The sequence below is a fragment of the Phoenix dactylifera genome, chromosome 14 (genome assembly GCF_051530095.1).
Source record: "Phoenix dactylifera cultivar Ajwa chromosome 14, Ajwa_hap1_PhDact_Kaust_v1.1, whole genome shotgun sequence".
NCBI lineage: Eukaryota > Viridiplantae > Streptophyta > Magnoliopsida > Arecales > Arecaceae > Phoenix > Phoenix dactylifera.
Genome location: NC_143203.1, coordinates 16092193 through 16236371, shown reverse-complemented (window position 1 = coordinate 16236371; position 144179 = coordinate 16092193). Strand labels below are relative to the sequence as shown.

Genomic DNA, 144179 nt, shown 5'->3' with positions numbered 1-144179 from the left:
TGCCTGTTTACAAGCTTTACTGAAACAGGTTTGAGAAAGAAACAAATCAGTGAGTTTTACAGGAATAGATGTTTGGTTGCTTTCCATAAAATATGTTTTTCCAAAACCGACAAGACAGGAAACATGAAAAAGAGTTTTATGTAAAAATAGCCTCCCTCTGTTCTTCATAAAACCTGTTGTTTTACAAAGAATCATGTTATGATATTGTTTTAGAAGAACTTACAGGAAACCAAATATCACCTGATTGCATGAGCTTCAATTATGATCAGTTAGGTGGATGCGTTGCCATACCTTAAAAAACAACTTGCTCTCTAGGATTCATAGTAGGCTGGTTAAATGTTTAAAGTTTTTTTCCCCTAAAAATTCAACATCGAGTTCTAGACAATTGGCATTGGATTTAGATTGATAGCTGTTCGCAAAAATCTGCTCAAGCTTGAGGGAAAAGTCTTCTCTGTGCTCCCATAGACAGCCTATTTGGATGAGACAAGGCTTCAATGACAATTATGATGGCTTGTTCTTACTATCCTGAGTCTTCTATGTAGGGTGTGACACTCACCTTGGGATCTTTTTTGAATTTTGCTCCTGCATTCTTTTCTTATGTACCTTACTATTCATTTTTCATAACTCTAGTTCCTTGGTTTTGCAGTCAAATTTGCTTTATACCCACACTAAGTTAGTCAGTAAGTGCTAGCTTCCTCATATATTGGTGTTAGTTTATCCAATCTTCTGCAAATGGAAAAAGTTAGTATTTCTCAACGTGTTATCCTAAAATGACAAAAGTCCCATAGTTCCTAAAAAATTAGGAATCTTAAGCCACTGTTTGAAATGATTGTATATTGATGCAGTTGGAAATGCTACTCCAACAAAATGATGGATAATATCTTATTTGCCTATCTATCTTTCCCTCCTTCCTACAAACCTATGATCAGATGCTTTAGTGGTCTTATTGCAAGACTCTTGGAATGCCATTTTTGTTTGTATGCTACATCCTAGTCATATCTTTATTTTTTTTTTTTGCCTTTCTTCAGTTCTGTAGTTAATTATAGAAGAGGATTTCTAGGTGTTTATGATATCTACAGAGTACATCTGCTATGGCATGCTGTGTATTGTAGTCAAATAAGTGAATAACATGATAGTCATTGGATAAGTAGTGTGGATGTGGTTTAGGAAAAATCAGTTTTCCTTTTAGAATTTTATTTGTGTTTGCAAATTTTGCTTCAGGGTAAAGTTTACAGTTCTAAAAAGCTCTATTATTGGTCATTCATAATCCATGTTAGGAGTTTAAAGTTAAATGTATTTAGAAAAGTTAATAATTATAATGCTGTGAAGTCTTAGAATGGTTAACAGTCGTGTGAGTCAGATGATGTTGAAAGAAATATAAGGCAAATAAAGATCAATTGTGAGTCCTCTAAGGATTAGGGTACAATATTTATGTTTTGTTGGAGCTACAAAATAGTGTTGTATAAAGACAAACAATATTTAAATAATTTATAAGAAATTAGAAAACCATTCTTCTACTTGTGGACTCCACATCTTTCTTCTTTTTGCCCCCTCTCTAACACTTCGTCACACATCCACACTATACCCCTCAATGGTTTGTTTCAAATTGTTATAATGCCTATATAGCAGTTACACCACCTGCTATATGACTTTATTCTAGTAATATAGGAAACATCATATTCTGTAACTTGTAAGGTATAAAAATTATCTTGGTTATTTTTTGTTATTTCACATAGTAAGGGTATACTGTGTCTCAAAAAAAACTAAAAATTAGTTTTTTCTGAACTTTTCAGTCAGATAATCTTGTCAGGATGATTCTTTGACTGGTGATTGTGTTAGAGCGTGGCCTTTATATCTCTATAATGATGTAAAAGTACATGCTAATTACTTGGGAAAATTTTATTTAAGACATGCAAATTAACATGTTTTACGTGTATGTGCTTGTTTATATGACATGGAAATTTCAAATTTTGGTTTTAGATTTGATGTGCTTTTTATCCAGTTGTTTGTCCCTGTTTTGAGTTGAGAAAGTGCTTTCACTTGGATGATCCCTTTTTATAGTTTTGCTTACATAATCCCTTGAACAACTTTGTTTTCTTAAGTAAAATGGCAATACATTGTTCTACTTTTATCTGTGTGCAGATAAGTTGAAGCAATGGCAGGAGTGATGCAGAAGTTTGTTCTTGCATCCATGATCATGTGGTTGGCTCCGATGGCAATACTATATGGATTTAATCATCATATTATTCCTGGTATGCTTACTTGTCCTGCTATCATTTATGCATCTTTATTGATTATTAATTATACTGACCTTTTTCAACCCTCCTTAACAAGTTTGTGAAAAGGCCATATCCTTATAGTTCAATATTGCCTTTGTGCAATGCCTTCAAGTTTCCACTTCAGATTAACGCTAGAATTGCCTATTGAGTATTGACCATTCTTTTCTTACTATAAAGAGGTGGTTTGATGAAAAGTACAGAATTTCACCATTCACTAGGATTTCTGTAATTTAGCTTTGTGAGACTAGTCAATTTAATTCCAATAATTGGCAGCTGACTGTCCACTTGTTGTCAAATGGGAACTCCAATTTTGTAGTTAATGTTGGCCTTCTATATTGTTAAGCAAATATCGGAATACCAACTTCTATCATACTTTCCTGATGATATCTACTGTGTCATGTTGTTGGGGACAGGGATTGTTAGGGTGTGGAAGGCCATCATGATGCCCCTTCTTGTCTACATTGGCCTGTTATGTGATAGCATAGTTGCAGCCTGATGTAACCAAACCTAGCTGAGTTATGACATGAATTTTGTTTAAGGAGGAAGGATGAGTTTTTTGTTTGAAATTGAATTTTTGTTTAAGTCTCTAGTCTAGAGACAATTGAATTGAAGTATTTATTACAATGCTAATCAATTGTGATCCTTTTGCTCTCTTCAAAAGTTACTGAACATTTGAAATTCAATGAATCCATGCCCCCGCTCCCCCCGCCATAAAAAAAGAGAAAGGAAAAGAATGGGAAACAATATCATTAGTTTCTACAAGTAATACTCCACCATGATTAAGCTTAAGGCCCCACTAAGATGGACTCGATGCTTATTCTTAAGTATCCCATCTCAAACCCACCATGAGCTCACTTATTTACTATGAATACATGTTCTCTAATGTAAATGGTTTTGGCCAATGAGAATCCCGAATACTAACTTCCTTAACCATGCAGACTCTTCTATTACCAATCCCTTTCCACCAATTTTCTAGGAAAGCTCAAGAGATGGTCACCATCCATAATTTATCCACATCCAAGCCTAAACTATGGGGTAAGAGAAAAAAATAGCAAGAATTTGCTTAAACAAATCAAACTCTCACTTTGTTTCTTATCCCTTGGCCGATGTGATGACACCATTGTTTACTAGCACAAGCTCTTCGTTTTAGATCTTCCACTCTCAGCAATCAATTGTGTGTAGGTTCTCCAGCTACATCTCTGCTTTCTCTCTTAGATTTTGATGTACCTTCATTTGAAGAGCAATTTTAGGTGAGATGCTATAGTGTGGTTAGTCATGGAGATGTTTATATTGAAGATTGGAGCATAAGACTTTCAAAGGCTTGCTTGTGGGGATTTCAGATAGGACCAAAGGTTTCCTTTCAATTAATATTGAAATTTGATGGGGTTTGGCATCTTCTTGCTTGCATAAGGAATACAAACTTGATAGCTTTCTTCCATTATCATTTGTCAAGATACTTGCTTATCAACTTAAGTAAGGTGAGTTCCTCCCAAACCTCTGGTTCCTCTTTTTGCATTAATTTTATTTTCTGAAACATATGTACATGGATGGGAGGGGATAGTGCTATTAAAATCTTATTTGCTTGTCAATAGTGTTTTATTAGAAAAAACGCTACTAACTATTACCTTGTCTTTCTTAACACTGGGTCCAACCTCATATATTTTAGATTGAATTCTTTTGCTCATAAAAATTCTGTATTAGTACTTTTCTGTTTTTATGCAATGTTACAAACATAAGATTATTTATGTCCAATGTGCATAAATATATCCATTTGGTATTTCTATATGTTCATAATAAAAATAAATGTTACGTAGGCATGAGCTGAGCCAAACCAATTGTTTGGTTGTTTTTAACTTTGCTAGACAGCTGGGTCATATTGATCTGTTTTGCTAATAAAAATTCTGTATTAGTACTTTTCTAATTTTGTACAATGTTTTTGTCCAATTTGCATAAATATATCCATTGCATATGTTAATAAGAAAAAAAGATAAATGTTACATAGACATGAGCTAAGCCATGCCAAGGATGTGGTCGCGTGAAATTTGCTAGACTGTTAGGTCATACATGTTAAGAATACTTTCATGCTAGTCCACGACTCGATCAAGCTTGCACATATATTGTAGCTGAGGATTGTCATGTTTTCAAAATAACAAGCCCAAGCTTATAGGAATTTATTGAAGCAGTTGAGCTTGTAGATTTTTGAATTTGACTTGTTTATGAGTCTTAAAATGTGGCTTAATGTGAGTTTGTTCTTTATTAAAAGAGATTTAACGAGCTAAATTAGAGCCACTTATAAGTTACTCTTTCTAATTTCATGTTGTACCTAAAATTCAACATAACACATCTACTTGGCTAAACTTAGGTCTAAAATGGGATTGCATGGAGCATCATGAGAAGCACCATGTTGTCATATAAATGCATTGGCTAGAGATTCAGAGGGCCCAGCATCATGAGAACTACCATTTTCTGGCATAGCTATATCAGCTATTTTAGATTCAAGTCCTGAGACTTGAAAGGATGAACATCTTGGGATGAACCTTTTTGAGAGGTTCTTTAAAGAATGATCTGATAAAGAATGAACTGATAAAGAATGAACTGATAGTAGATGGTTTTCTCATTGTTAAACCTAAGTTTAGCCAAATCTAAGTATTAGATTGAACTTTAGGTACTTTAGGTAAAAAATTACAAAGACTAACTCGTAAGTAGCTCTAGTTTGGCTTTTCAAGCTCATTTGATAAGAAGAAGCTCACATTAAGCCATGTTTGAAAGCTTGTCTTGTAGACGAACTGAATTGAAGAATCCACTAGCCTGAATAAATATTTATAGGCTTTGGGCTGCCAAAATATCTCATATACATAATACCTATGGGATTTTTCAATCCTTGGGAGCCACGCCCCACTCTCTCCCCAGTCCCCTGCTCCCTGCCCCTGTTGGTACAGTTGATGCATTTATGCATCATTGCATGCCAAGCAGTGGCAGTAGTAGTTGTTTTGGTTGTTCTACGTGCCAATAAGGCATTGGCACAATACTTTCCATATTTTGCATCATCATCCCTTTAAGGGAAGTTACTCTACCACCATTTAGATGAGATAATAGTCTAGCCACAAGCAATTTTTAAGGGAAGTTACTCTACCACCAAGTATTTCCACTGCCAATTGTAGCATACCCTACACATGAATATGCAAGTCCTTAAAGACTTCCATTTTAACGCAAACACACTAGATTACTATTTTGGTATTCTTCTGCTAGCAAAGAGAGGTGAAAAGGTGGGGAATGGATGGATATTTCTGCTCCATCTTGATTACATAGGGGTGGCAATTGGTCTAGTCGGGTTTGGGTTCCCCCCTCCCAGGCAAAAAAATAAAATAAAAAAACTTGCTTCATAGCCGACCCATTTATAATCATGTTGGAAAACTTAAACCCATACCCAACCCATCTGTTTTATATAAACTCATACCTGCCACCAACCCATTTAAGTTTTCATTCATTAATCGTGTGTATAACTGAAAAAGTAGAGTAAAATATGGTATTCAAAGATCACAAACAACGATATTAAATTGAACTTAAAATATATCATCATAGTTACAATAAACTTAGAATTTTAGGATATACAAAGGTCATGAACTAATTAATGCTAAAACTAGGTAAAATATAACCATATATCCTAAAATCCCATGGGCTACCACGTCCATACTCATTATAACTTTTTCTAGGAATTGAGTAACTAAACCATATGAAAAGAAATTAGAGACTATCAACTATGTTATATCTGGGAGGTGGTTCTTGACAGGATCACCCTGGGTAAGCCATCAGGTTCAGGGGCTAATCCCGAACCTGCACATTTAAAATATGATTGATATCGGGTCAACCCAGAACTGACCGATTACAAAGAAAGCCCCACTGAACCCATTTATGTTGGGTGGGTTCGTGCAGGCTGGTGGTGTGGATTGGCTTCCCCCTCCCCCCGCCCTCTTTCTTTCTTTGTGAATCAATATTGTCTCAATGCCATGAGTTTCTGCTGCAGTTACTTATGTCAATATGGCTTATGAGTTTTATTTCTTCTGCTGTGGTTTTGACCATGAAAATAGAAAGTAACAGGCTTGTCATCTGCTGCCTTATTTTATTCTTTTCTTTTACATTTTTGTATTTTTGTATATCTAGTTTTCTTTAATGAATAAGCCCTTTCAGTTCTCCTGACTATGTACTTTTTTTGGGGTCCTCTTTTGAACAGGTTCAGGTCAGCTTTCATCCTCATCCCAAACACTTTTAAGTGGATTCCTTGCGGTTATATCAGTGAATCTAGTGATCGTGTTGTATATCATTATGGCCATGAAGGAACCTGCCAATCGCGAGCTCCAGCCAGATCCAGCCTTTTTGGCTGAGGCCAAAGCCAGCATTAACCAATCTGCAGCCACAACAAGCAATCACGATGCCCAATCCCGGGACAAAGTGGAGTAAGGATTATTGTCAGTGAAATTTGTATGTCTTATAATTTAAACTCTTCTCTTATTTCACTTCCATGTCTTCCATCATAAAGCAAAAGGGACAATATTGTTGTGCTAGTTTACCACTTGGATTGTATTGGTGCAAATGCAGTAAATTTTGACTTCAAATGATTTTAGCTTAGTATATTTTCTATATCCTAACGGTTTGGAAACAATCTAAAAACTTACTGCTTTTTGGGGATATGACAGAAATGTATGAGCTAGAAATGTTGTGATATGACATTAGTAGAATTACAAATTATATTACATTACACCAAGTGTAGGGAATAACCTACATGATGTTAGTAGTGTTACAATCACTGTATTACATTTCCCAGCCCATCTATAGAGCAAAAGTCACTGCTCTTGTTGCAAGCTACCCGTGCCATCTTCAGTAAACTCAAAGAATCGAATGATGTGGATGCAACCCTGAATAGCTACATGGAGAGTAGGTGAAGAGATGAACCTGTGAAAAATTCTCACTGAAGCAAGGGTGAAACATCCATGTGAAAAGAGCAGGTAAATAAAAACCAAAAACATGAAGCTCGCAATCAAGTTTATCCTAAAGATATTATTCATCTCTCTCTCTTTCTCAATGTGCTCCTACACCAAACAGCAAGACTTGATCAAGCATAACCTGTGAACTTGAACATGCATTACCTGTGAAAAAGCTAATAAGAATTTGATATTGATTATAGCTAGAGTTGGTTATGGTTTAGATTGTGGGGAAAGTTGACTTGGTTGGGTTTGAGCAATTCTAAACTGCCAGTAACAGAAATGTGCTGATTAAGATTTGGTGAAATTAGACATTGGTAATGAGAACATTTAGATGCATCTCCTTTAAGCTTCTCTTGGCCTTTGTGGAGTTCATCAGCTTCCTTTTGGCTTTACCAATTTTGACAATCCTTGGCACTGACATAATATGAATTTGTGGAATTAAGCCACCATAGTTATAGCAATGAAGTTTAATTGTGCCTTTTCGTTAACTTTCTTTAAGGTTTTATGTTAAAAAAGTGGGATTAAAACCATTTTCAAATAAAAATGTCCTTATGAATAAAAAAGTCTTTACTATCTAAATCGACACAAAAAAATGTTGGTGTTTGAGGATGAGTTTTAGCCTTCAAAATTATCCGATTTATCCCAATTTGTCCATCACTTTTTTTCCTTGATGGATTTTTTGTAAGTGAAGTTGCTCTCTAGACATAATATTGCAACAGATGATTCAAGTTTTCTTATAGTTTTAACTAGCTTTACGCCCACGAGAGAGCTATAATAAATTCAGATGGCAAACAATTCGATACTAAACATATTGTTTGTTGTTTGTATATTGATACGATTATATCTGTCAATTATGTGCCAGAGGCTGGTGAAGACTATCTTTACTACATGGTATTTGCGAGAGTTAGAGAAGACCATTGTCTCGAAGCCTTTTTTGCACTCTCTATCTTCTCCAAAAATTTTAAGTTTTGTCGTGCCAAAATGTTGAGTTTTTCATGGTAATCAAGTGCTGCATGATACTGAAATGGCCGAAGGCTGGTGTATCCAGAGAACCTCTCCGGAATGCTGGGCGGCATAGGAGGCGATCCAGTTAGCATCTTAATATTTTTGGAATGGGATTATAGGCACAGAATCTGTGAAAAAATCTAGAATAATTCAAATAAGAAGGTTTTTTTTTTTTTGATGAGATAGCCGCACAAAGGGTTTCTGGTCTCCACCCAATTTATCGAGATAATAAAGTATAAACTCATGCAAGTGGGACTTCAATCCAGATCATTACCAACTCCTTCCTCTAATTTTACCAACTGAAGTAGTTGATACCCAAGACTCATGTCAAAACTAACACAATAAAATAGCAACACAATTACTATCAATAAAAGGAGCATCATTATGGTTTTAATAATAATCCATTAGCCCATGATTAAGTTACTAATAGTCTGCTAACGGAGCTCAGAATTCATGAATAGTTCGACATTCTTGATTATATTAAATGTACAAGAACATACCAAGGAAAATGTCATGAATGATTGGAGCTTTTTTTTAATAACTAGGAAAGAGGATATCGTTACCTGGACTATCATATTATACCTACAGTTGAAATGAAAGCATCCTTGACCTCAGGGAGTCCATATCCTTAGCTGAGCATCCTATTCCAATCTTTGAGACAGATAAGGTCCACAGAAAGAGCATGACCTCTTTCCCTTCCCACCATCCCTCACAGCGTGTCCCAAAGACTTGGCACCTATGCCTTAAGGCTAAGATGCACCCACATGGTCCTCTTTGAAGCAAAGGTTGAGATTCAAAGTTTTGGCAAATGCCAGGACCCGCCACCTCCACTCAACCATGAAAAGAACTCTTCTGAAGTCTAGATGTGGGGGCTGGGCCTTGCATGTCCTAAATATTTCAACATTTGAATCAAAGAACAAAGATATTGGGGATAGCAGTTGCCATAGATTAGGTAAGCTACTTTTCAGTTGATAGAAAAGTGAATATCCCTGCAATATGGCAACCTTGGTCTCTGAAAATTGATGGTGCCAGTTGCTTGGGCCTTGGTTGATAATGCTTGAGATATTTAATTGGGAAAAATGTGAGAAGTCTTGAGGGTAAAAGCTGCACATTGGATGGTCCATAGACATCTATGTGACATAATGTTATCCACCAATAAAAATTGATGAATCTTGTCTTGTTTTAATTAATAAATGTTTTTGATTTCTGGTATATTTCAGCAGAAGTGCAAACAAGAATTGCCTAGATGATGTTTATAGAGCTACCTTTTGAGAATAAGTTTTATGGTAGTGCATCCCAGGGATAGCCAAATTGCCTCCAGATTCCACAAGAGTAAAAGAAAAGAAAATGGTAAAACCTTGCAAACAATCCTATAAAGCAAGTATAGGATAGGTTTGGAAACTTGTGTGGCAGCTTTCTGTAAGCTGAAATTTTCTACAGGCTGATATTGTCTTGAGGATTATTTGTGGGAGTTGTATTCTAACACATGAAAATGTGGCAAATGTAAGCTAAATTTTGTACAGGCTGATATTAATGGTCTTTTTCATCTTTAGCTACATGGACATGTAGAAAAAGAAGTGAGGAGAATCACAGTGACATGATTCAGGCTATGTTAAGAAGTACTTGACTATCCAGGAATTTGTAACGAAAATCTTATCATAGCTTGCTTGTACCTTGTAGGTCCTATTGACATTTTATGAAGTTTATAAAACCCAATTTGACTTACACCACAGTATAGGGTTGCTGCTAAGCCTAGTTCATCTCAAAGTAAAAGAAGCTATGGCTTCATTAAAAGTTCTCTCTTACTTGGTTATGGTAAGAAAGAATGGTTTGAAAATATCTATGGATTAAATCAGAATACTATAATAAAGCCTCATAATGCTACCCTAAAAAATAATTTAGATTGAGCTACCAGGAGAAAATAACACACAGGTCTCTTAAGACCATCAACTAAAAAATTACAATTATTGATGTTTTTGATAATATTACTATGGATCGCATGTTCACCTTCAGAAAGCCATGAAATTAACTATTCTAACATCTAAAAGGTGCATTTGGGAAGTGATGGAACTTTGCACTTCAATAACATATAAGAATTTTCTTGGTTTCTTGATGGGTGTAAACCTTTCGGAGTTGGATGAATGTTGGAAGGAAGACTTAGAAGCCAAAACTACTTAATCTAGCTAAATATCTTTCCAAAAAATAAAAATACTTTTACCATTCAAAATTTGAACATCAACATCACACTTAAAAGCCTTACTGATTTAACACCATCTGGAAGTTCTAAATAGCATTTGTATTTTTAAGGCTGAGAGACTTGCTACCTTCCTTCTATGATACATTAATACTTGCTTCGATTGATTTGCACCTATTTATTTCCATTTAATATAGCAGACTCATCATCATTTTTCAAGAAGAGTCATCTCTATTTTCTTAATACTAAAAAATATAAGACCTTCATACTCTGTATTCTATAATTATAATCCTGTACTGTCAAATGGTACACCCTTCATGCCGATCCATATAATCTTGAGAAAAATTTTTAGAGTTCTATTAAATTTATTTTATTGATAACTTGTTATAGTAGATAGACAATAATGTGAGATACTGTTACAAACTGCATTAACAAATGATTCTTCTATCTAGAGACCACATATGCCCTTCTTCTCTTGTTGGACATCTCTAGTTTTTCTTAACCAATTGAAACTCGTCCTACTAAAGAAAACTTTGTAATCATCGAGGAAAGTTATTTTGTGTTCAACGAGTCCCCCATCTTGGAGTTCAATGTCTATCTATTAAAAATCTTTTCCAAGGGATGTCAATGAACTTTTTAGAAAGTTATTTTACTGAAAAAAGTCCCAATTAAATAAATACAGAAATTTGTTTACTTTAACATTCTACTTTTCCAGTTCTACATATATATGATTAGCATATAATAGACTTAATATGCAATAGAAATTGGTGGTTGACCAAATTCGAAAATGATACTTGCTAATTTGGTTATTTTTAAGATTGCCTTTAGTCCATTCACATAGAATGGAGGGGATCTCATGGTTCTAATCCCTTTCGACATAAATCTCTTCCTTGGTTGGATTACTTACTAAAGAAATTACTGAAGAAAGACTAGATATATACCCGTATTATCTCCAACAAACTATATTCATATTTTCTAGTAGACCCAGTAATAGTTATTTTACAAATCCACTTTCCCTTCTAGAAGAGTTTTTTGAGTCGGTAGAAAGTAAGCTACATATAAGTAAAGTTGTTCAAAATTAGTTTTACCTTCAGCAGTATTCACATAGAATGGGGGGGAGACTTTATTGTTTTTGTCATTTTCCATATAAGATCTCTCACCCAATTGGACCCTTACTAAAAAGAAGATTCTTTTAAAAGGAATTTCCAATTTATATATCTACGCTTAAATTCTCCCCCGGAAAACTCTTTCATTTATATTTTCAGTCCATCCTATAATAGGTGTTTTATTAATATCCACTTTCAAAATAATTTCTTAACTCTTATTCTTGCATATATCTAAAAGTCACTCAAGAAAACAAAAAAAGAAATGTTGTCAAAAGTTAGTATTGCTTGAGCAAGGACTCTCTAAGAGAAATTTCTGTGTAACAACCTAGGCTTTCATCCAAAGAGGCTAATTAAAAGATTTTATTTAAATTTCTTAGTCCTATATAATTATCCAAGATCTTCTTAGCATATAACCAATTTTGGACTAAACACAAGCTCGCACAGGCTCTCACATATCCTCCAATATTTGAATAGTCTTTTCTGATTGACCGTTGGTCTATAGGTGCAAAGTAGTACCGAAGTTCTACTTAGTCTCCAATGTCTTATGCCAACCCTTCTAAAATTGCGATACAAATTAGGTATCTCTATCTAATATAATAGTTACAAGAACCCTCCATAGCTTTACAATTTCTTTTGAATACATTTTTGCTAGTCTTTCAAAATTAAAACTAACTCTAATAGAAAAAAAGTGTCCAAAATTCGTCAATCTGCTCACAATCACCCAAACTACATCATTTGCATTAGGAGTCTTGGATAACCCTAATACAAAATACTTGCTAATATACTTCCACTTCCATACTGCATGTCAAGAAGCTGTAAGTCTTGCTAGCCTCTCGTACGTAGCTTTAACCTGTTGATATACTAAGCATTAGACCACAAACTGAGCATTGTTCCTCTCATGCTATTCAACCAATAAAACTCTTTTAAATCTTTAGACATTTTAGGGTCTCGAATATGTACTCTGGGTATCCTGTTTGATGAGCCTCTTCTAAAATTCCAATTTTTAAATATAAATTTATTGGCACATGAAGCCTTTTCCTGAATCTCCAAGATCATCATCATGGATTCAAATTTTAAACTAATTACCCGACTCCATTGATTTTCTGATCTTCAGCAATTAAGGATCATTATTTTGAGTGGCTTTAATTCTCTTAATCACTGTATCCTGAACTCGAATGCTGACCAACTGAAACTCTGAATCGTGCAGTCGAACTTCTATTCTCAATCTTCTCAAATCTTTCAAGATATGCTATTGAGTAGTGATCAAAAGAGCCAAGTTGCTTGTAGACTTTCCGCCTAAGGCATCAGCTAAAATATTAGCCTTTCCAGGGTGGCAATTAATGGATAAATAATAATCCTTCAGATGTTCTACCTTCTTTTTTGCCTCATATTTAATTCCCTCTAAAAGAAGATATACTATAGGTTCTTGTTATTAGTGACTGAATTTGATGGGATTGACTCTGAGCTTGGTAAAGACACCAAAGCTTAAATGCGAGGAGTATGTGAACGCTTATAAAGCGTTGTGTTTAGTCTCACATTAGTTGTGTATCGAATTTAATAGGATTTAGACCCTTAGCTTGGCGAGGATACTGGGGCTTAAACAAAAGGAAGGAGTATATGAGAGCCCGTGCGGATATATATTTAGACCCATATTAGTTGTATGTAGAAAAATCTCAGATACTCATACAAGTTCAAGGAATCAAATTAATACCTTCCAACTAGCTTTTTGGATGAGATCTTGTGTTGTTATAACTAGAAAAGTTCTAAATCCTTTTTGAGTCAAATATGTTAACCTGTTTAACTCCTAATCCATTAAGATATTGGTGACAAGTCATTACGAAATACGAATATTTTCAACCTTTGAAATGGATGGTTTGATCACTTGAATTGTTTGAAGTGCTCCAATTTAATGATCGGTTAAACCATTGCATCATAATACATCACAAGATTGCATTTATTACTTCAATAAAAAGTCAAAACCCTAATCACTATTTTTCTCCAATTTTTTATTTTCTCTTGCCTCCTTTGTATCCTATGGACCTCCAGGATTATCTCCAACTACCCAACCTTTCAAACTTCTCTCTGTTTCTATGTGTATATGTGTAAACGCATAAATTTACGTGCATGACATATATGTCTCTACTCTTGTAATCCTTAACCCTAAGATCTATACCTAAAATACTAGCTTAGTTTCTTCTCCAATCCTCCTCTTTAAAAACCAATGGAGGAATATAAAGTAATTTCTCATCATCAAAGTCTCTCCTTATTTCTCTTATGTTTGTATCTATTTATTGGAGACTTGAAGCTCATTGATTGCAGCCCATCATCAATACCATCCTTGAGCAGTCATGATCATTGTTAAAGAATAATAACTCATATTAGCACATCGGAAAGAAAGAAAAAAATTAATTGTACATTAGGAGTAGGAGTTCCAATAAACATATTCCTTGAGACTTCAAGACTGATTGGGTAACCAAAGCATGAGAAAGAAAATATAACATTCAATAGTGACTTTAATGGTTGCTATTGGCCTCTCAAGGTCCCACTTCTTTCCCTCTTAAAGCTATTCAATGACTCAAAAAAAGATAGTGATATAATTAGAAAGTGATTAAATGGATTTGCTTCCCTTGTCTTAGCTACCATAACTCTTGAAAAAAGAGTTTTAAGTAATGGATAACTATGCTCTTTACTTTCACATGCAGCATATTCTTCATCTCTTTTCTCCTCATGTATAGAGCACATGTAGAATTTCAATTTGAACAAAGAAAGGCAACTCTCCATGATAATTCCTAGCACTCTCATACCGAGCAAGGTAGCCTCTTTATTCACAATAGCGATAAATTTCAAGTTGATGCTTATTTGACATTAAATGGTACAAAATTTTTGTTACAAGATCTCAATTTCATTGCCTTGCTCTCATAATTGACATTGTCTTCTACTTGTAGCTTTGCAAGCACAATAGATTGGTACTAGATTATATTTTCAAATATTAATATATAATTTAGAATAGTAATTCTAAACCTATTAGTTAATAATATTATTAAAGGTACTATAGAAGGAATACTAGGTTAAGATAATGTTGTGCTGTTTGCTCTTTTCTTAGGAATATAATTTAATTTTATCCTACCTTCAGCAATTTCTTAAAGAAATATCTAGATTTGGGATATCTCAAAACTCTTAATAAAAGAGTTAAATGAAATTTTTAGGCTTTATTATTTTACCTATTCTCAATTTAAAATATGTAGTTTCATTCCCATTCATAGTGAAGGGCTCCAAGTTTCTCCAAAGGGTGAACCATGTCATATTTCCACAAATTTTTTTCAATATTTATACCCTTCCTAAATTTTTTTTTCAAAATATGTGGTACCTTTCCTAATCTCTAGCATGTTGTCATGCATGCTTTTTGCAAATTTAAAATATGCTCATATTATTTATTCAAAATATTAAACTAATGATGTGCTTATTGTTCTTTTAGTGCACCCGTGAGTTCAACTATTCCTATAGAAATGTATACATGGTAAACTACCTCATTCTTTACAAATAATAAAAATCTCAATTATAACTTAATATATATGAAACATGACTTCATGTAGAAAATATGAGCCATATGCTCTATGCATGTTCAAACACACCATCACTTTGGAAGAGGTTATTACTTGCCGAGGATTATCTGATTATTATAAACTTTGATTAATGTAGATATGCTGCTATCTTGGCTAATTGGCAGCCAACTAATCGAATCAAAGTCTTACCTACTAGTTTTTTGGGGTTGCAATTGAATAATTTTATTGATTATTTTGGAAGAACTAGTATGCATTCACTTTCTCTTGCACAAAAAATAAGCACAACATATGATTCTATAAGCTATTGTATTGGATATGATACTTAGTTTGCCAGAAAGAATGTCTCAAAGCCCATGGAGTCTATCTTCATATAATTTAGGCTATGAGCTAGTTTCATATAAATATTAATGTAATGTCTCTTTTAATCCAACATCTTTACAAGTAGGCATTGCTCATTGAAAGATAAGACAAATAATATTTTCTTTCTTACAATTATCTTGCTAAAAGATATACTAGAAGCAAAAGTCAAAATATTACTTAACATCCTATAAATAGTAAGATAGAAATATTTAAGATATTTACAAATAAATTTTGACCCTTTAAATCTTACAAAACTCGAAAGGTCAAAGGCAAAACCACCATGACATCTTCAAAATCTTATAATCAATACAAAATATATGTTGGACAAGCTTACATTACCAACAATTCATCACATCCAAAAATATTTCAAATAAACTAGAAAACTGGCTTGCAGTTGTAACTCCAATAAATTTATAACATTATGTCCTATTTATACTGAAACATCTTTCTCTGTAGTTTAAGTTCTTAGTAATGGAAGATATCTTATAAACTTATAGCCTTTAAAAAAGACACATAAAAATATTCCACAAGATATATACACACACAACACCTGCCCATACACACATTACATATATAAATTTCTATAAACTTTATTTAAACATGCATTTTACTGAAAGGCAATTCAAAATTTTATGGGTATTCTTTCGAAATGTGTCTTGTCAGCATCCAACTACAAGAGTGACTAATAAAGTAGGGTTATTTTCCTAAAATTAATTACTAAAGTGGGAGACTAAGGCCTTTGTCTAAATATGTTTTGTCAAACTAGAGAATTTAAACCTTTTTGGTTTATTCTTTTGAAATGTCAGCAACTATAAAATTCGCTGATAAAATATCATTGCTATCTTACTATGATATGAGACTTAGACTTTCTTAGATATGTTTTATCAGACCAAACAGCTTAAACCTTTTGCGGGTTCCTTTTGAAGGATATTTCATCATCAAGAATAGGCTAACCAAATGTTGTTGTTGTTCAAAAGTTACTAAAGTGCAAGATTAAAAGTGAAGCTCGTGCACCTATTGTTATTACATTGTTAAACTTTTTTTCTTTCGTGCAACTTAATAAAACATAGGGCTCATTTCTTTACAAATTAATTAAAAATAGAGAACAAATAACCTTATATCTTTGGATTTGCTAATCACACTATATTATTGTCAACTTTTTTCACAATATTAAATAGATGTAGTCACCTATAATAATAACAGCTATACTTACTAATGACTAGATTCTAACACATGTAATGCATATGAGAACGTACAACAAGCATGATTGATGGATTGCAGAGTTTTATAAACAATTAAGAAACATAAAAAAGAAGTATGGATGGTTATGATTCTATAAGGAGGCCATATAGTGCATCAAGAATCTATATAGAGTATGAGCATATGTGCTGTTAAAAAATTTTAAGAAATTTTAATTTTTTTTAAATTTATTACTTCTTTTATCAAAAAGAATAGGTCTATTTAATCAATACCAATACATGCATTAAAGAAAATTAGAAACGGTACTCGGAGAAGAAAAATACTTGAGCTTTATTTTTTTTATGGGATAATAACTTAAAAAGAAAAATAAAAGGGTGAAGCCTTTGAATTTCAAAATATAGGAAGGAGTTTTGAGTCTAATAGGTGAGTGCTAGTCTCCAAGATTTCCCATTATATTATAAAATATGAAATGATAAAGTAATGATTTCAATATGAATCTACATCAATATCACTAGACTTTATTTGGATTAGATATTTTATTGGACTAGACAACTTAAGCTTTAAAAGTTATGCTTTTAAACAATGCATGATTTGTTGGCAAGTTGCGATTGTTCTAAAGTTACTAAGGCATATGATCACAACTTTTTAGTGGAATTGACTTCAATATTGGTATTGAACTACATAAACTTTTTTCTTTTCATGCAAAATAAATAAATATATGTAGACGAATATTTGATTTAAATCTTTTTGTTTTATCCTTTTGAAATGTCAGCACCTATAAAATTGGCTGAAATATGGTTGCTGCATGCCTTACTATGATATGAGATTGAGATTTTCTTAAATATGTTCCATCAGACCAAGCAACTTAAAAATTTTGCAGGGTATCCTTTTGAAATATCTTTCATCATCAACTGATTAAAGAATAGGCTAACCAAATGTTGTTGTTGTTCAAAAGTTACTAAGGTGCAAGACTAAAAGTGCAACTCGCACACCTATTGTTATAACACTGTTAAATTTTTTTCTTTTGTGCAAATTAATAAAATGATAGAGCCCATTGCTTTACAAATAAATCAAAAATAGAGAAGAGATAACCTTACATCTTTGGATTCCCTAATCGCAATATATTATTGCCAACTTTTTTTCACAATAGTAAACAGATGCTGTCACCTATAATAACAATAGTTGTGCTTACTAATTACTAGATTTTGATCCATGTAATGTATGCGAGAATGTATAGCAAGCGTGATTGATGGATTTGTAGAGTTTTATAACCAATTGAGTAATATGAAAAAAGAAGTATGGATGGTTATGACTTTTTAAAGAGGCTACATAGTGCATCAAGGATCTGTATAGAGTATGAGGATATGTGCTGTTAAAAAATGAAAAAAAACTTTCAATTCATTACTTCTTTTATCAAAAAGAATAGGCCTATTTAATCAATACCAATACATGCATTAAAGAGAATTTAGACCCGGCTACTAGGAGAAGAAAAATACTTGAGCTTTATTTTTTTTTATGAGATAATAACTTAAAAAGAAAAATAAATAGGTGGAGTCTTTGAATTTCAAAATACAGAAAAGATTTTGAGTCTAGTAGGTGAGTACTAGTCTCCAAGCTTTCCCATTATATTATAAGACATGAAATGATAAAGTAATGATTTAAAATGAATTTGTATCAATACCTCTAGACTTTATTCGGATTAGATATTTTATTAGAGTAGACAACTTAAGCTTTAAAAGTTATGCTTTTAAAAAATGTGCGTTGACGGGCGGTGATTGTTTTAAAGTTACTAGTGCGTATGGTCACAACTTTTCAGTGGAATCGACTTCAACATTGATATTAAATTGCATAAACTTTTTTCTTTTCATGCAAAAAAAATAAATATATGTAGGCCAATATTTTAAGAAACTTAAAATAATGAGTTAGAGGAAAAGGCATAATGTTACATATATAACATATTCTTTATTCTTCTTTATGTTATTGCATGCCCTTTTCGGAATCTTAAGTACATGCAAACAAAAATGATAAAAGTTTTGATTATTACTTGTAGAACACCAACTTGATGAATTGTGCATTATATTGATATATCTAGACTTCATCTGTCTAAATAACTTACAATAAAGCGTTCGGTCATCAATTATCTACAAGGTTTGCTGACAAAATGTGTTTGCTATACTGAAGTCACTAGAGTACAAAACCAAGACCTTTTAAAAGTGACTCCACCATTGGCATTGAACTAGTTATCTTTTTCTTTTCTTCTGTACAATGCAAGTAAATTTGTAGAGCAATGGCTTATTTTTTAAAAAAATTATAAAAATGAAAATGAAAAGACAACATTCTTTTGAAGCCAAAAGATTATGTGATCTTACAAATAATTCACAAGAATTGAATTTGATAAAAGTGACATATTGAAATCCTATAAACTCTAGGAGTTTTAAGTAACAAGTGTGTTTTAAGACACCTATGTCTAATGCCAACTCTAACTTATGATAAAAATCAAAGGCCCCAATCTACATCTTATGACATATTTAAATTGCACTGTTTTTTCATATGACTTACTCCAATAGCCTCCACTTTATGAGCTTGTGAATAATGGAATAAAGGACCCACACAATGAATTTTCATTTTAACCATAAAAATATAACATCCCTTATATCCTGAACATAATATTTTGACCATAAAAATATAACATCAAGGACACATTCAAGATATTTGCACCAATGAATTTTTATATCGAATATAAGATCCCTTATATCCCAAACATAATTATTGTATCCTTCATTCAGCCTGATGCATCCTTGATGCTTTTTGACCACACACACACACACACACACAGAGAGAGAGAGAGAGAGAGAGAGAGAGAGAGAGAGAGAGAGAGAGACTCAAGGGTATGGAAAAAAACTGTTGGATTAGCCTCAATATATAGGAAATTGACATGATCCTAATTGCCTTTGCCAATAATTCTAAGCCCATTTAGCAATAATGGACATTAAACCTGCACCAAGAAGAAGGGCAAGATGTGTTCCTAGTTGAAGCCTCCCATTATTTTGCATCTTAGGGTTCGTGAAATCAGCTGCCAAGAGATCAACGAGGGCCATATAAATTAAAATTCCAGCAGAGGCAGAATTGAAAATTCCCTCAACAATAAGGGCAATTGAGCTATTTTCCTCATAGCTAGATGATATTGCAATCCCTAATGAAATGCCAATTGGAGCAGTGAGGGAGAAAAAGACTGCCATGACCACCGTCGCCTTAGCTCTAAAATTTGCCTACAAGGAAACAATTATAGAAGTCATAATACATCAATAGCATTGTTAATATGATATTAATCTATGTGTGTGCGTGTGAGAGAGATATTTCCATCGAAACAATCGGAAGAACTTTATTCCTGAAAAGTTTCATGACACAATCACAAGTTCTATAGAGGGGGAAAAGGGTGGTGAGGAGCTTTATGGAAAGCATATTTTATAAAAATGAATGTAAATTTTTGAACAACCTTTGACCATTTGGATGTGAAAGGAGCTATCAATTTTATGTTAACTATAAGTTTATGGAACCAAATAATCATACAACCTAATTTTATGTTAACAAAGGTACATGGAAAATGAGTTTTTATAACTTTCTGATTCTTGTGATTCATCAGATTTCCCAAAATGTTTTATGATAAGCTGACAAATAAGTGTTTTCAAGCTCACTTGTTTTAGGTTTTGGTTAACACTACTTCAGTAATGATCTAACAACCAAATAGCCCTTAGGTGCAATTGCATGAAAGCATATCTCAAGAAATTTCAGGGTTCCAATTTGAATGTGTATTATCACTGTTCTTATGGGATTGTTTATTTTTGGGGAATCGTACTGAGATATGATAATCAATAATTAAGTATTGTTGGATGTGATACATATCATGCATTTTTACTGCTATAATAAGTAACATTAACAAGACATAATAAAGCGAAATAGAATACAAATAACACATACCTGAACTATGCATCCACCAAGTCCTATACCTTCAAAGAATTGATGGAAACTCAGGGCTCCCAGCAAAGGCCTGATGGTGGAGGGTCTTTCAGAAGCACCCAGAGAAATACCAATAATCAGAGAATGTACTACAATGCCCAACTCCAAAACCTATACACATGCAATATCCTTCAGATTAACACCAGATTAACACCATTAGCTAGCAAAAGACTCATGGAGTAGGAAAAAAGACATTAGAGCATATGCAGTTATCTTGTAGTGGACAAGAATACCAAGCCACAGAGCACATCCAATCCACAATTACAAATCCTACAACATATTTAAGTTTGTGGACAAGCATGATAAAGAAGGATAACAGTTATATACTTAAAAAGCATGAATTATAGCCAATTAATAGATGAAATAGGCCACTAAAGCCGCACTAGAAGTACAAATAAAAGCAGAGAAAAGTCAGAACCCTGGTGGTATTTTATACTTTACCAAACACTATCCATTTCTTATTTCACAATAGATACCAGAGTAACTGAACATGATAAAAAAAAAAGGAAAAGAAAGGAACACACAAAGACATCTTCACAGTTAATTTAATTCATCCAATTTACCAAAAAGAAAAAAGAAAAAATTGGTCTTCAAGTATTCCCACCCCAACAATTTTCCCTCAGGCAAAGTAAGCAGAACTATCACTCCACTGAAGAGCAACATCAAGGACAAGATTACAGTAGTTTGCCAACTACAAAAGACTGCCTCAACCATTCGCTAAATTAAATACTCTGTTTCACTAATTACCAGCAATGCTTACTTGGGAAATAATCCGGTGCCGGATTCTTTCAGCGAGTGAGGCCTCCTCCGGTGAGACCGGCACGGAGCCATGAGCGTGGCCATGGGTGGCGTGCGTGTGGACATGCACGTGTTCGGCAAGGTCCGCCGAGTACTCCTCGTCGCCATTCCGCCCCTCGTCTTCTTCCACCGGCCGCGCCTTGCTGATGTGAGACCTTCTATAGTAGCTGGTGGCAAATGAGTCTACCACCATCGTCCCGATGGCCGATAGCATGGCCACAAACCCGGCGACCGGGAAGTGATGCCATGGGTCCTCCTTCAGACAAGGCGATGTTAAGCTCTCGAAGGCGGCCGGAAGGATGTGAATTAGCCCGGTCGCAAGTATGACACCGGCCGCAAAGGCCTTAATTACGAAGAACACATCGTTCTCCGGTCGGAGGGCTGCGACCGACCTCCCGAGGATCGGAATGAGGACTCCAGCCGCACCTGCTGTTAGAATCGAAGCAATGGCTATAAACTTCAGCTTTAGAGCCTCCTGCGTGTCTTGGCCTTCGGGGTTGGTGGTGCACTCACAGTCAGCCAGAACATGGAGAGGGAGGAGGAGGAGGAGGAGGAAGATGGAGCAGAGGAGAAACAGAGGCTTCATGGCCTTCATGTTCCAACTAGAAACTGGAAAAAGAGTAGAAAAAGAGTGAGAGAGGTAAAAGGAAGTGGTCATAAGCGTCCAGAGGAAGATAGATGTGTTTATATAAGGGGCATGGGTGCTGGTGAAAGCATAGTAAGAGGACTGAGAGTATTGGGAGTCAGGGAGGGACATGATGGGCTCATCTCTTGGGAGAGTTGGGCACAGAAGGTGCTGTGCTAGCTTAAAGGATATAAACAAAAAGGATGGGTTCTCAAGTTGGTAGAAGGGAGGATGCTTTCCATTCTGTGGGGTGTTGACAGGATGTTGTCATGATGGACTAATAAGCCAGAGGAGGAGAGTGCTTAGCGAATCTAGGCAGACATTTGTGTGGTCAAAAGTGTCGGATTCTGCTAAAAGGAGGTCTTTCTTTACCGAGCTGCATGTAAACAGACGTATGGCATCCAACTCCAAATACTGTTGCATGAATGTAACTAATTGCAATGAATAGTTAGAGACCATATAGCCAGGTCTATGACGAAATACGCCGCCATCTGTAGTTCTCAATTTTTTCTTATATATATATATATATATATATATATATAGTTGTGAAGAGATCATAATGCCTTTGAGATACAAATCAATGAGTCTAGCTCATAGATTAGTTACACTATCATCTACAGATCTGTGCATTACTACCTTGGTTGCCATGGTCCTTGGCGAATTCTCTAAATCTGAGGTTTGCATGTCAAAATGTCAAAATGTAATAGGAAATTCAATGAATTAATATTATTTTAACATATTATGTGCAAGGGTGTTACTTATGGATGTTGTCTCTTAGGCATTTAATGATGAGTTATAAGTCTGCTAGTAATTTTTTTATGTTAGAATTGATGATTTCGAGTTTAAAGTAATGAGACAATGAAAATAAAGGGGAGCATGGGAGCTTCAAATGGCTAGTTAGAGCTAAAGGAATGGTTGTATTTTCACAAAATATGATTATGTGCCTTTTTCTACAGTGTACAATTGATCATTTTCCTTTGCTTCACCATGGAGGCAATCTCCTCACACAAAGGGTCAAGTTGTTTGTTAATAGCTAAGTTAGACCAACACCAATCACACCAAAGTGCAACAAATATAAATAGCTCTAATTCCTTCATTGGAACTCAGCCTAATAATTTTGTTACGGTTCATGCGATTTAAATAAATAGCACTCAACAAGCAATGACAAACAATTGTATTAACTAGCATTGCAGGATAATGACACACAATAAAACAACCTTAGATGACAATTTGAATGTGTAGTCAACTGGATTTTCTACTTAAAAAAGAGGGTTAACATCATTGGGTTCATCGAGAAATAGCTCTACATTCGACAAAACACTTCAAAAGATCTCTATCTCGCTTTTATAGTAATTTTAATAGGCTAATGAAACTAGGGATTTTACATTCATTTAATAATTTAAAATAATCATGCATGGAGTTTGGTTTTCTTAAAAATTAGGGCTGCAAAGGATTGAATATAGCTCGATCAATAGATATGCATGTATTTTAAAATAGTTTTTCTATATAGATATTTATATCCATATATTTTTTAAGAAAAAAATTATTTGCATATGTGTGCATGCGTGTGTTGAATTTGAATTTCTTTTAAATATTCTTTCCATTTTATTTATAAATGTGGATATTGATGCAAAATCTGGATATTAATTATTAGGATACTGATCCTGATATCAACACATCATAAAGTTGTACTTTTCTTATTTTTATATTATTATGTAGATTTCAATTTTAATTTTAATATTAGTTTTCTATTATTCAGTTCAAAGGCTCTCTTTTATAATAGTTTTACCAATTTATCCATCATATATGTATAATGTATGCATATATGAATACACACATACATACATACATATGTACATACATACATACATATGTACATATATACATACATATATATAGATATGAGAGTGTGTGCCTTTGTGTATGTTTGTATGTTTTTGGAGAGATAGGGAGAGGCTAGAATGCTTTTTAGAGCATCTAGTATCAGTAATCCCTAATGAAAATCAATAATGACCCTCCTAAAAAGAAAAATCTATATAGTTGATTATAATTTATAATATCTAACGATACTAGATACTGAATACCACGTATTTTTAACAATACAAGTTTTGATTTGTTTTATATCCTAAAAGTATCCAAATAGGCTGAATTTTGATCTAGATATGCTTTAAAATATTTAGATCAAGATCAATAGTTTGGATTTATAAATTTTCTAATTATAATATACTTCTGTTCAAGAGCTATACTATTATCATTTATTTTTTGTCATCTCGATACATGACTAGAAACATCCTAAATAAATGATTTTTAGTTTTTATGCATTTTAGATATCATAGATGATGATCTATGATGTAGATTTTTATTTTAAGAGGGTTGCCATTGATTTTCATGAGAAAGTATTTGGACCCACATGTGTTTGTAAATTTGAAACAATAAAATTAATGTAAATATTTAATAATATATGCATAATTTTTACGAAAATAGGGATATCTCTAATATCTGATTGACCTCTATCTATTTAAAATAAATACAGAAATTATTGGTAATTGATTTATATTCAATTATATTAGTAATTTGATTCGTATTCCATATCGCCATTTACATTTGATGAATAAGATAATATATTCAGTCCACCATATATAAGGTGATGTACTAGAATAATCCAATTCAAAACAACTACAAAGCCATTTTGCTCAATTATTTGACTTAGCTATAACAAAAGAAATTGATGCACCAAGCAAATCCTATGCATATGCCATTTGCTCAAAGTTGCAAGCATAGGTATTCTTTTATATGTTTATAAATACAAAATCAACATATGTTTGTAATTCATGGTTATTTCAAAAATAAACTTTCCCCACCATATTTCAACTAATCCAAGAATATTGATCATCATTTTCATTAATTAATTTTTGTTTTTTTAAGGGTAGGTTGTTCATTTCATCTACATCTGGTCCTTTTAAAGGGTACTTATATGTTTATAAAATTAGTAAATTGCAGTAAATAGCATATGCATATGCACGAGAAGCAATAGCCTCTAGTTAAATTTTATATATTGAAAAAAATAAGTTAGATGCAATTTGTTCATCATACTTCAATGAGATTATGCTTGTTTGTTAATTGAAACTATAGAAAATGATCTGAATTGTTTCAAGGATATGTTAAGAGGTCAAATGCAATAATGATTTGTATCTTAGGTACTTAGTTATAGTAGGAGCAAGTAATGCAATTACAATGCATATGGATCCTTCTTGAAAATAAACCAACTGTTATATCTAAATATAATTTTGATATAGGTTATATTGAGGCCATAAATTTGGTACCGCCAACATAGCCATGAACTCTATTCTGCTTTTGCTAACCATAGGAATAAGAATAATTGCTAATTCTAACAAATCAAAGAAGATTTGCTCAAAAATAGATACAACTCTCTCAAGCATGAATAGATACGACTTTCACCTTCACCTTTTATGATTTCATGACCTTAATAAATTTTTGATGGGCATAACTACTTGTCGAATTAAAAAAATGAGGGGTGGGTGCAGTCATGAGATAATATAATAAAGAATGTTTCTCCCATTAAGCAGATGAATATGTCTTGGTAGGTAATGTATAGCTTACCTCTAAGATCTTTGAAGGACATGGTGTATTGAAATTGATGGTAAGAGCTAAAGAATGATTAAGATATATTTCAGATGCATGGTGGTGGATAAAGATTTTAGAAAAGCTTCACCATAGAGGGGATGACCAATGAGAATTGTGAAATCAATTACTAGATGTCCACCTTATAATAGGCGCATCTTAAACAAACATTACTTTAGGGATGCATTTTACATCATGAGATAGGTTAGATGGAACCATGGCCATAGGCTAGTGAGAAACCGGCATTCAATGCTCCTACATCCATTGTTTGCAATAAATTAGATTATTATTTTCTTGTCACCTTTCAATGATTATTTTTATGCTTTCAAACTCAAATTTGATCTTAAACAAATGCCACATTTTGGTATGAAAATAATGACATAAACATAGAAATTCTCAATGAAGGGAAGAGAATTTCTAAAACTCCGAGGGAGTACACCACCATTTAGTAATTGCAATATACACACTCTAAAGCAATGCTTATAGCGGATTTCTTTTGACCAGAACACAATCTCTATGATAATGTGCTGAATCCATCCACCAAGCTTCATTCAAGAGCACTGATTTGCTATCCAGTCTCATCCACATGAGACCATATCTTATAACAATATATCAAAAAGATAAATCCCTGTGTTTTAAAACAGTTTAGATGGTTAAGATTACATCAAAAATATCTAATAGCTATAACATGTTTGGATAGAAGTTATCTATATATACCTCAATATATAGTATATAGAGTTTCTTAGATCCTTCATCTGCTAAATAATCACTTAATATGCAAGCATATGCATATGCACCTTCTAAGCCTCTAATAATCACTTAAATAACTTGACTGATGGTGAAATATGCAAGCATATTTTGAATAATAGTTATGAGATTCTTTAATGCCGTGTAAAGAATATATAGCTAGCATATCTAAGAGAAAGATGCCACTAGATCTTTTGGCCTTCCCAGTTATAGAACCGGCTTTTGGTACTTAAATCTCCCAAGTTATAGAATAGTATGCTTCATGACTATTTAAATATTATAACCATAGAATACTTCAATCTCCAAAAAATAACAAAGTAAAGTTCATGAACAGCCCTTTGGTCATCTATTCCTTTTAAACTTAAGTTCTCATTCTTGATCAAAAGTGAATATGTTAGATCCTCAAAGAATACAACCATCATATATAGCAATAAAAAACTTGGTATTGCAGTGAGAGCATAAAGAGAAGGCAAATTTTACTATTTTCAATAACAATTACCATATACAGAACACAAAAATCACAGATTATTTCTTTTTTGTTTTTGAAAAAAGAAAAGGAATTACAAGAACCTACCTCAGATAAAGTCAGAGGTTGGAAGGCTTGAACCTAGTCTGTATGAGGAGTGCGAGCACTGAAACATTAATTAAGCAATTCGCTGATATACATGAAACGTTTCTCATATTCTATATATATTTTTTAAGAAGAAAGAATTGGACAAAGCCAAATCCAATATTTTATTCTACTTTAAATGTCAATAAAACAACAACCATAGTCATTATGTGAACTTGAGAAGTCGTTCTAAATTCCTCAAGGTACGATATCCACATCAAAAGAAAGAACCTTCATTCACATGGGTTCCAATAAGAATTATGATGGGCAGAACTTTGCATCCAGTCACTGCACCAAGTTCCTCACAAACAGTCTGCAGCTGTCCAAAGAGAAATGGGAACACCACCACACCCTAATTGACTTGTGTCAACGCAGCAGGTCTTTGGCCCAACCTCAGCCTTGCCACAGACGGCCATTAAGTTCTAAGCCACTGTGCTACGACCCCAATATGGGAAGATGATGTGGGGTCCATCTAGTTCACCAATCAAGAGTTGACGTGCCAGCATAGTGTGTGTGTGTGAAGATGATGACCACTCGAGTGGGTGGGTCGTGGTCCACATATGGGTTCATCATCATGGAGATGGAGTGCCAATGGTCTTGGATCTCGGATGAAGCCTTCTGCCTTCAAAGTGGAAAACTTTTATTTTGAGTGGATTGATGACTTTAGGTATATCACAATCTCATCCAAGGATGCATAATACTTATGAGGAAACTGTGTAAAGATCACTAGAACAGTGACAATGCTGCATTCTACCAAGATTTTGGACGAGGACTTGTCATCTTCGTCTTCTCATGAGAGGTCCAGATGTTTAGGTGGGGCTCGGGTCTCATTTAAGTTCTTTGTTTTCATAGGTTATCATGCATACTATGACATGAGGTTGGACGGTGTGCTACTGAGCATGGGAGATCAGAGCAGCTGGTGGTGCTTAGCCAGGAGGATTGCACCTTGTGTGGATGTCCTTCATTTGACAATGTTAAGGGTCCTACAGTGGCATGGATGTAGTGGCTTAGAAATGGCTTCATACCTATTTTGGTTCACTTATAACTACTTGGATTTGATCGAACATGATTAACCATGCAGGTTCCTACAAACTGCGAGAACCGGCGAAGCCATTGGATGGGGCTGTGAGTCATAACCTGTGGACTACTCATGATCTATGTCTGCATGAAACTTGAGGTAAAACAGATCATGAGTCATTAGATGCCAAATTATTTTGGAGACTGACCAAAGAAGATGTTTTGGTGGAGAAGGCAGAGCCACAAATTGTTGCCAAGCATTACTTAAACATTAATTGCTGGCTAGTTGGACCAACCAAACAAGAAGTCGTCTCTGCCTATGTAGGGAACTCTCAAATACTTTATTCTATCCCCTAAATTGTATGTGTTTTGCATTAAGTAATGAATAACAAAAAGAGAATTTGTCATGGTATTTGAAACGTCTGCCAAGAACATAGCCATCGACTATATGCTTTGGTATGTAGTTCCTTTTTAAAATGCGTGATGCCTTAACGGAATTCAAAAAGCTTCTGATTCCGAGGGCCATACAATTAAGCAGCAACAAGTTGGCCTGTCATATATCCTACTCATCTGGCTTGGTCTCTGAAAAGGAATCTCTATGAAGGAAAAGGGATTTAAGTAAAGTTGCCAATGCAAGTTTTGAGTTTCCATACTGTTGATTGTGACAATAGTGACAATGATATCCAAGGGCCTCTTTTGTTTTGTGTTTTTTTCTTTTATTTTGATGATGATGATGAGAGCATCGATGTGCAGATGCATGATGGCAATTAAAATAGAAATAAAAGCCGGCTTATGATAGGGTGAGTTGGGACTTCATGCTTCATTCTTTAAGGCAATTTGGCTTTCATGAAGGGTGGATCATTTTTGACTGACGAGCAAGTATATTGACAAAGTGGCTCCTAGAATCAGATGGAGGCTTGGTGATGGTAAATCCATTGATGTTCTTCATGACTCATGGATTTTTGAGTATCCGCTTGCTTTGGGTTCCTATAACCATTGATTTTGATAAGCTGGTAGGTTTGAGAGTATGCAACCTTAAGTTGGAAGGGGAAAGGAAATGGAACATGGATCTCATGTCCCAAATGTTTAGTGATGAGTGGAGGATGAGGATTGCATCCACACCCATGCCCATCGCCGAGTGCCCTGACAGGCAGGGTTATGAGGGCTTAGTTGTTTCCAGAATCATATCCAGAGATCTACACAGATCTTTAGGTCCATTGCCTTAGTTAGCTAAGGATGCTGCTTGGGTATGGGACATGGGGATCCACCTGAGAGTTAATCTTTTGCTCTTGAAAGGAGCTTGGGATTCAGCTACGGTTATTGGTTGGCTTGCGGGGGGGGGTTGGGGTAAGACCGATCCAGCAACGATCACCCTTTGCTTCGTGAGACCTATAGGTTGGTCGAGGGGATAGGTTCCTTTCACGCAGCTCATATTTACCGGGAAGCGAACAATACGGCGGACTGGATCGTCTCTTTTGTTGCTTGGCACGCGAAAGAGTTCACATGAACGGGTGTTACGGATATACCCAGTCCTCTATTTTAGCTTTTTTCTTTTGACTTGGCAGGTTGTATTCATATTAGAGTAATATAAATGCTGTTTTTTACCAAAACAAAAAAAAAAAAAAGTAGCTTGGGATCATCCTTCGTGTGCTCATTGTTAGACCATAGATGCATGATCAGCACACCTTATGTCACTGGTGCTTGGAAGTGAAAGAGATAATCAGCCATGCTATATTGGACTTTGAGAGAACCTGCAGAGTGTGGTAGGTTGCTCTACAGTGGAGCGTTACCAGGGCTAGAATGCAGTCCTTGGATGATCTACTAGTGTACCTAAAGGAGGGGAGGCAGGATGAGCAGGAATTAGGCTAGGTGATCATTTCTTGCTATATCATTTAATATATCTGGCTATCTAGAAATGATGGCATCTTTGAGAATGTAAATTAAGGCCCCCTTACAGTCTTCATGAAGGCACTGGTGTAGGCAACTGAGTACATCCAAGTTAAGGCCCATCAAGGGATTGAGACAGCCAGGGAAAGTTGGATCTCCCACACATCATCTTTTATGGTATCCAAGGTGATCCGCTTTCACCTTAGAGCCCCCACCTTCCGGATCCCTTAAGATCAACTTTGATGGCAGTGTCTCGGATGAAGAGCCCCCACCTTCCTCCTTCCGATGCAACTTTGGAAGGCCCTGCGTGAAGCCAGCGTACCATCGGTGCAAGTCATGTTGAATCTCTGAAATCCCGAAGCCTTCCAAAACACTTTTTTCTATTTTCCAAATTTTATTACTGTATGATTTAGCGTTGAACTTCTGATCATGTATTCATCCACGAGCAAGAGAAAACTTTAATGGATCTAATATCTGCATACATTCATGCATGCGCCTTTGGGTCTATGATGAGCGTGCAAAGAGAAACTTTAACGGATCCAATATTTGCATACATACATTCATGCATGAGTATACGTGTGTCTATGAGCGTGCACATGTGTGCATGAATGAGAGAGATGTCAAGCAAAGCATTCCACAAAACGGTGGCCTCATTAGATGATTGCAATGTATTCGTCCACCCTTTTTTTTTGTTTTGTTTTGGTGCAGCGGCGCATCGCTATATTTAGTCATGAGTACGCCCAGAATAGTTACAGTACAAAATATGCTCTAGTGCCACCGGCACGTGCTTCAAACCCCCCATGAGACGGCTCCATAGTGATGTGCTGCAAAAAAGGCAACCCAGTTCGTCGCGCTGTTCACCTTTCGAAAGATATGCGCGACTCGGAAGAAGTCAAACTTCCCTACAAGATGACAGATATCACAGACTAGAGGAGGCAAATCTGGCCTGGCACGCCCGCTCCGAATCCAGCCGACCACTATAGCTGAATCTCTCTCAAGAAAGATCCGTCGAGCACCTAGGTGCACTCTAGCCTGAACGAGGCTCTTTCATGCCGCACGTAGCTTCGCCATTGGGACAGACTTATCCATCCATCCTTTTTCACGTGCCATAAGAAGGAGTCGGCAATAATCCTTATCTCCGTGAAGTGGGGAAGCTGAGAGCTTTGACCTCAAAATAGAGTGCAAAGCACTCTTTTGAGTCATTGATTGATGAGGACCGTGCTCCATCCACTTGACACCAATACCCCCACCCCCTTTTGTTTTCTTACTGCGAGTACGGAGAGACATGAGCGGACCCCAACTTGATCTTAGCCAAGAAAAGGCCGAGAAAGCCATGCGTGAACATAAAGGATGAAACGATAGCAGTTCCAAAGAGTTGACCGATAAACAAAACCTAGACCTTAGATACCCAAAGGTTGGATCCAAGTCTAACATCTTCCAAAAGTAGGGCAAGCATTGGCTAGAATTCTATGAAGCCCACTCGCAAAAATGAAAGGATCTAAAGTGGTTCGGATCATTTCGGAACAACTACAGTGACTTGACCTAATGGTTGACTCGTATTGCCGAGTTCTAATGTTACTATTGGATTAATATGCATCAAGGTTTTGACAAGAGTGTTAATCTAGTTATTGTTCCCCTGCTAAAAGAAATACTAGTTATTATAATGATGGTTATAACATCATTATAATTAAAAACTAATAATATTGTTTTTCGAACTACTATTCACTTGATAAAAAATATTATCTTTTCGGACCAAGCAATGTCTTCTGGAGGGGAGATTAATGCAAATATGCTAAGTTTTGAAGAGAAATAATATTTTTACTAGGAAACGGATAAATAAAAATAACTGCAGATATTTGCACCATTACACACTATTACAATGCTCAGTATAATGAGTTGTAATGGCTATTCTGTTTTTTCTCATTGTTATATATATATATATATATATATATATATATATATATATATATATATATATATATATATATATATATATATATATATATATATATATATATATATATATATATATATATATATATATATATATATATATATATATATATATATATATAAAATAAAACATGAGGAGCCTAACCATTAAACAGTACATTATTTTAAACCTTGATATCCATGCATATAAGAGTAAAAAATAACTTAGTTTAAATATCTTGTTTTCCTGAAAAATTGGGAGGTCCTCATTGGATCCAAAATTTAGGGGAAGAGGAGGAGTTTCATTGGTATATAAGAACAGATCAAGGATCGAGTTTGTAATTATAGTTTCGCTCATGAAGGACCAACAATATATTTAAAGTTCTAGGATGCTAATTTACCATTTCTCATCACAGTTTAAGGCAGACATAGAGGCCCCACCTATAGAGTGTTCTTCAGTTCTTTCCCTATTACTGTACACAGAAATATTGAGCATATAAAACTAGGTGCCTTGGTTATGTAACTTTAAAATTTGGATGGATGATATAGATTTGGTCCTTTACATGAATTTGTGCTACCATTCAATGGTTCGCTTGCATACATTGGCTATCATTAATCTAAACCTTTCCTGTGCAAGGATGGATTTGGTCTAATATGGACCTGGCTTTTAGTTGGTTTGGTTGACATTTTTGAGTCTTTGTTCAGCCTTCCAACCTATGAGAAATGCATAGGGTGAGCACTTGGGTTAACCAATCAAATAATGTTTGGAATGTTACTGAATGTGTTGAGTTATTCCAGGACCCTGATAAATTCTTCTCCTTGATGAAATAATTTATCAACATGGTTTCATATGCTGGTCAGTGCCCAGCAGTAGATACTTTACCTAGTGGTACTAGAACCTGATCAGCATAATACCTATTAATTCTTTCTAGTATATTAAGTTAAAACTGATAACCTTTTATTTTTCATTTTGATGCAGTGTCACACATGCCGGCATAGCATAACATGCAAGCAGCCAGCAAACCCATGACACTGCTACTTTAATCTTTGTTTGTCAAGGACACATTAATTTTTCACAACACAATTATATCAACACTATAAAAAAGCCAGCTAACATATAATTTCAGACATGTTACTGATTTACATGTTGATCCGAAGACAGAGTGCGAGACCAGCAGCCCAAACATTATCATCAAATCCAGATTTCTTAGGAGAATGGCTAATACCTCCCCGACAGCGTACAAACAACATGCCGACATGCTTCTATACCAACTGCCAGTCAAAAATGGGGAAAAACAGCACTAATTTTCTTAATTATAGTGCATGAGGTATCTGACCTTAGTTAAATGAGACATCACCATAGCATCATGTCCTGCTTCATTCATTAGGCAATGTCGCCTGACATCTTCCTCAGAGCCGAACAAGCTTCATGTTTAAGCTGCAGACTTAATTCCAAGTCGCAGTGAGCCGCCTCCGCATTCTGCTGAAATGATTTATGTGTCATGTAGTAGTTAATGCAGTAAAGGTATCAGCACATAAGTTTGAATACAAGACTATAGTCCCACATCTAATGCTCAATGGTACAATTAACCATCTGCTGCTCCCATATTTGATAAACTTGGCTAGAAAATTCAGATACTTCCACTTCTTTTGCCTCGACATCCATTGCTCTTCCATCCACAATAACATTTATCTGCAAATAGTTTTTTTTCTGAAAAAAAAGAAATATATAAACATATGTAAGGAAGTAACCCAATAACATGGTCACATTCAGGGATTATTTTTCTTCCATACGAAATAGGTGCACGGTGAAATAATATCTAGCCCGGAATGACATCGCTTGCACTTGGCTAACAGGATATCTCTCCAACTGTGTAGATCAATCCAGCAAGAGAATCCTTTCTGAAAAATCTATACTGTCAGAATCAAGGTTCGCTATCTCGGTACCAGATCATGTATCGATGCCATACTAGCATAGTGTCAATACGATACAGAATTTTTTTGGCGTACCAAATATTGATACGCCACCCATACCGGATACCGGTACCGAACTGGTATGGTACAGTATGCTCCGTACCATCCGGTTCGGGCCAGTACGGCGTATCATGATCAGAATATTTACCAAAAAGACTCCAAAGTTACCATAAGTTCAGCAGAAGCAGCCATTGGATCTTGGCACATTAACATTGAAACTGTGCTGGCATGCCTTCGGAAACACTTACTTCAACCTAGAGAGCGACTGCAGCCTTGCAGGCAAAGTCAGTGGCTTCTTGAAGGCATACTGATAAATATCTAAACTAATAGATTTCTTAAAGAACTACCCAGTGAAACTCAAATATTTTCTTGCAGGAAACAAAAATACATGCTGCTGTAATAAGCATCATTGACCATTTAATGCCATTTCCAGGAAAGTGATTAGAGTCTTATCTGGCATTCATTTTTAAAGCATAAAATCAGTTATTGGTTTAGAGTTCAATAGCAAACCAGCGGGACAAATTACTATAATCATTTGCAGATAATATATCTCGTGAGGCAGTCAATTCATAAAATTCAGTATCAGTTTCATAACTTGCAATCAAGTGTCTTTTGACAAAGACCCTAAAAATACATGCTGAATGCTGATAGTCTTGGCTTATGTTCAGAGCACTTTTATTTTGAGGTCCTATGAGTATAATTTCATGTTTAATTCTCCAGGATTGTTGTGTCCGGACAGCAGAAATCCTGAAAACTGAAATATCAAGTTACTTGCCTTCTCCAGGTTGGGGAAGCTTTTCTTCAGCAAGTGAAGAAACTTTTAAGGCCTGAATTTATACGCTGAAATTCCTTATCCAAAATCCATGTCCTATAGTTAAGCGAATGATTCTTCCACTTAGCTATGAAATTTCAGAAACCACCATCATTAATAGGAATAATATGATCTTCCAGATGACTTTGATTTTCCTGGGAATTTTGGAACAAAAGGCAATCACTGTTCTTGCTTTTCCAAATTCTTGTCCACAATATTCCATGATAATCAACTCCAAATCAAGAATGGTGCAAATGTTGAGAACTGTGCAGCTTGCTTGTCGTCTATTTTTCAAAAAATATCACCATTGTTGCACAGTGAGTACACCATAAGCTTAACTAGAATAATAATTATTCCAATTTTCGAATATCCGAAAGTCTACCCCGATATACCAGTATAGCTGCTAGCAATTGATACCAGTTCCTAACAATTATGGTGTATGCTTTAACAAAACTAGTTGCAGATACTCATGAAGGCTGCGTATTTATCAAGAAACAATCACTACAGTATGATAATAATCACTCATGAAAGCAATTCCAAATGCACTGATTCCCACGATAGAGACAACAATTGTTTAAAAAATGATCTAATTATTGGTTTCATATTTTTAGGATGTTCTAGCTTTGCATTTAACACATTTATATCCAATGTAATGTTTTAAATGCTCTAGAAATTCCTTGCTACTTGCTATAGCAAAATGTTTTGTTTCTCCTGGCCCTTTTTCTATAGAGAGGTCATATTCTGTATAGCATTCTGACATGATAGAATATGACAAGCTTGCAAACCTTCCATCTTGTCTGCCCGGCAATTCCTTTCACAACACTAAGGGGACAACCTAGTGTTTCCATTGCAGGTCCTTGTTCAATGTGCACCTGTCCTTACATGGGTTATAAGCATATATAGATCATATCAAGGTCAACAGGAACAGCCATATTTGAAGGATTATACCTCAGCATAACCCTGGATAGATTTTGGGTCACATTTGACCTGAACAAGGCTTTCTTCAGTAGTGTCAAAAGAATTTTCTCTAAGAACATCTTGCACTGTAATACCACTGTATAAGTTCCATGTATTAAATAAAATAGAAGAAACAAGCTAGCAAATGAAATGAGATGGTGATGTTTAGAAAATAACCACTAACCAGATATTTGTAATGCTGATGGAGGTAGAATACAAGCCATAGCAGCACTTCCTAGAAAGGTAGATTGAAACCTAAAACCCTCCCCAGCTGCATGCAGTAACCGGAAAGTTGTCAGCAAAGTTACACAAATAAGAATAACTGTGATGCAAGTATGCTCGCAAAACTAGTTGTAAGATGAAGTTTCAACATTTCAAACTCTTACTTACAGATAAGCAACAGTGTACTAAAAATAAAGCTAAAGGAATAAAGGAAACAAGTAGGCATGAATTGTTTTCTATTATTTAAGGAAACGTGGGAACTCACCATCTGATTTAATCATGATGAAACATGTCTCAAGTATAGGGATGGGGATACTAAAACCCGAAAAAACAAACTTTCACCATAGAGCAATAATATCCAAGAGAAACCACATCATTTTGATTAAAAGATCTGGCTTGCCTCCATAACACAGCCAGAATTAAGAATATAAGAAGCATAAAAGACATGCATTTGTGTGATGCCTCAAATCGCTGAGGAAGGGATCCACCTTGGGTACATACAGGAGACAGAAAGGAAACCTCTTTGCTTCGGACTTCGCGTGATGACTTGTATGAAACAGGCTTTCTTGTTTCTTTCAGCCATAGGCACCACCCTCTATAGATAGATCAGGAAATCTCTTAACTCACCATCCGCCATAATCCATGTCAAATCCAAACCTGAGGCTTAAACTCCCCTTCAAAGTGTATACGAGAGTCCACCCAAGACCACCATCCAGGCTAGGAAACTATCATGGGCTTCCATTCCATAAATGGTATATTATTGTTAGAGCGATATATCCTATCTTCTTCCTCCTGGCTTGAGGAATCTATTGCAAAATTGCTCTACTGAAGCCCCATTTTGTGGACATGTTTCTTAAACAAATCTAGCTATAGGCTTGATGAAAAGATCGGCTTATCATTACAGATAATGAAAAAGATTGAGACTAAAACATAATATTGTCACCCACATCTTTTAAAAACTTTCACACCAACATGCTTTGTTCAAGGATTTGATTTATAATACCTTCACATTAGCAATGGCAGCTTGGTTCTGACAAGTATAACATCGAAGTACATCAGATGCAACCAATTTCGATCCATTGAAGCATTTTTCCAGATGGCCTGGAATTCCAACTCATCTAAGTTGATGAAAACTGCTAGTGGGACCAACCTCTATGGTAGAGCTTGAAATCTTTTGTTCTGCGAATTTGATCTACGCGTCGCCGACGGAGCTTCATAACCAAACCACACCATGGCCCTTTGCAGTATATTGCCTAGATATCATAGGAAGGTGTTAAGAATATGCTTCACAACTGCAAATCCACGTGTTTAGTTTTCTAAATTTAGTTTCTTGTCAATAACAGATGTTTGTTTTTCAGTCAATGAGTTCTAGTCTCTAGGATATTGTTAGCGCATCATAAGTCATGGTTTGTTACCGTAAATCTTGTGATCCACTCTCTTTTCAGTTTTACTTTTGCACTATAAATGTAATGCACTGGTGGTGAATAAAAATCTCTTTTGCTGCATCGTATCAGCTTTTTCATTTACTTTTTCTATTTCAAATTCAGATTTCACATACCTCTGTTTCTCTGTCTTTTCCTTCTCAAAAAAACAACAATTTGGTATCAGAGCAGCTATTTCTTACGGGACCTGTGAGCAACCATGGAAGTTGAAACAAGTTTCTCAAATTTCTCTCAAGCTGCTCCTCCAGTTTTCGACGGAGAAAACTTCCAGCTCTGGGCTGTTAGAATGGAAACTTATTTGGAGGCTTTAGTTCTATGGGAAGCTGTCGAAGAAGATTATGAAGTCGCTCCGCTGCCGAACAACCCGACGGTCGCTCAGATTAAAAGCCACAAAGAGAAGAAAACCAGAAAATCGAAGGCCAAAGCAGTGTTATTTGCTGGTGTCTCAACAACAATTTTTACGAGGATCATGACTCTCAAATCAGCAAAAGAAATTTGGGAGTATCTGAAGAAGGAATACGCAGGTGATGAACGGATACGAGGTATGCAAGTGCTTAATCTAATAAGGGGATTTGAGCTGCAAAAGATGAAAGATGCTGAGACAATCAAAGAATACTCAGACCGATTGCTTGGCATTGCCAACAAGGTGAGGCTTCTTGGCACTAAATTTGATGATTCAAGAATTGTAGAAAAAATTCTTGTTACAGTGCCTGAAAAATATGAAGCCTCAATAACCACCTTGGAAAATACTAAAGATCTGTCCAAGATTACCTTGGCAGAACTGTTGAATGCTTTGCAGGCTCAAGAGCAACGGAGGCTTATGAGACAAGATTCTACTGTTGAAGGAGCCTTGTCAGTTAAACACCAGCATGTCCAGATAAACAATAAAAAGAAGAAACAAGTCTCAAGTCCTGGGAACAGTTCAAGCAACCACACTCAAAGCAAAGGTGGAAGCTCAAAGGGAAACTACCCTCCTTGCAAACATTGTGGTAAAATGGGTCATCCTCCATTCAAGTGTTGGAAGAGGCCTGATGCAAAGTGTAGCAAATGCAATCAGCTTGGACATGAAGCTGTGATTTGCAAAAGCAAATTTCAGAAAAAGGAAGAAGATGCTCAAGTAGCTGATCAAGAAGAAGAAGATCAGATGTTTGTGGCCACTTGTTTCTCTACAAAGGTCTCCTCAGAATGTTGGTTAATTGACAGTGGTTGTACAAACCATATGACGTTTGACAGAACTCTTTTTAAGGAGTTAAAGCCTACCGCAATGACGAAAGTCAGGATAGGAAATGGTGGTTATATTGCAGCAAAAGGAAGAGGAACCATTGCAATAACAACCAGCTCAGGTACAAAAACAATTTCAGATGTTCTTTATGTACCTGATATTGATCAAAATTTGCTGAGTGTTGGCCAGTTAATAGAAAAAGGATTTAAGGTGTCCTTTGAAAACTTGTATTGTCGTATCTATGATGCTGCTGCAAAGGAGATCTTGCATGTTAAAATGAGAGGTAAAAGCTTCTCATTTGATCCAACGGAGGAGGAGCACACAGCTTATTCCACCAATATCAACACCACCGAAGTCTGGCACAAAAGGCTTGGGCATTGTCATCTTCAACGAATGCTAAAGATGAAGAAAGATGAAGTGATAAGAGGTCTACCAACTCTGGTTGATCACTTGCCAAATTGTCATGCTTGTCAATTTGGAAAACAAAGTAGGAAACCATTTCCTAAATCATCCTGGAGAGCATCACAGAAGCTGCAACTAGTTCATACAGGTGTGGGAGGACCTCAAAAAACACCATCACTTCAAGGAAGCCGGTATTACATTCTTTTCATTGATGATTTTACAAGAATGTGTTGGATTTTTTTCCTAAAGTTCAAGTCTGAAGTGGCTGGAGTATTCTGGAAGTTCAAGAAGATGGTGGAAAATCAAAGTTGCTGCAAAATTCAGATTTTAAGGTCTGATAATGGAAAGGAGTACACCTCAGCAGAATTTAATTTGTTTTGCGATGAAGCTGGCATTGAACATCAGCGCACTGCTCCTTACACTCCACAGCAAAATGGAGTTAGTGAAAGAAAGAATAGATACGTCATGGAGATGGCCAGATGCATGCTACATGAGAAGGATTTGCCAAAAAGTTTCTGGGCAGAGGCAGCCAACACAGCAGTATTCCTGCAAAATCGGCTTCCAAGTGTAGCCGTTGAAGACAAAACTCCATTTGAAGCTTGGTATGGGTATATACCTTCATTAAGCTTTCTTAAAGTATTTGGTTGTTTGTGTTTTGTCCATATTCCACAGGTCAAGAGGGACAAACTTGACAAAAAAGCAATTCCAGGCATCTTTGTGGGCTATAGCACAGTTTCTAAAGCCTACAAAGTATATCACCCTCAAATAGAAAAAATGGTGATTACTAGAGATATTCACTTCAATGAGGATGAGCAATGGAACTGGGAAAATTCGCAAGGAACAAGCAGACCTTCACAAAAATTTATAAGCAATTCTCTTGAAGAGGAGACAACGGAGCAGTGGCAAAATGAATTGGAAGATGATCCTCCAGTTAGAGGAACAAGACCACTTTCAGACATTTATCAAAGATGTAATGTGGCATTATGCGAACCTGCTAGCCATGAAGAAGCTCTTAAAGATCCAAAGTGGAAGAAAGCTATGGAGGAGGAGATGTCAATGATTCACAAGAATAAAACTTGGGAATTAGTCCACAAACCAGAAGGCAGAAAAATCATTGGAGTAAAATGGGTGTACCGAACAAAGCTAAATGCTGATAACTCCATCAACAAACACAAAGCAAGGATTGTTGTTAAGGGGTATGCTCAAATTTTTGGTGTTGATTATTCTGAAACTTTTGCTCCAGTTGCTAGATTAGACACAATCAGATTGTTGTTAGCTTTAGCAGCACAAAAAGGCTGGAAAGTGTTTCAGCTAGATGTCAAATCAGCTTTTCTAAATGGTGTTTTGCAAGAAGAAATATATGTGGAGCAGCCAGAAGGATTTGTGGTGCAAGGTGAAGAGGATAAGGTCTATTTTCTTAAAAAGGCCCTTTATGGCTTAAAGCAAGCCCCAAAAGCCTGGTACAGCAGGATAGATGAACATTTGCTAAACTTAGGCTTCACAAGAAGCTTATCTGAAGCTACTCTTTATGTTAAACAAAAGGGTAGTTATGTTCTCATTGTGTCCCTTTATGTTGATGACCTTTTGGTAACAGGAGATAATGTACAAATGGTTGAAGAGTTTAAACAAGAGATGATGCAGGTTTTTGAGATGACAGACCTTGGCCTTATGACTTACTTTCTTGGTATGGAGGTCCAACAAAGCCAAAATGAAGTATTTATCTGTCAGAAGAAGTATGCAAAGGAAATTTTGAAGAAATTTCAGATGGAGGAGTGCAAAGCAACAAACACGCCAATGGGTCAAAAAGAGAAGCTGAGCAAAGAAGATGGTGCTGATAAAGTTGATGAAGGCTATTATAGAAGCTTGATTGGTTGCTTAATGTATCTTACAGCAACAAGACCTGATATTTTATTTGTTGTAAGTCTCTTATCTCGATTTATGCATTGTGCTAGTGAAGTGCATTTAAGAGCAGCAAAAAGAGTATTAAGGTTTATCAAGGGTACTGTTGATTGTGGTGTTAAGTTTCAGAAGTGTCAAAATTTCAAGATGTGTGGATTTTCAGATAGTGATTGGGCTGGTTCTGTAGATGACATGAAAAGTACTTCAGGATACTGTTTCAGCCTAGGCTCAGGTGTTTTCTCATGGTGTTCAAAGAAACAAGAGATTGTAGCACAATCCACTGCAGAGGCAGAGTTTATTGCAGCAAGTGCAGCAACAAACCAAGCTTTATGGCTAAAGAAAATACTATCTGATCTACACATGGAGCAAAATGATAGTACTCAGATTTTTGTTGATAATCAAGCAGCAATTGCAATTTCTCGAAATCCAGTATTTCATGGGAAAACGAAACACTTCAACATCAAGCTTTACTTCTTAAGGGAGGTGCAGCAATCTGGAGAAGTAAATTTAGTTTACTGCAAGTCTGAAGATCAGCTGGCAGATTTGTTCACAAAGCCACTTCCAGTTTGCAAGTTTGAGTTACTAAGGAAGAGAATTGGAATTTGCAGTGCCTAAAGCAAGGAGGAGTGTTAAGAATATGCTTCACAACTGCAAATCCACGTGTTTAGTTTTCTAAATTTAGTTTCTTGTCAATAACAGATGTTTGTTTTTCAGTCAATGAGTTCTAGTCTCTAGGATATTGTTAGCGCATCATAAGTCATGGTTTGTTACCGTAAATCTTGTGATCCACTCTCTTTTCAGTTTTACTTTTGCACTATAAATGTAATGCACTGGTGGTGAATAAAAATCTCTTTTGCTGCATCGTATCAGCTTTTTCATTTACTTTTTCTATTTCAAATTCAGATTTCACATACCTCTGTTTCTCTGTCTTTTCCTTCTCAAAAAAACAACAGAAGGTTAACCCGAAGGCAGCCAATTGGGCGAGTGTAGTTGCCCTGGCCTTACCTACTCTACTCTTATTCAACTGGAGTGGGTCGAAGTCCTGTTTGATATCCTTGATCTCCTTATTTAATATCTTAGCCACTTTTTTATGGAGTTGATCCGAACATTGACAGGCATCTCCGGAGAAGTAGTGGAATTCGGTAGGTACGTCGCTTTGGCTTCTTTCTAATGAGATAGGCTAAAAGAGAGATACAAGATAGAGGGATTTCCTTACTCGACTTCCCTTACCTTTACTGCTCAAAAGATTGGTGTTCTTTTCAAGCAGTCAACTTCATTCTGAACGAATGGGATCCTTGGTGGGTAATGGCTCAATCTATAGATAGAAAGCCCTATAATGGGAAACTACCACGTTAGGTTTGGAGAGAGATGGGACCAGTTATAGTTTAGGGGGAGCAGATGCAAGCTTTTTCTTTCCATAGCCGGCCAAATGACTACAGGATCATCGGTCTACGATTTGCATCTTCCCCTTGCTGCGGAGTAGAGCAAGTTAGCTTGTAAGGCGATTCTGCATCTGACCATTCCGACTCACTGAATCCACTATTTGGATGACAGCTGCCTCTTTCCTTCCTCGATCGAGCAGCAGCACAGAATGCTCTATGTGCTGATTCACTGTAGACGATGCAGTTTATATCTCTGCTTCTTACCACTCAATATAATAACACCTCCTCCACTGTAAACATGTCACACTATTAAATCCATATCACTGCACTGAAAACTTAGATGAATGAGATTATTCCGTTACATGTACCATAAAAATCCTGTATACCACTTGCCAGTGAAGCTTTCTATGGTTACCTTGGAATCTGGTTATGAAACCCACATTGCATGCAATAAGTCTGGCCTCAAAAAATAAAGCATATCCGTTGCTTTCCACCGACCAAGCATAGAGATAATTTATAGCTGTAACATGTGGGAGCAGAAATACAAATTTTTCATGTTTTAAAATGCTATTTAAACAAGATTGCTTAAGTTTCACATTTTAAAATGCCACTTCATTACATCCATTTGATGTGATGCTAAATCATTGGAAAAAAGCAGATTGATTTCATGAAAGCATAAACAAAGTATTTCTTTCCACATCATGTAGCTCTTTGCCACCAAGTAATCTTCAGTAGTGGCCTTGTGCTACTTAGTAATCTAACACCGAACACTTCAAAAAGTGGCCTTTCATCCTTCAAACAACTCTAAATATGTTACTCTAGGTGTTGGAAGAATCCAACTCTTCTCTAATCTTAAACTCCAGGTTCCAAGAATTATACATATCCAAAGTATCTGATTGGGGGGGGGGGGGGGGGTGGGGCATTACATATCACTGACCATTGTTGCTAGTTGTACCCCTACTTTTTTTCAATCATTACAAGGATCAGCAACTAGAACTCTTCAGTCAACAACTAAAATCATACCATAGAATGAAAGTAAATTGCTTCTACTACTTGAATTGGTGATAGAACTAGCAATTTGCCACTCATGCCAACGGACCTAGATCTTAGTGGCCGGAATCTTTTACCTAGGGTAATGCACCTGCTTTGGCATCTTCCTGGAATCTTGAACCGACACTTGCTTCTAAGTGCTTCCTTTCCTAAAGTGATGCAGGACCACCTAAGGTTGTCCTGGAATGGGTAAGTGGGTCCTTACAATAGGTGAGATGAGGGCTTAAACTTAAAGCAATCCAGTTGCTTGTTGCCCAAAAAAGGCAAAAAAGGATGAGTGCCTTAGAGGTCCAGATTGGTTGCGATATATTAATAGAGAACGCGATTAGTCTTAAAAGATTAGAGGGAGAAGGATTTTATGGTTTCAAGAATTCAGATCAGGAAAAGATGCAGAATTAGGCATAGATTCAAAATAGCAAGCGAAGTCCTAAGAATCTGATAAGAATCGAAGGCCACAATGCAATAATTCCAACAGTAATAGATAATACCAGCAATAAATAGCACAAAAACAGAGATTAATATTGAAAGAAGAAGAAGATAGAAGAAGAAATAGAGGAAAGATGAGAGGGAAACAGCAATACCAGGCTTTAGTTTTCTTTCTTCTCAAAATGATAACAAAAGCCAACCCTAGAGCCAGAAATAACCCTTTTCTACTGATTATTAACCAGCCACAGCCTTCCCTTGTTTGAGTCCAATTTGGGATCTACCTAATCATAAAGAAAACAAATACTCGCTGGCCACAGTTACTGTAGCATTTACGGTGTGCACTCCAATGACATGAGAGAGCCCGAACAGGGGAGGCAAGTGCATCCTGATCAAAAACTCCACTCCTTAATGGTGAGAAAGACCTTTCAAAATTCAATCAAATCAAATCGATCAAGAATATTATCATTTATTAGGTAGTCCAACCAACCGACCGAGTTAGATTAGATGTCCATGTCACATAACTTTCTCTGGCCAAAAATCCTATAATTGATCAAATCAGGGTGGATCAAATTCGTTGGCAAATGAAAAATCTACCGTTTTAACACTCAAAAAAGTAGTTAGAAAAAAAAAGGAAGAGCCACTAAGACAAGAGCTAGATAAGCATGCAAGAAGGAGAGACTAGAAAAGGTGAGAAAAGAAGCTCTCCATGTTTAGAAAGATTGTGTCCAGAATGTGATAATCTAAGCTTTACTTCTTTTTGGTCGGCTCGTATTAACCTATGCTTTATTACAGGTTGTCATTCTCTCGTTTCTTTTGTTTTTTCAACGGTACTTTAATCTTAAGTCGCGGTCATATCTCACCCCACCAATATGGTGACCGGTTTCTATATTTCCCCAAATGTCATCAGTTCTAGGCTCAAGTGTTTGTTCATCCATCTTCATTTCAATGGCGAACATCTCTATTGCCCATTGACAAATAAATCAAACCTCCTAAACTGAAATAAACACAGAAATTACCAATTAAATACCAAGATTGGCCCATCAAACTCTTCTAAAATCTTGGACTGCTGCAATTTTCAGAATCTGAGAAGAATATGGGCCATTGGATGAAACGTGGAGCTTTGATGCATGCTGATTTGCATCCATGGTCGAAAATTGCAAGCTAAAAGGACCTTCTATTGATTCGCATGCTCTCTCAAACGGCTCCAATAATCTTTTAAATAATTGTGCTGTTCCTTTCATCCATTACGGCCACCTAAAGGCTTTAGGGCCTTAATGACTGCATCATAAGATATTTCTAAAACATCTGCATCCTTGCATCCACACCCTTTCCCACTCCCGAACTTGGCTAGATATAACATAGTTCTAATTTAGTTAACAGGTATAGTCTGATTGACTACCATCAATTAGGTTAAAGTTGCAATTGGTAAGCTGTGTCTAAAATCTAAATAGATGAATCAGGATCGATAATTGGGCTGTAGCTAGTTTATCTGCAAGAATATGTTTACTTTATTGGTTTCTCTAAGATCTAAATCTTTGTGCAAGAAACCAAACATCCTCTCGAAAATTATGGTGGTTGGATCAGCTAAAGATTTAAATTGGAAACTTAATAATTATTTCTGAAAGGGTTAGTATTATTCTTTTATAAGCTTAGACTCTTACTACTTGGATCACTCTTTTTTTTTTTTTTAGTACAACGACTTCTCACACTGCCCTAATATGAGTACAACTAATAGAGTCGAAAGGAAGGAAATGGCATAAGGGTGGATTGGATCGTTTCCGATACCTCAAACATGGATCATGGAATTGAACACCTGAGTAACCATCAAGTTATGATCCTACTTGAGCAAGGATGGACACTGACATCAGTACAATTAAAAGTAAATTTAAGACGCTTAAACAAGAGCTGATTTTCTTTTCATGATTTTCACAGAAAAAAGCACTTAAGCATTCAAAAACCAGATGTGTTCCAATCAAGAAGGCCTCAAAAATCTCAATTATAGTTTTATAATCACTACCTAAAATCGAATTTGTGACGCCGAGATATAATAATGAATGCATTGACAATCCTTGAGAACTACTCAGTGTAATACAAATATTCTTCAGTAAGCTGCTCTAGTAGCATCTATGTTGAGCAAGAACTAAACTTTTCTAGATCAACAATTTACAAAAGAAATTTTATGCACATTATTGCATCAGATAAGCATTCTTTGGGTCCAGTACCTTGTCATTCCCTCCAGAACGTCTAAAGTTCACGTGAAATTTTCGCACAAAACCTGAATAAAAAACTCCAGTTGATATGATAATGTTTCGTCTGCCAGTTCTACCTCCTGAGGGCATCATAAATATGTATTTTTATTAAGTTGCCAATGTAATGCTAAAATTGAAACATTAAAAAAAATTTAAGCAAGAATTTAGCCTTCACTGTATCATATAAACTGAAAAAAATATGAATTTTTAATAAGAAAATAAAATGTAATCCCATGCAACAATATAACAGAGCATAGCTAAAAAAATCCAAAAAAAAAATGCCTAGTAATAGTATTAGTGAAATTATATTATTTTTGATATTTCAGAAGTTAAATATTATAAACTATATTGACATTCATGATCCCCAAGAAGTAATCTTCCTATTAAGTAAATCTTTCAAACTATTTATTATCATGTTTTTCTCCAACATCTGTTTCTTATCAATTCATCCGGCTTATAAGAGCCCTACATAGTGTAAAATTCTGTTCCATAAACTAATGCATGCTAATCAAATAATTGATTAATCCTCATAAGGCTAAAGAAGCATATTAAAAATTTTAACTTATAAAAGTTTTTTAAAAAAATCAAAATTAACATGTATGCCTATTTAAAGTTTCAAAGCTAGCCACCACATTCACCTAGCAAAAACTAAAACAGAACTTAGAAAAGCACCATCTTTACCATCTTATTGGATACAACCAAAGTTTTCTATCTTTTATCCTTTTCGACTCTAAACCAACGTCAAGCAATACCAAAATATTCAGAAAACATCAGTGAACAACAGAAGATTACTTGTTAAAATATTTGCAGAAGAAGAGGAAAACAAAAAAAAGAAGAGAAAAATTATTTTATTTCTCTGTTCGATCATATTCAGTACATCTCAGGGGTTATATACACTCGTATATAGACTTTATATAAAAAAAATAAAATAGATTGATATAAGATTATGCTAATAAAGGAAAATAATACTCGCTAATTCAAGTTGTTGTTTGATCCCTAAAATTACTCTAACAAGATCACGCTAACAAAGAAAAATAATACTGACCGATACATGATCATGCTAACAAAAAAAAATAATATAACCGATATAGAATTATGCTAACAAAAAAAAATAATATAGGTACTGAGGCAGCCCAACCCATAAACCTCAATATATAATTCCCCCTCTCCTCGTTCACTCTAAAATGTCTTTGCCAATTCATTAAACAAACTTTGGAATGATCAATTACTTGGATGAAATTAAAAATTTTTGAATGAAAATTCAAGTTTAAGTTGGCTCTTTTTAATTTTAATTAATTTGTTTAGTAATTTTATATTTAATTATCAACATTTAATGATCAATTAGTTGAACTGTAAATTTGGCCCAACCCAATCTTGATGAATCCGAACATTTCAAGTCAGGTAGGGTCATACTTGATCCCAATCCGACCTAAATAATCTACTAAATATAACATTCTTTCGATGAACCCGAACCAACCAAACCTTATCCACTAATAGTTTGGGTTTTGGTCCAAAATCACGTCTTAAATATGAAATCGGATCAGATCGGGATCAATCATATCTTGATCCGACTTGACCTACATATTTACAGCTCTAGATGGAAGTCATTTTATACAAAAATTGTACCATTTTAGGGAGTAGGAAGTAAGAGAAAGCGCCACCATGCGCGCCTCATGCAAATGATTCAGACCTGTAGTTAGGTACACGAGCAATGGTCCCAAGTCCAAGAAAACAGCAGGGGCTTTATTTCTTTTGAGGAGCAGCTGAAACAACGTTAACTCACCCCACCTAACTCCATCCACCTCCCATAATTACTCCTACCACAACGTCAAAATAATTAATGCTATTTTCTTGTTACCATTGTAGTTCTTTCCATCCACATTAGCTTATGATGGGATTTTGGTTTAATTGTGACGGGAAACCAACTTGTTGGTGTTGGGTTAATGACCCATGGAGTGCCAACCAACTAGAAATTGTTCACATTTTTTTCTAGCATAAAGTGTTACATAAGGTGTCATTTTTTTTTTTAATTTCAAGCATCTGTCCTTTTGTATCACAGCTATATATCGATGTCTCTAGCAGGAAACATGATACAAATTTTGGTTTAAAAAATAGGAAAATAACTATGGCACTCCTTGTATTGTTTTAGATGTCAAGGTGCAAAGTGATACATTATTCTGAGTTACTAAAGCACAACAAAGATGGAGAATTGATCCCAACAAATTATTTGTTTGTTTGTTTATTTATTTTTTGGCAAGGGAGAACGATTTAAATTTGAAAACCACGTTATGAAACGTTCAGAAACAACGTTCTTCTCTCAACGGTCAAGTTTGAAACAGTGTTCAAGGCTGATCTAAGGAGGGCTTAAGCAGGGGGACTTCATGTTATGGCTAAACCAATCAATGGACTGACTTTGGATAGCGATGGCCACCTAATTGCACCAAATTATATTAGTGTGCAAAGAAGTCATGTCCATGTCTCATCTCCTATGAAGGGGAAAACAAGCATTTCGTGTTACAGCCAACTTTCTAGGAAGAGCAAAGGTTGAATTAAATCACCTCGTCTTTCAACTTTTCAAACATCAGCTAGCTCATATCTGTCTCTTAAAGAATAGACCACAATAGCACCAAGGATGATTTCGGAAGCAAAGCTCACAATATCTCAACCAAAATTAATCACAAAACCGCATGTTTCAAGTTTTGGGACATCAAATTAATTCGCTCCTTAGTTGCATGGGAGACGTGATTCATCGAATTTAGGGTCGAATTAGTTACAAATAGTTTTGTGCTTTTGCACACATCAAACTTGTTCAAAAGTCGAAACAAGAGACTTCAAATTTTTGATTTTTGTTTAAATCACATTTGTATTAGTTTAATTCCTTGCACCTATGACTGTCTTGGATCAGTTTTCGCCTATTTACACTAATCCATTTTTTAACCTTCTAGTCCAAGCCTAAGTAATTTACAACAAAGCATGGAGACCATAATCGCTTCTTTTTTTTTTGGTAACCAATGACACTTTTGTTGAAAAAAAAAGAAACCTAGAAAGCTTTGGACTTTGTTATTTGCCACAACATTTTGGTTCTCCCAATTCATCAGTCAGCACACCACCATACCTGACAGAGAGAATAAAGATTAGGAAAGACCTTTGAAGGAAGAAAAGAGAGACAGAGGAGGCAAAAAAGAAAAAGAAAAAAGGAATACCCCAGAACAAAGCAACTTTTGTGCCCTCACTAAAGCTGGATAACACGTTCCACGTGTCAAAGCCCACCCATGTCCTCTCTGATCAAGCCACTCCCCATCCAAGGCCCTAAATTCTCACAACAAAACATCTTACCATTAACAAACAGAAGCCCAAGGGGCAAACAAAATTCATATGGGGCGGGCAATATAGAATTATATTATGGGGTGGGATTTTTGTTTTACTATGTTTTCTCTAGTGCCCATTTAAAAAAAAAATCCAAAAGTCAAATAAGAATAAGTCTGCTGCTAATGAAGTCCGTTAATCTCATAACTTAAAAAAAATAAATGCATGATAATTAATTACTTAGCATGTAATATTAGTATGTATTGATACAAATCATGATTTGAAAATTGTGTATCAAATAAGCTTGCAGTATGTATCAGAAAGTCGACTACTAGCTATATAATATGTATTAGTAAATATGATATTATGAAAACCATGTATTAATTTACTTGGAAGTATGTATTAGGTTGTTATATGACTAATTTGCTAGGTATGTATCATTTTGACCATATACTATGCATTGATGAACATCATGTTCTAGAAATTATATATCAATTTAACTAGATGTGTATTGATTTGCTGAATAACTAATTTACTTGATGTATATTATTTGGCCAGGTAGTACATATGTACTATAATTTTTTTGGGTTTCCTCCTGTGCTTTAAAAGAAACATGGCAAAATAGGAAGCTCAATCTATGTTTTTTTTAATGAGCAGCTCTTTGCAGCCGTGTGATCTTCCAAACAAAAGGCACATGAAAAGGTCCACTCTCTTTTTTTCTTTCCCTTGGTGATCCTTTATTCCTCCATTGGGACCCTTCTATTCACATGCACTCTACATTATTATAATCCATGTAGTTAGCATATCACTATCGTACACATATAAACCTCCTACCCCCCACCCCATCTCTTTCTTTTATTACTGTCATTCTCTCTTCTTTCATGTCCATTTCCTTCAGCAGAACCACAACAAGAAGGCAAAGGGATGGATGAAGGGAGAGGGCTAGTTGTGTGTCGAGGACCTGCCAAGCTCCTCTCGAGAATGATGGTGAAAAGAAAAGGTGGTGGGTTGCTGCAGCACCATCTCAGGGTTATTGGCCTAATGGGCCTTGTGGGCCTTTTCGCGGTGGCCGGCGTCGACGGCGGCTATCCGTTGGTGGGCGGCGCCGCCAAGCTTGGCCTCTCAAGCAACCCGTTTCGCCACCGCGAGCATGCAGTTCGTCGAATGGAGAGCCTCAAGGCCTCCCTCACCGCCGTGCCGTCCCCTTCGCCGAGTCCCCCGGTAACTCCTCTCTCTCCCTCTCTCTCCCTCTCTCTCGATTCCTCTTCTCTTCTTTCTCTTCTTCTCTTCTTCTCTTCCTTAGTCCTCTTGGACTTCTTGGGTTGTGTTTGGTCCGCGGTCTCCGCGGCGTGGTGTCATGAAAGACTTCTGCTGGGGTCATCAATGTTGGTCTCATCATAGACCATTTTGTCGCCGGGAAACACGATTCCCATGAACTATATTCGAAGTTTCTTTGGTTCGGGACTGGAACAGTATAACCCAAGCCATCTCTTTTTCTCATTTCCGCCTCCCAAGATCGTTTCTTTAATTGCATCTCCTTAGTTTAAATAACTAAAATTAAAATATCATTTAAATAACTAATATTTCTATTAGTTTTATGAATCCATTTGTTTTAAAGTTTCTTTGTGAATTGTGAATGATGATGGTAACGAACGGTGCAGATTTCATCGAGATCGCGAGTGTACCATGTGACAGACTACGGTGCCGACCCGACCGGGAAGACTGATTCCAGTGAAGCCATCGGTAAAGCCATCTCTGATGCCTTCCGAGACCCGTCTGATCGTGTTTTGATGGCCGGCGTCGCCGATCTTGGCGGCGCTGAAATCCATTTAGGTGGGGGCTCATACTTGATTAGTTCTCCTGTAACATTGCCGGCCACTGGAGGTGGCAATCTTAAGGTAACATTCCTAGTTCATGTCCTTAGTTTTCTTCTTCAAAAAATTGTTCACTTTTTGATGCTTTATTTTCCTTGAAACTACGCAAGACTCGATGTTAATTCGACTTTAATTGGAGCAGATCCACAGCGGATCATTACGAGCGTCCGATGACTTTCCAACCGACCGTTATCTAATTGAGCTATGGGCTTCACGCTCATCAGGCTCAGACTCCACCAATGGAGACTCCAATGGCTACAAATATGAGTACATCACCCTTAGTGGCCTGATGCTGGACTCCAATTTCCGTGGCGGGGGCATCGCCATCGAGAACTCCCTCCGAACGACGATCGATGATTGCTACATCGTCCATTTCATGTCCGATGGCATCCTGGTCCAATCAGGGCATGAAACCTACATTAGAAATTCATTTATCGGCCAGCACATCACCGCCGGAAATGACCCCAGTGAAAAGGATTTCTCCGGCACTGGGATCAATTTGATGGGCAACGACAATGCCGTCACCGACGTGGTCATTTTCTCGGCCGCAATTGGAATTCTAGTCTCCGGCCAGGCCAACACCCTGACAGGGGTCCATTGTTACAATAAGGCAACAGGATGGGGAGGAACTGGCATTTATTTGAAATCGCCCGGGCTAACTCAAACTCGAATCATTAACTGTTATTTAGACTATACCAGTATCGTCTCAGAGGACCCGGTCCAGCTCCATGTATCGGGTTCATTCTTCTTAGGCGATGCCAACGTGGTGCTCAAATCAGTGAAAGGTGTGATCAATGGCGTTGATATCGTGGACAATATATTTTCTGGTGGTGGTAATGGTGTCGATATCGTCCAATTGGATGAATCGAATGGAAAATTTGGAGACGTTGATCAGGTAATTGTGCAGCATAATGTTGTTAAGGGTATGACGTTACGATCGACGGCGGCGAAGGCCTCAATGGATGGGAATGCGAAGGTGTGGACCGTCGATTTCTCACCAGTGCTGTTGCTCCCGGACCGGATCCAGCATGTACAGTACACGCTGCTTGCAGACTCAATGTTTCCAAACCATGCGCTGCGGAACACGTCAGGGAATCAGGTGGTGATCGAGACTGAGGTGGCAGTGGCGGCGAGTGTCCACGTGGCAGTGGATCAGTGTGTAACAAGTATTGGGTGAATTCTAGTTTTAAGCGGCATCAGGGATAGAACACAGCCATTCTGATTAAATTGTTTCTGTTATTTTCTTTGTTCCCACAATTCAAATTGAAAATAACAGTAAAAATCCTTACTGAAGGAAAATAAGTGATGTATTTCTTTGTATACATTGATTCTTCCTTCATTTTATTTTGGGATTTGATATAACAGTTGATGAGGTTCTTTCCATGCTCATTCCCCTGCGTTGTTTCATGGACAATGGCAATGCACTACAACCACTGCAATGGCTAAGATTGTGTACTGTTACTGTTTGAATATACTAAAACTAATTTGCATGTTAATCTTAAATGCATACATCTATTATACAGATTTAAAATATAAGTCATCTATACTTAACCTATTCATACCATCTTCTGAACTTATTTTGATGAGCCATTAAATGTCATTATATTATCTGATAACAATCGATACATTAGAGCAATATTTTAGTCCTGAAAATTATATTAAAAATAAAACAAGCTCCAAAACCATTATAAATAACTTCATGGTTTGACCCCTAAATGTGATTTGAGAGATTCTAGAAACTTTACCATGGTACCAGCCTCTGTTTCACTGTCCGGCTGATCCTATCAAACAAACCACTCAAACAGGCTCAGTTGATCGACATGAGAAGTAGGTATTGTTCAAGAGTTGGTGCCTTGGTGACTTCAGAGGTGACCACGGCAAAGCTATTCTTTTGGGTTAGAGCCTGAACCTCACAAAGGATATGGATGTTCTGAGTAAAAGAAAGAGAGGGAAAGAAAATGGCATAATCAACTATAACACTGCTAAATTTGGAGCAGGTATGAGGCTGCAAGAGCGTGTCGATCAATCTCCGTCCTTCTGATCCCATTCACAGATCTAATAGTAAGAAACTTGAACAGATGAATTTTATTTCTTTTCCCCTTTCCTCTTTCCTTGATGACAAGAAGTTTCCCAAGCGTGCAAGAAATGTGCAGTGGAACATTGGAAAATATATATTTGTAGTATCTTGGCTACCAATCAATTTGAAACATATACCTTTCAAATTAGCTTCTCTTTGTTTTATTTGTAGTAACACAATGATAGTTGTACACTACAATGACCTCTGGTCCACAATCAACTGCAGTGATGGTGTTTCCAATCACCGTTCCTCGCTCCATGACAAGCCTCACTCTGAAGAACCTAAGAGAAGAAAGAATGAAACTTCCTTTAGCCTCCATCACATTTATCAGGTGTTTAGCTTTACAAATGGGCAGACCATCTCTGCTAGAAAGAGACAACAAAGAGTCATAACTTGAGCAATCATCTTTCAAAGTTGTAACCAGGAATAACAGCTAAATTTGAAGCTACCAAGCAAGTGGAAAATGCAATGCAATTTCCCATGGTAGGAGAGCTAAGTCCATCAGGAGTGAAAGTTTCAAAGAGAATTTATTAGGTACAATGTTGTTGGTAGACAAATATGGACTAAAGAGGTCCTCGGCGTGGAAATTTCTGTCAAATACATGGAAATCATCCAAACATCTGATTAATTAAAAGAGAATAAAAGTAAAAGGGCTCATGATTGGTCCAAGCTTAGAAGGATCTATCCAATTTGGATGCTGTCACAATTTAGGTTCACCTTCCTCTGGTGTTAACTTACAGTATCCTGACATCTCTAAGGTAAAAATAAATATAAAAATAAATAGTTATCTAGTATTGCCCATCAAAAACTAAGCTAAACAACACTCTAAACAATCTCATTATGATAAATTGTCATCTTATGCTATCAGATGGTTGTTTTAGTTGACTGAGATTTGATTCAGCAAACTGAGAATGACAGCGGGAACAGCAAGTCTTGAGCCGAACTAGAATGCCTCCATGCAGTATACAAAGTCCAAGGTTTTGAAATCAGTTGCAGCCAATGGAGAGGTGTTTGTCAACAATTCCCATTTTATTGGGTGGTGCGGTTGGACAAATGAAAGGTTAGGCTGGTAGAGTTGTTGAGCCTCTCTTCCAACAGAGCTAAGCGGAAAACCACATAGAAGACAACTACTGGAGATCTACCACAGAGATATCTCCATAGTAGTTCACAGAACATGGTCAAAAGAGGCCTATGCAACCAAATGTCTTTTTCTCCTCTCCTCATAGTTGGAAAACTAACATCATCAAGAGATACATGTAAAAAATGGACAAGGCACATAGGAGCTAGTTTAACTATAGAAATTGAGGTCACCTTATAACAAGTTATTCTCTGATCTTTTAAATCAACATAAAAGGTTGATTACCACCATCCATCACATCCATCATTAAAGATAATACTTATCGACTTCACCATGTATGTAGAACTAGATAAATACAGCTCAAAACTGGGTACTTAAAAGATTTATAAGCCAACATCATTGGAAACTACATGCAACAAATGGATGGAGTGCATTCAAAATAATCTCTAGAAATTGAGGTCGCCTATAAAAACTCTTTATTCGGTCTAAAGCACAAGAACTCCTCTCAACTTTTGAATCAATACAACTTGTCGATCACTATCCATCACATCCATCATTAAAAATCATACCTGTCCATCACACTGAGTGTGGAACTAGATAAATACAGCTTCAAGTGGGTGATTAGTGATTTATAAGCCAACAAGCGCTCACTGAACACATTTTGGAGGGTCCCTGTGTAATTAAATGTTTCCAAGATTTAGTATTTATCCTTGGAATTTACATGTTATTTATTAATATTAACTACTCAAATAGTTAATACAAGTGCTTCACTCTGAAGAATCACCCTCCAATAAAAAGAAGAGGGTTAAGTAATCTTCAAGAAGAAACCAAGTTCCTAATGTTAAAAGAAACTTGCTCTGCTTTCTGCAAGACCCTTTTACATCATTGCCTTTTCGCATTCCAACTAACATATATCTACTATACGAGAGTAGAATTGATATCATTGGAAAGCAAGCACATGTGTATGGATAAACAATAGATTGCGTAGAATCATTCATTTTAAATTTTCTTCCACATTATAAGTAGATAATTTTGGTGTCCCCCCCATAACTCGTTGATAGAATCTATTAGTATGAAACATTTTCAGATTGCCTTCAAATTGTCTCGTGTCAGAACTTGATGTCTAATCATCCATAGTACTGGGTAAGTTTTATTTCTATGATGATTAATATTATCAGAATGCTCATTTTAACAACACCCAACAGAAGATATAATGTCATATTAACATGTAAGTTTGTTCATTACAGAACCAAGTCAAAGTAGGTTTGAGTGACTACAGCACTTTCCATTGGGTTCGTAAACCATCAACATTGAAACAATAGGAAAGAAGCTTTTGTACCAGATGGCAATAACCAATTACAACATATCATAAATCAAACTAAAGCACCGCTCAGTTTTTAAAATTAAATCATCATAGTCATCAGATCACCCCAATGGCACCCCTCCCACTACTCCAAACCATCATGCTCAAGGATGGCATTTAATCATTTTCCATGTACAGCATCAAAACTGACCATAAAAAACTTAAGGATGCAAAAGTTGCAACAAATTGTAGCTAACTCTTTTAAAATAAAGTACTAGCCTCATTATACCATTCCACATCATGTGAAACCATGGTGTCATGGATTTCCAATAGACGCCATATGTTCTTAGGTCCTGGTGGGACCGGACCAAACTTTCACACCCTTTCTGAAATCAGATAGTGGCTATTGTATTTCAGTTGAGGCTACCTGCACTTACATGCTAACCATCTCTACAAGGATTTTGCCTCCTGACAATCAGAGACTACTAGATCCCTGCATTTTAATCATTAATATTATTCAACTAGCATTGCGGCAACTCTCAGATTTGAAATTACTATTCATAATTTTCAGCCAATCAAACAATCTTTTCCAACAATCAAATGAAAAATGTCACACGTGTGTAAATTCCCAATCAATCATCATCATCATCATCATTATTATTATTATTATTATTATTATTTAACTGGATTCTCAAACACATGAATATGTTAGAAAATTTGCCAACCATGTGAATCCTCCACCAAGTGGAATAAAAATATTCTTAACCAGAGAATGAATATGTTAGATGATTTAGGACTGCGTAGATCCGAAGTCACACATAGAGCAATTCATAACAGATGTGGCATCCTAATTGCAAATCACATATAAACAGTTAAGGATATCTACTACTTAAGGCTACTTAAGCATGCATCAATAAATGATCACGAAGGTAATGTCAATGTACTATAAATTAAAGGATCTATAGATACATGATTCATGAAAAGCTTCATCAATAAATGAAAGACTATTACTGGGAATATGATGTAAAAGAAAATTTTTATGCATCACTTGTTTTCAAGAAGTTCCTCAGTATATTTAAACAAAAGAGACCCTTTAATAAAGATGGGAAAACTTACACCCAAGCGAATTGTTGATGAGTCTAAGATCCTTTATACTTCTATCACCAAGATTAATATCTCAGATCAAATCAGGATCCTATGTCGACTCATTTCTGAAACTTGTCTTGCCAATTTGGAAGGTCTGCTAATCAAGATAGCTGGTACTCATCCATTTATAATGCAAGGGCAAATGGCCTGGTTGATGCCTTTAACTTCAGCACAAGACATACAGTGGCAACAAAAAAGTGGCCAGAACTGCACCTAAGATTGTATAAAACATTTAAGTCTTACTGAACCACATATCAGACCCCAACTCAATCTATGCCTTATATTCTTTAGCGTTTGAGGTCAAGGAAGTGTTTTCATTGGAGATAGGAATTTCTCTAGGCATCACAGTGCAATATGGGCAAACAACAGATAAGATGCTCAATTATGCTTCGATGAGCTTGATGTCTTTGATAAGGCTGCAAATGGGTCAGGTTGACCCGTGACCAGACCCGACCCGACCCGCTTAGACCCGATCCGGCCCATTTTAAAGGATCCATGGGGCCGGCTCGGGCTCTAAAATTGGACCCATTCTATTTCTGGGTCGGATCTGGGTTTACTGAATTCCGACCCGACCTGACTTATTGTTTTTTGAGTCAATTTTGGATCGTTTACTCTACGACTTGATTTGATCCAAATCTGAATATACCGTTAGGGCCCGTAGGCTGGTAGGGGGTGTCTTAATCTCAGATTTGTCATCCGTGAGATCATGACTCCATCTCTGCAACTCCGAATCCGTGACCGTGAGACCGTGAATTCGTCCCAGTCCCAACCTGACTTCAGCCACATCCCTTGATTCCTTCCAATTTTCCATTTCCCAATTGCTCTCTCCTAGTCTCCTTAGTCTCCTAGTTTTGGTAACTTTGGACACCTAGAGATAACATTGAAACCATTCGGGAGAAAATGACATAAAAGCAACAGAAACATGGTTTCTATAATATTCTGGTTCGAAATATATTTCATTCATTTTGGGTCCTTTGAGAACATCTAATTAGGAGAGAACACAATCGGTAGGCTGAAAATTCTTGAGGTTTAAAATAGCTTCTTTGAATTCCAGCGCTTCCTTGAGTTCTCTTAGTCAACTGCAACTACATTCTTTCATATAAATATAATTATGGTACTGTAGGTTGCATTATCTTTTCGTATCTTTTGTGTGAGAAGCTAGTAGACATTTGCAGGTTGCAAATCCAGTTGTATCTAATATCTGGGTGCTGGTTGCATTCACAAAGCTTGAAGAGATACAAGTCTACAACCCTTGGAAGAGTTTGCCACACCTCCTTCAAGCCCCCAAAACAAGAGTCTTGTAGTGCAACCATCAAGCTCCCGGATTCAGTGGATTAGGGCACATACTGTTAGTCCTACTCCACAACATTAGGACGTAGTAGCCATGTGGCAGATATCCAAGATCCTTTTGTGATACCACCTAATTACACTTAGACGACACCAAATGCAAAGAAAAAGAAGATGCAGGAAGGCAAGAGCATATCCAAGAAGAGAAGAGGCCAGAACCAATGATTAGGGGATAAAAGTGTGAACTTTGTGAAACATGTGCACTGATGGATGCTTCTACCCATGATCAGTTGTCGAAGCTTTCCAAGGCTGTTTCAGTAAGAGATGACTCATGATGCCCAATTCAGGTTGCAAGCCTGGGTTGAACCTGATATGAAGTGAATTTCAAAAACCTTCAGAACTGGTGATGCAAATTGTCAGGAACCACTTGTAACCAAATTCAATGTGTTTAAAATTTGTTGGAACATTCTTTATCTCTTGTTAACCCTGCTTTCAATTTTTTGAATCTTTTGATGTTCACCATCTGTCTTGAATTTGATAGAATTCTTCAGAGAATTATTTGGCGCATAACTGCCATAGATCTTATGCATGGGTTTTAAGAATATGAACTTTTGGTCATGGTCATTCAATCACTGTTATTTGATTAGCTTAGTCATGGAAAGTACATATAGTTGCGTAGATCTTGTGGCATATGGTAATGTCCCAAATTTGAACACTGAGTTTTAGCTTCAGTGTTTATTTTCATTTTTGTCCTAGTTCTTCAAGTTTCTAGTCTCTTGATGGCTGGTTAAGAATGCCTTGGCCCTTTTCGGTGACTAGTTGCTTTGTTTCCATACCAAAAATAGGGACAAGATAAATTTTTGGCTGACCTCCTGACCAGCATTTTCTTGTGGTTGGATTCGAACCAGATTTAAATTTTTTGGAGTAGGACCGGATTATACATGGACCCGACCCGAATAACCTGTTGGGTCAAATATTGTAGCCGTAGAACCAATGCGACCCGATTTTTTATTGGGTTGGATATATGTCCAATGTTAGGATCTGAACAAGGAACCGGGTTGGGTCGAGATCACTCATGACCCGGTCCGACCCGACCCATTTGCACCCCTAGCCCTTGATGAAGACAACTTAATGGTTCATCAAAATCAAGAGTTGTGTCAAGCCCAAATGGCAAAAGCTTACAAAAAGTTGACCTGAATCTGAAACTTTGAATAAGGTACGATTGTTTATCTTGAGAGGACTTGTTACTGCTAATTGCTATGCATACGGTACCAATTGTTTGAAGGCCAAAGGAAGTAGCCTATTCCACCTATGCATGGAGAATTCCTAAAGAAATACTATGCATAGAACCCTATGACTCCCAAAAAGGTGGAGGACAAGAAACCTATTTAGTTGATGGGAGTAATACATGAGCAACTCATGAACTTGGTGAAAGTCATAGAAGGTAAAAAGGTTCAAATCTTTACCATGCTTTATCCCCAAAAGAAAAAAATAGGGACCTTGTTGTAGGAAATATCTAAAAGAGACCAATAGGTGAAATTAAAAGGTTTAGATATGGCGAAAAACCAAGTTTGGACCCCAAACCAAGTAAATTAAATCCATCAATATTGATTTGCTTATGAAGGAACATTTTGTACACTATACTGGAGTACTTGATCAAGTACAACAAGCCCATGTGTCTCTCAAGATTAAAAAAAAAATAAAAAGAAAGGATCTAATCCAATGGTATTGGTGATATGCTGTAAAGTGCTATAAAGGCATGAATGTTAACCATCTAGAGCAATATCTCAAATTTACCATAATCAAGGTGGATGATGTTAGGTCTTGAACACCGTAACTCTAAAAGTTTTGAAAAAATTTGGTTGCAATTGTATTGTCCATTGACAATGATTACCCGAAACTCCAACAATTAGTAGCATGATTCTGTACTGGATTATTACATCATCGGTCCAGTCTTGAGTCCATCCACGTTGATGCATCCATGTATTCTACACTTCCCATTCCATCCTGGCTGACTTCAGAATTTTATAATCCAAGGATTCTGAGTTTCTAACCCTTTCTTCTTCCACTCCGTTCTTGTGATTTCATAATTTTATAACCCAAGGATTCTAAAATTCCCTTTCTTTTTGAATGTACTATGATCCGAAAAGTATAAATTCCTCATTTCCAGTGCCATAATATCGTGTGGTACAGCAGAGAGCAAGAAACTCAGGCCTGTTTAAGTAAATATCACCATCATGAAATTGAAGTCTAGAATAATGAATTGTATGTTTGGCAAAAAGCAAAATATCCCTCTTGGTATGCCAGCATCAAAATCATGAGGATCTACCAGAGGCTCCGCTAACCTGTCTTTCATGATCATTGAGAAACTATCAGCAGTATTCTCCACCATCTTTGTGAGGATCAACCAAGATAAGGGGCTCAATGGAATCCCAATGATAAAAATATTGCTACAGATCCATAGGCTGCTGGAAAAAGGATGATGATAAAAAGAGAGAAAAAAGGTTTTCAGTGCTTGTATTGCTGCCATGTGTAGGGATAACCACAGAATGACATCCCTGTGTCTCATTTGTCGCCTACTAACTGTTTCCTGGCCATAAGCCTTGCAGTTCTTGTCGTGTCAACAACTCTGCATGCCGCCATGTTGAGCAAAGTTGACAGCATGGCAGCCCCCAGGCCTTGTTCATATCTGTTTGCTATGTCCCAATCATGAGCCTTGTCATTAATGTCAAGTTCATGCCTGCTTGCAGCCATGCCGAGAGTAGAGTAAGCATAATGGCTCAGCATCTAATTCACCACTACCATACTGTCTTCTGTAAGCTTCACCATTCATCACCACTGTCATTAACTCTCCTTGTTGTTTGACCAGACCATGATTGCTATATAGCTTCACTCGCCGTGGTATCATAATGTGTTGCTCTTCGATCATGTATAATTTAATCAAACTGTACCACTGCTGCATTGCTTTGGTTCAATCCTCGTGCCACTACTATAACTTCTTTGTCCAAATGTAACCATGCTAAACCACTCCCTTTCTTTATAGTTGATTAACTTATGAGCCACAAGCCACACCTTCATGCTCCAATTCTTTGCTCTACTATCAGTAATGAATGAGAGAGAAGAAAGTACCATGGGCCTTATTACTCTGTTTTAAATCCAAAGGCAAAAACATATGGTTACCAGCACTACACCTGATAGCCATGGCTTACCATATGGTGTTTGCTGCCATCATAAATTGTGCCCAGCTTGTCATATCATCTCACTGTTTACCTCTCACAGTATTGCACAATACTAGATGTTTTGTCATTTATTGAAACTTTACCATCATTATGTGCCATCTTTCCCTTCTGTCCTATAATTGATATCAAGAATTTTAACCATTGTCTGTGTCCTATAACTACATAACTGAGGGTTGTTTTGTTTTTTTTTGTCTTTCTAGCCTATCAACATATCTTACCTGTTGCTCTTAGAATTTGGCCTTCTTTCAACTAAATTTGATGAGTCATATAAATAAAGCACTTGGCCTTCTTCCTGTGGTTCTAGCTGCTTTTTATTAAGTTCTAACACTTAGAATACCTTCATCTTGTGGTGTTAGCCTGCCTTTAAGTCTTAATATCTACTCCATCCTTTATTTTCTTTTTGTAAGATGAAAATAGAAGTAGACTTTGAGGAGGAGAAACAATAAAATTTGCACTTCACCTTAACTGGAACATTAAAGAGACTGAAGGAGAAGTCTTCTAGTTGGTCTTAAGGAAGGTGGGTAGATATAAGAAAATTTAATATTCCACCTCAGTTTGATTTAGCAGCGATCCATGATCACATTTAGAAGTGCCCAATTTATCAAAAAACAATTTTTTAAATAAAGCATGATTATCAATGCCTTATCACTCACATAGGCATTCCTTAAGGTGAGAACCTTCTTGACCCACCATTCACTTCCACATTCATAGATTCAAATTTATGGGTGACTAGCAAATCTAATATACTAAGAAACCTCTAGAAACCATTCAAACACATGCTAGGGCATCCTTGATCTGAACTAATGTCTGACCAAAACAATCCTAATACCATGTAAATTCTGCATTCTGCATAACAGTCAGCATATTAGTTATAACTTTTTACCTAGAACTCAGAATCGAGTTCCATAAAAAGCATTGGACTCTTGACTTTATGCCCTTTCCAATAAGTACTACATTGCATATGTTTGGGCTCATAAAAAAAATTGAAACATTTGGAAAGTTTGATGTTGGTGTTAAAATGGACTGTTTTGGTTAGGGCATGCAACACGGTGTCCAAAAGGGAAATAAACACATGATTGTCAATGCATTATCGCCTACACAAGCATTCCTTAAGGAGAGATATCAACCTTCTTGATCCCACTCATTCACTTCCACATTCATCGATTCAAATTTATGGGTGATTATCAAATCTAATACACTATATGATCCTTGTAACGACATAGGACGTGATTTTAGAAAGATAATACTCTTAAAACAATTTAGACCATTTGTATACTTGAAATGTACATTAGCCATCTAAGAAAACTACACAAATAGAATAAAGCCCTCCAAGTATGGATATTTTAGGGCCCAATAAGTAAAAGCTAGACTAAAATGGAAATCTTATGCTACCAACCACTTCAAAAATCATCTTATTGTGCTACAACCTGCAAACCCCCCTACCCACCCTCCACCTACTTCTCTATACTCTCCAAATCACAAGCACATGCACAAGGGAACACACTGTAAATATGGTTGTGTGGATAATGATTACAGACCCATAAAACTTATGCACCAATGAGGTAAAAGAATGATCTTCTAAATAATCAAATATTACACCTTAAGGCTCCTAATATAATAAATATTAATTATTAATAGAAAGAAATAAGCATAAATAAATGATAAAGTTTAATATAGAAAGAGCCTGATATATGTCCAATGAGCACCAGTTGGACTAGAATAATTTAATTTTTATTTCAATAAAGCTGATTGAAATGAATAAAACTGATTTCTGTTTTTAGGCCACATTTGAGACAGAAAAAGCACTATTTCATGCAAAGCATAATGCACTTCAGTTCTTAACACCAATGTTATTTAAGATAAATTCAATGGCAACATTGGAGTCATGATGAAGTTAAGGGCCTAGATCATGAGCTAAATGATTTTAAGCGTAGATCAATTGCAAGGAGCTTCGAGGAGATATTAGCGCATCAATCTGACAGTCCAAAATTTTTCATGTAATAAACCTGTATCTCTCTCGTCTTTAAATGAGTTGCTGCAAGTCAGGCCTGAGCTGCACCCTTCTAGCAGCTTGAGTTACTGCACTAAATGAGTTGTAGCCCGCTAAACAGCTGGGCTGAGTTATAGCTGTAGCAGTCTTGCACACAGGTCCAGCTATAGCCTAGCAAGCAGCCCCTAACCAAGAGAACACTTCATGGAACAAAGGAACATTTTCCCTCCCCCATCTCCTGCCCCTAAATCACTTTATTTGCTCTTATCAGAAAAAGAGTTGGAAACTTTCAAAATCAGTATATACTAAAGGTTAAATAAAACCACTTTTAAAAAGTACATCATCCTTCTTATTATAAGAATGGACAAGCTTTACATGTTAAATATCAATTGGAAATATTCATAAAAGGGTCCTAGTCATACTTTTAATCTCCTAGATTACCATAGGTAAAGCATTTAATAAAGATCAACTAAATTGAATGAAAGCTCTAACAATTTCAACAAAAATTTTCATCAGATAATACACCAAGGGAAAATAGTCCCCGCTTATTCCAACATAAAATAATTGTTGAACTTGAACCCTTCCAAGATCACCTTAACACATATCCAGAGACTCCTAGCAAAAATCAGTAACAAATGGTAAGAAACCACAAGAGAATACTAAATACTCATCCAATTACTCCATCAAATTCAACACTCATCCCCTCTATTACGACCTAGAAGATCAACATCGTTACATGCCTTCAGTTTGCTTTAATACCCCTAAACACAATCTCAACCTCCTAGACAAGATTTTCATAATTACCTTGTAGGACCTTATATCATGGGCCTACTCCTCAAGAATTAGGGTTTAATTAACACATACAAGGTTCATTATGATAGACTATGCAAGAATATATCTCGCATCATCCATCAAGATATGTGAAAGGCTTAACAAGGGAGAAAACTTTTGTGGCTAAAAGGTTCTCTTCTCTAAATCCTTAAATTTCTGTCGGTGCTTCTCTAGTCTTGTCTCCCCTCCAGATCAACTGCTTCAAACACTAAATATGCATTTCCATGTCATCTTCTTTTGTGCTTGAACATAGTGCAATAGAAGTTCAAAAGCCCTTAGCATTTCTACTATTGTTTTCTTATTGAATAATTCTAAGAAAAATTACAGCTTCAATATTAGTGAAAAAAAGAAAACGGAAAATGACATCTCAATAAAGATGATAAATAGAAAATTCCCACAATAATTATTTCATAGATTTATTGTACCTGAAAAGTGAGAATTGGTAATACCTAATGAAGTTAAAATGGGTATTCAATTGTCACCTCTTGCTAGAAAGGCTTTCTTGTGAGGACAAGGGCTTGGTTCACCTCTCACAAGATATGGAAGAAAACTAGTCATTCCTTCCGATAGGGTATCATGACTGTCTCTGATGAAGTGAAGGAGAATTTGATTTGCTAAAGAAGTGTAATGTCAAATGGAGCATTGCTGTCAGGAAACATCACCATGTAGATACATATTCACTAGGTGAATTTTTGATCTACTTAATCCCATACTAAGCCATTGGATCATCTGCTTCCACATTGAGAGTCAAAGTTTAGAACAGATCAGTATAATGTTTTACAAGGAAGAAAATTCTAAAAAAAATGAATATCAACTCTATTGAAATAACTATTAACCATCTAAGACAACTAAGCAAATAAATAGGAAGACAAAGTATATTATCCCATTTGAGTCATAGATGTTGTAAGGTTAGATATTGATTGCAAAAATTTAGGCCAATATATGTGTGTTGAATGGTTGAAGAGAACAAGACAACATCATCCAATATGCAAAGGCTCCAAATACAAATATATTTTAGAAGTTAAAAAACCAGAAAACAGAAGCAGATATCCAAATTTAACATAGTAAGAGTCCATTAGTTGATACATGAAGGGTACACATTGCATTAAATTCCTCAATCAAGCACAATCTAAACCCTCATGCACTTGATTTGTTACTCAATGCCCCTGATTAAATATCAAGCAAAATGTACTTGTATTCGATCTTTGCTCCTATGTTGACCATGATATTGACAGTTCTGTCTCAGGTTTTATCTTTCAGGCTCAGTTAATGTTTACACTAGCTGTATGCTAAATGCTTTAATTTGTTTCAAGCGATGCTAAATGTAGCCAAAATTGCCTGAAACTGGTTGAAAGTTATATGTTCATGTTGGTCACAGTTTGCTGAAATGTCATGAGCTTCACATTCTGTATAGATTTGAAACCATTCAAGCTACCAAATCTGACAAAATTGGAACTTCTTGAAAGATTTACAATTCTACCTAGTTCAGTTCTATATGCAATCAATTAGGTTGAAAGATAACAACATAGAACCAATCCTACATATATGGCCTCAAAAATGGTCTGCTAAATGATTACTTCTGATGTAGCAAAAAAAACCCAATCACCAGTAATCTAGTCTTAAGAATATTCCCATAAGAATGATGCAATATGGAGACAATTTAGACTCCTTTAACAACTATCATGTTTGCAGAATATGAAGCTTTGTTCAAAATCAACTATTCGTGTGTGTGTGTGTGTGTGTGTGTGTATATATATATATGTGTATGTGTGTGTAGGGGGGGGGGGGGATTGATAACCTACTCTCTGTTATGGTAAGTTATCAATTTACCCAATTTTCATTGGACAAAAAATACCCTTACTTTTTATGACTCTTGAGAATAGTTTGTCTTTTTACAATCCCGCATTAACTCACCCTCTCAACCTCCCAATTAATACTCTCTCTCATATATATATATATGTGTGTGTGTGTGTGTGTGTGTGTGTGTGTGTGTGTGTGTGTGTGTAAGGAGAGAGAGAGAGTATTAACTGGGGGGTTGAGAGGGTGAGTTAATGCGGGATTGTAAAAAAACATAAAATACCCTTAAGAGTCATAAAAAGTAAGAATATTTTTTGTTCAATAAAAAATGGGTAGATTGATAACCTACCATACTCTCTCTCTCTCTCTCTATATATATATATATATATATCTTCCTTGAGGTAAATCATAGTGGTCACTACTTTTCCCACCTTCAACATAGACTTCTTAACAAGTTGGAACAAGAGAAGAATTAAAGACTAACTTTCTTCGAAACTTTCATTTTCCAATGTCCTTTAAAATATGAAAGAAGCAGGATGACTATTTCAAGGAAAGCTGAGAAGCTTGCTGCTTCTGAAAAATTTACTAGCTCTAGACAAATGGATTTATGGCTTACAATTTCTAATGGTAACTGAGGCAAGAAGTCCTTATAAAGAACAAACAGAAGCAAACTCATCTAGTGCCATTAATCTTTGAATGAGATAAAAAAAGAACAGTTTCTTCATCCCAAACTAAATAAATTTGAATGTTTCTCATAATAAACCACTAAAATGTTGTAAAAGCAATCGAGATTTCTATATTAGCCATAAATTGAGCTAATAATCATCAGATCACTGCATAAAGTTACAAACAAGATAAAAAGGGAAGGTGAATGATACAAGGAACTATACTTTCCATGTAAACATGTAAGCTTGCATTACCGTGCTATTAAATCAGACAAGGAAGTTCACAACTCAGACCTCTTATATCACATAGATTTCCCAATATAATACATTTTGATATCATAAGAACTCACCCTCGATATATACATCACCAGCTTTCTTCCAATGCCCAAGCTATGAACAAGTGACAAAACCCTCGATACCAATCCCAAACAAACCTTGCTCCTCTTGCTCCAGAGTTCCTCTCACCGCCTGATAAAGCTTCGCCCACGAGCATGACCCCAAAACACCAGAACGCTCCACCGCCTCCCCCCAAAACGTCAAATTGGGACTCAGAGGGCATGTGGTAGCCACCAAATCCATCACGGTCACCGTCCCGGCCGCCGCCTGGGGAAAATTGAACGCCAAGTTGTCAACTTTATGCTCATATATCTTCCCATTCCGATCCAGTCGATACCTCGACGTCCCCTGGAATCTTCCCCTTGCCTCCCACGGCACCCGGGGGACCCCCTGCAGCTCCCAACGGATCAAGATCATGTTCTCCGATGGCTGCCAAACCCGGAAAATCTCAAGCCCAATCTCCCGAAACAAAATCCGGCCATGCAATCGGAGCGCCCAGAAGATCAATTTATAGTTCTCGATCCCATGAAAGGTATTGAGCGGATCGACGAAGGTGATATCATCCCTGAAAAATCAAGAAAAATCCCGAAAAATCAGGAAAACGGGTAAAGATCCGAACTTTAGGCCTAGTGGTGGGGTGAAGGCTAGGGTTTATACCGGTAGATGTCGTAGTTGAGGTCTTTGGAGAAGAGGGAGGGGAGGTCGTCGCGGAGGGTGCGGACGACGAGGCCGAGGTTGAGATAGGAGTCGCCCTTATTGCTGTTCTTCTCGCTTTTCTTCTTGGTTTCGTGCAACGCGGCGGGGGGCTTGCCGTGCAGCGCCGGGGGCTTCTCGCGCGTAGCATCGTGGACGGGCGGGGGCTCGAGATTAGTTAGTGATGAAGAAGAGAGGAAGGGCCTCGTTGGGGAATTTTGGGAAGGGCAATGGTGAGGAAGGAGGGGAGAGGACGAGATTTTGGGAAGAAACAAGGCCATTTTCTTCTCTCTCCTTTTCCTCTCTCTTTCTTTTTTTTTGTTCCCTCAGGCTTCCATGGCTGTGAGAAAGCGAGACTCTTTTTCCTTTTTCTTTCTTTTTTTCCTTTTCCCATCGGGCTTCCATGGCTGAGAGGCAGAGAGAGGGATTCGTGGTTTCGAACGTTGCAACGAGTAGCGTAGTGGTATCGGAAGGCATACCGCGGACAAGGCTGCGTGGTCGGGTTGACCCGTGACTCAACCGATCTAACCCATTTAGATTCGATTTGATCTGTTTTCAAGGATCCCTAAAACCAAAAACGGATCCGTTCTAACCCATTTAGATTCGATTTGATCCATTTTAAAGGATCTGTAGAGCCACGTCGGATTCTAAAATTGAACCGCTCTATTTTGAGGGCTTTCTTGAATACTGACCCAACCCAATCCGATCCATTTGAAATTTAGACAAATTTAGATTTCAACTTTACAACACGATCCGAACCGAATAAACTATTTGGGCATACGCAGGCGCATCACATGTTTTACAAAAGCATCACATGTTTGCTGCACTAGTTTGGTATTCTGTTTGATGCATTTTTAATGCAGATCAGGTATCACTATCCTGCTGCTTTCTAGTTTATGGAATTTTCGAATTTAAACTGTTGTTTTGCTCTTAGTAAAGAGAAGGCCAACCAATCCAGTAGATGAAAGGACTAGGAAAACTCATGTAGTTCTGTTTCAGTAGTTTTATGGCCACTTTTAGACTTTAATTACACCGTCAACAGTTATTTTAGATCTATGTTTTTTGTTTTAGAAAAGGTTTTAGATCCATACTGAAGACACCATATGCATTTGGTTTTGAATTATGTACCCGTTCAATTTACTTTACTGTCCATAAATTTTTCGGCTTCGAGTTGTATTAGACTATTTGGTATTATAGACTATCAACTTTTGTGGAAAGGATCAATTACCATTTACCAGCATTTGGATATGAATGATATCGGTAAGAGTGTAGTTTCTATGAATCAGGTCCAAATGTTGCTTATGAAGCATCTATTTAAAAATTGAGTCATTACCTAAGGAAGTTAATAAAAGTTCTTGAGAGCTGTGCAGCTTTGATGAGCACCGGCAGGAGCAGGCCCAAAATCATTTGAAATTTTAGGAGTGTACCTTGAGAAGCGTCGTGTGGGGTCATGTCTCAATAAGTTATGAACAAGATAGAAGAGCTACCAACATTTAAGACAAGCATGTCATTTACTTATATGATTTAATTTGAGAAAGTGAATATCCGTTAAATAAGAAATCACAACTTCAGCAAAAAGAAAGATGGTTGGGGCTGGACTCGAATCGGACCCGACCCGGACCCGTCCCGAACCCATCTTGAACCTGAAATTTTTAGGTTCGGACCAAGTTATACAAGGATCCGACCTGACCCAAATGACCCATTGGATTAAGATTTGTAGTTGGAGATTCAACCCTACTCAATTTTCTATTGGGTTCTATTGGGTTGTGTGTGGATCTAACATTAGAACCCAAACAAAGAATCGGGTTGGATTCGGATCACTCATGACCAGTCTGACCCAACCCATTTGCATCCCTAATTACAGATTAGATGGGATTTTGCGGGTTAGTCCTTAAAAGACAAATAATTATGGGACTTAACTCTCACTTAAAATCTTGTATTTTCTTATGTTTTAAATCTCATGCTATTTTTAAATTTTCCGAAGGTCCTTCGATCTCTTTGGAAAAAAAACAGGGCTGGCCAAATCAATGTTGTGCCTGTGAGAACCGGTAGGGTGGATTGTGTTAAGAGTGGACCATAGGAGGATGTTTTGGAGGCTAATTTTTCCTAGTAGGTGTAGCTAGGGTTGCTTGGATTAGGCTAGTATGGGCAAAATCTCGACAAAACATGGTTCAAAATTTTGATCTAGCATGAACCTATTAGTCCAATATTAGACCCAAATCAGTTTAGGCTTGGAACCGGTACAACTTGGTTTTCGGATCAATCCAAGTGGGTTTTGGGCTAGTGGGTCTAGTCGCTTGATTAGATCGGATCTAAGACAAAATATGAAATTGGATTGGATCGGTTCTCGGTAGCTCATCCAAGTTTCAGGAAAGCGACTTAGGCTTTGTTTGGAAGAGCTGTTGGCAATAGAGCTTTTAAAAGTAGAGCTTTCTGAAGTAGAGCTTTTATAAAAAGTTGTTTGTTATTTGGTAACTATATTTCTAAAATGCTGTAGCACTTTAACATGTATTTGGTAAACAAATTGAGAAAGTACTTTTGTACGACAAAATTACCATAAAGCACATTGCATAGTATTATACAACAGAGCATAATAAAATATAACATATATTAATACATAAATGTATGATATAGTAAAATATTATTGTAATGTAATATAATATTATTATAATATAGTAATATAACATTGTATACTATAGCATAATAATTTAATATTATATTAAATTATTTAACATAATATATCAATGTATTATGATGTAATGTAATATAATATTATAGTTATATTATAATACAATAATAAAGATACAAAATATTATAATTATTAGCATACATTAATTTTTCATAAGATGACATAATATTAAATTATTTAACATAATATATTAATATATTATGATATAATGTAATATAATATTATATTTATACTATAATACAATAATAAAGGTATAAAATATTATAATTATTAGCATAAATTAATTTTTCATAATATAACATAATATTAAATTATTTAACATAACATATTAATGTATTATGATATAATGCAATATAATATTATAGTTATAGCATAATACAATAATAAAAGTATAAAATATTATAATTATTAGCGTAAATTAATTTTTCATAATATAATATAATATTAAATTATTTAATATAATATATTGATGTATTATGATATAATGTAATATAATATGAAGTCTGATCCACGGCTATGGTTCCTTATCAGGGCTCTAGCAGATTTTTAAGTTTATAAAGAGATAAAGTACGTAATTGTTATATTTTATTATAGGTATTTTTGTCAAAAAAAAAAAGCTTCCTAATAAAACTCAAAAAACTTTTTTTGAAAGCTCTAAAATGAACCTTGAGGATGATAGTGGTATTTTGATGATTAATACAATAATCAAGAGTATGTTACAAGTTAATTCGATACATCATTTATAAGTCTGTCACTCTCAGTACATTAGTATAATAAGATAAAGATGCATTTCATTGTTTATATGGATGAATCTAACCTTAAGTTGCAGCAAAGTGTGGATTGAGTCGACCCCAAGATTGATTGAGTCGACCCCGACACATCAAGAAACCATCTGGCACACTTCTGCAAAAATGACACGGATGAACAGTAGTTTGGTCGACCCAAGTAAAGAATGAGTCGACCCAATCCTCAAGCCTCAAGAAAACAGTTCTCTGGAAACCCTGAGAGGGTCGACCCAAATGAAACTTGAGTCGACCCCAAGTTAACATGAGTCGACCCAAAGGCAATGACATTCAAAAATAGGTTCTTTGGAAACCCTGAGAGGGTCGACCTAAGTGAAAGTTGAGTCGACCCAACTGAACCTTGAGTCGACCCAAAAAGATGTTGAGTCGACCCAAGTGAAGGAAGGCTGAAATGCAAGGTTCTATGGTTCTGAGAGGGTCGACCCTAGTAAATGTTGAGTCGACCCAAGTAAAAGTTGGATCGACCCCAGTAAAAGTTGAGTCGACCCAAACACGAGCAGAAGCATAACGGCTAGTTCTGCAGAAGTACTTTTTGACCTTCCAACAGTGAGTAACGGCTAGTTTTTGAATTCTAACCATTGGGGCTTGTCCAATGGATGAAGGAAACTATTTAAAGTGACACTATTCATCAGAGGAAAGGAACTTTTGCAAAATATCAAAGCTTACACAAGAAAGACAAGTGCCCTAATCTTCTTCATCTAAGTGCTTCATTCAAGAGTCAAAAAGGAAGTGGTTGAGCAGACTCCAAGAGATATCAAAAGCTCCATCCACCCTTGAAGAGTGAAACATTCTTGACAAAGAAGAGAGAAGTCTCATCAAGCGATAACTATTCTCTAAACTCTTCCTTGTAGCTTATAAATGTTATATTTGCTCAACTAGGAGCTTCAAGTTTCTTCTTTCTTTTATTAATCACCTTGTAAAGGTTTGTTGGTGAGCCCGTAAAACCAACGGTGTAGATTTATTGGTGAACCCGTAAAACCAATTGTGAAGGTTTGTTGGTGAGCCCGTAAAACCAACATAGGTTCTTGGTGATCCCGAAAAACCAAAGTGTAAAGGTTTTTGGATTGTGAGCCCGAAAAACAATCCAACTGTAATCCGCGGGATTATAGTGAATTTCCAAAGGGTCGCTTGGGGAGTGGACGTAGGTGCTTAGGAGAGCACCGAACCACTATACTTCATGTGTGTTTGTATTGTGCTTTGTTCTATTTCACTAACTCATCAATTGACATAAGTAAGATAGTAAAAATTAAGAGAAACCAATTCACCCCCCCCCCCCTCTTGGCTTGTCACCTTGGGCAACAAGTGGTATCAGAGCAAGGTGCTCCTAAAGTATTTGTTGATCTCACAATCAAGAGTTAAAGATCATGACAACCCAAGTGGAATGTTCTATGAGTGAGGGGCAATCCACAAATAGACCTCCTGTATTTAATGGCACAAATTACACATACTGGAAAGCTAGGATGAGGATATTCATTCAAGCTCTAGACTATAAATTGTGGTATATTATAACTAGAAAACCTCACACACCCACATTAGTATAGAGGGCACTATCATACCCAAACTAGAAATGGATTGGAATGAAAGTGATAGAAGACTAGCACAATTAAATGCTAAAGCGATTAATGTACTTTACTGTTCACTAGATGTAAATGAATTCAATAGAATATCTACATGCATCTCTGCAAAAGAAATTTGGGATAAACTTGAGGTCACACATGAAGGAACTAATCAAGTTAAGGAGTCAAAAATAAAGATATTAGTACATAAGTATGAATTGTTTAAAATGGAATCCACTGAATCCATAACTGAAATGTTTACTCGTTTCACTGAAATCATAAATGGGCTAAAGAGTTTAGGAAAGTCTTATACTAACTCTGAATTGGTGCGAAAAATTCTCAGGTCTCTACCAAGAGTTTGGGAGGCCAAGGTAACAGCAATTCAGGAAGCAAAGGACCTCAACACACTGCAATTGGAGGAACTTCTAGGATCACTCATGACCCATGAGTTGACCATGAGGCAAAATTCAGAAGATGAGATCAAGAGAAGAAAGACCATTGCCCTAAAGTCTACCACTCCAAAACAAGAAACTGAGTCGGAAGAATCTGATGATGATGATGAATTTGATGAAGAAGGAATGGCTACGCTTGGAAGAAAATTCAGAAAATTTATGAGAGGTAAGAAGAGATTTCATAAAAAGAAACCCTTCTTCAAAGGTAGCTCAAGCAAAAAAAAGGGTAAGGACAAAGAAAAAGAAAAGGAAACACCTATTGGTTATAAGTGTAACAAGCCCGGGCATTATAAGATAGATTGCCCGGAATTAAAGTGGATGGCAAGAAAACTTAAAAAGAAGAACTTCATGGCTGAATGGAGTGAAAGTGAGGAGTCAAGTTCGGAAGAGGAAGATCATCAAGAGACGGCCCAAATATGCCATATGGCCAATGACGATGAGGTAGATTCTGAACTTGAATGTGATTTTACTGTTAATGAATTACATGATGCATTTTTAGAACTCATGGAAGAACACAAAAAACTCATCAATAAAAATAAAGTTCTAAAAGAAGAAAATCAATCTCTTATCAAAGATAAGCTGAAACTATCTCATAACTATGAAACATTAAGTAGGAGACTCACAAATGAAACCAAGAATCTAATTGCTGAAAATGTCAAGTTAAAAGAAGATGCTGAAAAATATAAATCCTTAGTAGACAAGTTTACACTTAGCTCAACCAAATTAAATATGATTTTTGATAGTCAAAAAGCTGTATATGATAAGGCTGGATTAGGATATAAAACAAATAGGAAACAAAAATACTTAAAGAACATATTTGTAAAAGCTAAAAATGAAAATATTACTTGTCATTGTTGCAATAAATTAGGACATAAAGCATATGAATGTAACTATAGAAAGTCTAGCCACAACAAATTGAGTAATAATTATAAGCTTAAATTCAAGAAAGTTTGGGTTCCAAAAGGAACATCAAGTACTAACCCTAAAGGACCCAACATAGTTTGGGTACCTAAAGCTCATTCTTGATCTTGATTGCAGGGGTGTCTTGCAGCTAATAAGGTGGATAAACGATGGTATCTAGATAGCGGCTGTTCAAGACACATGACCGGTGACGTAGATCAATTTGTCACCTTGGAGTCTAAGAAGGATGGAGTAGTAACCTATGGAGACAATAGAAAAGGGTATATCATTGGAAAGGGTAAAATTTTCATTACTCCATCTACCTTCATAGAAAATGTCTTATTAGTTAATGGTTTGAAACATAACCTACTTAGCATAAGTCAATTTTGTGATAAAGGGTTTAAAGTCACATTTGAAGCATCAATATGCATAATCACAAATCCTAAAGATAATAGCATTGTACTTATAGGACAAAGGCAAAGAAATATCTACATGGTAGATCTTCATGAATTAGGCAAGAAAAATGGATTATGTTTAAGTACCAATGAAGAAAAGAAAAATGAAACAAGTTGGCTTTGGCATCGTAGACTAGGACATGCTAGTATGGAATTGATATCAAAACTAGTCAAGAAGGAATTAATAAAAGATGTGCCAAAATTGATCTTTGAAAAGGACAAAATTTGTGGACCATGCTCATTAGGAAAACAAACAAAATCATCCTTCAAATCAAAGAATATAGTATCAACAACTAGGCCTTTTGAACTCATACATATGGATCTATTTGGACCCACTAGAACTGCGAGTCTAGGAGGGAAGAAGTATGGACTAGTTATAGTAGATGATTTTTCAAGATATACATGGGTTTCATTTTTGGCACATAAGAATGAAGCATTTTCAGCATTCTTGAAACATTATAATTATATCATAAATGAAAAGAAGCTCACCTTAATAGCAATTCGAAGTGATCATGGAACTGAATTTGAAAATCAACACTTTGAAGAATTTTGTAATAAAAATGGTATCTCACATCAATTTTCAGCACCTAGAACGCCTCAACAAAATGGGGTTGTTGAAAGAAAAAATAGGACCTTGGCAGAAATGGCACGTACGATGTTGTGCGAGTCAAATCTTCCAAAGTACTTTTGGGCTGAAGCTATAAGCACTGCTTGCCATATTCTAAATCGGGTTTTAATACGACCTATAACCAAGAAAACTCCTTATGAACTTTGGAAGAATAAGAAACCAACCGCTAAATATCTTAGAGTATTTGGATGTAGATGTTTCATCTTAAACAATGGCAAGGAGGATCTAAGTAAATTTGATGCCAAGTCAGATGAAGGTATCTTCTTAGGATACTCCACATCTAGCAGGGCATACAGAGTGTTCAATAAAAGAACTCTTGTAGTCGAAGAGTCAGTTAATATCATATTTGATGAGTCTGATAGTGAGTCTGCTAGGAAAGAAAATATTCTTGATGATGATGCAGGAATTATTAACTTTGAAAAATTAAAGCTTGATGACGTGCCAATTCAAGATAAGGAAAATGATCGCGTGCCACCACAATCTCAAGACTTGCCAAAGGAATGGAGGTATGCATATGGACACCCTAAAGACTTAATCATTGGTGATCCATCTCAAGGGGTAAGAACTCGATCCTCTCTTAGAAATTTAAATGATTATCTTGCTTTTATTTCAAGTTAGAACCTAAGACTTATGAAGAAGCTGAAAAAGATACCAATTGGATAAATGCTATGCAAGAAGAATTAAATCAATTCAAAAGAAGTAATGTATGGACATTAACTGAGAGACCAAAGCATAACTCTGTAATTGGAACAAAATGGATCTTTAGAAATAAATTAGATGAAAATGGGGTAGTTATAAGAAATAAAGCTAGACTTGTAGCTAAGGGATACAATCAAGAAGAAGGGATAGATTTTGATGAAACATTTGCTCCCGTAGCTAGATTAGAGGCTATTAGATTACTTCTAGCTTTTGCATGTTTCATGGATTTCAAATTGTATCAAATGGATGTAAAAAGTGCATTCTTAAACGATTTTATAGAGGAAGAAGTATATGTAGAGCAACCTCCTGGTTTTGAGAATCATGAATTGCCAAATCATGTGTTTAGACTACATAAGGCATTATATGGATTGAAGCAAGCACCTAGGGCTTGGTATGATCGATTAAGCAAATTTCTACTAAATAATGACTTCAGTAGAGGAAATGTAGATAAAACACTTTTTCTCAAAAGAAAAGACAAAAATTTGCTAGTGGTACAAATATATGTAGATGACATAATATTTGGTACCACAAATGATAATCTTTGCAAAGAGTTTGCTAATTTAATGCACGGAGAATTCGAGATGAGTTTGATAGGAGAACTAAGTTTCTTTCTCGGATTACAAATCAAACAAACTAAAGAAGGTATCTTCATTCATCAAACTAAGTATACAAAGGAAATATTAAAGAAGTTTGGGAATAAAAATCACAAGAGAGTAAGCACTCCAATGAATCCTACTAGTAAGCTAGACAAAGATGAGAAAGGAAAGAGTATTGATATTAAGCTTTATAGAAGATTAATTGGATCCTTGCTCTACCTTACTGCTAGTAGACCAGACATCGTGTTTAGTGTAGGAATATGTGCTAGATACCAATCAGATCCTAAGGAGTCACATTTAAGTGCTGTTAAAAGAATCCTTAGATATTTAAGAGGAACTACAAACATAGGATTATGGTACTCGAGAGACTCCTGTCTAGATTTGCTTGCCTACTCAGATGCTGATTTTGCTGGATGCAAATTAGATAGGAAGAGCACTAGTGGAACATGTCAATTTTTAGGAAATAACTCAGTATCATGGTTTAGCAAAAAGCAGAATTCAGTAGCACTGTCGACGGCTAAAGCTGAATATATAGCTGCCGGCAGTTGTTGTGCTCAAGTACTATGGCTTAAGCAACAACTAGAGGACTATGGAGTTAAACTAGATAACATTCCTATAAAGTGTGATAATACTAGTGCCATCAACCTTACTAAAAATTCGGTTCAGCACTCTAAAGCCAAACACATTGAAATAAGATATTATTTTATTAGAGATCATGTGCAAAATGGAAACATATGTATTGAGCATGTATGTACTGAGAAACAATTAGCTGACATATTCACAAAACCTTTGAGTGAAGATAGATTTTGCACGCTTAGGAGGGAATTAGGCATATGTGATCCTTTTTATTGAGGAGATATAAAAGGGAGCAAGCAGTCTCATGATACACTCCTCCCATTTCTAAAAACCCATGAAACATTAGTCAAACTAGTCATCTATAGATTCCTTACTCATGTATCATTATCCCAGTAAGAATTTGTAAGGGTTGGAAGAAAGGAAAATTTTTAAAAGAGAAAAGGAAGAGAAAGAAAGATTTCTGAACTTGGGTCGACCCAACCCAGAATAGGGTCGACTTGAGTCGACCCAAGAAAAATCCAGGGTCGACCCAACGACGGAACCCCACTGTTAAAAGGGGGACCCGTGAGCAGTCTAGGGCACTGTTTTCACTTTGTCCTCTTCCGAAAACCCTATTCCCCACTCTCAAATCTCCTCCAATCATCTCCAAACAGTAGATTACATCAAGATCTTGAAGAAATGGGACCCAAGAGAGCCGTAGCCAAGCGATCCGGGAGGGTTTCACGGATCACCCGTGCGGATAGGGCTGCTACAGAGCCTTCTACAGTGTCTCCACAAGGTGAGACACGTGTAGAGCCTCCCTCCCCTTCAGTTCAACTTGCGAAATTTGCGGGGAGACCGGTTACCACGGGGAGAAGGATCCACTCCGAGTTTTTGGATCAAGAAGGGTTCCGTTTGGGGGAATGGATCCGAAGGCAAGAATGGGAGTATCTTTGCTCCCTAGATGTGGTGATCTACTCAGGATTGGTCCGTGAGTTCTATACCTTCCTCAAAACTGGAATAGGAGGGCTTATATCTGAAGTTCGAGAAATAAGGGTTAGGGTTTCCGAAGAGAGTTTAAGTGAGTTGCTTCATCTCCCCTGCGAAGGAGCAACTCCAGAAAAGCCCGAAAACAAGTTGAGAGTCTTGCAGTTGATTCTTGAGAATGAAGACTTCGATTATTCTGAAAATGTAATAGCAAATTCTCTTTCAGCTGAAATGAGGTTGTTGCACAACTTCATAGGTCGGATTTTATTTCCGAAGAGCGGGAGATTTGATCTCATTTCTGAGCGAGATCTGGTTGTCATGGAGCACATTATTCAGGGCATTCCCCTGAATCTCCCGGCTATGATACTCAGGCAGATGAGAAAGGTTATATGCAACTCCAGAGTCTCCCTACCTTATGGTATGATACTCACCCTGATCTTCCGACAACATGATATATCTGTAGAGGGAGAGATCTCCAGGCATCTACTATTCACTGACACATACACTGCACGATCCCTTATTCACATGGGTTATGAGAAGGTGAACGGACAGTGGGTACGTGCTGGAGCTGGGATTCAGGGTGATGCACCAGAGGGTGATGCACCAGAGATTGGAGACCCCATTCCTGAGGATGAGGAGCCTACGGATCATCCTACAGCACCTTCAGAGGCTGGACCTTCGTCATCTGTTCCGGCGGGATACACAGATGAGTTTTGGAGTAGGATAACTGAGCTTATGTCAGCTCAGGCGAGGACTATCACTGATGGACTGACGAGCAGACTGGATATTATGACTGCTGAGATCAGCGATCTTAGAGAGCAGATAGGAGCTCTACGGAGAGAGAGAGAGGTTCATGGACCATCTGTGCCTCAGGCAGCTGAGTCAGAGATTTTGGCACAGAGTCATCCAGCTCACCGAGCTCCACGCCAGACTCAGTCCCATCAGGCTCGACCTCCCCTCGGCTGATACCCCCTAGGCTGATATTAGCATGAGGACTAGATCACAGCCATTAGATACCCCCTAGGCTGATATTAGCATTCTGATTAGAGCCTAGGATATGTATCTAGTTCTCATATGTATTTTGTGTTGATCATGTACTTTGTACCTTGATTGAGGAACATTGTATTTATTTTGTTTTGGCATTATTGTACTACAATTTCCATTTTGATCAATAAAACTGAAATGTTTGTTAATTATTGTGTCTATTCCCATGCACCTATTTGATGATAACAAAAAGGGGGAGAAGCAAGGAAAGAGAAATAAGTTGACAAACAAGTTGAAAATTATAATAGGAAAGGATATACATTTAAGGGGGAGCAATTTGTAACAATGAAAATGTTAAAGTCTAAAATTTAAATCGAATTTCAGAATTTGGCACATAGAGTTTCAGAATTTGGCATATACCTTTCACACTTCGATACATAATCTGAAACTCATGCTTTATCTCAAATTTTTGAAGTTTCATCCTTAATGAAATATAAAAGAAAGGGGGAGTAATTCAAAAGGTCAGATTGGAAACATTTGGATGAAATAGGGGGAGACTTCACTCTTAAATTTGAAAAGCTGAAATTCAGCAACTTGAGCCCTTTTAAAACTAATTTTAAGATAAGTATCAATAGGCTCATACTCTATATTTTGTAATCATAAAAAAGGGGGAGATTGAGGATGATAGTGGTATTTTGATGATTAATACAATAATCAAGAGTATGTTACAAGTTAATTCGATACATCATTTATAAGTCTGTCACTCTCAGTACACTAGTATAATAAGATAAAGATGCATTTCATTGTTTATATGGATGAATCTAACCTTAAGTTGCAGCAAAGTGTGGATTGAGTCGACCCCAAGATTGATTGAGTTGACCCTGGCACATCAAGAAACCATCTGGCACACTTCTGCAAAAATGGCACGAATGAACAGTAGTTGGGTCGACCCAAGTAAAGAATGAGTCGACCCAATCCTCAAGCCTCAAGAAAACAGTTCTCTGGAAACCCTGAGAGGGTCGACCCAAATGAAACTTGAGTCGACCTAAACTTGAGTCGACCCCAAGTTAACATGAGTCGACCCAAAGGCAATGACATTCAAAAATAGGTTCTCTGAAAACCCTGAGAGGGTCGACCCAAGTGAAAGTTGAGTCGACCCAACTGAACCTTGAGTCGACCCAAAAAGATGTTGAGTCGACCCAAATGAAGGAAGGCTGAAATGCAAGGTTCTGTGGTTCTGAGAGGGTCGACCCTAGTAAATGTTGAGTCGACCCAAGTGAAAGTTGGGTCGACCCCAGTAAAAGTTGAGTCGACCCAAGCACGGGTCTGCAGAAGTACTTTTTGACCTTCCAACAGGGAGTAACGGCTAGTTTTTGAATTCTAACCATTGGGGCTTGTCCAATGGATGAAGGAAACTATTTAAAGTGACACTATTCATCAGAGGAAAGGAACTTTTGCAAAATATCAAAGCTTACACAAGAAAGACAAGTGCCCTAATCTTCTTCATCCAAGTGCTTCATTCAAGACTCAAAAAGGAAGTGGTTGAGCAGACTCCAAGAAATATCAAAAGCTCCATCCACCCTTGAAGAGTGAAGCATTCTTGACAAAGAAGAGAGAAGTCTCATCAAGCGATAACTATTCTCTAAACTCTTTCTTGTAGCTTATAAATATTATATTTGCTCAACTAGGAGCTTCAAGTTTCTTCTTTCTTTTATTAATCACCTTGTAAAGGTTTGTTGGAGAGCCCGTAAAACCAACAGTGTAGGTTTATTGGTGAACTCGTAAAACCAATTGTGAAGGTTCGTTGGTGAGCCCGTAAAACCAACATAGGTTCTTGGTGATCCCGAAAAACCAAAGTGTAAAGGTTTTTGGATTGTGAGCCCAGAAAACAATCCAACTGTAATCCGCGGAATTATAGTGAATTCCCAAGGGGTCGCTTGGGGAGTAGACGTAGGTGCTTAGGAGAGCACCGAACCACTATACTTCCTATGTGTTTGTATTGTGCTTTGTTCTATTTCACTAACTCATCAATTGACATAAGTAAGATAGTAAAAATTAAGAGAAACCAATTCACCCTCCCTATTGGCTTGTCATCTTGGGCAACAAAGCTTCTCCCAAAAAGATGTTTTTAGCTTTCTGAAAAAACTAAAACAGCTTCTCGAAATTTTTACCAAACACCTTTTTGATCCAAAAGTGTTTTGGAGGGCTAGAAAGTGCTTTTTGGCCCTCCAAAAGCTCCCCCAAGCCCCATTTGGAAAAGCTGTTGGCAGTAGAACTTTTGGAAGTGGAGCTTTTTGAAGTAGAGCTTTTATAAAAAGTTGTTTGTTGTTTAGTAACTATATTTCTAAAGTGTTGTGCCACTTTAACATGTATTTGGTAAACAAACTTAGAAAACACTTTTGGTATCACAAAATGACCATAAAGAGCATTGTATAGTATTATACAACAGAGCATAATAAAATATAATACATAAATATATGATAGAGTATAATATTACTATAATATAATATAATATTATTATAATATAGTAATATAATATTGTATGCTATAGCATTATAATTTAATATAATATTAAATTATTTAACATAACATATCAATGTATTATGATATAATATAATATAATATTATATTTATATTATAATGCAATAATAAAAGTATAAAATATTATAATTATTAGCTTAAATTATTTTTTCATAATATAACAAATTTTATAGCTTTGTGATAAAATTGGTTAAACAATTATTAAAAAAATATTTTGTGTAATTGTTATATTTCATCACGGATATTTTGGTAAAAAAAAGCTTTCCAAACGAGCCTAAAAGTGCTTTTTTGGAAAGCTCCAAAATGGAGCTTCTCCTAAAAACCTGTTTTTAGCTTTTTGAAAAAGCTAAAATAGCTTCTCGAAATTTTTACCAAACACCCCTATTTCATTTAAAAGTACTTTTAGAGGATCAGAAAGTACTTTTTGGCCCTCCAATAGCTCTCCCAAATGGAGCCTTAGAAGCTCCATTTTGGAGCTTTCCAGAAAAGCACTTTTAGGCCTGATCGAAAAGCTGCTTTTTTGACCAAAATATCCGTGATAAAATATAACAATTACACAAGATGTCCCTTTAATAATTGTTTTTAATAATTGTTTAACTAATTTTATCACCTAGCTAGAAAATGTTATATTATGAAAAATTAATTTACGCTAATAATTATAATATTTTATACATTTATTATTGTATTGTACTATAAACATAATATTATATTACATTATATCATAATCAATTATTATGCTATAGTATACAATATTATATTACTATGTTATAATAATATTATATTACATTACAATAATATTATACTATATCATATATTTATGTATTAATATATATTATATTTTATTATGCTCTATTGTATAATACTATGCAATATCCTTTATGGTCATTTTGTTATACAAAAAGTATTTTTTTAGTTTGTTTACCAAACACATGTTAAAGTTGCACAGCATCTTAGAAATATAGTTACCAAACAGCAAACAGTTTTTTATAAAAGTTTTACTTTAAAAAGCTCTACTTCCAAAAGATCTACTGCCAATAGCTTTCCTAGATGGAGCCGTAGTCATCCCGGTGTTGTAGCAAACAAAACACTTGGAAGTAAAAAGTTTCAATATTTTAGGGTAACTACGGTAACACAAATAAGAGTCAGCTTCCATTTTTTGTAGATAGTGGGTTGACAAATATAATATAACTAAAGTAAACACCAAACAAAATCATCCATAACTCACAGTAAACTGGTGGCAGCACACGAGCTGACAAGTATAAGATTTGGGTGGGTATGGTCATGTGGGCTAATTTCAGCTAAGATATCCTTTTCGTGAGCCATTTTTCTAAACCCACACCGCAAAAGCATTGTAATTTATACCTAATATATGTTGGCTACTCTTCTTCCTCATCCTCATACTGCAACAAGCTGAAGTCTCTTGATTGCCCCCTCTTCAAGCTCCCCTGAATTCTTTCTTTGATGGCCGCACCCTAACCAGACCCAACAGAGTAATCAATACAAAGGCCGCATTATAGAAAAACTGAAATTATAGCATGTAAGAGAAAAACTCACCATTGAGTGACACCCTTCCTCAAACTTCTCAAGAAAACCAGCAACCCAGCGATCTGCATTTTCCACCCACTCATCGTGCAACATGCTTGCAGTTTTTGCAACCGTTTGCAACTGAGGGGAACAAAAAACATGAGTCAAATGCACATAAATACTGAAATATTTAATCAACTGATCAGCACATAAATCACCTGCAAAACTTTGACAAATGATGGATAATGAATGGAAATCTGGAAATTCCCAGAAGGTCGCAAAAGGCTAGGCATGCTTTAAAAAATTTAGTGCACAATTTACAGGTTCCATAATGAATCTACAAAACAATGGGGCTGGCCCTAGGGCTCCGATGGAAGTTTGCTTGCAACCACATAAGGTAGGAAGTGATGTGACCATCATAAAAATAATGGAACATTGGAATCAGTCTCTGAACTGTAAAGGATCCAAACATCCAATATGCAGTATCTAGTGCCCACTTCCTTATCAAGGTGATATTATGCAAGAACAGAGCCTGCCAAGGAACCGGGAAAGCTAGTTGGGATGTACAGAAACTAACCTTATTGGTTATACAGTTTAAGCTCATGCAACCAGGAAAAAACTGCAAGACATTACCAGGCCCCAGGTAATAGCAGAGAAAAAAGAAATACAAAATTCAATAGTATCATAAGAACCTCGAGTCCTAAAACATACAACAACTCCTTGCTTGTTTTAGTTAAACATTGGATTGGACATGCCAAATTTCAAGTCTTCTAACCTTTGGATTCCTCATATCTGCATTAATATGAAAAATCTTACAAATCAATACCTACCTACAAGCCTGTGTCAGATTTTAATTTTCTGAGGTCCTCATAATTAACACCGTGTATCATGACAATGTGTTCTAGATCAAACACTTGCCAGTAACTAATACACAAATTATTGAAGAGCTGGAACCTAAACAAATACTCAACAACTGTTGGAACTATTAAGCATGAAATGCAATGAAATCATGTTGTCCAAATGGCAGTCTTTGCTCAAGACTCAATGTAATTGTGAAAATCAAGATTGTTTATTTGTATTGAACCAGGCTCATGTCAGCAAAGAGTGGACAACTTAAACTATGAATTGCAAACAATTTACGAGTTTTATAAGCAGATAGACAAGCAAAAGAGGCTCATCATGACTAATAGATGACAACAGGGCCTGCTCCTACCAAACTTCTATCTATATGGGCCAAGGCCAGAAGAAGCTGGCAGTGGTTTGATTGAAACAAGTCATAATTAGACTGGTGCTGGGCTTTTGCCTCATACAGACCCAGCACATTCAAAGTACTTTTTCTTTTCTTTCATTTTTCCCTAGGAATCTAAATCTTCTAACCTATATATGCAATGTATTCTCGTCCATATGGAGGATAATACCTTCTCCTCTACCTTTTCTCGCTGCTTCTTCATATTATCCTGCAAGTTTTTCAAGCTCATGTTCACTCTCAACCGCTTCTCCTGAAAGAAAATCCAAATTATAAAAGCTCAGTTACCTCATCCATGTAAAAGTTGCCAGAACTTGAAATCAATAGATAAGAGGCACTTATGACAAGAACATAGTCATCAGAGGAAAAATAATCATCTATCTTGACAGCACATGATAATAAACATTTCAAATATAACATGCCTTCACATAGCTGACCCCAAGGTCCTTCCTAGTGTATCCTCGGGCCAAGTTGCGCATTACATACTGGTTGTAGTCTTTAACTATTCTCATTATAATATCAGATGTTGATATCCCATCTGTGCGTTTTGTCTCCTTAAATTTACCAACGGACTTGACCTGCCAACCATAGGCCAATCTAATGATGTTTAAAAACAGATCTTAAGTGATGATAGACACATAGACTTCATAAAAGAGACAGATAAAATAGTGTTCAGATGCATATAGACAAACAGGTCACTCGGAAAACTCACATATTCATAGACATCCTTGCCAGCTCCACTAGCATCTGCATATCTAATAAAAACAAAGAAAGTGTGTCTTCTCATTAAAATATTCAAGGAATGGATATAGATGATTAGTTAGTAACATTACATCATATACAGGCAATTAAACAAATAGAATAAACCAAACACTCCAAGACTCCTGCCATATATGCCTATACTATACAAGCATATAGAAGCTCTAACAATTAGGAAACAAGGAGTATAATTAAATTTCATAATACATAAAATGCATCAGTATTTAGTTGCTAAAATCCATTAACAAATCATATAGATCATGCAAAATGCATTTGGGTTGAATGACCTTACGGGAGGGAGTCATGTGCTACAAAATCAATCTTGTGCTTCTCTAGGAATTCCTTTGTGATCACCCAAGGAGCATCAGGAATAACTTCATCAACCCATCTGAGGAGGAAAAAAAGGAAAGAAAACAAGATGAATAATTATAACATAACTGCTTCTAGATTCCTAAAAATGCAAAAAAGAAAAAAGTTTTCCTCTCATTATTCAATTGCTGAATTGAAAAAAAAAATCGGAACATGTCTTTCATCCAATCCCAGAAGAAGCTGTCTAACAGCCCCAATCTGAGTGCTACATCTTTGAATTGGCAAGTTCAGTAAGAGCCCCTAAGATGTAAATACAACAAGAAAAAGAGAAGGAAATCAAAGCAAAAATAACTTTGGAATATGGCATTAATTCATATAGTCTTTCCACTTCCTTTCTTTTTATCTCTTGTTTCTTGGTTCAATTTTTAGGTTTTATCTGCACAGTAATTGCACATTCAATGTTGTTGCCCTTTAATATGGAAGTTGCTCTGCAAAACCTTCTTTTTATTTGAAGAAGAAAAACTATTAACTTTTGTGAAATGCAAATACCACTGTCACAAGTTAATAAGAAAATATCCTTAGTAACATAAAAAGCAGCAACCCATTGAATATCGATAAGTCTTGAGGAAAACATTATAATAAGTTGACATCTTATCATGCTGTTATCTGTAGAAAAACTCCCCCTCCAACATATTTTACAAGCATGCCTCTTATAAAAAGCAATAGCACGATTCTGGAAGTTGTAAAGCTAAAGAAGTAAAGGCAATATCAATGTCACCTACAATCAACATCCAATTACACAAACAATGGAAATTTGATTAAATATTCTTAGATCCATATGATTAATATGGCGGCACTGCACCTGTGCCATGTCTGATATACATATAAATCAGTTTCTTTGATTAAAAGTTCATATTACAAATAAGTTTCAGTTGAAGATGTAAAGTAACTATTTAAAGAAAACCAAGAAAACAACATCAAGTGAGTGAGCAATCCGGCCGCCCGCTCGCCAGAGAGAGAGATTAAAATTCATCAGAAGCATTGATCAGAGGGATGAAATAAAAGGTTAAAAGAAAGAATCAGAACATAGTTAACTTTGATCCATGGGACAAAAATATAAGGTAAGTGAAAAACGAAAGTTCAAATTTAAAGTTCTTACCAGTCAAAGAAATGCACCATAGAGGCCGCATGCCTAAATAAGTACCAGACAGATTTTATGGAAGGGTCATAATACTTAATAACATTGTTGTTGAAAATTTCCAATCAACTAGAGGTGAACAATAACCAGAGTTCCAACAAAATATCAAAAAGAAATTATATGAACGAAGTACTCATGTTCTACGGTTCTTAAAACATCATTAGAACTGAATTCATCTACTTTTGGTAATTCAGAGCTATTGGTTAGCAAAAGTTTTTTTCCTTCTATTGGTGGTAAACTATTCATTTATGCTGCATTTTGCACCATTGCTAATTTTTGTTCTATTTCATTTTTCTGATTGTTCTGGTTTTGTTTTGGTTTTGTTTTCAATGCTATTGGAAATACATTTGGTAGTTAAAAATGTTTTTAGTTTTAAAATAAAAATAAAGTATGCTTAATGATAGTATAACCAAGAATGGCAATAAAACTAGCACCGGTAATAGTGATGTCATGACAGATGGCAATAGGGCCAGTAATGATGGTGACAAAGGGTTGTGGTGGTGATAGCAACAGAGGGTGGTGATGCCAATGACAATGAATATGGTTGTGGTGGTGATGGTAGTATCTGTGGTTATGATGGAGAGGCGATGGAGGTTGTAGCTATCGGGGCTTATGAACTTGGCAACAACAATGGCAGCAACCTGGCAGGTGGAGGAGGTGTAGCCATGTAGGTGGTGGTAATGGCAATCAATGTCGGCAGAATCGTCCCAAACCACCCAATTCGGGACATACTAAGCTATATCAATGGCGGACCAGGATGGTTCTGTCCTTCACATCGAGAAACCAGCGAGGAAGGGGGAGAGGAAGAAGGAAAGAGAGGAAGAAAGAGAGAGGGGGAGGGAGGGAAGGAGGAAGAGAGGGAGAGAGAGGGAGGGTGGCGGATGGACGACGAAGGGCCAGGAAGGAGTACAAAGGGCCGGAGGAAGGGCTCCACCCCCTGATTTCCCTGTTTCATTCGAAACAAGGTCCCGGAGGGGCCCTCCGCAGCCCTCCCCCAACCTTCGTCGGTTGTCCGTCACCCCTCTCTCTCCCTTCTTCCCCCTCCCTCTCCCTCCCCCTTTCTCCTGTTCTCCCTCTCCCCCGCCCTCTCTGTTGTGTTGGTACAGCTCGGCATGAAACGGCATAGGGGGCGTGCCGAACCATGCTGCTGGGCAACCGATACAAGCCTCAATACTAGCACAGCTGGACAGGTGGTAGCTGCATAGGTGATGCAGGTGGAGGTTAAGGCAAAGGATTGTAATACCTTATTGTGCTATTTTTGTTTTCAAAAATTTTGAAAGTCCAGGGACCCATTTGGTATTGCTCTTGTTTTCTTTTTGGTTTTCAAAAGCCCAAGAAAAATGAATTAGACTGAAGAACATGTATGATGAAACCCTTTTTTTCAAATTGTTTATGTAATACTTAATACTTTCCAAAGCAAAGATTTCTTGCTTCCAAAAAAGAATGAAAGGAAAAGCAAAGGAGAGCAGAGGTTTCATACAAATACTAGGTTCAACATCAATCTTCATGTGATATTTCACTAATTTATAAAAAGACAAAGATAAAAAATACAATAACAATGCCAAAAGGCCCCATTATTTTCATTTTCAAAAATTGTAGTAATTTTTAAGATAGTTTTCTCAAAACATTTTTCTGCCTGGATTTCGTTTCTGTTTTGAAAACAAGAAACAGTAAATGACAAAAATCAAACAGGCTACCAACGATTAATACAAGGACTGGAAATGAGGCAGGTTTGCACTGGGCCACCCCCCGACCAGATTTGGTCCAAATATGCAAAGCGAAGCAAACTATGTAAAAGCCAGGCCCATTTGGTCCAAAAAGGGGCTGTGGAGAAGCAGGAATGGTATTGGCAGTGGTGAAGCAAAAGAAGTGAATTAGGCATAGTTATCAGAATTGAACTTGGCATTTATCCAGCCAGTTCAGTGGTTCAACTGCTATGTAACTGGCCAAACCACAAGCATATTAAAATATTAAATTATATTAAATATAATTATAGATATGTTTAGAATAAGTAATATACTATTACAGTATCGTTATAACTCAGTAACATGTTTCAGTGGTTAAGATACTAAAGTTGCCTTTATCAGGTCCAGGGTTCGAAGCAGCTATTTTATATACCATATCTGGGATTAAAAAAGCTAAAGGAAAGGACCAATCTGGGTCACTAAAACTTGCCAAGTCAGCTGGATCATGTGAAACACAGCCAAATCTGGCAAGTTTCATGAGGTTGATGCGGATCTAGTCTTTCAAAAAACCTGAACCAGACTAAGGCTCAGTTCACCATGTTTCTGATCCTACTAGCTGGTACAGTCTGGGTCTAGTTACTGTGGATTAGAGTTATAATTTTTTTAGCATATGATGCATGTGTTATATAATGCATAACAGTATATATCATATTGCAATTGGGCTTCACACTGGGCCAGGGCCAAGCTAGGGTCCACCTAAGCCCAGTCCAAAGTCATCATGATCCAGACACATTTCCAGGCCTTACTGGTAATATCTTCAAAATACCAAAAATCTGGCTACTAGGTACTTAAGACATTGTAGATCATCATGAATGAAATCAGTAAAATCATCTGGATGTTCTGCAATATATTTTTAGTACAAAGCATAACTAGATTGGCTTTGCCTTGAGTACGTTCAAGTATAGTATTTACCAATTTAACACTAAGATCATTCCACATATACTTAAGCAAATAAAAGAACAGGAGAGTGCCTTCCAAATGGCAGCTTGTTAGGTGGGACCAAACTAATAGTAGAAATAGACTCTTGAAACAAAAGTAGCTTTCCTAGGATAGATCTCCCCAATGTCCTCTTCATGATGCTTACTGCCATGGTCAATTTCCACTATCACTGCAGCATGAGAACTTTCAAGAAATCCTCTTCCAAAATTAAAGATCCTCCTGTTGTTTCTAAATTCCTCATCCCATAAAAATTTGAATCTCCATCATCCCCCATACCAAAAAAAGAAAAAAAAGAGAGAGAGAGAAATTAAATGAGAATATTTTCCCTTACCTGTCTGCTCACCGTTAACATATGCAAACATCACATAACCCATGGAGCTAAACATGTTGAAACTAGTTGACTTGCCATAATACATTTTGGTTGAAAAATAGTTCGATTAAATGCAATGTCTAAGTTTTGGCTTCTCAAGCTCATTAAATGTAGGATTTTAAACATTCAGAATATTTTAAAGGAGAAAATAATCAAGAGAAATAAATAAGTTGAAGATAGATATGCATGAAAATTGATTATTAAAACATAAAAAAAAAACAAAGCGCATGACAAATATGGAAGTTCTCTATTAGCCAAATATGCAAGAACAGCCCTACAGCATTTTGAGGCCATAAACATTGAAAGACTATTTATGTAATGTTTTTAGAAAAATATTCACCATGAAGCTTTTCAACTATGTACAGATTCCCAAATAATCACTTTTAAGAACATCACTTCAACAAAAAAACTAGCTAATTGCACAACCTATCTATACTTTTTTCCAAGATTCACAATCTCGATACTGGATTGTATTCCAATGGGAGACCAGTATAGTATGGTACTAGAGTTGTACCGTAACATACAGACCTGTACTAATATATGAAAAAAAACCCAGTTTTTTTCTTTTTGTTTTCAACGTTTTTAAGCTTCCTTTATTAGTTTTGAGCGGAAAATAAGATTTTCTAAGTTCATTTTTATGTTAAAATTTAATATACTTTAATGCAAGGTCCGCCGTACCGGTACCGGTCGGCGTACCGGTGGCCGGCCGGACCGGTACGGTACCGGTCCGGTCCGGTCCGTACCGGCCGGTACTCGGTGGTTTCAAAAACCACAGCGCGCGGCGCTGTGGTTCTAAAAAAAAAAAAAAATCATACCGGTGCGAACCGGCTGGTTCGCACCGGTACGAGGCCGGTACGGGCGCCGAACCGGCCGGTACGGGCGCCGAACCGGCCGGTACGGGCAGGGGCGGCCCAATGCATTTGGGGGCCTCGGGCGAACTCACTAAATGAGGCCTTTTTTAAAATAATAATAATAATAATAATAAATTTTTAATAAGTATAAAATACTTTAAAAAATTATTTAAAAATAATCCGTCTAGCTTTTTGAGATGCAAAATTACTAATCAAACTTTTGTACTCAAGATTCATTAAAATATTATTTTCAATCGATAATATAGCTAATCCATTTAATCTTTCTTGTGACATAGTTGACCGCAAATAAGTTTTTATCAACTTTAATTTTGAAAAACTTCTTTCAGCAGAAGCAACTGTTACAGGTATTGTCAACAATATCCTATAAGCAATGAATGCATTTGGAAAAGAATCTGTTTTTTTAATAAAACTTAAAGTATCAATAGGGGTACTAGTTTCTATTTGTAAAACTTCTTTTAAAACATTTAACTCCGAAAACAGATCAAGACCATCAATATCAGAATATTCACCGTGCTTTAAAAAGTTTTCAAGATTAAGACAACACTTTTTCAAATTCTCTTCATTCAAAGATTTTAACTTTCTAAAATTAAACAAAAAACCAAAAACATCTTCATATATGGTGAATTGTTCAAACCTATTTTGAATTGAAGAAATAGCTTGATCTACTATATATAAAAAGTAATCAATTCTAAAAGATTCTTCAGCTGATCTTGTTGTTTCATCATTACTATTTTCATCAAATTGTTTTTTTCTACGGATCACACGTTTTTCACGAAATATAGGTTCTATTTCCATTTCATTTGCAATTTCTTTAGATGAATTCAAAGCATTCATGAATCCATTTTCCCTATAACTTTTCAAATAAGAAAGAAGATTTTTTAATTGATCTATAGCAACATCAATATGCATGTCTTCAGATTGTAAGTTCTTACTAACTGAATTAACAGCAAACAATATATCGTACCATATATTCATGCCTAACAAGAATTCAAAATTTTCAATCTCATATGTAGCTAAACATATAGCCTCACTCTTTATTTTAGGATCTTCACTAGTTTCCGCTAATTGAACTAATGCATCTCTTATTTTAGGAGCTTGATGTTTAATTGCTTTGACACTTTCAATACGACTTTTCCAACGTGTCTGTGACAAAGGTTTAAGAGTTAATGTAGATACATTATCTTGTAAAATTTTCCATCGTTTTGTAGAAGAAGAAAATAAGGTATAAATTCGTTGTATTACTCCAAAAAAAGATATAGCCTTAGGACATGAGTTAGCAGTATCACATAATACTAAATTTAAGTTATGACATCCACATGGTGTGTAAAATGCTCTAGAATTTATATCTAATAATCTTTTTTGTACACCTTGATGTTTTCCTTTCATATTAGACCCATTGTCATACCCTTGTCCTCTTATATCATTAATATCAAGTTTATATTTTTCTATTATATTTATAAGTGCAACAAAAAGGCCTTTTCCAGAGGTATCATCTACTTCTAAAAATTCTAAAAAATATTCTTCTATTTTTACTGGACTTGTTGAAGTATCTACACATCTTAAAACTAGGGTCATTTGTTCTTGATGGCTTGCATCAGGAGTGCAATCAAGTATTACAGAAAAGTATTTTGCTTCTTTAATCTTTTTAATTATTATAGTTTTAATTTCAGATGCTAACATTTGAATCAATTCATTTTGAATCTTATGACCTAAATAATGATTGTGAATTTCACCATGTTGAATACGTCGAATATGTTCTTGCATTACTGGATCAAATTCTGCAATCATTTCAATAAGACTTAAAAAATTTCCATTATTGCTTTGATAGATCTTTTCATTCTTTCCCCGAAATGCTAAATTATTTTTTGCAAGATTTTTTACGACAGCAATAATTCTCAATAATACTTTTTTCCAATGATCTTTCTCTTGGTTTATTTGTTCTTGGAGACTTTTATCAATTGTCTTATTTTTCAATAATCTCACTTCTAAATTAATCCATTTATTCATGCTAGTAATATGTTCATTAGTTATTTCATGACTTTTGATCATAATACCTAGATTTTTCCAATTCCTAGTTCCTTCATTGACTAAGTGACTCGTGTTAGGTGTTGAATCAAATAATTTACAACAAAAACAATATACTCTATCCAAATCCTTCGAATACACTAACCATCTTCTATCATATTTTTCACCATTAGGTAATTTACGAATGTAATGTAGCGTAGAGAAGTGCCTATTATTTTCATCCTTAGGAAAATGAAGATCATAATCTCTAATTGGACCTCTTTCTACTAATAGATCTCTCAACCTTGTATCGATTTGCTTCCATTGACCAGGATCGTATATATTTGTAGAAATAGAACTAATTTCATTAAGCTCTACACTATTCTTATTTATCCTATCTTCATCTAATTTCTCATTATGTTCTTCACCATGAATATGGTTGTCAATCTCATTTTGTTTCATTCCTTTCATGTCATCTTTTAGCTCTATTTCAGGTGCTTGTTTTGTTGTTAATTCCTGAGTTGAACTTGATGTAGTGTTTTGTTTGTTTGTCATAACAAATTTATCTAGAGCTCCTTTTTGAGATTGAATGAGTTTTTCGATTTTTTTTTTTTTTAAGTTTTTCATATCCACATTCATATTTTCTATTAGACATTTGAATATAAAAATTATATTAGTAAACAAAACAATTAAGATAATTACTACAAACAAATTAAAATATAAAAGAAAAAAATAGAAGAGAAAAATTGTAACAAAATTATAGAAATTGCAATAAAATTAGGGATATTAAACACTGGATGTTGAAAATATAATCAAACAACAAAAGGGGGTTAGAAGGATCACACCATATGTTGTGCACTTGTGCTACAGTGACTAGGCCCACTACCCGCAGTAACCCACTGTCCACTGACTCACTGAGTCACTGTCAGTGTCACAGACTGACAGTCTCTCAGTGATACGGACGGGAGGGAGGGCTGAGGGTGAGGGGACGGCCGGGCCTCTAGGCCCTCTACTGCTTCACGCCTTCACGGGAGGGAGGGCTGAGCCGCTGAGGGTGAGGGGACGGCCGGGGCCGGCGAGGGAGGCGAGGAGGTCACGCCGTCTGCCGTGCGGCCCGTGCCGTCACGGGATCACGGCCTCACGCCTCACGGGAGCCGGGGCCGGGGGCGGGCGAGGAGCGGAGGAGGTCACGGCTCACGGACTGACGGCCTGACGGCTGACGGTGTCACAGGCGGGGTCCGGGGACTGGGAGGCGCTCAGGCGAAGGAGACGACCTCGCCGGCTCGCTGGATTGAGCCGGATGGGCCGACGGGCGACGGGGTCACGGCCTCACGAGAGCCGGGGGCCCGAGAGGCGGGAGGGAGGCAAGGAGCCGAGGAGCCTGGATGGCTGGATGCCGGGGAGGCGGGGACGGTCGCGGCCTCGCGGGATGCCGGGGCCCGAGGAGGCGGGGAGGCGGACTGGCGGAGGCGCGGCCACGCGGGGGGAGGCGAGGAGGAGACGAGTAGACGACCCCGGCGGCAGGCAGTCACACGGTCACACCTTCACGGAACACGGGAACAGTCGAACAGAGTTACAGTCTTACAGAGTAGAAGAGGTTTGAGCCTTGAGGAAATAGGAATGAGGAGCAGAGGAGGAGGAAGCAGAGCTGCAGAAGTAGCCAGAGGATGCGGATGAGGAGGAAGTAGAGCTGCAGGATGAGGCGACCCGCGTCTTGTCGAGGTAGCCGTTGGCTCCTGCCATCCTGCGGGCTGCGGCTAGCTAGCTGGTAGAACCTATATTTCGTGAGCTGGGAGGGTAGAGGCGTAGATCAAGCATGCCGTCGCGGGGCCTTCTCCCGAGCCGGGGCCTTGGGCGACCGCCTAGGTCGCCTAAGGCTTGGGCCGCCCCTGGGTACGGGCGCCAAACCGGCCGGTACGCACCCGTACCGGCCGGTTCGGATAAAAAACCGGGAAATACCGGTTTTTTATCCGTTCCGGTACCGGTCCACGGCCGGACCGGTACGTACCGGCCCGTACCGGCCGGTACGGACCGGTACGGCATTCCATGCTTTAATGTTTTAAGTTACATGCCTAAAGAATAATGTGACTATATAATACATGTTAAGTTAACCAAGTATAATATTGAAAATGTTGGATACTTATATTAAAAAATTGAAAAAACAATGTTCATGCATATGCTAAATAAAATCTTAAAAATTAAATTTTAATTTTGGCTAATCTAGCCTCTGATAGGAGGTACCACATACCACATATATTTTTTAAGGCCATATTAAGCACTAATAGAATAATTAATCTAGGAATTTCTTCAAAATTGGACTTTTATTCAAGAAGCAATTAATATAACAAGAGTTAATCAGATTATTGTCAACAAAAGATAGCAGATAGCATGCTAGACCGTGAGCATGATACTAATTCTGAAATCTAACCTCTATTTTTTATTATTTTTAAATATATTTTGAATAAAAATAAAATAAATATCAAAAAATCAAAAAAGTTATACTAGTAAGATCTACAATACATCATGAAATCATGTGAAACAAAATTTTGACATTACTTCCCCATTTTTTCAATTTTTGCCTATTTATATGATTAAAAAAAATGAAAAGAGAAATCTAAGAAAATACCTTGGGGAACTGAGGATCTGAACTCCTTGCTCACCATGCCAATCCCCCCCCCCTCTCTCTCTCTCTCTATTTTACTTCTTCTTTCTCCTCTGTTACATTGCTCATGAGTGAAAAAGAGGGAGAAAAGGGTGTGGTGACCTTTTTTTCCCACGATTATTATGAGGGAGGGGTTCACTGGAACCCGAACCAGGCCCTTACCGAGCTGAATTGCTCGATACTACTTAGTTCTAAGCGATTCAACCCAATAAGGGTTAGTTCACACCGGTTTGGACCCCATTTCATGCCAAGACCACGAATCTTCCCACTTCGTGTTCGGCAAGGTACAATATCGACCAAACCAGTTAGTTTGTTCTGTTGCCATATAGCATGCTTTTTTCTAAGTCATGCCACAAGTCAAATGGCATGTGATTACTCATGGGTCTACAAAGTCTAGAAAATCTCCTAAATTATTCACATTGCTGTCATTTACTGCAAGTAGCATAAAGTTTCTATAAATTTCAAGCACAATCTCTCCACAATCAATTGAAAATCAAAGTTCATACTTCCACCACAATCAATGAAAATCAAAGTTCATCAAGGAAAGTGACATCCATTCAGCAGCAAATTCCTACCTGATAATGGATCTCACATTACGACATTCTTCAATTAAATTGTGAAACTTGGCTTTCTAGAGAGGTTAGGATAAAATTCCCAATGTTAATACGAGTTCTGGATATTTTTCTTTTCCTTTAACATCCAATATCAAAGCATAGAAGTTAAATAGCTAAGATCAGGCAATTCTCTGTACCTCTTATTATTGTCCCCTTAACTCTATGGTTACCAAAACTGCACAAACAGTTCCAATAAACAATCACCACCCAACTCTAGCTATGAGGCCCATGTATCCACCCATGACAACATACTCATCATTGCGCCCAGCTTTATGGCAACCTGAGTCTACCTAAAGGCAAAAATTTATTATGCTATGATGCAATGTTCACTAAAAACAGCAAAAGACATAGCCGCATTACTAGTAAAATGTTAAAATGTCAATGGTGCATGCAGAAGGAGTGCAACAAGGCATGAAAAGAAAATCCCTAGCAATAGCAGAAGATATACATGCACTTTTACTGATTGAAGGTAAGAAGCTCTTGGTGCATGGAAGAATTGACGAGCATGATAACAAGCAGAAAAAGGGGGGTGGGGGAGAGGAGGGGAGAGAAGCATCTTTTTAGCAGAATATTCAAATTAAAAACAAGTTCATCAAAATGACCCAGTACGAAATCTTGATGTAAGCTTCTAAAAGAATAGAACCAGACAAATTACTTGCAATGACGAAGAGATTCATAACGCTCAGCTTCAGTCATGACAGTCTTCCCTTTATATGTGTGTGTCAATTCATCATTGCAACAACCAACAAGTAGATACGTGTTTGGAAACCTATATCATAAGAATAATCAATTAAAACTCAAATGTGTTTTAAAAGTCAAACATCAAGAATCTAAAGATTATAGAAGATGAAATTCTGAGAAATTACCAAGAAGCATTAGGCAAGAAATTACAGGTGATTAGCTGGTCAATGTAACAAATTCTCTATATAATTGAAAATATTTCTACAATTCTTTTTCTTACTATACCATCATAATTATAACACGCATTCTAAATTATAGTATGCACTACAGTAGTTCAAGACAAAGGGGCCATACAACCAATTTTTCCATAGCTTTTTTTATATCAGTTTGCTAATCCTCCAACTTCGTTTCATTTTTGAATAATCCACAATAGTTTCATAACTTGCTCCTGAAAAACCTCCCGAATAACAGTATGCATCCCTTGTCTCATTAATTTGGATCTATGACCATGACTAGAATTAAAATTTGCAGAGTTAGCTCATTTTTTTGTTTTCAACAATAGAAATTGAACTTTAAAATGCAAAAGAAAAGTCTACTGGACCCTATTTTGGCTTCAAAAATATTTCTTTTCTATTATGTCACTGCAGTAAGTTATTTTATCTTTGGCTAGGAACCAAAGGACTCAAGATTGGTGCAGAAGTACTAAAACAGGGTCATAATGTTGCACCAATTGGTTTCAGGTTTTCTTTTGGTACGACACCTTCTAAAGGGGAAAAATCAAGAAACTATATGTATTACCCTATTCCCAGTTCCTAAACTGCACATTTCATATGCATCAAACAAATAAGTAAAAATTTTTTTAGTTATCCAAATATAAAGTCATGTAACTATATTATTTAGTATTTGAGTGCCATCTAAAGCCCCTTCTAATTTCAATTATTTTCAGTTTCAATCATAAGCGTATTGTGAAAGAAGTTAATGTCCATCAAATCTTCAAAATTCTTCTGTATAATAAGTAATGGCCACGACAAAGATGATTTTTAAAGTAGAAAGACATTTACTTCATGTAAATATGGAGTCATGAAGGCAGGCTTCTATGATGAGGATCTAAAGATCGTTATGCCCAAAAAAAATATATGCAATGCAATTAAATTATAAACAATGTCCGTTGTCTCAATTTCGGACCCCATACCGGTGCCACACTAGTATAGTATTTGAATAGTATGGTATGAAACTTTTTTGACATGCCGAATGTCGATACGCCACCCGTACCGAGTACCGGTACCAAACCGGTACGGTATGCCCTATACCGTCCGGTTCGGGCCAGTGCGGCATACCACGATTATAAAATATGCATACAATAATTAGTGCCCAAGTGACAACTGCATAGATGAAACAACAAAATCTTCATAGCTGTTATGTAGTTTGATAATGTCGCAAGAGAACAACTAAATATTGTTGTACACTCAGACAGTATGGAAATAAGAAGGTCCAAGGAGTTTTCAAAAGTTGTAAATGTGAAAATACCAATATTCGACAAGCATCTGAGTCTTCATTCTTCTAATATAAGATAAGAGTTGGACTAATGTGACAAATAAGAATCTCATTTAGGCTTAAAGCAAACTACTATTAAAAATCAATTTTGTAAGAAAAACCCTTTTACTATCTCTTATATATATTTTCAATTTTGTAAGAAAAAGAAAAACCCTTTTATTATCTTTTATATATATTTTCAGGAGGTGAGACTGCAAGTTTTGAGCCAATTTTGAGAGCCGACATTACCAATTTCTAATTCAAGGAAAAAAGAACTTTTTTTCCTTTCTTTTGGGGTGGGGAGTTTTTTTTTTTTTTGGGGGGGGGGGGGGGGGGGCAAGGGGGGGAGGGAGGAATGTAGTGTTACTAAAAAATAGATGAAAAACTGAAATTATCATGTTTTTAGGAGCTCGAAAGCAATGTCTATATGAGTCCAACAAAGCTTTTACCTTAAATCAGGCAAACCAAAGCCAAGAAAACAAAGCATGGAGCACCTTCCTCCCCCCTCCCCTCTCTCTTTCTCTCTTTGGTCAGGTTAGGGTTTTCCTCTCCCTTCCTCCCTCCCTCCCTCTCCCTCTCTCTCTCTCTTCCTTTCTCCTTTTCTCCCTCTCCCCATCCCCATCCCTCTCCAGCTCACCTTGTGTCAATACATCCCGGAATGGCATAGTAGCGACCCGTACCATGCTAAACCGGTTGTTGGCCGATACCCTCTCTGGTAACAATTCGGCAAACCTTGTTTGGGAGACTAGAGTCGTCACCCATCATAACTATCCCTTCTTCAAACTAATATTGGGGAAAAGCTATTGACCAAAAATAACACTAGCTACCCAAACGAAATGACCTTAAAATCATAGAAATCATTCAAATGATTCTATTTCAGCATGGCGGTAAATTTCAGCCAATTTCAATCAAAATTGGATGAAACCACTAAAATTAGACCAAATTGGTTGGTTTTTGATCCAAACTAACCAAAATGACAGTCAGCATAAGTCCAACTAAAATTAATCAATTTGAGTCACATAGCTTCAATTTTAGTCCAAAATTTACTCCATAGTATATAAATAATCCTTATTAATCAAGCCATCAATCAATAAGTAGTGAACAGATTTTGGGACTTGATAAGCACTATTGCCCTGTAATTTTAGGCATGAGTCTAATCTGATAGTTTCCTTGTAAACCAGTTTGAGATAGGAAAAAAATAATAAGAATCTATTTGCTACTCAAAAAGTGTTAGGCTAGCCTGATTGGATGATCCAAGAAGATCATTGGACTCGATGTGAACCATTTTGGCCACTACGAATATTTAGGAGGATCACCAAACTCGATGTACATCACTTTGGCCACTGCGAGTATCCAAAAGGATCACCAGACTCGATGTGGAACACTTTGGCCACTACGAGTATTCAGACGTATCACCGAACTCGATGTAAAACACTTTGGCGACTACGAGTATTCAGAAGAATCACCAGACTCGATGTAGAACACTTTGGCCACTAGAGCATTCAGGAGGATCACCAGATTCGATGTGGACCACTTTGTCCACTATGGATATTTAGGAGGATCACCAAACTCGATGTGGATCACTTTGGCCACTACGATATGGGTTGGATAGGATTCAATAATGAGATCCATCACATTGGAAAGCCGAATTGCAGCCAAACTTCCGAAGACCATAATTTGGTCATACGATGCCCGATTGAGATGATTTTTTTTTTTTGAAATTGGGTATCTTTTCGAAATCTACAATTTTGGGCCAACGGTTGAATCAGACTAAAATTCCATCATTTAGACCTTAAAATGGGATGGTCAAAGCGAAAGTTTCTTTTTTTGGGTAATACTTTAACCAGACGTAGCTCTCAATCCAATAAAAATCCGGCGGAGCGACAGGAGGCAGAGTTAATGTAGAAGTCGAGATCTACCTCCTCGAGATTTTTAGCTTTTTTTACTACAAATGTTTATTTTAAAAAAAAAGTTCTATTAGAATTAGAAAGAAAAATGCGACCTAAATTATGTTAGGACGGACCTCACATTATAAAAAAAGGCCATGTACCTCAATTTTTTAAGAATTAATTTAAAAAAAGACTTAAAGCCCTACTTTCAAGATTTCTCCATCTTCTTCTAGTTATCTTCTGAGAGATTTGAGTTGAGCGGATTAAAGAAAATTGTTCTTCTCTCCAATTGGATCAAGTTGGTATCAGAGCCATAATCTTGCTAAGATATCTTCCACAGTGTTCACCTTCTTTAAGTTGATAAATGGCCCTAATCGCACCAATTGCAACTATCAAAGATGAATTATAGGAAATACTAACAACACCAATTTGGAAGTTCTTCACCATCCCATGCATGAAGTCTTTCAGAAGAAAACCGGACCCCAAATTAAGCTTGCATGCAAGGGGATGGGATCTTCCAACGCTTAATGAGGTGAGCTAATTTTTAAGAAAATAATGGTAATAACCACAAGTGCAGCTAAACACCTCACAGCCAAAACAAAATACACATCTATCTGTACCGACATATATGTATCAAGCAATCTAGGAAGAAAGCAGCCAACTGGAAACATGGAATCACCAAAAATATGCAAGCAAAATCCCAATTCCAACAAGAGCTCGGACCGGCAATCTCTTAGATTTCTTAACAAGACACCAAAACGAACGAATTTTCCCACGAAAAACAGTATAAAACCGAAAATTCACGAATCATATAATCACAGATTACACAAAAAAACATAAACCCAATTCTACGAAACCAAACATAAAAAAAGAAAACGAACTTTCCCATCAAAAACGTCATGAAACCAAAAACTTCGAATCCTATAGTGAGGAAATCAGAAGGGAACGGGAAATCGAGAAAACAAGCGAAGGGGGTGAGTAGGGTTACAGTTTCTTGGCCTGTTCGAGGGATCGGGCGTGGCCGAAGTGGAAAAGATCGTAGATGCCATCGGCGTAGACTCGGACGGGCCTATCCCCCTCGCCCTCCGCCTCCACCTTCTTCTCCGGCGTCGGATCCGCCATTGGAGTTCTGAAGCCGAATTCCACTGCGAGAAGGGTCCCGGAGACGAGTTCTCTGCCGCGTCCTTTGACTCTTTTTTTATTTATTTCGTAAATAGTTAGATTCGTGGGAGCTTCTTTGAAGAGCTCGGAATAACGTTTTTTCCCCTTTCTTTTGCTTTCCCTGCTTTTGCCTTGACGAAGTTTCTGCGAAGCCAATTGGATACAGCATCAAGAGGAGAGAGATACAGAACCAACTGATAAAGAGGGTGGAGTTTTCTGAGTCGAATCCAAATCTTGAATGCTTAGTGGAGGTTGGGATAGAACCCAAGTTCTTCCCAACGAACGATGGATTGTTTTAGAATTTATTTTTTTTTTAAGAATATTTTTCTAAATATCAAATTTTATATTAATATTCTTTCAAAATTAATATTTGCATGTATACCTTCGTAAAATTTGTTATTGTACAAATGCCCGTAATATAACAGTTGTTCTAACGGTGTTAAAAAAAATTATATTTATATTAATTAAAAATAAAATAAATTTTAAAATTATGCTATTGTCCTTGTCTTCTTCTCCTATCGTAATCACAATTTATTTGTATGTCTACCCAGGATATTTTAGTCATTTTAATTTAAAACTGTTAATTTTTTAACGTCATTAGATAGCATGGATATATATGCAAAAACAAAAATAAAAAAATAGAATGGCAAAACAAATGTTTTACAAGGGCATACATGCAGATATCAAATTTGGAAGAATATTCATGCAAAATCCAATATTTAGGAGGGTATTCATGCAAAAAACCCTTATTTTTATAGGGGAGATGCTCATATGGTTACAACCTGGTGCATCCTTTTTAATCTAGAATTTGTTTGGTTCTAATATATATATATATATATATATATATATATATATATATATATATATATATATATATATATATATTAAAATGGCTAATATTTAGTTGAGTATTTTTTAAAAAAATACATAAAATATATATTATATTTTTAATGAAGAAAAAGATATTGCTCTATTTTATCTAAAAATTTAAGGGTATTTTTGAAAAAAAAATTATCTTAATTTTTAATCGCCAAAAAAATTGACTTTTTTTATGTCTCATATAAATTTTTTGTTTTCAGTATATAAGAAAATATTTTTTTATAAGAAAGTTATTTTTCTATCTCTCTCCTTTGAAAACTCCAGCAAAACATAAGATATTTCAGGAAACAATACTAAAAAAATTTAAAGATGCTAAAGTTATTTAGTAAATTATAAAATAGTTTTAAAGACTTTCTACATAACTCGCACAATATTATGGCTATTGATGATAATTAATAAGAGGTTCGTATCAAATTTTTCTAGATGAAATTTAGCAAAAGATAAGAACGTGGAAGATAGTAAAAAGGAATTACCATGAAGTATGTTTCGCTTGAGTTGTTGAGAGACATAAAGAATAAATATATTTTTTTTCAAAATTTGAATGAATACTTATCCAATACAGAATTTTGTATTTTAATTTTGTGCATATACATAATTTATATGATAAGAAGGCTAACAACGAGATTACTCCATCTAAGGATAAATCTAGTAGACGAAAATCTTTAACTTTTTTTAAGCAAATCATGATACATGATTACATGAGCAATGTGATACATTATTTTTCTTTCTTGAGGAAAAAATATGATAAAGCAAATTAACATGGACAATTCTATGGTTTATCAAACTATGTGTGCTGCTCAACATGATTTTTTATTATGATATTTAAAAATTTCAAATGGATTTTTAATGATGTATGCCAAAATTTTCCGTCCTCATCAAATTGAGTTTAGCATGAAAATTTGCATTACTAACTCCATAAGATTTCTCTAGAAAGCAGCTCTGGAGGCTTTTTGATTGGTCATTATATTATTATTTAATCAAAACTTCTAAACTTACAAACTATCCAACTCATTTCACAATCTATTAAAATTTAAACTTTCCTTTAAACAAGATAATTATAAGTTATTCTACTAAGTATTCTAATTATATTATTATATAACTTTATTAACATTCAAAGCAAATAATGTTCGTTGGAACTAATATTATGAAGGAAGTTCTATAGATTTGTTACGTGACATAAATCTAAGCTATGTTATTGAAAGAGAGGTATATTATTTGTTAGATTCTGTCGATTAATTTTTGTGATGAAATGCTCTTACTTTGAATCTTTATGAATATCTATGAAAAAGATTAAGATGTTAGAAATATAGACTATATATCCATCTCTCATAGGGTGGCAATTCGGCCAAATCAGATCAGATACGGGTCCGGTTGGATATGGGTCAAGTCAAAAATTCATCAACCTAAATCTAATATGTTTATTAAACAGGTTAAAATTTTAAATTTGAATCCATCCTATTTATTAGACAGATAACCCAACCCGACCCACATAACCTATTTATTAAATAAGATAAACAAGTTAGACGGATTTTGAAATAGGTTAAACAAGTCAAGCAAGTTGGGTTAAATAGGTCAGAAATAGATTAAACGTATTTCAAACATGCTAAACATGTTTTAAACAGGTTAAACAAGTCGGTTCATAACTTAACCTAATTATTAAACAAATCAAAATAGATTGAACAGGTCAAAGATTTAAACCTGAACCCAATCCATTTAATAAACAGGTTTAGACGGGTTAACTCATTTACGACCCAAATTCATTTATATCAAACCCAAACCTACTAAAAGCAGGTTGTTTGCGAGTCAAGTTGATGGATCGAGTCATAAATTACCACTCTTAATCTCTCATCCTCATGTTTTCTTTATTATGAAAGAAATGATAACCATTATATATATATATATATATATATATATATATATATATATATATATATATATATTCATAGAAATGGCGGAAATGATTTATTTATCTCCTGTCATGATGTTTGACTGATTTCAAATCGGCCCACAAGAAGACAAGGTAGTGAGAGAAAAAGCTTTTTGACTAAGAGAGGGACTTCTAGTCTTTTTTTTCTTTTTCTGGATTGGGATGTCCAATGGATATACATAGGCCCTTGTATATAGCCAAGACTAGGGACCCTTCACTTTCTAGAATAATCTTTGTATATTCCATCCATCAAGAAATATGAAACATTTCTATACAAAATTAAATATATACTTAAATCTACATTAACTTGATAAAGAAATATTTACCAAATATTTAATAACCTAATAAGAATTTTTTAAATGGCTAAAATAAAATGTGATAATGTAGACCACTTTAAAGAAATTATCTTTATGAAATTAAATAATTTTTAACATTCTCTCACTTGGTCTACATAGCACATTAAAACCTATAAAAGAAATGGTAACCTAAATATGGCCAAATAATTTTATATTTCTTTAAATTGTGGATACTTCAACTTAGTTAAGAAATATTATACACGAACCATAGCGGTAATGCTCTAATATTATGGGCCTTCCATTCCCTCAAATAAGCACTTTATGGGTAAAACGTTATAAATGCCTAACAATTATCATTTGGGTCCTACTTGATCATCTTGATGGATTAAATGAATTCACTATTTGATTGCGCAATATTGAAAGTGAATTCATTATCATTCTCCGCAAATCAAAAGATACAAATATAGCAAGAGAAAAAATTAACTACATAGCCCCATACTATCCACATGACCCTTAAATTGATTTACCGGTTATCCTTTTGCCATGGGATCTGCAATCATCAAGTTTGTATTGGTGTGCTCAATAATCACCACAGTTTACTTGATGTTCTCTCTTATGTTGAGATACTTGATGTTGATATGCTTACTCCTACTACCAGTTTTATTATTCATGGAGAAGAACACTGCAGCAGTGTTATCATAGAGAATCTTTATTGGTCTCTCTATAGTACCAACAACCTTAAGACCATTTATAAAATTTTTTAACCATGATGCCTGTGTGGTTGCCTTATAGCACGCAATAAATTCTGCCACCATAGTAGACGTAGCAATAATAGTTTGCTTAGTACTCTTCCAAAATATAGCTCCTCCAGCAAGAAAAAATATATACCCAAAAGTAGACTTTTTGGTGTCTACGCAACCGACAAAATCAGAATCCGAATAATCAACCACTTCCAACTGGTTAGTGTGTCTGAATGTTAATTTGTAGCCCTTGGTTCCTTGCAAATATCACATTATTTTCTTTGCAGCTACCCAATGTTGGAAACCTGGATTGCTTTGATAGCGCTCCAATAATCCAACTGCCAGACATATGTCAGGTCTAGTGCAAACCTAAGCATATATTAAACTGCCAAGCACAAATGCATAAGGGATATTTTTTATCCGTTCGTGTTCTAATGCATTTTGAGGGGGACTGATCCTTACTAAATTTATCCCCTTTAATAATGGGTGCTACAGAAGGTTTACAACCTTGTATGCTAAATCTCTCCAAAATCTTTTCAATGTAGGCCTTCTGAGGCAGTCCCAAAACTCTTTGTTTTTTATTTTTGTGAATCTCTAAGCCAACAACATAAGAGGCTTCACCGAAATCCTTCATTTCAAAGTTTTGGAAGAGAAATTGTTTCGTCTCATGTAGCAAACCCAAATCACCGCTTGCAAGAAGAATATCTACATATAGGATTAAGAAAATGAATATGCTCCCACTGTCCTTAAGGTATATACAATGATCAACAAGGTTCTCAACAAAACCATATGAAGAAATAACCTTGTGAAACTTTAAATACTATTGTCGGGATGCCTATTTTAATCCATATGCAGACTTCTTCAACTTGCAAACCTTCTAACTGCCATCATCAAAACCTTCAAGTTGCCTCATGTACACCACCTCTTCAAAATTCCCATTTAGGAAAGCCATTTACACATCCATTTGATGTAACTCTAGATCAAAATGAGCTACTAAAGCTATGATTATCCTTAAAGAATCTTTCTTTGAAACTGGAGAGAAAGTTTCATGATAATCGATGCCTTCTTTTAAAGTAAAACCCTTTGCCACAAGCTTGGCCTTAAATCGCTCGACATTACCTGAAGTATCTCTTTTGGTTTTATACACCTGATAGGGGAAAAAATGGATCGTCCAGCCCACAACTAAAAGGCCGCCCAATTTCGGCCCAGTAAACGTCAACAACAATTAGCTAAATCTTCACTTCGGTCCAAAATCAGCTCGACTTCGGAACTCCGCCAAAAGCTCCACCAACTTCAGATATTCTCCGACCCCCCGACCAAGCTCAGGGTACCTCTAGACATTCGTTGACCCGCCCCGACCAAGCTCGGGGCGCCTACCCCAGCAGTACACCCTGACCCTCGAGCTCGGGGCGCTCCACCGAGCACGCCTCAGAACTCGAAAAGTCGAGCTACTCCTAGCATCCGCCAAGCCGACCTCGTCAAACACATGGTGCGACTACTTAACGAGCTCGACCTCGCCAACGACCGCACCCATGTGCGGGCCTACGCCCACCTACATGGCCATACTTCACAACACTACCGTGTCACATCTCCATAACCGGTCTTCAACAGTCAGACGACTCCTTGACTACTCTGGCCATAGCCTACCGTGACTGTCAATACCCTATCGTTCTCAAGAACGGGCAGTACTGCACGCCACCAGCCAGCTTAAGCTGCGCGCCATCCAGCTCAGAGCCACGTCCCCTCATGATGAGGGCTGACAGTGCCTCTGCCACCTGGGCCACTCTACCGACACTGTAAATAGCTCGGTCAGGTAACTTCTAAAAAACTTTTTTCGACTAGACCAAATTTTTTCCACTCTAACTTGATCGTCGGAGGGACCTCACCAAGAACACCAGTGAGGCTTTGTGCAGGTCTGTGGCCGTCGTGCAGGAGGTGGCTCTCGTCTTCCCTTTTCAACCACCGGTGGCTCCCTCGACTCCACCGGCGTGGTTACTCTCGGGTCAAATTTGAACCACAATATTTCTGGCGCTAGAGGAAGGGTCTGAGTCGTGATCATGAGGCTAAGGAGTAATGGAGCTTCGGCGCTAGCGGATCAGATCCCGCAAATCCAGCCAGAGCGATTTGACCTGCTCTTTCAGCAGGTTCAAATGCTGACCACAGCTGTCCAAGATCTGCAATGAAGTGGGGCCCAATCTGCGCCCCCTTTCCATGGGTGTGAGTTCGCAGGATGTCACCTGCGGCATCGCTCCCCTATCAGACACCATGCGGCGAGCGAAAGGGAGCCTCGCCATCGTCAAAGTCCCCACCAAATCCAGTCTTCGAGCCTGGAGAGCTCACCGCGCCGTCGTCATCTTGGAAGCCGGCGCCGAAGTCTAACCCCCCGGTCGCAGGAGCAGCCGTCGGAGGCAGGGTCCGCCCCGTGTCGGGGTGCCTGCAGTGTAGACCAAGAGCTAGGAAGGCCCCGCCTACCATAAGCGATGGCGTCCCCGCCGGGACTCAACAGAAAGGTCGAGGAGCTGGAGCGACAGATCCAAACGCTCCGAGACCAGGCTCCTAGGTGCGACGTGGACGTCGACTTCACGACCGAGTCTCCGTTCCTGTGCTCGGTCACAGATGAGCCGATCCCCCAGAAATTCAAGATGCCACAAATGGAACCATATGACGGTTTGTTCGATCCTCTGGACCACCTGGAGAGCTACAAGGCTCTCATGGCTCTCCAAGGAGCCACAGATGCCCTGCTTTGTAGGGCCTTCCCAATAATCCTCCGCAAAGCAGCTCGCCTCTGGTTCTCCGGGCTGAAAACCAGTTCGATTCTCTCTTTCGAACAGTTGGAAAGGCAACTCGCCACCCACTTCGCTACTAGCCGGCGTCAGTGTCGGACTTCAAACTCCCTCTTCGCTATTAAGCAGAGGGAAGGGGAGCCTCTAAAAGATTACATCGATCGCTTCATCTCGGCTACGTGGGATGTTCGCGATCTTGATCAGTCTATCACCATGTTGGCGTTAAAGACTGGAGCTCGATCCTACAAATTTCTCTTCTCTATCGAGAAAAGTTTCTCCGTCAACTTTGCAGAAATATTGGCCCGAGTTCGGAAGTACGCCAAGGCCAAAGAAGCCATGGCCTTTCGACGAGAGGCGGCCGAGCAGCCAGCTAAGATGAAGAAGAAATGCCTTGAGGAGCGCTCCCGTCCAAGGAGCCGATCTCCTCGGTGTGAGAAGAATCCTCTCCCGCCTCGGAGCCCGGTTGGCCTGAGGTCTCCGGCCCAAAAGTTCAACAAGTATGCTCCCCTTTCGAAGTTCGGAAGGTACACTCCCCTTTCTTCCACCCGAGCAGAGATCCTCCTGGAGATTGAGGATCGAGGCTACGTCCGACCCCGCCAAAGATGCAGTCCTGGCTCCACAAAAGCACTCGGACAAGTACTGCCGCTTCCATAAAGATTATGGTCATGATACGGAGGACTGTTATCAGCTTCGTGATGAAATTGAGGCGCTCATCCGTCGTGGACGGCTAAGCCGGTTTGTTACCAGCCAACCTGAAAGGAGGGTGCCCGAGGAGCAGAACCATGAACTGCCCGAGGAGCAGAACAACAGTCGCCCCGCCGCGGGCGTTATTCACACCATTGGCGGAGGACGGCCCAGAATGCCTGAGATGTTAGGCCGAAAGAAGGAGCCCCTTCAAAACGTCCGCGCACTGTGGAGGTTATCTCCTTCTCCGATGAGGACCTAAAAGGTGTTGAAACTCCCCACAACGATGCTGTAGTGATTTTCCTTACCATCGCAAACTATGATGTAAAAAGAGTTATGGTGGATAATAGAAGCTCTGCAGACGTCTTGTTTTATGATGCCTTTCAAAAGATGAGAATAGCTGGGGAACAGCTTGAAAGAATGAGCACCCCCTGGTCAGCTTTACAGGAGACTCTGTGCCCATCGAAGGGGTTATCAGCTTACCAGTCACAGCCGGAAGCGCGCTCCGAAAAAGTACTATGAAGTTAAACTTCTTGTGGTCTGGGTCGCTTCGGCCTGCAACGCCATCCTCGGTCAACTAGGGCTGAACGCCTTCCGAGCGGTGGTGTCAACTTATCACCACTTGATGCAGTTTCCTACGAGCAAAGGGTCGGCGAAGTTCGGGGGGATCAAGCAACTGCGAAGCAGTATTACATGACTGTGCTCAAAGGCAAGCAGCCAGCCGAGTTCCCTCCTCAAGCACTGCCCATTGAGGGACTAGAAGTGAGGGATGAACCAAGACAGCAACAAAGTGAGCCGGGCGAGCCTCTCCTTCGCATTCCCCTAAGGGATGACAGACTCGAGCAGACTGTACAGATCGAGTCTGGTTTGAGCCCGGAGATTTGAGCCCATTGTAATCGAGTTTCTCCAGGCCAACACGGACATGTTCGCTTGGTCATCTCCCGACATGTCGGGAATAGACCCCTAAGTGATGGTCCACCATCTCAAAGTACAGCCGACCCACAAGCCGGTCAGACAAAAGAAGTGGAGCCTAGCAACTGACCGGCAACAGGCAGTAGCCAAAGAAGTCGACAATCTCCTCAAAGCCAGCTTTATCAGGAAAGTCACTTACCCCGATTGGCTCATCAACGTTGTCCTCGTAAAGAAAGCTAATGGAAAATGGCGCATGTGCGTAGACTACACCGACCTAAACAAAGCTTGCCCGAAGGACAGCTTTTTTCTTCCAAGGATCGATCAACTCGTTGATGCCATCTCCGGACATCAACTTTTGACCTTAATGGATGCTTTCTCCGGATATAATCAGATCCGACTGGCATCGAAAGATGAAGAAAAAACTGCTTTCATTGCTGACAATGGCCTCTATTGTTATAGGGTCATGCCTTTTGGATTGAAGAATGCCAGTGCGACCTATCAACGGCTTGTCAGTAAGATCTTTAAAGATCAAATCGGGTGGAACATGAAGGTCTACATCGATGACATCTTGATAAAAAGTCAGGCGGCCAGTCACCATATTGCAGACTTGGGAGAAGCATTCTCCATGCTCCGAAGGTACCAAATGAAGCTCAACCCTGCGAAGTGCGCCTTTGAGGTCACTTCAGGAAAATTTCTTGGCTTCGTGGTGACACAATGAGGAATCGAAGCTAATCTCAAAAAGATTCGGACATTGCTGGAAATGACACCGCCGAGGATAGTCCACGAGGTACGGCAGCTCGTTGGTCGGGTGACGGCTTTTGGAAGATTCGTCGCTCGATCAACCGAGTGGTGCCTCCCCTTCTTCAAAATTCTTAAGAAGCCTAAGGACTTTGTATGGTCCGAAGAGTGCCAACGAGCCTTTGAAGAGCTCCGACGTTACCTTGCCACTCCCCCTTTGCTTACGAAGCCCCAGTATAGGGAGGTTCTCTTTCTGTACCTTGCGGTCTCCTCAGCAGCAATAAGCTCAGTGCTGGTCCGAGAAGAAGGTAAAAGCGAGAAGCCCATATTCTATACCAGCCGGATCCTACGAAATGCGGAGACCAGATATTCCAAGTTAGAGAAAACTGTCTACGTGCTCGTCACCTCGGCCCACAGGCTCTGACCATACTTTCAGGTGCACCCGATAGTCGTGCTGACTGATCAACCTATCAGGCAAATTTTGCAGCGGTCTGATCGTGCCGGAAGAATTACAAAGTGGGAGGCTGAGCAAGGGGAATTCGGTCTAGAGTACCGCACCAGACCAGCAATCAAAGCCCAAGTGCTCATTGATTTCCTGGTAGAGTCCACATTGTCGGACGACTCCTCAGCTATGCTCGACCAGACATAAGAAAATGCCTCCAAGCCGCCGTGGATTCTGCATGTCGACGGCTCCTCGATATCGGTGGGCAGCGGCGTGGGCCTCATTCTCACCAGCCTGGAAGGAATAGTGGCAGGCAAGCCCTACGCTTTGAATTTCCCGCTTTCAATAACGAAGCGGAGTATGAAGCTCTAATTACCAGGGTTAAATTGGCTAAAGAACTTAATGCCCCCAGCTTAAAGGTCTTCAGTGACTCCCAGCTCGTGGTAAGCCAAGTTTTGGGAGACTTCGAAGATTGGAAGCCGTCAATGGTAAAATACCTACAAAAGGTGTGGAGCATCACTTCAACCTAGAACAACTTCGACATCCAGCATATCCCCAAGTCAGAAAATGCAAGAGCCGACCTGTTGTCGAAGCTGGCGACCTCCACCTCGGCCGAGCTCCCAACAAGCACCTTTCCTGAGTGCTTAAGGATGCCAAACACGGAAGAGCTCGAACCGGTGCTGTGCGCAGAAATCGAGCCTAGCTGGATGGATCTCCTAATAGACTTTCTACGAGATGGAACCCTCCCCACGGACAAGCTTGCGGCTCGACGACTCGAGCGCTCGGCTGCCCACTATATCATGCACGAGGGCAAGCTATACCACCAATCTTTCACATTGCCACTCTTCATAAGTCTTCGACCCTCGGAAGTGGATTACGCGATGCAGGAGGTACACGAGGGGATCTGTGGAAGTCACCAAGGCGGCAGAGCTTTATCACACAAAATTATGCGGCAAGGATATTACTGGCCTACTATGCGGAAGGACACGGGGGAGTTCGCCCGAAAGTGCGACCGGTGCCAATGCTACGCCAGCATTCAACGCAGACCTGCGAAGCCATTAATGCCGATCAGCGCCCCTTGGCCTTTTGCCCAGTGGAAAATCGACATCCTGGGACCCTTTTCCTCGGCCATAGGACAATGGAAATTTTTCATCGTCGCCATCGACTATTCTACTATGTGGGTCGACGCAGAACCCGTCGCCTAAATCACCGAACCAAAAGTACAAGATTTCGTCTGGAAGATGATCATCTGCCAGTTCGGACTTTCCCAGGACATTATATCTGACAACGGCCGCCAATTCGATAATGCTCGGTTCGACGAGTGATGCAAAAATAAAATTATTCTCCCAAGTGCAGGAGTATCGCACAAGTAGTAAAATCTCGGGAGTCCGATGTTGAATCCTCAGAGAACGATCTATAGATTATTAGCATAATTTTTAGATGTAATTTTCAGTTAAATAAATTTGTGGATTAAAATGATGTTTTGGTTTTCAGAAATTAAATGCAAAGAATAATAAACAAAATTCAATGAAATAAAGATGGTAGGGATCTGGAATCCCCCTTGATGATATTGCATCCAAGGAATAAACTTTATGGTTCTTGATTAAAGATTAAATGTAGGATAGATCTAATTATGGTATATGTTTCATGAACATATGAACTCAATTTCTAAGCATCCGTCGTGCTTTCTACGTCTACGACGAATCAAATACTAAAGCAATCCATATATCAATAATCATAATCCATTAAAGATCTATCTATGAAATAACTACACATGAATCAAGAACATATCAATAAATATAAACCATTGAAAGCAAAAGTTTAGAGTTTACTTCAAAGAGCAATACATCAAAGGTTCCTCCATCTCCCTCCCTAAGAAATCAGCCCTCCATTAACATAAAAGAAAACTCTTTTTTTTTTCTTTTCTTTTTTTTTTTCGGAAACAGGGGCTCCCCTGTTTCCCTCTCTTTTTTTCTCTAATGACAGGGGGAGCTCCTCTATTTTTTTTCTCGAATGAAGGATGGTTCCTCCCAGCCGAGAAAAAACCTATATATGCCGCGATGGATCCTTTCTTCAAACGGCTAGGATTGGGGAGATTACACGCGGACGGTTGAAGATGAAGCGCGTGAGATGCGTGGGATCCTGATCTTCTTCAAATAGATGCACAGAGGCGCTCGAGAGCTGGGATTTGGATGATTGCGAATCCGGGAGAGGTTAACGCGGAACGATCCCAGTGCCTTGGATGCGGAAAAATCGCCCTGGATGGCTGGATCACAAGCTCGGGTCGCTGGGATTCGGATGATACGCTGGTGGGGAGAAAGATCCGGAAACGCGGATGGCTGGGACTTTGCTGGGATGCGGGATCTTCGAACGCGGACGGCTGGCTTGCACACGCGGCAAGGATCCGACGCTGGGAGGTTACACGGACACGGGATGAGGGATCGCAGGAGAATCAGACTCGGATGGGAGCTGGTAGCAGGGCTTGGAATGCGGGGGAATCGCCACGAGATGCGGAAGGGAAGATCTGGACTCTGCTGTGAACTGGGATGCGTGTAATCTCCCCAATCCCAGCCGTTTGAAGAAAGGATCCATCGCGGCATATATAGGTTTTTTCTCGGCTGGGAGGAACCATCCTTCATTCGAGAAAAAAAACAGAGGAGCTCCCCCTGTCATTAGAGAAAAGAAGAGAGGGAAACAGGGGAGCCCCTGTTAGGGAAACAGGGGAGCCCCTGTTTCCGAAAAAAAAAAGAAAAGAAAAAAAAAGAGTTTTCTTTTATGTTAATGGAGGGCTGATTTCTTAGGGAGGGAGATGGAGGAACCTTTGATGTATTGCTCTTTGAAGTAAACTCTAAACTTTTGCTTTCAATGGTTTATATTTATTGATATGTTCTTGATTCATGTGTAGTTATTTTATAGATAGATCTTTAATGGATTATGATTATTGATATATGGATTGCTTTAGTATTTGATTCGTCGTAGACGTAGAAAGCACGACGGATGCTTAGAAATTGAGTTCATATGTTCATGAAACATATACCATGATTAGATCTATCCTACATTTAATCTTTAATCAAGAACCATAAAGTTTATTCCTTGGATGCAATATCATCAAGGGAGATTCCAGATCCCTAACATCTTTATTTCATTGAATTTTGTTTATTATTCTTTGCATTTAATTTCTGAAAACCAAAACATCATTTTAATCCACAAATTTATTTAACTGAAAATTACATCTAAAAATTACGCTAATAATCTATAGATCGTTCCCTGAGGATTCGACCTCGGACTCCCGAGATTTTACTACTTGTGCGATACTCCTGCACTTGGGAGAATAATTTTATTTTTGCATCAAGTTTTTGGCGCCGTTGCCGGGGACGTGAACAGATGCTGAGATACGGGATGCTGGGAACTCGGCTGAACACGTGGACTCGGAATGGATTGGGAGAAGCTAGATCGTTGGAGATCTGAGAGGAGCTGGAGCGTGGAAACTTTGCGGGAGGAGCGGACTTGGATGGAAGTTGGGAGCAGGGCTTTGGAATCGTGTGACGGGCTCGGCTGAAGATGCTTGCAGACGGCTGCACTGGATGAGGTCGGGGCGCAGGGAGAAGGCTGGCCAGCGAGTTGCTCGCGGAGGCTTGAATCTGGGTTCTGTTGGGATGACGGCTGGGATGCCTCCCGCGTGACACGTGGAATAGATGCTGGCTTGTAGATGCTTGGGCTTGCAGAAAAATAAAGCTGCGACGAAGTGGACCGCTGAACTTGACCTCCTTTTAGTGTGCAATTGGGGTCGACCCATGCGGTTGGCTGGTCACCTACAGTGATGCATCTTTTTGAACCCAATGTGTATTTTAGCTTTGATTTCCGATCATCTGCACCCCACAAAAATATAATATTAATACAGCACTTCTATAATTATTTGTTAGCAATAATACTAATTTAAGTGGTATGTAGATCGCACTTTTGTGCTCTCATCATACCCCCCCAACTAGCTTATTGCTAGTCTCTAGCAATTCAGAGTAAACAATAACATGAGAGTACAAAAAGTATTGGTTGATCCTTTGATGTTTTATTAGAACTAATTGCATAAAATTAAGATAAGTACTCACTTTCGTAGGAATCACGATTGCACTTAGCACGTGCAACAAGCCGTTAAACCCCTAGGTTACCCTAGTGGACGAGTGTTGTCTCGTGAGGGTTTTCAGGAATGTTACCCACAAACATCATGAATTATATGGCATGAGATGAGATCCTAATAAAAATGTGAAATAAATTCTAAGCTAATACACATGTAATTAATTGATATATATTTTCAAGCATGGCAACTGTCAAAGCAAGGAAATATAAAAGTGTAGTGTGCATCAAATCGCATGACTTTCTCAGAGTACTAATACCTCCACCACAACAGGGCACCGCCTGAGTTTTAGGTGCACTACTCAAGTTCACAAGTATTTTCTACAATTTGTTAGAACCTGATCCATCAAATTTTTAGAATATCACATGTTGTCTAAATTTGTCAAGAATGGTTCGCATATAAAGAAAGAGCTATCAATCCCAACTAAACAACCCGGGTACACAGAGGTCCAATACAATGGAGTCAAACCAGCCATTACCACATGTCACTAGGTTCAGTCCAACCAACCTTATTCATGCTTATTGTTATTTTTATTTTTAAAACACATATGACGATTACAATAGTCCAACCCCATTAGGCTCTAGTAAGATCCGTGTAGCGAGCTTTCAGTCAATGACCCCCGATCCAGTTGGCTCAAGACATTAGGTGAAACACCCCTCGGGCTTAATTACTCGAATCAGACTACGCCACGAGGACATACTTGTCATCATGAGAATTTTTTTGTTTGTTTGTTTGTTTTTTTTTTTTTTGTGCAAGAAAAGAGAAGATAGACTGAACCATATATATATTTTTTTATTATATATGTGACTGCATCGTGACTATAGGTCAACCAAGGTCGGATCATAAGGCACCTAAGTAATTTAACTGGGATATTCAACCTCTATCTTTATGTGAAAACCAAATCCTGAACCTTATGGTACGAACAAGGATACTCATACTTCTTTTACGGATAAGGCTAACAAAAATGCAGTTAACAAATGTGAACTCCTGAGGCTTTCCTATTATCATTAAGTACACGTGTGGGGATCTAATAATAGGTCACTGATCAGTAATAGTATGCATGTATTCCTTGCATTAATAGTTGCACAAACTCAATATGAAAATACATGTGCATTTGCTCAGAAAAGAAAGTAATGGAATAAATCAAATGCAAAAACTTTTTTTTTTTGATCAAAATATATATATATATATATTTTTGATCAAAATATTTTCCTTCCCCCAACTTAAACATTGCATTGTCCTCAATGTAAAAGATGCAAGAAAACTATATATGAGAGACAATAGAGAAAATAATAGAGAGAAGAAGAATACCTTGAGCTGTTGATTTTCAAAAAAGAAGACCTACAAAATAAGAAGAAAACTAGAAATAAAAGAAAAAAATTAATTCTAACTAATATACACATACCTTGGCCGTCATGCTCAGTCATAAGAAGGCTCCCCCAAGGAAAAGGAGTCCTCTTCATCTTCATTACCATGGTGACTTCCTACATCATCATCAGCCATCTCACCAGATCTGAGATTTTGCGAAAAAGTTTCAATAATGTGATCTAAGGAATTGTCAAAAGATTGTCGACTCAGACGTCCAGTGTTGTCCCTATTCCAACCTAGCATACAAAATTTCAGAGTTTATTTATTTGTTTATTATTTTTTTTGTTTTATATATATATATATTTTTAATGATTACCCTTGATCTTTTCTTAAAGTTCTTATCAATTTTCAAGTAGCAACAAGGGTTAATGAGATATGATGATAATAAAATTCTGATTCTAAACAAAAAAATTAAACACAGAAAATTCAAAGCAGACAGCAGCAAAGTTTATATTACTTTAATGGTCGTAAAAGTATCAGAATATCAATCCGACCGTTCAGATGAACGAAACATGTGGCCTACAGCAGCCGACGAAATTTGAGTGCAATCAGACGGTGGATTACGCAGATATCAGAGTTTGATGCAGACTGTGCAGGGAATTAAAAAAAACAGCAATAAAGATTTTTTTTTTTCTTTTGAAAGAAAAAGACTGAATACTAGGATACTGATTAAATCTAAAATTATACTAATAACTAAGCCGTTCCCCGGCAACGGCGCCAAATCCCAGCCGTTTGAAGAAAGGATCCATCGCGGCATATATAGGTTTTTTCTCGGCTGGGAGGAACCATCCTTCATTCGAGGAAAAAAACAGAGGAGCTCCCCCTGTCATTAGAGAAAAGAAGAGAGGGAAACAGGGGAGCCCCTGTTAGGGAAACAGGGGAGCCCCTGTTTCCGAAAAAAAAAAGAAAAGAAAAAAAAAAGAGTTTTCTTTTATGTTAATGGAGGGCTGATTTCTTAGGAAGGGATATGGAGGAACCTTTGATGTATTGCTCTTTGAAGTAAACTCTAAACTTTTGCTTTCAATGGTTTATATTTATTGATATGTTCTTGATTCATGTGTAGTTATTTCATAGATAGATCTTTAATGGATTATGATTATTGATATATGGATTGCTTTAGTATTTGATTCGTCGTAGACGTAGAAAGCACGACGGATGCTTAGAAATTGAGTTCATATGTTCATGAAACATATACCATGATTAGATCTATCCTACATTTAATCTTTAATCAAGAACCATAAAGTTTATTCCTTGGATGCAATATCATCAAGGGGGATTCCAGATCCCTACCATCTTTATTTCATTGAATTTTGTTTATTATTCTTTGCATTTAATTTCTGAAAACCAAATCATCATTTTAATCCACAAATTTATTTAACTGAAAATTACATCTAAAAATTACGCTAATAATCTATAGATCGTTCCCTGAGGATTCGACCTCGGACTCCCGATATTTTACTACTTGTGCGATACTCCTGCACTTGGGAGAATAATTTTATTTTTGCATCAAGTTTTTGGCGCCGTTGCCGGGGACGTGAACAGATGCTGAGATACGGGATGCTGGGAACTCGGCTGAACACGTGGACTCGGAATGGATTGGGAGAAGCTGGATCGTTGGAGATCTGAGAGGAGCTGGAGCGTGGAAACTTTGCGGGAGGAGCGGACTTGGATGGAAGTTGGGAGCAGGGCTTTGGAATCGTGTGACGGGCTCGGCTGAAGATGCTTGCAGACGGCTGCACTGGATGAGGTCGGGGCGCAGGGAGAAGGCTGGCCAGCGAGTTGCTCGCGGAGGCTTGAATCTGGGTTCTGTTGGGATGACGGCTTGGATGCCTCCCGCATGACACGTGGAATAGATGCTGGCTTGTAGATGCTTGGGCTTGCAGAAAAATAAAGCTGCGACGAAGTGGACCGCTGAACTTGACCTCCTTTTAGTGTGCAATTGGGGTCGACCCATGCGGTTGGCTGGTCACCTACAGTGATGCATCTTTTTGAACCCAATGTGTATTTTAGCTTTGATTTCCGATCATCTGCACCCCACAAAAATATAATATTAATACAGCACTTCTATAATTATTTGTTAGCAATAATACTAATTTAAGTGGTATGTAGATCGCACTTTTGTGCTCTCATCAACGAGTTCTGCTCCGAGCTCGGTATCGATCACCGCTACATGTCAGTGGCCCATCCACGAGCCAATGGGGAAGCAGAAGTTACCAACCAGACCATCCTGCAAGGGCTTAAAGCCAGGTTGGACCGGGCAAAGGGGCAGTGGGTAGAGGATCTCTACAATATCCTGTTGGCGTACCGAACAACCTTCCGAGTTCCTACTGGAGAAACCCCCTTTAATCTATCTTATGGTACGGAGGCAGTCATTCCTCTCGAGGTCGGGTTGCCCTCCCACTAAGTCGAAAGCTTTGATGCCACCACGAACTCGGCATGACTTCTGGGCAACCTGGACCTACTTGAGGAAACAAGGGAAGCCGCCCAGATTCGCATGGTAAGATACCAGCAAAAAGCAGCGCAATATTACAACTCCAGGGTCAAGCCCAAGACATTCAAGGTCAGCGACCTCGTCTTGAGGAAAACCGAAGCCTTCCGACCTCTGAAACAAGGAAAGCTCGCCCCAAATTGGGAAGGACCATACCGGGTCATCTGAATCCAGCCGGGAGCCTTCAATCTGGAATCCCTAGACAGCAGTCCGATTTCTCGGACTTGGCACTCTAAAAATCTTCGGATATATTATCAATAAAGGCGGCTATTGAAAGTTGCCAAGTATTTCTAGAATGCCCCAACTAGTTTGGCGTATTATGGCCATCTTCGCGACAAATTCATAATCATAATGCAAAAACGGGCTAGGGCACTCCTCAGAGTCGACTAAAAGCCAGAGAAGCCCCATCAACTACGGAAGCAAAGCGAGCCCCTGATATGAGTGGGGGGCATCTACAAAGTCATCCCTTGAGCTCGGCTCGGGATGCCCTGCGGCGTCAATGGGGAGCCAAGGAAGAGCACCCCACTCCGCAGGAATCTACAAACGAGCCTCTAATCTGAGTGGGGGGCATCTACAAAGTCATCCCTTGAGCTTGGCTCGAGATGCTCTACGGCGTTAACGGGGAGCCGAGGAAGAGCACCCCCTTCGCAGGAATCTATAAGTGAGCCCCTGATTTGAGTGGGAGGCATCTACAAAGTCATCCCTTGAGAGCTCGGCTCGGGATGCCCTGCGGCGTCAATCGGGAGCCAAGGAAGAGCACCCCCCTCCGCAGGAATCTACAAGCGAGTCCCTGATCTGAGTGGGAGGCATCTACAAAGTCATCCCTTGAGCTCGGCTCGGAATGCCATGCGGTGTCAACGGGGAGCCGAGGAAGAGCACCCCCCTCCGCAGGAATCTACAAATGAGCCCCTGATCTGAGTGGGGGGCATCTACAAAATCATTTCTTGAGCTCGGCTCGGAATGCCCTGCGACGTCAACGGGGAGCTGAGAAAGAGCACTCCCCTCTGCAGGAATATACAAACGAGCCCCTGATCTGAGTGGGGAGCTTCTACAAAGTCATCCCTTGAGCTTGACTCGGGATGCCTTGTGGCGTCAACGGGGAGTCGAGGAAGAGCACCCTCCTCTGCAGGAATCCACAAGCGAGCCCCTGATCTGAGTAAGGGGCATCTACAAAATCATCCGTTGAGCTGCCACGTCAACGAGGAGCCAAGAAATGGCACCCCCGTCCATAGGCTTTCTATGAATCATCCCCCAATCTGAGTGGGGAGATGGAAAGTTTGAGTGTGACCTGACTCGGTTCCAAATGTCCTTTTTAAACTTGAGGAAACCCTCCAAAGTTGGGAATCGTCAAAGTTCGCGACAGTCATCCGTATTGAAAGTGTCATAAGCTACAATACGAGAGCTAAAATAGGGCTGAAACTCGATTCAGGCGCGCCAGCGGATGAGCTCGAGAATAATGGACCACGAAATTAAAAACCACGAAATGTATACTTAAGCCAAAGGCTTAACCGACCTGTTCCACCTCGGGCTCAACTTCGAGAGAGGTTTTCACTCTCGGCCTCGGTTGCGGCCGCTGTCGTGGCCTTTGCAGCAGCTTAGACAAGGTCCGCTACCCCAACAGCGAATCCGTGCATTTTCGTTGACTCGCTCGCCTCGGCGTCGTCGTCCAAACACGGGCATAAGCCACTAAGGTCAACTCCGAGACATAATTTCTGGGCTTGATCCCGACAATTGTCGAAACCCCGAACCATGGCGTCTGTCGTCGCCTCCGCCAGCTCGTCCATATACTCTTTGGACTCACGAAAGTTCTGGACAGCCACCGAAACTTGCTACTTAGCGAGCTGGCCGAGCTCCTCGGCCTTTTGCTCCAGAGCTTTAATTTTGCACCCCTGGTTGGTGGTGCTTTCGAAAAAATGCTCTCTCAAGTGCAGGAGAATCGCACAAGTAGTATAACTCGGAAGTCCGAGGTCGATTCCTCAGAAAATGATCTATGGATTATTAGCGTAATTTCAGATTTAATTAATTCAATAAACTTGTGGATTAAGATGATGTTTTGCAAATAGAAAATAAATCAGTAAATAGAGAATCGAAGTTAGGATAGATTAAGATGGTGTAGGGATCCAGAATCTCTTTTGATAATATCAAATTCATGCGATAAATTCTATGATTCTTTTGTTTTCTTTAAGAATTATAAGCAGATAAAATTTAATTATGGAGTTGATAAGTGCTAAATAATGCATAAATTAATATCTTATTCATAGCACTTATCATTATTTTAATTCACATATTTTGTAAATTCAACCAAAAAATATATTACCTTCGTGATTGCATTTTAATAAATTATCCAAGGTAATTCAAGTTTGATTTGATTATTTATTGATTAAGCTTAATGCATGCAGGTCGAGTCGCTCAATTAGGTAAAGCCTAAACGGACACTACATCATTTCACAATTTTATATTTTCAGAATCGACTCCAATAACTCTTTTCCAAAACCCAGTGCTTCCCATTAATTCCTGACTCTTCATACGTTCACCTAAATTTCTCCTCACTCATTCGAACTCTTTTTCCACATGATCCTATTTTAATAAAATTCCTTCAATTATTTGTTTCTCATATCTCAAAGCATATCACTTAGTTGCACGAATCCCAAAGTCTCATCCCATCTCAGCCATTCATCTTGCTTCCCATATCATCCATCCATCAAATCTCCGATTTCCAGCTAAATGGACCTGTTCCCAGCGACCACTTGTGATCTCCCGCACCTCACAAATCCAACCAAACTCCCAGCTCACGAATCATTTCTTCTCTTCATCCAGATCAAAAAGAATCCCAGGAACTCAACTTCCCAGCCGTTCCGCTTCCCCTGTTTCATCATCATCCCATCTCCCCTTTCGTGATTCCTCCCAGGCTATCAGCCGTGTCCACCGTTCACAGCTCCGAATCTAGCAACACCCTCCCACATCCTAAACAGCTTCATCCACAAGCACCTCTCCCAGCTGCTCCCATGAACAGAACCAAGCCAATCTCGTCTGCATTCCAAAAATCTCCTCCCGCGTCCGAGATCTTCTCCAACGTCCTGCGGATCACATCTCCCCATTCCGTGGATCACGCCCCAGCTCATCTTCCCCATATCCGCGATTCATTCTTCCGATTCTTCCGGCATCTCCACATAGCCGTGAGACTCATTCCATCGTCCACGTCCTCTAAAATCTTTTCCCCTGCTTCTGAACAAGAATCAAAATCCTTTCAATGCCATGATAAAGCTTCCCACGGATCACTTTCTTCCGTGCGCTCCCAGCCATCCTAACTTCCAGATCACCTCTCAGCTGTCCAACAACTCGATTAGTTCCATCGTTATCCCGTATCCAGCATCATCCAACTCCCCTGCTACGGATCCCATCTTCTCAACCGTGAGCTTCCTCCACGATCTCCTCTACTTCGAAACAGAGCTCCAATCTCCACGTCACCTCCGAAATTCAGCTCCAACTTCTTCCGAGTCCGGATCTTCCGCAGCAACAAATTTTAGCTTCACTCGATCCTTATCCTCTCACCGTTCGGATCAACCACAAAGGAGAGAAGCAAGGAGGAGCTACAGCCTATAAAAGGCCAAGGCAGGAAACAGAGAGGGCATTCTTCTCTTCCATTCATTCCTCCTTCCCCATCGGGGGGGCGCATCCCTCTTCCCCCACTGGGGGCTGTTACCAACTCCTCTTCGGCAAGCTCTTCGGAGGCCAAAATATCCCGCAGAAGACAGAGGAGGGAGAAGAGTTTCTGGGCATTTTGGGAATGATTTCCCAAAGAAAGGAATCGATCTCAGGGAAATCACAAGAGGAAGAGAAGAAAGTGACGGGAGCCCGCTGCTGTGCTGCTACTGCCGTCCTCCACTGCATGGAAGCTTAAATTCCTCTCTAGGGCCGGATGCAGCCCTAACAAAGGGCCAAGGGTTTTATATTTTTCATTTCTATTCTTGGAGTTGTATAAACCTTATTCTGCTTCTAATAAATATTTTATTTCATCTCATATTTAATTTCTATGATTTTAAATATGAAGTTTATACAACTGCTCTTCATGATCATTGAAGTAAAAATAAGATAGTTCATGCTTAAGGAAGATGCGATGTGCTACCACCTTAGATTAGGGTAGACATTCATGCTAAACTAAAGATGGATTATGCCTAAATTACTTTTGTGAATTTCTATTCAAATGCTTATTAGGCTTGTAGCCAATTTGCATGTTTATCCAAGAATAAATTAAAATATAATTAATCCTTGTTCCGATGTTAGTGGTGAATTCCTTGCCCTAGGTTCTCCCAAATTAATATCATTTTAATTGCATTTTCTCTATTAAATTCCTTAGTTTAATTTTCTTTACAAACTCTTCTTTTTAAATATTTTTATTTTTAAAGAAAACAACTATACCCTAATCCCTGTGGATCGATACCCGTAATCACTATCCTACCAGATACGTGCTATTGCGTGGTCTTTAAAGTTGACTATCAATTTTTGGCGTCGTTGCCGGGAATTGGTAGCATAGTTGTTTTTCTTTTTATTAAAAAAAATTTTTCAAAAAAAAAATCAAAAAATAAAAAAAAATAAAATAAAAATAGTTTCTATTTTTACTTTCCTTATCTCCTTCTCCTCTCTTACTAATTTTTGATTTTTCTTGGTATCATTTGATCAGGAACCAAAGAGGAAATCTGGAGCGATCAAAAAGGGAACTATTGGCAAAGGAATGCTGTAAAGGTTTGCTTTAAAAATTGCTGGGGAAATTCCCTTTGGTAACCTCTAAACCTTTCTTATTTAAATTCCCTTTTGTGGTGATTGTTTGATTTTAAATTCAGCAAAAATGTGCATGCATGCCTGATACACATACACCAATTAATCCGCACATAGTAAGGGCAATCACCCCAACAAGATAAGAACTGGATTTCATCACCAGATTCTTGCCCAAATTAGGTGAATCAATTCTCACATAGTCATCACATTAATTAAAATCAATTAGACGTTGGCCCCTAGGGACATTCGAGCTCAATAGGACGAAGATCACCGAAAGTTGCACCAATTTCGCTCTGTGGCTTAGTTGATGTCTAGGCAAGCTTTGTCCCTTTAAGGGAGACAGTTCATCTGTTCGAGGCAAGTGGTTTTTAAGTGGGACCTTTGCAATGCATCGTGACCCCCCCACTTACCTGGGAGCTTACCTGGTCAGCTATGTCATTAGACCGGATTGGAGGCTTAGGTGCCCTCTTCAAATCAGTTAGGAGCTGTCTAGTGATTTTAGGGCAAATACAAGGATTTGACGTGTTTTCTTTTAGTGCATGCTTGACTTGACTGATCAGAAGAGTATAACTCCGTGCCCGACAATCAATCTTCCACAAATTTTCTTCTTTGAAAAACTCGGCATGAACCCGGCATGATATAATTAAGGATGCACTGCGTCTGGTTGAAGACGTTAAACTTAGCGCTTGTTGGGAGGCAACCCAATTCTCGTTGGTTATTTTTTTTGCATATTTTCTTGTCGCATTTTTTTATTTTCTTAACAGGATCCCTCATATTACTGATGCAACTACGGTAAAATGCTTCTATCCTCCATATGCATCATATTTTCGTCCAAAATAAAAAAAAAATATAAAACAATAAAAATAATAATATAATATTCAAAAAAAAATTTCATCAAAAAAAAAAATATTGAGGACAATGTCTAATCTAGGTTGGGGGTTATAGGATTTGAATTTTTGAAGAAATTTTTCGCATTTTCACATTTTTAAGTGAATTTCAAAAAAAAAAAGTGAATTTCAAAAAAAAAAAAAACCTAATTTCTATGCCTTAGTGCTGAAATGATAATCACACAAAGTATATAAAATCTAAAAAGTCCAATGATTAGTTAGGAATAAGTCAATTTGAGTTCTTTTCATTAAAAATTCTTTTAGCAAGTTGTAAGATAATTTTTACTTTGGAATTTTACAACACACATGGCCTGCACTTCTAAGGATTAGGTTCAACATTATGTTACTAAGTCTAGTAGCAACCTTGAGTCCTAATGAATCATTCCTATCTAATTCACTATTATCCCGTATTTATGTTAAAAAAAAAAGTGAATTTAGTCAGGTACATCGAAAAAGGCTACCTATCGTCAAAGGTCAGCAGGCTTGTAATGAGGAACCTGAGCATAGGTCCGTAGGGGAGTCTTGATGCCCAACACCTTACGCCATCTGGTGTGGGAGTGTTGACTGAGTGCTCGCTACACGGAGAAATCATTACAAGAGTAAAAGTGCGTAATTTATAAATCTCAAAAAAAAAAAAATAAAGAAAAAAAGAGAAAAAGAGAAAATAATATTGACCTTGAAAAAGACGATAGTGTGAAAGCCGTCGTTGTAAAAATTCGAGTAAACTGGAATATTACAGATAAAGCCCATGAGGTATTAAAGTAAACATCCACAACTCTCGAAATCCTGCAATGTAGGATGATTTTGAATCAGTGATTAGGTCTTATCTGACCAATTCTTGGAAGCTACTAGTTTTAGCAGTATTTTGGAGAATCTAAAGCCTTAGCTTGTGTATGGTCCAGACATCACCAAGCACCCAAGTATAAATTAGCCTTACAACTCTCTAACGGAAATTTAATGACTTCAACTTAAGTTGCATCTTGACCTAGGATTTGGGCTGACTTAGTGATTAAAACTTTGTGTGCTTTTGAAATTTTTAGCACCTATGCATTTGAAATTAGATTTTATAAAATAATAAAATAAATTCTTTTGACAGCAGTTTGTGGGTATCTGAGCCGGAAACCCTCACGAGACAAAACTCGTCCACTAGGGCCACCTAGGGGTTTAAAGCCTTATTGCATACGGTAAATGCAATCGCGATTCCTGCGAAAGTGAGTTAGTTTTTATTTTGCTCGAGGACTAGCAAAATGCAGGTTGGGGGGTGTGATAAGTGCTAAATAATGCATAAATTAATATCTTATTCATAGCACTTATCATTATTTTAATTCACATATTTTGTAAATTCAACCAAAAAATGTATTACCTTCGTGATTGCATTTTAATAAATTATCCAAGGTAATTCAAGTTTGATTTGATTATTTATTGATTAAGCTTAATGCATGCAGGTCGAGTCGCTCAATTAGGTAAAGCCTAAACGGACACTACATCGTTTCACAATTTTATATTTTCAGAATCGACTCCAATAACTCTTTTCCAAAACCCAGTGCTTCCCATTAATTCCTGACTCTTCATACGTTCACCTAAATTTCTCCTCACTCATTCGAACTCTTTTTCCACATGATCCTATTTTAATAAAATTCCTTCAATTATTTGTTTCTCATATCTCAAAGCATATCACTTAGTTGCACGAATCCCAAAGTCTCATCCCATCTCAGCCATTCATCTTGCTTCCCATATCATCCATCCATCAAATTTCCGATTTCCAGCTAAATGGACCTGTTCCCAGCGACCACTTGTGATCTCCCGCACCTCACAAATCCAACCAAACTCCCAGCTCACGAATCATTTCTTCTCTTCATCCAGATCAAAAAGAATCCCAGGAACTCAACTTCCCAGCCGTTCCGCTTCCCCTGTTTCATCATCATCCCATCTCCCCTTTCGTGATTCCTCCCAGGCTATCAGCCGTGTCCACCGTTCACAGCTCCGAATCTAGCAACACCCTCCCACATCCTAAACAGCTTCATCCACAAGCACCTCTCCCAGCTGCTCCCACGAACAGAACCAAGCCAATCTCGTCTGCATTCCAAAAATCTCCTCCCGCGTCCGAGATCTTCTCCAACGTCCTCCGGATCACATCTCCCCATTCCGTGGATCACGCCCCAGCTCATCTTCCCCATATCCGCGATTCATTCTTCCGATTCTTCCGGCATCTCCACATAGCCGTGAGACTCATTCCATCGTCCACGTCCTCTAAAATCTTTTCCCCTGCTTCTGAACAAGAATCAAAATCCTTTCAATGCCATGATAAAGCTTCCCACGGATCACTTTCTTCCGTGCGCTCCCAGCCATCCTAACTTCCAGATCACCTCTCAGCTGTCCAACAACTCGATTAGTTCCATCGTTATCCCGTATCCAGCATCATCCAACTCCCCTGCTACGGATCCCATCTTCTCAACCGTGAGCTTCCTCCACGATCTCCTCTACTTCGAAACAGAGCTCCAATCTCCACGTCACCTCCGAAATTCAGCTCCAACTTCTTCCGCGTCCGGATCTTCCGCAGCAACAAATTTTAGCTTCACTCGATCCTTATCCTCTCACCGTTCGGATCAACCACAAAGGAGAGAAGCAAGGAGGAGCTACAGCCTATAAAAGGCCAAGGCAGGAAACAGAGAGGGCATTCTTCTCTTCCATTCATTCCTCCTTCCCCATCGGGGGGGGCATCCCTCTTCCCCCACCGGGGGCTGTTACCAACTCCTCTTCGGCAAGCTCTTCGGAGGCCAAAATATCCCACAGAAGACAGAGGAGGGAGAAGAGTTTCTGGGCATTTTGGGAATGATTTCCCAAAGAAAGGAATCGATCTCAGGGAAATCACAAGAGGAAGAGAAGAAAGTGACGGGAGCCCGCTGCTGTGCTGCTACTGCCGTCCTCCACTGCATGGAAGCTTAAATTCCTCTCTAGGGCCGGATGCAGCCCTAACAAAGGGCCAAGGGTTTTATATTTTTGATTTCTATTCTTGGAGTTGTATAAACCTTATTCTGCTTCTAATGAATATTTTATTTCATCTCATATTTAATTTTTGTGATTTTAAATATGAAGTTTATACAACTGCTCTTCATGATCATTGAAGTAAAAATAAGATAGTTCATGCTTAAGGAAGATGCGATGTGCTACCACCTTAGATTAGGGTAGACATTTCATGCTAAACTAAAGATGGATTATGCCTAAATTACTTTTGTGAATTTCTATTCAAATGCTTATTAGGCTTGTAGCCAATTTGCATGTTTATCCAAGAATAAATTAAAATATAATTAATCCTTGTTCCGATGTTAGTGGTGAATTCCTTGCCCTAGGTTCTCCCAAATTAATATCATTTTAATTGCATTTTCTCTATTAAATTCCTTAGTTTAATTTTCTTTACAAACTCTTCTTTTTAAATATTTTTATTTTTAAAGAAAACAACTATACCCTAATCCCTGTGGATCGATACCCGTAATCACTATCCTACCAGATACGTGCTATTGCGTGGTCTTTAAAGTTGACTATCAGGAGTATGTTCTTGATAACATGAATTCTTTTTTTAAGCATTCAACGTGCCTTATAACGTCAATGATGAATCAAATAATCGAGGAAGACATGTATCAATAAGCATAAATCATAAAAGAATTTTCAACATATAAGAATCATGACATAATCAAAAGATAAATCGTATAAAGCAAAGGATTAGAATTTACATCATGAACTTGGTACACCAAATGATCTCTCTTCACCCATCACCTAGGATATCAGCCCTCCATCAAAGAAATAAGCCTCCTCATGTTTTTTTTTCTATTTCTTTTTTTTTTTTGGAAACAGGGGATACCCTATTTATTCCTTTCTTCCCTTCTCTGTTTTCTCTCTTCTTTTCTTTTAGAATTCGGGATGTCCCCCTCCCAGCCGAGAAGGCCCTCTTCATATAGAACCCCAGAATCCATAATCCAGCGATGATCCCCCTGATCATGCGTGGAGAGGAGCTGAAGACGGAGCGGACGCGGTGGGGTGCGACGCTTCACGGGATGCTGAGATCACGGGCGGATCCGGCGCTGATGGGTGCGACGCCGAGGATCGTGCGTGGGAGGCTGAGGTCTGGGAGGTGAGGTGATCGCGGGATGATCACGGAGGATTGCTCGCGCTGGGGGGTCTGATTAGCGGAAATGGGAGAAAGGGAGCCGATCGCGGTTGAGGAAGAAGAGGACTGGACGCCAATCTCGGCCGGGAGGAAGGCGGATCGTGAACTCCGGAGCATCGTGGACGGCTGGGATGGCTGAGACGCGGATCCGGAAGCAAGGGAGCCGATCGCGGTTGAGGACGACGCGCGGATGCTCTTGGGAGGCAGACAGACGCAGGCGGATGAGGTGGGCGGTGATCGCGAAAGGAAGGAGCGTGGACTCGGAAGCGAGAACCCGAAAGAGGTGGATGCTCTGGGAGGTGATCGCGGGCGGAAGGGCTCGGGCGGACGCTGTGGAGGAAACTGGGAGATCCGTGGGTGTTGGGATGATGGCGAATCCAGAAGGAAGGAAATCACCACGTTGTGAATGTGGACGGCTGGGATGATGGAGGAAGCTGGGAGATCCAATTGCAGATCTTCTTGGCTTGATGAATCTAAGCCCTTGGATGTTTCATTACGCATTGCCTCCAGATGGCTGCCATGTGTCCCTCGGGTGCAAGTGTGCTTGACCAGGTTTAATTCTGTTCCAGTGTAATCAGGCTTGAAGTCGACCAAATGCACATTTAAACTCTGATTTATGATAATCTGTGCCAAATAAAATATAAAATTAATGCAGCCCTTTTATCATTATTTGTTAGCAATAATATTAATTTAAGCAACGTGTAGAACATACTTTTGTGCTCTCATCACACCCCCAACTTGCTTATTGCTAGTCTCTAGCAATTAACGAGCAAACGATAAAATGAGGGCACAAAAGATGTAGTCTAACCTATGACTTTTTATTTAAGCTAAAGACACAAAACTAAGATACATACCCATTTTCGTAAGGCACCACGATTGCACTTAGCACATGCAACAAGCCATTAAACCCCTAGGTTATCCCAATGGACGAGTGTTGTCTCGTGAGGGTTTGCAGTGATGTTACCCACAAACATCATTCATAAAATGATATATAATGAAATCTAAGTCAATACACGCATGATATATGTTTTTCTCAAGCATGGCAACTATCAAAGCAAGGGGAATACTAAAGTGTAGTGGGCATAAACAGAATGACTTTCTTAGAGCACTAATACCTCCACCACAATATGGTACTGCTTGAATTTTTAGGTGCACTACTCAAGTTCACAAGTATTTATTACAGTTTATTAGAGCCTGATCCATCAAATTTTTAGGATATCTCATGTTGTCTAAATTTGTCAAAAATGGTTCGCATATAAAGAAGGAGCTATCAAGCCCAGCTAAACATCCAAAGTACACAGAGTTCCAAATTAATAGAGTCAAACCAGCCATTTCCACATGTCACTGGGTTCGGTCCAACCAACCTTATTCATGCTTATTTTTATTTTTAAACAAATATGACGATTACAATAGTCCAACCCCCTTAGGCTCTAGTAAGATCCATGTAGCATGTTTTCGGCCAATGACTCCTGATCCAGTTGGCTCAAGGCATTAGGTGAAACACCCCTCGGGCTTAATTACTCGAACCAGACTACGCCACGAGATTAGACTTGTCATCTCTTTTTTTTTTGCAATAAAAAGATGAGGTAAACTGAACTATATAACGTGACTGCACCGTGACTATAGGTCAACCAAGGTCGGAACATAAGGCACTTAGGTGATCTAGCCAGGATATTCAACCTCTATCTTTATGTGAAAATCAAATCATGAACCTTATAGTACGGATAAGGATACTCGTACTTCTTTTACAAATACAGCTTTAATAAAAATGCATTAAACAAATATAAACTCCTGAGGCCTTCCTATAATCATTAAGTACATGTGCGGGGATCTAATAATAGGTCTCTGATCAGTCATAGTATGCATGTGTTCCTTGCCATAATAGTTGCACAAACTCAATATGAAAATACATATGCATTTGCTTAGAAAAGAATAGAATAAATTAAATGCAAAAACAAGTTTTTTTTTTTTTGCAAAATATTTTCCTCCCCCCAACTTAAACATTGCATTGTCCTCAATATAATAGATACAAGAAAACTATATATGAGAGATAGTAGAGAAAATAATATTGGAGAGAAGAGGAATACCTTGAGCTGTTGATATTTAGAAAATAAGACCTACAAAATAAGAAGAAAACTAGAAATAAAAGAAAATTTAATTCTAACTAATATATACATAACTTTGCGGCTTTGCCATCATGTTCAGTCATAAGAAGGCTCCCCTAAGAAAAAGGAGTCCTCTTCATTTGAAAAATTCTCAAGAAAAGGTTTTAACCTGTGTCCATTTACCTTAAAAATTCTACCATCCCGTGGATTCACAATCTCTACCACCCCATGTAGAAAAACAGTTTTTATAATGTAAGGACCTGTCCATCTTGATCGCAACTGACCAGGAAACAGATATAAGCGGGAATCATATAAAAGAACTTTTTGCAAAGGTTCAAAAGATTTTTTCAAAATTGATTTATCATGTAAGATCTTCATTTGTTCTTTGCAAATTTTAGCATTATCATAAGCATCTCTGCGAATCTCATTAAGCTCGTTCAATTGCAATTTTCTAGCTAGACCGGCATCATGTAAATCAAAATTCAATTTTCTAATTGCCCAATACGATTTATGCTCTATTTCTACAGGTAGATGACATGCTTTTCCGTAAACTAGCCGGTAGGGAGACATGCTAAGAATGGTTTTGTATGCAGTACGATAAGCCCATAATGCATCTGATAGTTTCAAGGACCAATCTTTCCGTGATAGGTTCACCGTTTTCTCTAAAATACGCTTGATCTCTCTATTGGCTAACTCTACCTGGTCACTAGTTTGCGGATGATATGGAGTAGCAACTCTATGGGTGACACCATACTTTTTCAATAAGATCTCGAAAGGCTTATTACAAAAGTGTTTTCCACCGTCACTAATTATAACCTTAGGCATCCCAAATCGTGAAAAAATATTTTCTTTTAAAAACTTCAGGACAGGTTTGTGATCATTGGTCCTACAAGCAATAGCTTCTACCCATTTGGACACATACTCGACACCAACTAAAATATATTCATATCCAAAAGATGGTGGGAATGGGCCCATAAAATTGATGCCCCAACAATCGAAAATTTCGATAATAGTAATGGGTTGAAGAGGTATCATCTGCCTACGAGTTAGACTTCCAATACGTTGACATGGATCACATGTCCTGCAGAACGCGTGGGCGTCTTTGAAATAGTAGGCCAATAGAAACCACATTGCAAGACCTTTGCGGCGGTTTTCTTAGAAGCAAAGTGTCCACCACAAGCATCAGTATGGCAGAAAGAGAGTACGCTTTGTATATCATGATCCGGTATGCATCGTCTAAAGATTTGATCGTTGCAATATTTAAATAAATAGGGTTCGTCATAGTAATAATTCTTTACTTCGCGCAAGAAAATTTTTCTATCTGTCGACCCCCAATGTTTTGGCATCCGGCTTATAACAAAAAAATTTACAATATCTGCATACCATGGCATACTAGAAAGTACAAACAACTGCTCTTCAGGGAATGAGTCCTTGATGGAAAACTGTGGCACTGAATCATGAAAAACTAGCCGTGATAAATGGTCAGCAACCACATTCTCTACTCCCTTTTTATCTTTAATAGTGATGTCAAATTCTTGGAGTAGAAGTATCATCGTATTAAGCGTGGTTTGGCCTCTTTCTTATCCAGCAAATATTTTAACGCTGCATGGTCTGTGAAGATAACAATAGGAGCACCAAGGATATAAGAGCAAAATTTATCTAAGGCAAATACTACTGCAAGCAATTCCTTCTCGGTGGTGGTGTAATTCATTTGAGCATCGTTTAAGGTTTTGCTTGCATTGTAAATGACATATGGCTTATTATCCTTGCGTTGTCCTAGGACAGCTCCTATCTCATAGTCGCTAGCATCGCACATAATCTCAAAAGGTAATGATCAATCGGGTGGTCCCATGATGGGTGCAGTGCTAAGCATAGACTTCAACTTTTTGAATGCCTCCTGACAGGTTTCAGTCCAATTGAATGGTGTATCAAGGGACAGGAGGTTACATAATGGTCGAGCTATGACACTAAAGTCCTTGATGAACCTCCAATAAAATCCGACGTGACCCAAAAATGATCGAACATCTCTAACTGTCTTGGGTGCAGGTAGCTTAGCAATTAAATCGATCTTAGCTCTATCTACTTCCATACCCTTCGATGAAACAATATGTCCTAGGACAATTCCCTTTGGTACCATGAAGTGGCATTTCTCCCAATTCAATATCAAATTCTTTTCTATACATCGAGCTAAGACTGCTTGTAAATGTGACAAGCAATCATCAAATGAGTCACCAAAAACGGAGAAGTCATCCATAAACAGTTTCAAAAACTTCTCGTTCATGTCTTCAAAGATGCTGAGCATGCATCTTTGGAATGTTGCAGGTGCATTACACAACCCGAATGGCATTCGTCGAAAAGCAAATGTGCCAAAAGGACAAGTGAAGGTAGTCTTCTCTTGATCTTCTGGTAAAATTTCAATTTGATAATATCCCGAATAGCCATCGAGAAAACAATAGAAATCATGCCCTGCAACTCTCTCCAACACTTGGTCTAGGAAGGGTAGAGGAAAGTGATCCTTTCGTGTGACCAAATTCAGCTTTCGGTAGTCAACACACATGCGCCAACTCGTCGGAACACGAGTTGGAACTAGTTCACCTTGTTCATTTTCTACCACCGTCAAACCCGACTTCTTAGGAACGACTTGAGTAGGGCTTACCCACTTGCTGTCGGAAATTAGGTAAATAATACCCACGTCAAGAAACTTGAGGACTTCTGCCTTAACCATATCTCTCATCGTAGGATTTAACCTTCGTTGCATTTGCCTTGTGGTTTTGGCATTGTCCTCCAAATATATCCAGTGCGTACAGATTAAGGGGCTAATCCCCTTCAAGTCGGCAATAGACCACCCTAAGGCTCCTTTATGATTCTTTAGAACACCAACTAATTTTCTTTCCTAGGTATGATCAAGTTCAGACGAGATGATTACAGGAAAAGTGTCCTCGGGTCTAAAAAATGCATACTTAAGTTCCTTCGGTAAAGGTTTTAACTCGAGCTTAGGCACTTGCTCATGGGATGGTACTATCTTTGCTTCTGGAGATGGCAACTGTTCAAATTTTTCTACTTTTGGTCTCCACCCATTGATCATCATGGCGTTCGAAAAATTCATACTAGGTTTGACCAACAAATCCTCTTCATTGGTGCCATTAGAGCACCAATCAATTAAACTATCGCCGGATGGATCGTTAAATGCTTCAGCTAACAAATATTCCTCCGCGATGGTTTCAACCCAATCAACCTCCTTATTCTCTTCGTGATCATTGGGTTGCTTGCAAACATTAAAAATGTTAAGTTCCAGGGTCATGTTGCCAAAAGAAAGCTTCATGACGCCATTCCTACAATTAATCAATGCATTAGAAGTTGCAAGGAATGGACGTCCTAAAATTACCGAAATCTGAGACTGTGAGTTCGAAGCTGGATGTGTGTCCAATACGATAAAATCGACAGAAAAATAGAACTTATCTACTTGGACCAATACATCCTCGATAATCCCCCTCGGAATTTTAACTGACCTATCAGCTAATTGCAAAGTGACGGAAGTTGGCTTCAATTCACCTAGACCAAGTTGCTGATATACAGAATATGGCAACAAATTCACACTTACCCCTAAATCTAACAATGCTCGCTCTATCCTAAAGTTGCCTATGATGCATGAGATGGTTGGGCAACCTGGATCCTTATATTTAGGGAGAATGTTGTGCTGCAAAATAGCACTCACATTTTTAGTTAAAAATGCCTTCTTCTTAACATTTAATCGGCGTTTGACAGTACACAAATCCTTCAAAAATTTGGCATATGAGGGTACTTGTTTGATTGCATCAAGAAGAGGTATGTTGATCTTTACTTGCTTAAAAAGCTCAAGAATTTCAGAATTAGGTTCGAGCTTTTGCAACGGCTTTAACCGTTGTGGAAAAGATGGAGGAAAAAAACATTCAACTTTCTCGTTGGGACCTCAACTTCTTCTTTGTCCCTTTCATCGGCTTTGGGAGCATCAGAATTAGAAGTGACCTGCGGTCTCAATGGGACGGTCTGATTAATGACTTTTCCATTACGCAAAGTCATGATGCTCTTTGCATGTTCTGTATGCAAACTAGAAGGAGCCGTATTATTACTACCGTGCACTTGTGGGTTAGGTTGGGGTTGAGCTGAAAGCTTGCCCTTCTCTTGGGTACTTAGGACGGTAGTCAACATTGACAATTGGTTCCTTATGTCTTCAAAATTTCGAGTATTTTGAGCATTGATATTAGCTTGACCTTGTAGAAAAGTTTGTATGGATTGCAAGGTATCCTCGATATTTGGCTTTTGAGAGGGTGGTGATGCAAAAGTAGGATGTGCAGGTGGAGGAGATGAATGGTGTGACTGTTGAGGATGATCATTTCTCCACCTAAAATTTGGATGATTCTTCCAACCAGGGTTATAGGTATTCGAGTATGGATCGCTATAAAAATTTTGGTAGGAGTTCATAGCATTTGCTTGATCGTGCAAGACTTCTTTGAATGCCGGTATGGTGGGGCAATCTGTAGTGGTATGACCCGACATATCGCAGATACCACAACACTCGTTTCTAAGCTCAATTTCTTCTACCTTCCTAGTAAGGGCTGCCATTTTAGCATGAAGATCATCCTCAGTTCTGAGGTTGTAAAGGCCTCCCTGTACAGAGCTAGTAGGCTTAGGTAAAGACTTGGTGTTTCTATCCCTGTTATCCCAAAGTTGGGCAGTCTCAGCAAGGGAATCCAAATATTCCCACGCCTCATCAGGGTGTTTTTCTAAAAATCTACCATTGCACATGGTCTCTACAAACTGTTTCAACTGTGGAGATAAACCTTCATAAAGGAAGCTAATGGTTCTCCAGGTTTCGAACCCGTGATGAGGGCATGAGAGAAGAAGGTCTTTAAATCTTTTCCAACATTCATAAAATGTTTCATTATCTTTTTGTTGGAAATTGCTGATATGTCTTTTCAAAAAGTTGGTCCTTTGTGTGGGAAAGAACTTCTTTAAAAATTCTCTCTGCATATCTTGCCAAGTTCTTATTGATCTAGGTCGTAAGGAGTTTAGCCATGTTTTGGCCTTATCCTTTAGAGAGAAAGGGAACAATGTCAACTTGAGGACATCCTCGGTGACGTTTGGCACTCTAAATGTAATGCTCAATTCTTCAAAATCCTTTAAATGAAGATACGGACTTTCGGACTCTAACCCGTGAAACTTGGGCAGTAATTGAATTACCCCGGGTTTGATGTCAAAATGTCCTACATTATCAGGAAAAATTATGCATGAAGGCTGACTAGTCCTAGCTGGTTGTAGGTATTGTCTTAGAGTCATAACATGGGGTTCTCGTTCTCGATTGTGGTGACTCCCCGCATCTTCATTTAAATCATCCATCTCACAAGGTGTGAGATACTACGAAGGAATTTCAGGGGTATGTCTTAAGGGATGATCTAAAGTTGTACGACTTAATCGACCGGTGTCGTTCCTATTCCACTTTAGCATGCAAAATAATTCCCTCTCTTTTTCTTTTTTTTTTAAATATAAGTACCAACTAAAGATACCCTAAAACGACATCCTAAAACAAAAATCTATTCACAATCAAACATGCAACAAAACATTACACCTCAATTTCTAATGTTTTTCTTAAATTTCTAGATAGCTCCTAACTGGTTTGAAGAGGGCACCTAAGCCTCCAATCCGGTCTAATGAACCGAGTTGACCAGGTAAGCTCCTAGGTAAGTGGAGGGATCACGATGCATTTGCAAAGGTCCCACTTAAAATCCACTTGCCTCGAACAGATGAACTGTCTCCCTTATAGGGACAAAGCTTGCCTAGACATCAACTAAGCCACAGAGCGAACTTGGTGCAACTTTCGGTGGTCTTCGTCCTATTGAGCTCGAATGTCCTTAGGGGCCAACGTCTAGTTGATTTTAGTTAAGCTTAGGATATTTATGCACTGGAATAATTTTTGTGCTAAGGACGAGTGATGAAATCCCGACCTTATCTTTTTAAATGGGTTCAGCCCTTAGAATATTTTATGCTGATGCTTTATACTACATGCAACAATCAAGAGATTTTTTTTTTAATGTTTTATGACATGACATTAAATTTCGTTGAATAGGTGATCAAGCAAAATATTTATTTTTTTCAAAAAAATTTTATGAGTTGAAGTTTGAAATTTGAATTCTGAAATTTGAAATTTGAAATTTTAGGTTTTTCCTTTTTTTTAAATTTTTGAATAATCACCCTTGATCTTTTCTTAAAGTTTTTTTTTTCTTAAATTTTCAATTAGCAACAAGGGTTAATAAGATATGATAACAATAAAATTCTGATTCTAAAAAAAAAAATTAAATGCAGAAAATTTAAAACAAAAAGTAGCAAGGTTTCATATTAATCTAATGGTATTAAAAGTCTCAGAATGTCAATCAGACCGTTCCGATTATTGAACGATGTGTCTTGCACTAGTTGACCAAATTTTAGTCCAATCAGACGGCTACTTTCTATGATATCAGAGTTTGATGCAAACTATGCAGGGAATTAAAAATAGTAGTAAAGATTTAATTTAATTTTTTTTCAAAAGAAAAATACTAACTACTAAGGTAAAAATTAAATCTAAAATTATACTAATAAGTCAGCCGTTCCCCGGCAATGGCGCCAAAAACTTGGTGCTTTCGAAAAAATGCTCTCCCAAGTGCAGGAGAATCGCACAAGTAGTATAACTCGGAAGTCCGAGGTCGATTCCTCAGAAAACGATCTATGGATTATTAGCATAATTTTAGATTTAATTAATTCAATAAACTTGTGGATTAAGATGATATTTCGCAAATAGAAAATAAATCAGTAAATAGAGAATCGAAGTTAGGATAGATTAAGATGGTGTACGGATCCAGAATCTTCTTTGATAATATCAAATTCATGCGATAAATTCTATGATTCTTTTGTTTTCTTTAAGAATTATAAGCAGATAAAATTTAATTATGGAGTATTTTCTTGATAACATGAATTCTTTTTTTAAGCATTCAACGTGCTTTATAACGTCAACGATGAATCAAATAATCGAGGAAGACATGTATCAATAAGCATAAATCATATAAGAATTTTCAACATATAAGAATCATGACATAATCAAAAGATAAATCGTATAAAGCAAAGGATTAGAATTTACATCATGAACTTGGTACACCAAATGATCTCCCTTCACCCATCACCTAGGATATCAGCCCTCCATCAAAGAAATAAGCCTCCTCATGTTTTTTTTTCTATTTCTTTTTTTTTTTTTGGAAACAGGGGATACCCTGTTTATTCCTTTCTTCCCTTCTCTGTTTTCTCTCTTCTTTTCTTTTAGAATTCGGGATGTCCCCCTCCCAGCCGAGAAGGCCCTCTTCATATAGAACCCTAGAACCCATAATCCAGCGATGATCCCCCGATCACGCGTGGAGAGGAGCTGAAGACGGAGCGGACGCGGTGGGGTGCGACGCTTCACAGGATGCTGAGATCACGGGCAGATCCGGCGCTGATGGGTGCGACGCCGAGGATCGTGCATGGGAGGCTGAGGTCTGGGAGGTGAGGTGATCGCGGGATAATCACGGAGGATTGCTCGCGCTGGGGGGTCTGATTAGTGGAAACGGGAGAAAGGGAGCCGATCGCGGTTGAGGAAGAAGAGGACTGGACGCCAATCTCTGCTGGGAGGAAGGCTGATCGTGAACTTCGGAGCATCGTGGACGGCTGGGATGGCTGAGATGCGGATCCGGAAGCAAGGGAGCCGATCGCGGTTGAGGACGACGCGCGGATGCTGCTGGGAGGCAGACGGACGCAAGCGAATGAGGTGGGCGGTGATCGCGGAAGGAAGGAGCGTGGACTCGGAAGCGAGAACCCGGAAGAGGTGGATGCTCTGGGAGGTGATCGCGGGCGGAAGGGCTCGGGCGGACGCTGTGGAGGAAGCTGGGAGATCCGTGGGTGTTGGGATGATGGCGAATCTAGAAGGAAGGAAATCACCACGTTGTGAATGTGGACGGCTGGGATGATGGAGGAAGCTGGGAGATCCAATTGCAGATCTTCTTGGCTTGATGAATCTAAGCCCTTGGATGTTTCATTACGCATTGCCTCCAGATGGCTGCCATGTGTCCCTCGGGTGCAAGTGTGCTTGACCAGGTTCAATTCTGTTCCAGTGTAATCAGGCTTGAAGTCAACCAAATGCACATTTAAACTCTGATTTACGATAATCTGTGCCAAATAAAATATAAAATTAATGCAGCCCTTTTATCATTAGTTGTTAGCAATAATATTAATTTAAGCAACGTGTAGAACGCACTTTTGTGCTCTCATTAGTTGGCTAGCGCAGACTCCAACTCCGAGATGCGACCCTCGACGATCGATCGCACCTGAAGAAGCTCGGTCTCCATCTCCCGAATTCGGGCGAGTTCAGTCTCGACGCGGGCCTCGGCCTCTTCTCTCCGTTGCATCTCGGCGGCTATGTCCGACCGCAAATCCTAAATCTTTTTTCGGGAGTTGGTCATGGCAATCCCTAACATATCGACCAAATGCGTTATCCGGGACAAAATAACAAAAGTGAGCCAAGGTCAAATACCTATGCAAAAGCAATATCACTTACCAAAACAACGGTAGTGTATGCCTCGTCAACAAACCCGGGTAGTCCGAGCTCCACCAACTCGGCCCGATCGCACGGGAGTGAGGCCCAGCGCACGACCTCACGCGTGACCTCACTTGATTGCAGTGCTGTGTCATCTTCGAACAGCTGGCATCATGATGGAATGGCCTCCTTCCGGACTCCGGGGGAGCGGGCTGAACCCCGGACGAAGCCGCGGCCATGGAAGAAGCCCGAGCCTTAGGCCTATTCCCAGGCTCGGGACCCGGCGAAGGCGACCGAGCGACTCACTTGGCGCTACGAGCTTTAGTGAGTGATGTGACCGCCTGCTTTCCTGCGCCCTTCCCTGCCACCTGCGGTGGTGGCCTCGCTCCGAGTGGAGTAACCTGCTCAGGCTCAGGTCGAGCAGGTTTAGCAATGACGATTCCAAGCCGACACCTCTCGGTGCCGGGTCCCGAAGCAGCTCGGGCTTTCCTCTTTGGCTCAGGCCAAGCTCCATCAGAAGCAACCGCCTTATTGCGATATTTGGCCATTAGAACCTCGGAATCAAGGTGCATCCCTACAATTTCTGGCAAACAAAATTCTGTCATAATTCAACAATAAAAAGAGAAAAAGAAGAAAGCAAAGTAAATATTTCGCCCTTACCCCTAGGATGGGCCGAGCTTAAGCCGACATTTACTAGGACCTCCTCAGTAAGCAAGTCGGGGAGTCTTGGAGTTTCGTCCAAACCGAGCAACGTATCTAAGGTTGCCTGCTCGAGCTATGACAACTTGGGCAGCCTGTTATTAACGGTAACCTGCGGCGTATCCCAGGCTGACTCAAAACTCCACAGCTGCTCGGAGGAAATAAAAAAGAACTTGCACTTCCACCCGTAAATGGAGGAAGGCCCACCTCGGAAGAGTGAGTGGACTCTCCGGGGAGAGAAATACCACCACCCTTTGCCTGCGGAGTTAGCTTTCAACATGAAGCACCTCCGAAAGACATTAACCGAGGGAAATAGGCTATGTGCAAGGCATAGAACGAGGAAGCCCACTATCATCCTCCATGAGTTTGGGGTGAGCTGCACTGGGATTAAGTAGTAAGTTGCCAGGAGCTCGCTCACGAACCCATGCAAGGAGAACCTCAGTTCCGCTCGGAGTGTATCCATGTACACCCCGATCCGACCCTCAGGAGGATCGTCAACTCGAGCCCCGGGACCAGGGAGTTCAAAGGTGAACCCTGAGGGAATAAAAAACTGTGCCCGAACCTGGGACAGCTCTTCCCCAACCATGCGTGAGCTAAGCCCATACGGGTCAGGGCTCCCATCAAGCTCATCTTCCTTCGACAACGAAGAAATTTGAGCTTGAGATGGGCCCGCACCAAGCACAAGGGCCCTCGAGGGTGACCCCATTGCCTCGCCCACAGTGAAGGAAGAAAATAAAGAAAGAAAAGCCTCTCTGAGCGATCAATAAGGGGTGAGAACACCTACCTAAGGAACTCATCGAAGAAAAGAGACAGAAAAGGACTGCCGAAAGGTTCACCGAGAAACTCCGAAATGCTCCGCGAACTTTCAAAAAGGTTCGAAAAAGAGGTGATGGCAGGTAAAGAAAGGAAGAAAAATAGGGATCCTGGAGATCTCCCTCTCAAGGCTTTATATAGCCTGCTTCAGCGGCTCTGATCAACTATCTGAAATGATAGGATGATCAGATTTTGCCACGCGGCGACCTTCGGGACTGTCATAGCAAATCTTCCTCCAGACTGTCATACTAAAAGCCGATCATCATGGCAGGCACTTTTGAAAGCTAGGCATTGATGAGGCCCCTCGCGTTCCGCCCAACGACGCTTCGAAAGGAAGCGCGCACGCAAGGCATTAAAGGGACTCTAGTAACCCCTTCCTCTTCAGCTGACGTGGCGACCTAATCCACCTAAGCTCGCTTCACAAAGCGCGATCGGAAGCGATTAGCCCTTGACATGCATACCCAATCCAGTACACACCTCTTTTTGCCTATGTAACTGAAGCACTAGACGATCAGGAGTCTGCCTACTTCCATCGTCCGAGCAGCGAGGTAGCTTGACCTCGGAAGTGGGGGGCAAGTGATAGGGGAAAAATGGATCGTCCAACCTACAACTAAAAGGCCGCCCAGTAAACGTCAACAACAATCAGCTAAATCTTTACTTCGGCCCAGAGTCAACTCGACTTCGGGACTCTGCCAAAAGCTCCACCAACTTCAGATATTCGCCAACTCCCCCGACCAAGCTCGGGGTACCTCTAGATATTCGTTGACCCATTCCGACCAAGCTCGGGGTGCCTACCCCAGCAGTACGCCCCAACTCTCGAGCTCGGGGCGCTCCACCGAGCATGCCTTAGAACCCGAAAAGCTGAGCTACTCCCAGCACCTGCCAAGCCGACCTCGTCAAACGCATGGCGCGACTACTTAACGAGCTCGGCCTCGTCAACGACCGCATCCATGTGCGGGCCTACGCCCACCTACATGGCCGTACTTCACAACACTACCGTGTCACATCTCCATAACTAGCCTTCAGCAGTCAGATGGCACTTTGACTACTCTGGTCATACCCTGCTGTGACTGTCAACACCCTACTGTTCTCAAGAACGAGTAGTAATGCATGCCACCAGCCAGCCTAAGCTGCACGCCATCTGGCTCAGAGCCACGCCTCCTCATAATGAGGGCTGACAGTGCCTCTGCCACATGGGCCACTCCACCGAAACTATAAATAGCTCGGTCAGGTAACTTTTAAGGGACTTTTTTCGGCTAGACCAAATTTCTCCCACTCTAACTTGATCGTCGGAGGACCCTCACCGAAAACACCGGTGAGGCTTTGTGCAGGTCTGCGGCCTTCGTGCAGGAGATGGCTCCCGTCTTCCCCTTTCAACCACCGGCGGCTCCCTCGACTCCACCGGCATGGTCACTCTTAGGCCAAATTTGAACCACAACAACACCCATTTGCAGCCAATTGCCACTGCCCCTTCAGGTAAATCGACGAGATCCTAGACTTTATTACTAGCCATAGATTTTAACTCATCCTTTATGGCATCTAACAAGAGTGTGGAGTGTTCTCCATTCATGGCTTGTGAAAACGTAATGGGATCTTTTTTACGTCCGACATCAAAATCAGACTCTATGAGGTATACTATGTAATCATCAAGAATAACAAGTTTTCTTAATCTTGAGGACCTTCTTAAAGTCACATCTTCACCACTTTGAGATGACTCAATTGGCTCAGACTGTAATGGCTGATTTATATCAGGTTGAACCCCTTGTTGATGAACAGATTATACTAAATTGGGTTGTACCTCATGATCATTAGATCCATTTTCTCTTATTACAACCAAAGGTTGTCCAATAGGAGGTAGTACAACTTGTTCTCGTGTATCCTAAAATTCAATCCTGCGAGGATAAACACTTCCACTAGGTTCAACATCCTCAAGAAACCTTGCATTCATTGATGCAACAATTCTAGGGCTGTGAAAGGGACAATAAAATCTGTATCCTTTGGAGTTTACTGGATAGCTAATAAAAAAACACTAGTTGTCCTTGAATCTAATTTCTGTATGTGAGGATTGTAAATCCTCACTTCAACTAGACAACCCCATACATGTACATGACTTACACTAGGTTTCCATCCTTTCAATTGTTCAAAGGTATCTTGGACATAGCCTTGGATGGGACCCTGTTTAGTATGTACATTGCGGTTTATAAAGCTTCACTCCATAAGGACAAGGGCAGACTAGAATTACTAATCATGCTCCTTACCATATCCATAAGCATTTGATTTCTTCTTTCTGCAACGCCATTTTGTTGTGGCGTGCCGGGCATAGTGTATTGTGTAATTATGCCTTCACCTTCAAGAAACTTTGCAAATGGATCCATTATTTGTCCCTTTTCTGTGTACCTACTGTAGCACTCCCCACCTCTATCAAATATTACGATCTTGATTTTCTTTTCACTTTGATTCTCTGCTTCTGTCTTATAGGTCTTGAAAACATCTAATGCTTCAACCTTTTCATTCAGAAGATAGAGATACATATATCTTGAATGGTCATCAATGAATGAAATAAAATACCTCTGACCATTCCAACAGAGAGTAGAAAAAGGTCCACAGATATCTGTGTGCACAATCTCAAGAAGTTTTGAGCTCCTTCTGGAACCTTTAGATGATTTGTTGGTTTGCTTTCCTTTTATGAAGTTCACACGACCTTTGAAGTCAATGAAATCGAGTGTTTGCAAGACTCCTTCTTTCACTAACCTCTTTATCCTCTCCATAAAAATATGTCCCAATCTCTTATGCCATAACATATAGAAATTTTTTATCTATAAGATTCCTTTTATTACCAACTGCATGCATAGACAAATAATTCTGCTCAAAATAGGAATCTAAATCAATTTTGAATAAATTATCAACCATAGTACCAAAACCAATAGAAATTTTATTTTTCAAAAGTGCCATTTCATTTTCAAAAAGAAAACAATATCCTTTTACAACCAGTCTGGAAATAGAAACTAAATTCCTACTAAAATCTAGAATATAAAAGACATTAAATAAATTTAAAGCATATACTGATTGCAGAATTATTCTCAAAATCCCAACTGCCACAACTCGTGAGCATCCTTTATTTCTTGAGTAGACCCATTGTTCACGTGTTCTTGGCTTCCTTCTATTGAGAAATCCTTGCATATTATTTACAATGTGGATTGAAGAACCGGAGTCAACCCACCAGGAATTCTTAGGAGCATTAGTAAAAAAAGATTCATGACACACAAGAGATATAAAATTACCTCTCTTTTCGAGCCATTTGTGATACTTTTGGCGGTCTTTCTTCCCATGACCCCTTTTCTTACAAAAGAAGCAGGTTACTTTATTGCCATCAAATTTTGATAGCGCTTGATGCTCCCTCTTTGTATGCAGGCCATTCCTGCTTTTCTTAGTTTTTTCTTTATCATGAACGACCATGTGAGCACTTTCTGGTTGATCATGCTTCATCCTTGCCTCTTCCTAAACACACATGGCCAATAGTTCATTTATAGACCCGTCTTCCTTATGTGTGTTATAAGAGATCTTGAACGGTCCATACTCAGATGGTAAGGAGTTTAGGATGAAGTAAACTAAGAATGGCTCAGATATCTCTATCTTTAAAGACTTAAGTTGTGTAGCTAAGTCTCTTATTTCCATGATGTGCTCACGCATGCCCTTGGAACTATCAAAAATCTGTAAATTTCTTCATCAGGATTCTAGCCAAAGCTTTATCTGAACGACAAATTATTCTTCAACAGCCTTTATAAAGGCTTTGAGTGTAG

At 38.1% G+C, this 144179-nt stretch overlaps 8 protein-coding genes and 1 non-coding gene across 30 annotated transcripts in view; 4 read left to right on the top strand and 5 right to left on the bottom strand.

The window, feature by feature from the left end:
- The window catches only part of LOC103723335 (uncharacterized), an 8224-nt gene extending 1305 nt beyond the window's left edge, over positions 1-6919 (top strand). For 3 of the 4 annotated variants that reach the window (XM_088710487.2, XM_088710486.2, XM_008814220.6), the window contains 2 exons: positions 2143-2252; positions 6511-6919. In XM_088710487.2, coding sequence (XP_088566613.1) covers positions 2156-2252; positions 6511-6737 — 324 coding nt within the window. In that variant the 5' untranslated portion in view covers positions 2143-2155 and the 3' untranslated portion in view covers positions 6738-6919. Of the gene's footprint in view, positions 29-2142; positions 2253-6510 lie in introns of all 4 variants that reach the window. The other variant, XM_026800050.3, reaches the window with a different exon arrangement.
- Positions 6920-19580: 12661 nt separating this feature from the next.
- LOC103723334 (zinc transporter 3-like) lies at positions 19581-22333 on the bottom strand. The gene is made up of 3 exons (XM_008814219.4): positions 21467-22333; positions 20668-20817; positions 19581-19958 (listed from the first exon to the last, which is right to left on the bottom strand). Exons 1-3 carry the CDS (start codon positions 22259-22261, stop codon positions 19653-19655), a joined length of 1251 nt encoding a protein of 416 aa, XP_008812441.2. The 5' UTR covers positions 22262-22333; the 3' UTR covers positions 19581-19652.
- A 10715-nt stretch (positions 22334-33048) lies between these two features.
- LOC103723333 (allantoate deiminase 2-like) lies at positions 33049-44655 on the bottom strand. Of its 10 annotated transcripts, none has more exons than XM_088710638.1 (6): positions 43907-44641; positions 36932-37181; positions 35891-35977; positions 35698-35792; positions 35535-35621; positions 33049-33675 (listed from the first exon to the last, which is right to left on the bottom strand). In XM_088710638.1, exons 3-6 carry the CDS (start codon positions 35928-35930, stop codon positions 33532-33534), a joined length of 366 nt encoding a protein of 121 aa, XP_088566764.1. In that variant the 5' UTR covers positions 35931-35977; positions 36932-37181; positions 43907-44641; the 3' UTR covers positions 33049-33531. The 10 variants fall into 10 exon arrangements, 6 of the variants coding, with proteins under 6 accessions (XP_088566764.1, XP_088566766.1, XP_088566765.1 ...); XM_088710640.2 differs by lacking the exon at positions 43907-44641 and having other exon boundaries at positions 33049-33447; positions 33530-33675; positions 36932-37381; XM_088710639.2 differs by lacking the exon at positions 43907-44641 and having other exon boundaries at positions 33049-33444; positions 33530-33675; positions 36932-37381.
- A 5469-nt stretch (positions 44656-50124) lies between these two features.
- Positions 50125-52569, top strand: LOC103722031 (polygalacturonase QRT3-like). The gene is made up of 3 exons (XM_039132571.2): positions 50125-50527; positions 50968-51204; positions 51323-52569. The coding sequence occupies exons 1-3, from the start codon at positions 50231-50233 to the stop codon at positions 52355-52357; spliced, it is 1569 nt and encodes a 522-aa protein (XP_038988499.2). The 5' UTR covers positions 50125-50230; the 3' UTR covers positions 52358-52569.
- Positions 52570-53239: 670 nt separating this feature from the next.
- Positions 53240-70174, bottom strand: LOC103722030 (uncharacterized). Of its 9 annotated transcripts, none has more exons than XR_016398355.1 (5): positions 67587-70170; positions 66944-67494; positions 64581-64860; positions 54905-55007; positions 53240-53619 (listed from the first exon to the last, which is right to left on the bottom strand). XR_016398355.1 is itself a non-coding variant. In XM_008812448.4 (3 exons), the coding sequence occupies exons 1-2, from the start codon at positions 67901-67903 to the stop codon at positions 66984-66986; spliced, it is 828 nt and encodes a 275-aa protein (XP_008810670.3). In that variant the 5' UTR covers positions 67904-70174; the 3' UTR covers positions 53240-53538; positions 66944-66983. The 9 variants fall into 9 exon arrangements, 2 of the variants coding, with proteins under 2 accessions (XP_008810670.3, XP_008810669.3); XR_003388518.4 differs by having other exon boundaries at positions 53240-53538; XR_606400.5 differs by lacking the exon at positions 54905-55007.
- A 12420-nt stretch (positions 70175-82594) lies between these two features.
- LOC103722029 (choline-phosphate cytidylyltransferase 2-like) lies at positions 82595-101232 on the bottom strand. Of its 2 annotated transcripts, none has more exons than XM_008812445.5 (8): positions 100801-101232; positions 96365-96478; positions 85289-85384; positions 84950-84992; positions 84660-84815; positions 84410-84490; positions 83022-83132; positions 82595-82939 (listed from the first exon to the last, which is right to left on the bottom strand). In XM_008812445.5, the coding sequence occupies exons 1-8, from the start codon at positions 100932-100934 to the stop codon at positions 82844-82846; spliced, it is 831 nt and encodes a 276-aa protein (XP_008810667.3). In that variant the 5' UTR covers positions 100935-101232; the 3' UTR covers positions 82595-82843. The 2 variants fall into 2 exon arrangements, with proteins under 2 accessions (XP_008810667.3, XP_008810665.3); XM_008812443.5 differs by having other exon boundaries at positions 84422-84490; positions 100801-101080.
- LOC148700084 (uncharacterized) lies at positions 90574-93114 on the bottom strand. The gene has a single exon (XM_088710927.2). It carries the CDS (start codon positions 93070-93072, stop codon positions 90574-90576), a length of 2499 nt encoding a protein of 832 aa, XP_088567053.1. The 5' UTR covers positions 93073-93114.
- A 6063-nt stretch (positions 101233-107295) lies between the features above and the next one.
- LOC148700083 (uncharacterized) lies at positions 107296-108544 on the top strand. Its single transcript, XM_088710335.1, has 2 exons — positions 107296-108060; positions 108152-108544. Exons 1-2 carry the CDS (start codon positions 107296-107298, stop codon positions 108542-108544), a joined length of 1158 nt encoding a protein of 385 aa, XP_088566461.1.
- A 26606-nt stretch (positions 108545-135150) lies between these two features.
- Positions 135151-135259, top strand: LOC120109761 (small nucleolar RNA R71). The gene has a single exon (XR_005510554.2). It is a non-coding gene; the product is annotated as a small nucleolar RNA R71 (small nucleolar RNA).
- Positions 135260-144179: the final 8920 nt, after the last annotated feature.

Coding starts and splice junctions, on each gene's coding strand:
- LOC103722031 (XM_039132571.2), top strand. CDS start 50,231: ATGGATGAAGGGAGAGGGCTAGTTGTGTGTCGAGGACCTGCCAAGCTC. Junction 50,528..50,967: donor CCCCTTCGCCGAGTCCCCCG/GTAACTCCTCTC, acceptor CGAACGGTGCAG/ATTTCATCGAGATCGCGAGT. Junction 51,205..51,322: donor CTGGAGGTGGCAATCTTAAG/GTAACATTCCTA, acceptor TAATTGGAGCAG/ATCCACAGCGGATCATTACG.
- LOC148700084 (XM_088710927.2), bottom strand. CDS start 93,072: ATGAATGTGGATATGAAAAACTTAAAAAAAAAAAAAATCGAAAAACTC.
- LOC103723333 (XM_039132570.2), bottom strand. CDS start 35,930: ATGGCTTGTATTCTACCTCCATCAGCATTACAAATATCTG. Junction 35,793..35,890: donor ATCAGCATTACAAATATCTG/GTTAGTGGTTAT, acceptor GTGGTATTACAG/TGCAAGATGTTCTTAGAGAA. Junction 33,676..35,534: donor CCGGGCAGACAAGATGGAAG/GTTTGCAAGCTT, acceptor CTTTTTTTTCAG/AAAAAAAACTATTTGCAGAT.
- LOC148700083 (XM_088710335.1), top strand. CDS start 107,296: ATGGCGTCCCCGCCGGGACTCAACAGAAAGGTCGAGGAGCTGGAGCGA. Junction 108,061..108,151: donor CTCTCCCGCCTCGGAGCCCG/GTTGGCCTGAGG, acceptor CCACCCGAGCAG/AGATCCTCCTGGAGATTGAG.
- LOC103723334 (XM_008814219.4), bottom strand. CDS start 22,261: ATGTCCCTCCCTGACTCCCAATACTCTCAGTCCTCTTACTATGCTTTC. Junction 20,818..21,466: donor GGCACCGGATTATTTCCCAA/GTAAGCATTGCT, acceptor GCATGTGTATAG/GTTTTGGAGTTGGGCATTGT. Junction 19,959..20,667: donor TTGGTGGATGCATAGTTCAG/GTATGTGTTATT, acceptor GTTTCCTTGTAG/GCAAATTTTAGAGCTAAGGC.
- LOC103722030 (XM_008812448.4), bottom strand. CDS start 67,903: ATGGCCTTGTTTCTTCCCAAAATCTCGTCCTCTCCCCTCCTTCCTCAC. Junction 67,495..67,586: donor CTCAACTACGACATCTACCG/GTATAAACCCTA, acceptor TTGATTTTTCAG/GGATGATATCACCTTCGTCG.
- LOC103722029 (XM_008812445.5), bottom strand. CDS start 100,934: ATGGCGGATCCGACGCCGGAGAAGAAGGTGGAGGCGGAGGGCGAGGGG. Junction 85,385..96,364: donor GAATCTCTTCGTCATTGCAA/GTAATTTGTCTG, acceptor TTTCCTCCTCAG/ATGGGTTGATGAAGTTATTC. Junction 84,491..84,659: donor TTGGGGTCAGCTATGTGAAG/GCATGTTATATT, acceptor ATTTTCTTTCAG/GAGAAGCGGTTGAGAGTGAA.